Raw genomic sequence first — 140830 nt, forward strand, 5'->3', positions numbered from 1 at the left:
CCCCTCCCTCCTCCCCCTCGTCCCGGTAGCCGTGGCGACGGAGGAATGGTTCCAAGGTTGCTAGGCGATGGGTGAGTTCCGTGATACGCCTGTGCAGCAGAGTGACTTCCCTGAAGAGATCGTTGAGCGACTCGGACAGAGGGCGCACCCTGCAGGACACAAAGAGTAACTTGGCAACGGGCACTTCAAACTGGCAATCAATCACACTTTAAGAACCTGGACAGTAACTTCAAATTATTCATCTGCACTGGTCAATATTTTGTAGAGTCAAAACAGGAACTTAGCAACATCCATCTACAATGTCATTCACACATTGTTGGACAGATTAAATAACTTCATAGGCCTACAGCTTCATTATAGAGACATACAGTGCCTTCAGAAAGTATTCCTCCCCCCTTCACTTTTTCCACATTTTGTTGTGTTACAGCCTGAATTTAAAAAGGAGGAAATAAGCCTACGCATACCACATAATGTCAAAGTATAATTATGTTTTTAGACATTTTTACAAATGAGTTACAAAAGAGAAGCTGAAATGTCTTGAGTCAATAAGTATTCAATCCCTTTGTTGTGATAAGCCTAAATAAGTAAGGAGTAAACATTTTCTTAGCAAGTCAAATAATAAGTTGCATGGATCACTCTGTGAGTAATAATCATGTTAGCATGATTTTTTTAAATGACTACCTCCTCTCTGTACCCCAGTGAATTTCAAACACAGATTCAACCACAAAGACCAGGGAGGTTTTCCGATGCCTCGCAAAGAAGGGCACCTATTGGTAGATTGGTAAAATAAAAAAAACAGACATTGAATATCATTGAGCATGGTGAACTTATTAATTACACTTTGGATGGTGTATCAATACACCTAGTCACTACCAAGATAATACTGCAAAAATGTGGCAAAGCAATTCACTTTTTGTCCTGAATACAAAGTGTTGTGTTTGGGGCAAATCCAACACAACATATTACTGAGTATCACTCTCCATATTTTGAAGCATTGTGGTACCATGTTATGGGTATGCTTGTAATCGTTAAGGAGTTTTTCAGGATAAAAAAATAAATGGAATGGAGCACAGGAAAAAACCTAGAGGAAAACCTGGTTCAGTCTGCTTTTGAACAGACACTGGGAGACAGTCACCTTTCAGCAGGACAATAACGGAAAACAAGGTAAAATATACACTGGAGTTGCTTACCAGGAAGACAGTGGATGTTCCTGAGCGGCTTAGTTACAGTTTTGATTTAAATTGGCTTGAAAATCTATGGCAGGACTTGAAAATGGTTGTCTAGCAATGATCAACAACCGATTTGACAGCTTGAAGAATTTTAAATGGGCAAATTTTGTACAATCCAGATGTGGAAAACTCTTAGAGACTTACCCAGAAAGACAGCTGTAATGGCTGCTAAAGGTGTTTCTAACATGTACTGGGGGTGTGAATAATGATGCAAATGGGGTATTTCTGTATTTAACTTTCAGTACATTTGCAAAAATGTCTAAAAACATGTTTTACTTTGTCATTATGGAGTAATGTCTATAGATGGGTAAGAAAAAAATATATACTTAATCTGTTTTGAATTCAGGCTGTAACACAACACAATTTGGAATAAGTCAAGGGGTATGAATACTTTCTGAAAGTAATGTAAAAATGGATTTGTACACTCTCTGTTGACCTATACCACAGTAACGATGTCCCTCTGGTACTCCTACCTGGAGTAGTCAGGGAGCAGGGTGCTGGGCTGAGAGTGGAGTAGGGTCTTGATCTCGTTGAAGATGCGTTTTCCCCAGAGGTCCAGGACTCTGGTCACACTGCGGACAGTGGTCACGTTCACACTCTCAGCTGCAACCCCAACCCCAGAGGAAAGGAAGAAGAGACGTTGTTATGAAAGACCTGTCTTTTTCACTTCCGCTTTTGCTTTCCTTGACGTCAACTGAGTAGGCTGGATGGATGTTCTTATTTATTAGCTCACCTCCCTCCCGGTAGTTCCAGTACCCATAATCCAGTTCGTTCTCCTCGCCAACGGACTGGGCCATGGTCGCCATGGCAGCCAGAAGCAGCAGCATCACAGTTTGAGGGGCCATGATGAGAAGACACAGCCCTTTATGAAGAAGAAAAGGAAAACACAACAAAAATGATTGGAAAATATCTGCCAATTAGCCAAAATCAGTTCACTGTGACATTACAACAATTTTATTACGTTCAGAAGAAATAAGGAAAGTCAGAGACAGAGAGAAGAATCAGAAAGAGGGAGAGAGAGTGAAGAAAAAGTCTCTCCGTGGCCCAGTTAAGAGTTGAAAACAGATCCACATGCATGTTCACATGTTGGTTTGGTATAGGTCATCTTAGAAACCCTCTATATGACCTATCGCTCTTTGAAAGTCTCTCAAAGTATGTTCAAGTGTGTTTTCAATACTGTGACTGAAAACAGGTAACATAGCCATTCATTTGTGGTAAGGACAGGAGTCGGACAGTCTTATGACCTGTTGGACTGAGCAAACTCAATTAGTTTATGTCAAAGCCTGAAGAAAATCTATTTTGTGTGAGGGACAGTGGGGCCTGTGTCTTCAGGACAGTGGTGTGATCGAAGGAGAATGACCATGTGTTGTATTGGTTCCAGAAACAAGGCTATGTAAAGAGCAGGAAGGGGATTATACCCAGAACGGAGACCATGAGAAGGATTGGTAATCACTTGGAATGTTCTGGATATCTTAGATGATGACTCATGAAAGAAGTCTTGTAAATGCTTTCATAAGAGGGTCTCGTGTCGCAGTTGGAACCTGACCAGAGGGAGAGTGAAATATACAAATGAACACCTATCCTCACAAGAAACAAGCTTTAAAAGCCATATCAGGCACGAAAAATTGCCAAAGACTCCGGTCACCCGAGACATTGACTGTTCTCCATGCTCCCGTTCTGCTACCAGTCACTTTTCAGCCTTACATGTATATCATACTACCAGTCCCATTTTATGTCTGAGCCCACCTCAACCACTCCAGTATCCCTGCATTGAATAAGGTACTGGTACTGACCTGTATATACTACCTCTCCAGTATCCCTGCACATTGAATAAGGTACTGGTACTGACCTGTATATACTACCACTCCAGTACCCCTGCATTGAATAAGGTACTGGTACTGACCTGTATATACTACCACTCCAGTACCCCTGCATTGAATAAGGTACTGGTACTGACCTGTATATACTACCACGCCAGTATCCCTGCACATTGAATAAGGTACTGGTACTGACCTGTATATACTACCACTCCAGTACCCCTGCATTGAATAAGGTACTGGTACTGACCTGTATATACTACCACTCCAGTACCCCTGCATTGAAAAAAGGTACTGGTACTGACCTGTATATACTACCTCTCCAGTATCCCTGCATATTGAATAAGGTATTGGTACTGACCTGTATATACTACCACTCCAGTATCCCTGCATTGAATAAGGTACTGGTACTGACCTGTATATACTACCTCTCCAGTATCCCTGCACATTGAATAAGGTATTGGTACTGTCCTGTATATACTACCACTCCAGTATCCCTGAATATTGAATAAGGTATTGGTACTGTCCTGTATATACTACCACTCCAGTACCCCTGCATTGAAAAAGGTACTGGTATTAACCTGTATATACTACCACTCCAGTACCCCTGCACATTGAATAAGGTACTGGTACTGACCTGTATATACTACCACTCCAGTATCCCTGCATATTGAATAAGGTACTGGTACTGACCTGTATATACTACCACTCCAGTATCCCTGCACATTGAATAAGGTACTGGTACTGACCTGTATATACTACCACTCCAGTATCCCTGCATATTGAATAAGGTACTGGTACTGTCCTGTATATACTACCACTCCAGTATCCATGCATATTGAATAAGGTACTGGTACTGTCCTGTATATACTACCACTCCAGTACCCCTGCATTGAATAAGGTACTGGTACTGACCTGTATATACTACCACTCCAGTATCCCTGCACATTGAATAAGGTACTGGTACTGACCTGTATATACTACCACTCCAGTACCCCTGCATTGAATAAGGTACTGGTACTGACCTGTATATACTACCACTCCAGTACCCCTGCATTGAAAAAAGGTACTGGTACTGACCTGTATATACTACCACTCCAGTATCCCTGCATATTGAATAAGGTATTGGTACTGACCTGTATATACTACCACTCCAGTATCCCTGAATATTGAATAAGGTATTGGTACTGTCCTGTATATACTACCACTCCAGTATCCATGCATATTGAATAAGGTACTGGTACTGACCTGTATATACTACCACTCCAGTATCCCTGCATATTGAATAAGGTACTGGTACTGACCTGTATATACTACCACTCCAGTATCCATGCATATTGAATAAGGTACTGGTACTGACCTGTATATACTACCACTCCAGTATCCCTGCATATTGAATAAGGTACTGGTACTGACCTGTATATACTACCACTCCAGTACCCCTGCATTGAATAAGGTACTGGTACTGACCTGTATATACTACCACTCCAGTACCCCTGCATTGAAAAAAGGTACTGGTACTGACCTGTATATACTACCACTCCAGTATCCCTGCATATTGAATAAGGTATTGGTACTGACCTGTATATACTACCACTCCAGTATCCCTGAATATTGAATAAGGTATTGGTACTGTCCTGTATATACTACCACTCCAGTATCCATGCATATTGAATAAGGTACTGGTACTGACCTGTATATACTACCACTCCAGTATCCCTGCATATTGAATAAGGTACTGGTACTGACCTGTATATACTACCACTCCAGTATCCATGCATATTGAATAAGGTACTGGTACTGACCTGTATATACTACCACTCCAGTATCCCTGCACATTCAATAACCTGTATGTACTTGCATTCTCGTTTCTTTAAAAGTCATCATAATTCTTGTGTGGTTTTTATTCTTCATTTAATTTTTTATTATATTTTCCATTATTATCTACAGTATATTATTATCACTGCAATATTGGGAAAGGACTCTCATGGTAAGAATTTCACCGTACTGTTTTAAACCTGTGGTGTCCTGTGCAGGTGGTGAGTAAACATTGAAATGTGAAACTGGAATATGATGGAGCTGTTTCAATAAACATATCAAGAACCAAACAGACAAATTAGACACATGCAGGAAGATAAGGTTCCGTATGTATCCCAGTTAAATTGTCAACGGTAAAACAACAGTGCCACAAACAACTGAAACAAGGCCAACAAACCAACGCATTTGCTGGATGAGAAGTACATTGCGTGTTTTAAATGAGTGAATGAAACAATACTTACACCTTCAGGGAATTAGGTTTAATTTAACAGGTCCAAGTTGTCACTTAATAAAACTTGGTGCCTTCACTTTATTTGAAGTATTATTTCCCCTTTTCTTTTCTCCGCTCTTCCAATGCCCTGGTCTCCTCTTCCTCTTCCCTCTCTTCTCCTCTCTGTCCCTGCAGTAGTAATGTGATTAGCAGGAGAATGCTGCTGGGCAGTGCGGACCCACTTAAGGACTCTTTATTTGTGAACTGTGAGAGGACTGAGGAGCGTACACATCTCACTCTCTCTTCTCTCTCTCTCCCTCTTTCTCTCTCTCTCTCCCCCTCTCTTTCTGGGTTCCAGCTGTTTCCAGACGTACGTGTTCTCTTCATATTCACTTTTCTTTTGAGTCTTCCTGTCATTCCCCCTTCCCCGCCCCTCTGTTTCCCCTTCTCTTTGATGCAGATGGAGGTAAAGAATGATTGTTATCCTATATGAGCTATGACATTATTTTCAAGAACCCAAAAGTATGACAGCAAATTCTCCACATTTCTCAAATGATGACGGTATTTCATCCAGCTCTGGTTATCGTTCAGTCCAACACATCAACTGACCAAATCCACGTGAATACCTTCCATACTGTTGACAGTGGTTAACCCTGCCAGGTAAAATAATGCAAGAAAGTGATTTAGAGTCAGAGGGGAGTTAGAGCTAGATAAGGAGAGGGGGAGTGGTATGAAATAGAGTGAACATAATTTTTATTCACTGGTATCCAGATGTTATTTCTGTTCTCTCTCTCTCTCTCTCTCTCTCTCTCTCCGAGTCTGTTTTTGTGCAGTGGCTGCTGTGAGGTCAGAGTTGGCTTAAAGCTCTGCCAATGAAAGGGGGATAACAGGGGAAAGAGTTTGTAAAAGAAGGGAATAGAGAGAGAGGGAAGAAGGGAAGAGGGGAAGAGGCATAGGCACGTGCAGAGGTGTTGCAATGCTGTGCAGTTCTTCCTTCCACACTGACTGAGAGCATTAGTTGAGGAGAAGTCAAACGGATCTACATTCACCTGGTTTTCATTAACATAGACAATTTGTCACCTCCCCCGAATTCCTTTCTCTCTTTCTCAGATGTTTTCCTCTCTCTCTCTCTTTCATCTGAAGGGCCAGACTCTGTGGTTTGAACTTTAACTCTGGGTCTTTCCAACACTGTCTCACAGTGGAGGAAACTCAACACTGCATCTGGGATGGATCTGGTGAGTGACGTAACAAACACAATAATAACATAGTAGCTGCCTGTGGTATCACAATAAAACATACACAAGAGTACATACTGTAATAACTTTACTTTTTGGACATTTCCTGTCTGCTGTAAATGGTTCATGCTTTCATTCATAATCTGTTTATAAAAAATAAAAAATACAAATGTATCTGTTATTTTATAGCCTATGCCTCCTAGAGCAGTACAGTATCTTGGTCATTCTATCTCTGATGGTTGGGGATTTTACAAGGCTCACATGAATTAATACTTTGAGGAAGTGGCCAGGGCAAAACAGGAACCCCAGTATTGCGACCTCTCTGAGGCCATTCTGGGCAATCTGAACAGGGGAAAGGCTTGAAGCGACACTCATACACGGTTTGGGAAATTCGACGAAATCCTTCCAATACTGATACAGGTATTCCTATCTCAAGTGACCACAAACAAATAGAAACAGAGGGGAAAAACTAAACCTTTGGTGTCTCTTCAAAATGTGCATCTGGATGGTTGGAGTTCTGTGTGTCCTGATGTGTTTGGGAAATCATCAGGCTCAAGGTAAGGGTATTTAATTAACAAAACATTTAAATACCAATACCATGATACGGTTGAAAGTCATTTTTTTATGTAAGAAGTTAGAAATGTCATGATAGAAATCCCTGTTGTCATTTACAGAATTGTCTTTTCTCATCAACATTGTTTATCAATGTATTTTTAGTGGGCTATATCAAAGTATTGCAAATCAATACATAAGTAAGTTGCCTATTTGGTTCTTCGATGTCAGATTGAGCCTTACTCTACATCCCCCTGTGTAATTTAGAAGCCATCCCAGCCATCTCCATGCCGGACAGAATCAGGGTGGCTCTGGCAGGAGAAACGGTCCATTACAAACTCAAAGTGACCATCCCAATGAATCAGAGCTCCAGCAACTTAGTCTGCTCTGGGCCTCCAGAACAAAAGAAGATAAAAGAATGGAATATTCTCTTTTCTCCTGAAACATTAACAAGAACATTTAATTTGGAAATAACAGCATATAACAGTTCATACTCAGGAGAGTATAACTGCAAGTATAAAAATGTGGAGATCTTCTGGACCCTTCTGGTGAAAGGTGAGTGTGTGGTAGAAGAAGAAGAAAATGAAGGGATGATAGAAAGATAACAGTTAGTCAGTTAGTGAAACTTCTGTTGTCCACATGTTGAGTAACAGGAATTGTTGACATGAGAGTGAAAACACAATCACTTTTTAAAAGGGAGCTTTTTTTGGTACAAACACTGTAGATGTCAGCTGAATGTCAGACGTACGCCACCATCAACAACACACATGATTGGCATCATGACATTAAAAAGCCCTCTAACTCTTTTTTTTCTCACTTGACATTAAATCTACTTCCAACCAAAGTGTTCAGACATTGACTGACACTGGACAAACTCTAATGGTACTATGTGTATTGTCTCTGTATCTCTGTATCTCTGTATTTGTCTCTGTCTCTCTTTCAGACGAGGGGTACCGGCAGTCTTACTCTGGTTTCAGCCTTTTCTTCGTGTTGGGGGCTCTTACCACAGGCCTCCTCATCTTCAGTGTGATCGGCTCCATATACGTGTTCAAAAGCCAATGGGTAAGAGATTTGAGAAAGGTGTGGTGGAGGTTCTGAAACACTGTATATTTTTGTACCCTTCTGTTGTGGTTGGTATGTTGTCATTGTATCAGTCCGTGTGTGTGTTAACTTGTGATTTCCGGGGTCAGTTTACATTGAAGAATGGAAGTACCGGTAGTGGAGTAAGCGGAAGGAATAGAGGGGAGAATGAAGAGGTGGAGGAGAACGGTAACACATCAGTGAATGCAGCTGCCTCTGCTCCGGTTTACGCTGTAAGCATGTCTCTCTATCTCCATTGACTTGCTGTAACTATTTCACATTGATTTTACGAGTTGAACCACAACAAAAAATGACTTTGACACATGTCAAAGCTGTGTGTGGGTCATCAAAAGAATATCATCAACAAAGATCCCCTGTTTTGATTAACTTCCACATTAACTGTAGGCCCTATGTGATCTACAAGAATGAATGTGTCTCACCTGGAACTCCCTTCTCTCTCAGAGTCTAGAGTCTCGGCCAGCATCTGTCTATGAGGTCTTGACCCCAGGAGCACCAGCAGCAGCAGTAAACCGTGAATCTGTCCAGAGGAAAGGAAACGTAAAGAGAAAGTCAAAGGAATCGGTCAGTGTGAACATACACTAACCATAAAATATAAATGACCAAAGCCTTGGTTTTGTCATTCCAGATATATTATATTTAATTGTATTCTATTTTTCTACTATATTCTATTCCCCAAAATAGATATGAGTAGACCTATAGCTACCAATAATGTTGATAAAGAGCTGTTCGAGTTAATGAGGATGCTACTGTCCTGACCTCTCTCCCACTCTCCTCCTACAGGTGCAGAATGCAACGCCGCAAGAGGAAGGAATATTTGAATGCGTCTATGAGAATTTCTGACCTACTGGCATCTGCACTGTGTTTGGGAATCTTTATGCTTCGATTTTCCTGTCTTTGCAATCTCTCTTGTTCTTTTACACAGACCTAAAATCACGTATGTATTTTACCCTGCAGCTTCGTGACTTCTGTTGAAAATAAATTGCTGTGTCTCTGGTTGTTATCATCACGGAATATCTCTGGTTGATATTTTGTCTAATTAACAGATATCTGCAATATGTCAGATTAATTTTAACGAGAGATTTTGCAAACTGAACCCTTGTCCTCCAAAATCCCACCATAATAAGATTGTATCCAATGAGACTATTAGGCTATTTTGAGTAAGAACCAATCGAAACGCGTCTCCCATCTCTACTTCCGGGTTTGGTTTATTTACGTTTTTCATCTATTGTTGATCATGGCAGCGGAGGGGGACTTTCTGATGAGATATCGTGCTGTATCAAATAAATTGAAAAAGTACGATTTATTACGTTCTTGTCTTTGTTCTGTGTATCCATTCGAGTGTCGATGTGTAATGCATGATCGTCTAATCTTTTGAGTTGCGAGCCAGGATTTCACAGCTAGCTAGCTAACGGTAGCCGGCTAAACTTGCTGTCAGTTCCATGCGTCCAAAGAAAGCATCAAAAGCGTTTTATTTATTTATTTTGCCATTTTTACCATGTTTTGGCTAAACTCATTAACTAGCTGGCACTAGATAGATCATTAGTTAGCTGTTTCAAATGAATCCTCATCCCTGAATGATAATGATTGTTTAGCTAACGTTAGTTTTCTAGCGTTGTAGCTAATCAGGTACTAGAGCAGTGGTTACTAGGCAACTAGCTAACTAATCATGTCTGACATTCTGTTGTCCCTACTGGCTTAGTTGTAATTTCACTTTGCCCATCTTAGACGTTTTCTTCGGAAACCCAATGTAGCAGAAGCAAGTGAGCAGTTTGGTGAGTAGCTAATGTTTCCTGGGAAAAAAAATATGACTAATAACCATGTTTCTGACATATCAACAATTCATTCATATGTTCATGTTTTCAGATGATGACCCCTACTATTAAGTACACCATTTGCACAACTTCTGTTGATTATGTGGCTTGCATCTCACCCAGTATTTCTGATTGGCTGCAGGTCAGTTGGCTAAAGAGCTGAAGCAGCAAGACTGCCTTCAGTATGCAGCTTTCTGTGACCTTGCAATGGCAAGGTAAGTCTCCATCTCTAACTATTGCCGCCTACTCAGAACATATTGTTTGCACTTATTAATATCATACAGACATGGGTAGCATAGAATGATGGATCAATATTGCCCTTTCTCCTCCATTGTAAGTATCCTACAACCAACATTATTTCCTACTACCTATTACAATGTAAATTAGATATCTTACATTACGATATATCATCTATACCTGTTATATCCTACCTGAACCCACAGGTGTGAGCAGACTCTTTTCAATGCTCCTGGGGAGGCCCTGGCCCTGACCGATGCTGCCCGGCTCTTCCTGCTCTCTGAGAAGGAGAACAGAGCACTACAAGCCCCAGGCTTCGACGAGCACCTGCAGGCCGCACTCAACTGCTACAGCTTCGCCATCAAGGTAAAAAAAAAAAGACTACAAATGTTTGACATAATAGAATAGAGATACACAAACAGGTCATAAGTTAAAGGTCACGAACAGTCAAAATCATGTTTTTCATTCAATTTGATGATAAAACCACATCAAAGTATGAAACATGACTGTTTGCTTCTACATTGGTAAAGTTTGATCCTAAAGTTACTGGTCTCCTCCCCCATGTCAAACACTTTTATTTCAGGAGGCGGGATTATTAACGCGATAGGGGGACAGCACGTGTGTGACGTCACGTGTTTGCCGGGGGCATGGTTTATATACAGTAGCTAGATAGTTACTTTACTGGTGCAAAATTTGACTGTAGGGTGTCAGCAAATATAATTCAAAGTTTATTCTTCATCTATGGCAAAGATACTTCCATCTGTGCCTGGTGTTAGCTAGTTACTGTCTATCTTGGTCTTCAGCCAGCATGGAACTAAAGGGGGGCATTCAAAACTCTGTCATGTCAACACATCCGTCAGTGCTGCTGTGAACTGCATCACAAGAGACATAGATGTATAAAATAAAAAATAAATAAACACATCATTGATGTAATTTTAATATTGTATTGAGTTGCTTTACGTTTCACCAAATTTGCTTGAGATGATTTAACTGCAACACTGCTCACTGCATCCACGTTTCTTGACGGAGGCGTTTCAAAGAGCTGCCAGTCAAGGCGAGCTCATGACTATAAGCTTCCCTATTAAACCAGATGGAACTGACGGACATGAAGTGAGACAAGTGAGCGCAGCATTCAGTCTAGTTTAACCAGGCTTGGCGAACAACAGCTGTGAAAGGGAAAATGATCCATCAGAGTATCTTTTATTGGCATTTAAATGATAATCTAATCCTCTTTAGTTTATTGTTGAATCCATCTGAAATAACAGCTACAAAGAGACCAAGCATCTGGAGAATTTCCCATACATACTAACAACCCATTTTCCCTGGCCTTTCCCCTAGATTCCTCTGGAGACAGTAGTATAATGCGGTGTTTTACAAATGTGTTTCAGGTGTACATTGAGATGAACCAGCCTGTCATGGCTGCCAGTCTTTCTCTGGAACTTGGCAATGCCCTCAAGGTAATGGACCAAACTGATCACAAAAGATAGATTGGCAACCATTCCTCTTCTATGTCAGTCTGTGTAGTGAATTAAGATCATATGATCATCATTCTCTCTCTCTCTCTCTCTCTCTCTCTCTCTCTCTATTTGTCTCTCTTTTTTTCTCTGTTTCTCTGTCTGCTGTTCTCTCCCCCTCCCTCTCGCCCTTTCTCTCCCTCTTCCTCTCTCTTCTCATCTTCATCTATAGGAGATGAACAGACCAGGTGAGGCCATAGTTCACTACCAGAGAGCAGCAGAACTCCAGACACAGCAGCCCATTGAGTCTCTACTGTCTATGGGAGAGATGGCCACCTGCAAAATACTCACCCGTGAGTACAGTGGTGGGATCGGTGGGGGTTGATGGGTCTGGACCATAGGTGAAGATTTGTGTTATTCTTTGTTTTCAACTCCGTATTGATCTCCGAGCCAGGAAACTGGGTTATGGTATGGGGATTACCTGCATGTGGTCCAGATGTCAGTTGAAGCGTATCCATGTGTTGGGGACTAGAGTATACCAGAGTTGGGTTCAAGACCGTGTCAATTTCAATAAATTGCTTTGGACATGGATTTTCTCCTGAGGAGTGCAATTCAATTTACTGGAATTGATATTGACCTGACCCCAACTCTGGTGTGTGTTTTTGTGTTTTTCTAATCCTAACAACAACATCATGATCCTGTAATAGACATTGTCTGTTCTCTGTGTGTCAGGTGACTATGACGGCTCGCTGTCCGTGCTGACAGAGATGCAGCTGATGTGTCAGGAGAGGGGACTGCAACTGCCCGGCACCAGCACCCCCGTTGGTGAAGACATAATGGACTGGCCCAACACTTGTGGCTAACTCATCACTTCTTGTGTTAAAGCAGGAAGTTCATGAACTATTCTGAAACTGATAACAGTATGCTTTTCGTCTGCTCATTGTCTTCTTAGGTGCATTTCTGGACATTGTGGCCAAGTGTGAGATTTCTAGAGTACTTTTGCTGATGCTGCTTGAGGTAAGCACAGCATCGCGAAGATTGTTGTGCTTTCTTATACCATTACATTTCACTTCACTTGTATTCAATTCCTTCCTACAAACACTTACAGATGATGTATCACTGCTAAATTGCGTAAATTCTCTCTGAAAGCAATGCCTTTTGCAGCCTCCTCCCCAGAAGTTGTTGCCAGAGCATGCCCAGACCCTGGAGAGATACGCCTGGGAGTCGTTTGACCCTCATAGTCAGGGTAACTACACTACAGCCATTATTCTAACCTGACTGACCTTAAACACTCATACACACAACACTAGCAAGGTTGGGATGGGAGAACAAAGTTCAGAATTCTATATTGTTAAACCTGTATTTCCAACCCTCTCGTTGTAGTGACCTTCCTACCTGAGAATGTCTTCCTGCTCCTGCAGTCAGTTGTGGTATGTGGCATATTTCCTTACTAGACTCTATCACACAAAATAGCGATGTATTGGCCCTTAAGGTACTGGTGAGAAGGTCAAGTGTCTCACATGAGGATTAATATGAGCATAATTGTAGCACTGAGTCAACTTTAAAGCAAGAAACCGTCGTTGCTACATCTTATGGATTAATGGTATTCTTGAAGAACATAACTTTGTAAACGCCTCATGAGCTTAGTTCAACTGTCGTACCCCATCAGAACCCAAAATATAAGCTTGTTTTACTCCAATGTTTGTAAACAATGCAAATGTAAACAAAAACTGTACAGCCTAACAACATGATTAAAACTATAATGTTGATATCATGGATGGTCAAGCCCTTGCATCCATAGCTCTGTATGTGAATTAGAGTGGTTATGTTTCTCCAGGCCCACATCCCTCAGCATTTTACAAAAACAAAGGCAGGGTGACACTTTGTTATTGTTTTGATTTCAGGATTCTAGCTTTATGCTGATCTGTATTGGTGGTTATGCTGGGCTTTCAAAGTCTTAAGTCTATATCAGTCTATCATTGTGTTGTTGCAGATGGCCTGCCAGGAAAAAGACACAGAGTCCCTCAAGTCTCTTCAACCTGAACTCTGGTAAGCAAAAATAAAAAATACAATCTCAGTCATGTGGTAGCTATTTAGCTGCAATACCCATTTCAATTGAGTTTTTTTCCTTATGATTTTCTCATTGATATCTTGTCTCTAAATTAAGAACATTTCCGTAGACTGTAAGGAAAATGGACAGTAAATTCTTCTTCTTCATGCCTCAGGCCTCTTCTCTCAGCAGAGCAGAACCACCTCCTTCACCTGGTGGTGCAAGAGCGGATCACCCCCTCTGGACAGGGGATTTAGTACAGTCCAGATCAACTCACTACACCCCCTCGGAATGACACATAATGGAACATTCCTGTCTCTGTCTTGGTCTGTTGTAGGGCCTCTTGAATAATGTGGGGTTGTCTTTTCAAAAAAAGAAAACGTGGGAACCGGACCAAGCATGTCATTGGACATACTGTACATCTTACTGTATCCCCTGTTATGCCTATTAGTGGTCGCAGGATTGCTCTCATGGTGAAGTCTTGCATCAAATTGTTATTTATTGGAAATATGTTGAATAGATGAAATATGAATGAAAAATATGCTTTTTTTCTAGCGTTTTTATTTTGTTAATAAATTGTATAGTCTGAACAAACATGGCTTAAATTCCAATGTAATTACAAAACAGAATTGTAACAGAAACAGAACTCTACTGCATTATAATAAATGGTGATATTACATACACCGCATTGACCTCTGTTTCTGGTTGACCTTTTTCACTTGTACAAATTAAAATGTACTTTGATATAGCAGCCAACCAAAACTCAGAATCACACACATGATTAAAATGTACTTTGATATAGCAGCCAACCAAAACTCAGAATCACACATGTGATTAAAATGTACTTTGATATAGCAGCCAACCAAAACTCAGAATCACACACATGATTAAAATGTACTTTGATATAGCAGCCAATAGCAGCCAACCAAAACTCAGAATCACACACTATTAAAATGCACTTAGAATACACGTTACGACAATTACACAACAAACGGTTACAATGTATTTAGATCAAAAAACAATTACAATTGGTTATAAAATACTTCAGATATAAAAAATAAAAATTCTAATTCCTTTTAAAACATGTACTGGAAATTAAGCTTGTTTGCTGATTGTTCAAGTACTGCAACAGGTATGTAGCATACCTTGAAATATACAGTACTATATCAATGACACATTACAAATCTCCCATTTGAACAGGCATGCAGTAGTCTGCATAGAAATTGATTGTGCATACAATTCTTTGGGGTCCGCTCTCCCACCTTCTGTACCACCTTCCTCCTCACAAGAAAAATCGGAATACTGGGACTGTTAATAAACGAATTAAGACCCCTACCCTCCCTCCATCCCTTTCCAACACAATGCAAAAACGTAATAAAAACTATCCTTCCAATCCTCCTCTCCTCGCCTTCATCCCTTGTTCCTCTACTCGCTCTTCTTGCGCAGGACCACGTAGATGACGCCCAGTATGAAGGTGAGAACGAAGGATATCCAGGCCAGGATGAAAGAGTGTCCGAACCAGCCCTGGTCCTGCTTGTGGAAGATGTCCGTGTAGATGGACGCAGCAATCATTACACACAGACCTAGATGGAGAGGAGGGGAGATATAAAAACACCTGTTAGGTTAATAACAGTTATGTGCTGTGACTGGAGACATCACCTCAAAGTCACTCATAGGGCTGTAGACACAACTGCTGATGAGACCATTTCAACCTGAACTTAAATAACAGTTATAGTTATAGCAATAAACAATAGTGTTTTTCAACCATGTTCATGGGGACCCACCCACAGGGTGTGCATTCAAAGACTGGATGATTAGTTATCAGTTTGCATCAGTTATTAGTTCTGTTTGCTAGTGCTGGACTACAACAGAACATATACACTGTGTTTATATCAATGTCATGACATAGATTATACAGTATAAAGATGCAGATACAGGGACCCAAGCTACTTACAGGAGATGAGCATCAAGGCTCCAGAGAAGGTGAACCTCTGGCCCTTGGACAAGGTGAAGAGTTGAGCCACGAACACAAACAAGCCCAGGATGGAGAAGATGCAAGCCAGCACTGCTCCGGCCTGCACTACCTGGAGGTATTCTATAGGGGGGTACAGAGAGAACAGGGCTCCATGAGATGGGAAGATGCACAATACTGATCCTGACACACTATACTCTTGTCATACAGAACAATGACAGTCATTAATTTTAATTCATAATAATTACAAAATATATCTTTTTTTTTGTCCATGTCATGTACCAGCAGGGGTAGAAATTAAACCATTCTGGGAACTCACCATAGTAAAATGAACAAACACTAGTTTCACTTTGGAAGCTTAATTCGACCCCTGCCTACCGAGCGAGTATAAGCATACGCACATGTCCACTTTATCTTGTTTTGGTAGAAGCTAATAGTGTGTAGCCATAACAAGAGGTGAGCACACAGATGCTGTATCTTAATGTGAGCCAGTTTCAACCAGCAGGAAAATAATCCTGCAGCAACAGGAAATGTGAATGACATTTTTGTAGGGGTTGATACATTTTTCGTTGGGAAATTCAAGTCAGACATTTTAAAGTAGAAATTACAAACTTTCAAAGCCTTTTCAAACCTCGAGTACACTACACGTTGGTATTTCCTGCTGGGCAGGAACATTCCTGCAACAACAGGGTCATCAAATTAAGATACGGCATCTGTACTATACCTTCAGCATAGTCTCCTTTGAGGTTGGTGTAGTGCCAAGCTGAGCCTGCCAGTTCCCACCGGCCCCACACATCTGTGGCCACTGAGTCTGTGAGCCACCAGGCCTGCAGAAAACAACACAGGAGAAGAGTAGCAAAGTCATTGAAACAAAACTTACTAACAGCTATATCATCTCATAACAGTGTTGGAACCGTGTTTTCAGTGTTGGATACTTAGGCCCAACGGTGGACATTTTTGTTCTAGCCCCTGTATTTATTATGGTGTCCATAAAGACGTTCTGAAGTTCATATGGAGCAGGGGAACAGATGGAACAGAAGGGGTCACTGAGGTGACATTGGAAGCATGTGAAAGTAAGAAAAAGGAGAGGAGATATTTATTTACTTACGTTATCAATGGTTGCAACCAGAAGCAGGATGATGGCGGTAATGTGAAGAACAACGATTCCAGCCAGGACCAACATTGTGACTAACTGAGAAAAGATAAGTGTTGTGGAAAGATAGACAGTGAGTAGGCTATGCTGCTTATTAGAAACTGGGTGGTTCGAACCCTGAATGCTGATTGTCTGAAAGCCGTGTTATATTAGCCCCTATACCACGGGTATGACAAAACATGTATTTTTACTGCTCTAATTATGTTGGTAATGAGTTCATAACAGCAATAAGGCACCTCGGGTGTTTGTGGTATATTGCCAATATACCAAGGCTAAGGGCTGTTGCCAGGCCTTCCGCATTGCATTGTGCTTAAGAATAGCCCTTAGCCGTGGTATATTGGCCATATACCACACCACCTTAATTATCTTACTAAATACGAGGCATAACCAGATCTGGGTCAAATACATGTCAAATATTTTAAAATGCTTGTATTGTGCATGAATTGGTTTGTCTACAATGGGAATTATAAAATAGACCCAAAAGTGCAAACTCCCAGATAAATCAAGCACACAAAGTATTTGACGTCTGTTTTTGATCCAGGTCTGGGATAGAAGAGCGCTCTACCTAAATGGTCAATTTGCCTCGTTTCAAATACGACTCAAATCATTGAATTCGATTGCTCATTCACGTTTAGCCTATAAAAGGAGCTTATAGATTCGTATATTTGTTATCAACTACAATTAGACAGCTTAGAGGGTAAAGTAATAATTGGTGTTTCTGTAGGTCTACCATCAAAACAACATTGTTTTAAAAGTTACTCAAGTGTATAAAGTTATTAGGCCTACAATTTTAGACTATTCATTTAACTGCAGACTAATCATTATTAACCTGAATATATGCATAGATTTTTTTGACTCAATAGCAAGTTTCAGTCGAGAAAAATAATAGGCTATTCAACGTGGCCATGTATTTTAACTGGACTACTAGGCTGCACATTACCGTTTGTTATGGATGCTATCCCCGTTAGTTGCAACGGGCCCCATACACAGGCTATGAGAAAAGAGCGCGAGAATACGACGACAGAAGTGAGTCTGAAACATATGTGTACATACATAAATGAATACAAAATCTTTATTAAAATATGATCTATAATACTATGCAAGAAGTAAACCTATGTTGACGTTTTTTTGCCGCTCGCAAAAGTGAAATCCATGTAATCCTTCCAAAGCGTCCTTATCAACTGAATGTAGTTCCATTATAAAACGTTTAAATACCTCCCCAAAACTATTGTTTTCGCCCACAGAGCCTTAAAAAACTAAACTAGTACCAAACAGTACCAACCCTCCACCAATCCCATTGAATAGAAATTGTAAACCGCATTAGGCTGATAAACATTACCTGTGAAGGAGCTTTTACGCACGATAGTTATTTGCAATTCTGAAAAGCTGTAACGTTAGACCCACCCAGCATCGAATTCATAGACTACACATCACTCTTTTTTCTCTTCGGCCCCTTCCCTCCCTTTCCCCTTTCCCAAACCCCACCCATATCCTCAAACTTTTTCATATCTTTAAAAGTCAAGAACTTTAAAAGTCTATGACAAATAGGCAACGTGTCCCTCTATCAAAACACTGCGTGAAGCTAAGTGATCTTCAAAGGAGCTCGTTGAATGAATGGAATAACAATTACGGCTGTGTACATAATGTGTGCATAATAGTCCCAGTTTGTAGTATATTCTTCATTCTAAAAGGAACCAAACAAACATGTTGCGCTCCACTCTAGCCCCCCCCCCCCCCCCCCCCCCCCGCCCTTAAAGCTATATGTAGGCTACACCTCTCCCTTTTACAATGAGCTCTCAACACATGAGAAATACAGTATTTTACTTCACATTCATATAAGTAAACAACAACACCCAATTCCCCTCTGTACACAGTATTGCAGCAGCAACCAAAAATATGAGTAATAGAATAGCAACAGCCATACCTATTCGTGTTTTGGGTAATGACATACTGCACACGTCATTTCCATAGCAATGTTTAGCCTATAGGCCTACTTTTTACCCTCAATATTTCAAGGTATTAACAAATTCTTTCTACTGTCTCTTTTTCTTCCATGATGAAATCCAACCAGATTTTTGTTTTGTCTGAGTTAATTAACCACACATGTGAGAAGCGCTCTACATTTGCATAATCAGTTTGGAATTACAGCTGTCAGGTCTAATATGCAGATTTGGCTTTATAATCGAATTTCGCATGTAGAGTTTCACATTCTGAGGTCAAATTGGTGGTTCCACTTGATTTTTCACCTCAAAGCAGTAGGTGGGCCTACAGTAGGTGGGCCTACTTTGGACATGTCTTGGGGAACGTTGTCAATTACAGGATGCTCAGTGGGTACCATGGTAATGTCCAACAGCAATATCAGCCTGACCATGACACCTTTTCAAGTAAGTAAATACATAGGTGTATTTCTAGTCTTAGGCGACAATCATATCTAACACATGATAATGTGTCTGTTCTAATGTAACCCTATGTCCTGAAGATATTGCCTCAGTTAAACAGCAGATCTACTCTCCAGTCCCTGGGCTCGAACCCCAGAAGAGACATCATAGGCATGCTATACAGCGGTGGACCCCACTGTCCATTGTAGGAAAGACATCCTGATGTTCACATTCCAGAAACAGGACATTCCAATCTTCTTAATTGACAGATGTATGTAAAGCCATATATTGTAACACTAGCAGGCCTTGTGGAAGTCATGCTGCAGTAGGCCTCTGTTAGGTAAAGCCCCGCCTTATCTCAGCTCACTGGTCACAATAGCAGCACCCACTCGTAGCATGCGCTCCAGCAGGTATATCTCACTGGTCACCCCCAAAGCCAATTCCTCCTTTGGTCGTCTTTCCTTCCAGTTCTCTGCTGCCAATGACTGGAACGAACTGCAAAAATCCCTGAAGCTGGAGACTCATATCTCCCTCACTAGCTATAAGCACCAGCTGTCAGAGCAGCTCACAGATCACTGCACCTGTACATTGCCCATCTATCTACCTACCTCATCCCCATACAGTATTTATTTATTTATCTTGCTCCTTTGCACCCCGGTATCTCTACTTGCACATTCATCTTCTGCACATCTACCATTCCAGTGTTCTAATTGCTATATTGTAATTACTTCGCCACCATGGCCTATTTATTGCCTTACCTATCTTATCTTATCTCATTTGCACTCACTGTAAATATACTTTTTGTTTTCTTTTGTTCTACTGCATTATTGACTATGTTTTGTTTATTCCATGTGTAACTCTGTGTTGTTGTATGTGTCGAATTGCTATGCTTTATCTTGGCCAGGTCGCAGTTGCAAATGAGAACTTGTTCTCAACTAGCCTACCTGGTTAAATAAAGGTGAAATAAAAATAAATAAATAAAAAGGCCTTGTGGAAGTCATACAGCAGTAGGCCTTGTGGAAGTCATGCTGTAGTATGCCTTGTGGAAGTTATACTGCAGTAGGCCATGTGGAAGTCATGCTGTAGTATGCCTTGTGGAAGTCATGCTGTAGTATGCCTTGTGGAAGTTATACTGCAGTAGGCCTTGTGGAAGTTATACTGCAGTAGGCCTTGTGGAAGTTATACTGCAGTAGGCCTTGTGGAAGTTATACTGCAGTAGGCCTTGTGGAAGTTATACTGCAGTAGGCCTTGTGGAAGTTATACTGCAGTAGGCCCTGTGGAAGTCATGTTGCAGTAGGCCTTGTGGAAGTCATGCTGTAGTATGCCTTGTGGAAGTTATACTGCAGTAGGCCTTGTGGAAGTCATGCTGTAGTATGCCTTGTGGAAGTTATACTGCAGTAGGCCTTGTGGAAGTCATGCTGTAGTATGCCTTGTGGAAGTCATGCTGTAGTATGCCTTGTGGAAGTCATGCTGTAGTATGCCTTGTGGAAGTTATACTGCAGTAGGCCTTGTGGAAGTTATACTGCAGTAGCTCTTGTGGAAGTTATACTGCAGTAGGCCTTGTGGAAGTCATGTTGCAGTAGGCCTTGTGGAAGTCATGCTGTAGTATGCCTTGTGGAAGTTATACTGCAGTAGGCCTTGTGGAAGTCATGCTGTAGTATGCCCTGTGGATTCATACAGCAGTAGGCCTTGTGGAAGTCATGCTGTAGTATGCCTTGTGGAAGTTATACTGCAGTAGGCCTTGTGGAAGTTACACTGCAGTAGGCCTTGTGTAAGTCATGCTGTGGTATGCCTTGTGGAAGTTATACTGCAGTATGCCTTGTGGAAGTTATACTGCAGTAGGCCTTGTGGAAGTTATACTACAGTAGGCCCTGTGGAAGTTATACTGCAGTAGGCCCTGTGGAAGTCATACAGCAGTAGGCCTTGTGGAAGTCATGTTGCAGTAGACCTTGTGGAAGTCATGCTGTAGTAGGCCTTGTGGAAGTTATACTGCAGTAGGCCTTGTGGAAGTTATAATGCAGTAGACCCTGTGGAAGTCATACAGCAGTAGGCCTTGTGGAAGTCATACAGCAGTAGGCCTTGTGGAAGTCATGCTGTAGTAGGCCTTGTGGACGTTATACTGCAGTAAGCCTTGTGGAAGTTATAATGCAGTAGGCGCTGTGGAAGTCATACAGCAGTAGGCCTTGTGGAAGTCATGTTGCTGTAGACCTTGTGGAAGTCATGCTGTAGTAGGCCTTGTGGAAGTTATACTGCAGTAGGCCTTGTGGAAGTTATAATGCAGTAGGCCCTGTGGAAGTCATGCTGCAGTAGGCCCTGTGGAAGTCATGCTGTAGTTGGCCCTGTGGAAGTCATTCTGCAGTTGGCCTAGTGGAAGTCATGCTGCAGTAGACCTTGTGGAAGCCATGCTGCAGTAGGCCCTGTGGAAGCTATGCTGCAGTAGGCCCTGTGGAAGTCATACTGCAGTAGACCTTGTGGAAATCATGTTGTAGTAGGCCTTGTGGAAGTCATATTGTTACACTCGTAGGCCTTGTGGAAGTCATATGGAGCTTCTAGCTTAACACAGTTAACATTGCTTTTCAATAAAGATCTGTATCCATTCACTCAAGACCTGTTAGTCAGTCCGGTTATTGGGGTGGCTGAAAACCTATAATAATACTGTACCGGTCTTAAACTTACTAAATCTGAGTCTGTCCTAAATCGCACCCTATTCCCTATATATTCCCCATAGAGCTCTGGTCAAACGTAGTGCACTATGTAGGGAATAGGGTGCCATTTAGGACTAGGTATAAATTAGCAATCAGGTGGTCTGAGCACTTACATAATGTCCAGACAGTAGTATTTGACTTAATCAATTCTCTCACTACCAGTCAGTGAATGATGCTGCTTCTTATTACCGTCATTACTTCTAATTTCCTAGTGGACATCCCTGCCTCTCCTCTGGTCCTGTCCCCAATCAGCCTCTCCGCTGGCCCTGTCCCACCTCCCTTCGGGCTAGGGTCTCAAGCTGAAGACCTCAGACAGAGGCAGTCCTGATGGTACACTACAATGGTTGCTTTGTTCACCAGGAGGTATTCACTCTCCACTTCCTGTCCTTTCCCATCTGCCCCTCTCACTTGTGAAGACTGCGTGGAGTTCTGTTCTGACTGTTCTGTACTAAATGCTGTGTATGTTTGGTCTTGGATCTGTTTTGAACTACATGCTGTGTATGTTTGGTCTTGGATCTGTTTTGAACTACATGCTGTGTATGTTTGGTCTTGAATCTATTATGGACTACATGCTGTGTATGTTTGGCCTTGAATCTGTTATGGACTACATGTTGTGTATGTTTGGTCTTGAATCTATTATGGACTACATTCTGTGTATGTTTGGTCTTGGGTCTGTTTTGGACTACATGCTGTGTATGTTTGGTCTTGAATCTGTTATGGTCTACATTCTGTGCATGCTTGGTCTTGGATCATTCCTTGGCATGTAATGCATCTGAACAATTCAGAATAGTCTTGGCTAGTCTCTACTGCTTGGAATTCTATTGATGGATACATTGCGAATCAAGGTGAATAATGACTTTGCATTTGCATTGCAGCTTTCTAGAATGAGTTTTCCACATTTCTGCTCATAATAACATCCATTCCTTTTGCAGGGGACAGACTACATTGTCACGGCTGTATCACAACCGGCCGTGATTGGGAGTCCCATAGAGCGGCGCACAATGGCCCAGCGTCGTCTGGGTTTTGCCGGTGTAGGCCGTCATTGTAAATAGGCATTTGTTCTTAACTGACTTGCCTAGTTAAATATTTATTTTTTTGCCAGTGTATTGGTATGGATCTCCAGTGAGGGCCTCGCATCCAGTCAGGGTGCCCTCTCCCCAGGCCACATGTCTGGGATCTGAGATGGATCTGATGATCTATGGAGAGGAGACCGTGGAGTAAGTACTGTAGGTACAGGAATTTTGATCTCATGCCATGGTAAATTGACATGATCTATCTTGACTATGACTGCATCTCAATTTTCCACACACATGCATTGGATTGGTGCAAGAAATGGTTTTAAAGGGAGTTTTCACCATTGTTAAATCCATGACAGGGAGTGTGCATATGCACGATTTGGGAGAAGGATGGTCGGAGAATCAGGATGCAGCCTAAACCAGTTGAACAGGGGTCACTGAGCAATGTCTTTGACCTCTAACCTTCTCGCCCCCCTCAGTGAATGGTGACTGGGTGCCGCTCCTGTATGCTGCGTCCCTGCGCTGGTACCACACTGAAGACACTACTGAGCCTCTGGTGTTTGTAGTTCCCAACGTATCTTGTGGGACTACAGTAATGTTAAAGCTATGTATGGAACTGTACACAACTGCCATGCAGTAACAACTGCCATTGATGTTACTTACCTAATTATAACTGTTTCCTGTGCATTATGATTAGGGGTAAATGGGTGAGCTGTTGGTACCTGCAATTCCAGAGGGGATTTTATTACGCTTATTTGGTCAGTTTATTTTAAAATGTATGCCTTATGTAAGGGTATTGTTTTCTCTCTCCTATAGAATGGCATGTAAACAGTACAGATCTAATCCAGGGAAAAGGACCTGTCTTTCTCCTGCCTGTTCCAAACCCCTTACCTACAACACCCTAAACACCCCAACAATCCCCACTATGACTCTTATGAGGAGCCTGATGCATCTCCAGACTCGATGTATTTTTTTGCCTCACAAACCGCAAACCATTTCACACCCACCCATTCCCCAACCCCTCTCACCATCCAACCCCCTCTCCCAGTAGTACAACATTGGAAGTTACCCGACACCCCAAAAAATACCAGGGGTAAGGCTGTTGTTACCCCTTCCCAACCGCTCACAGCCACCAAGTCCCCAGCTAAGCCCCCGGTTGCTTTCCCTTCATCCACGACAATCCCGAGTTACACATGATACCCACTCCACCCCACATCAAGCCTGTCCCTTTTAAGCCAGTTCCTTTCAAGTTCTCCCCTGAGTTTTCCCATACCACCTCAGCCTGCTGAGACATCACGCAGTCAAAGGGTTTAGCAGTACCAAGAATACTTGCAGGTGGAGCATCAACCTGCGTTTGTGGCTTTGACATATGATCCTACTGTTTCTGTCACTAATCACCCCAGTTCTCCCCAGCAAGAGAAGCCTAACCAACACACCCGACCTCTCACTCAACCACCTACTCTCTCCTCCTCCTCCCTCAGTATCATCAGTCCCTCTATGCATCAACACCTGCAGAGGAAGCATATTGCCCCTGTTCCTCCAACAAGCACACCACAGGATCTAGAGATTCCACAACTCCCCCATATGGAGGCTGTCCAGCACCATAACCAATATTCTAAGTATGTCCCTCCAGCCCCCTTATCCCACCAGAATAGGCCTTCTCCTCCCTCTGGACCTCAACACCATCATCCTAGTTCACCCAGCCACTATTCCTACATGTAGCACTACACACACTCTCAGCCTGGTAGTCCCAGGAAGCCTACCTCTGGCTCTCATCCTCCTCTCTACCAGCAATACAGTGTCCCTGACCCCAATTTACAGCACTATCAGAAGTATGTAGCACCTCCAGCTCCTTCTAACCCTCCAAACATCCAGCATCACTACCCCCCCCATACCAATTCCACCAATAACAGCCAAATCCTAGGTTCCATGCCCCACCTCTTGTAAAGAACCCTTCTTTATCTCTATGGTTTTCGACATCTCCATTCTTACCATACCCGTGTGCCAAGAGAGAGGCCCACTGGCACCGCAGTCCACTGATTGGTGAGCAGCATATGTCAGACAGTGTTTCAATCTATTTTGTCCTCTAAACCGTGAGAATAGTGAATACACTTGTAAAAGCTTTGAACTGTTTCTCCTTCTCAGGAAATGTGAGGTGACAACCCAAGACCATCCAGATGTTATGGAAATATGTCAATGAAGATAAGATTTTTGAATGATTTCAAGTCTGTGTATGTAGGCAGCTATCAGGTATGAAGGTAAGACCCAGATGCAGACCATGTCAAATAAACAATAGTTTAATGTTCCAACAGAGGCAAGAGACAGGTCAAGACAGGCAGGGGTCAGAAAACCAGAGGGGGGCAACAGTACCGGACAGCAGGCAGGCTCTGGGTAATCCAGAGGGAGGCAAAGGTACAGGTCTGCAGGCAGGAAGGCTCAGGCAGTGTGGTCAGGCTAGGGGGCTTGGAGTCAGGACAGGCTAGCGTCAAAACCAGGTGGGCAAGAAAAGAGAGACTGGAAAAAGCAGGCACTGAGACACAATCCACTGGTGGACTTGAACAAACAAACAAAAAGACAAACTGGCAACAGACAAACAGAGAACACAGATCTAAATACACAGGGGATAATGGATGATAGCGGGGTGAACAGGCAGTCGCTCGGTTGGTTGTTGTCCTTGATGATCTTTTTGGCTTGTGACATTGGGTGCTGTTGGTGTCCTGGAGGGCAGGTAGTTTGTCCCGGTGATGCGTTGTGCAGACCGCACCCCCCTCTGGAGAGCCCTGCGGTTGTGGGCGGTGCAGTTGCCGTACCATAGACTGTAGTAAAACAGATATTTATATTAATTTATCTGAGGTCCTGATGACCATACTGTGAGATGCGCACAATCAAATGAACCCATAGGCCTAGACAAACTTTGAGCATATAATTTGAGGCCTAGTAAATCACTAATGTGTATAAAACTCAGAACATGAAGCCCCCTTGAGGCTTAACTAAGGCTGCGTTTAGACAGGCAGCCCAATTGGGATCTTTTTCCAGTAATTTGTCTTTTGACCAATCACATCAGATCGTTTTATACGGCTCTTTTTCAGTGCTGACCTGATTGGTCAAAAGACCAATTTATGTAAAAAAAAATAATAAAATGAATTGGCTGCCTGTCTAAACGCAGTAGGCTGTGTCTAGATTTGAGAGTTCATCCAGCTTTGTTATTATGATCATGGAATTACAAACTCGTCATGCGTCTACATTTCAATGTTTCTACCGTGTCCACATTGTGGCGGGTTTCCCTTTTCCCGCACTATAGTGCATTCTGCGAAAGGTGGAACAGGTTACATCTGATAACACAACAACTTGATGGCTTTAGCCAACTACTGAGGCTAACTGGTCAGCTAACCTCTGTAACTAGCCAGCAAAGCTAAAGGGTTTGCAAACAGATTACATAACACATTTTTTTCTAAATAAGATAGCTAGCGTTTATGAAGCCAGGAAACACGTTCCTCATACACTAAGAATGTGGTTGTTTCTCTCAAAACACTTGTGGGCGGAGTGTTGCTGACGTCACCCACTGTATGCGCTTTCGGTTGCCTGATTGCGTCCAGACCAATGACGTTCATAAACCCTGGATGACTGAAAGGAGGCGCCATATTGAAGATGTAAACTGTAAAAAAATAAGAAGATTTAGGAAGCTATAGAAAGTAATTTATTAATGTCTACATTCTTTTGACACGTTTATTCTATTACAGACACTTCAATATATACTTTTCAATTATATTGTGTGAGCTAAACATTATTTGTATTTTTCATATATCAAATATTTTCTTAAAGTATTGTTTTTAGAAAATACTAATGTTACTGTCCCCACTACAACAAAAAAATACTTAAATAAATGTAATTTTGTCCTTGAAATATTTAATTGAAATACTGTCGAATTCCATTCATTCCAATGGAGGACTGCTCCTACTAGGGAGTGCCAATGCATCCCTAACCCCTTGAACACAATGCCACTTTTGTGCGTCTAGACATGTCTTTTCAATTGATTCTTCAATCTCCAATGCGATTCTGATAGCGGAAGTCACATGTAAGGATCAAGTGTAGACACAGCCATAGATTTGCATGTTTTTTCAAAAAGGAACGAGAGCTTTTTGGAAATGTTGAGAAACTTGTTGGAAAGTGTTGTGAAAATTCCTTATCAAGGGTTAATTGAGACGGAATCGGCCTTTTTCATAACGAGCTGCCATCTGATTGGTCCTCACTAATTAGGCCTAATTCATTGCCCTGCAGTTGATTTTACCTGAGTGTTGGCCAATATGCGCACTTGCGCAGAAGCATCAATCTGGCGATGTCTTCCGAACAGAAGACAAACATAGTTGTGTTTTTATGTATAATAACTGTAGCTTTTTCTAACTTGATGTTCTGTGGTGCGTTGAGTGTAGAAAAGTTTGTTCTCAATGGTTTTAATTCGGATCATGAAAATGCGTCAAATGCTGACAGAGAGCCGAGGATCAAAACAAAACAACTGGCCATTCTTCGGCGCAATCTTCGACATACTGTTAATAATTCCAGCATTCAAGAACAGAATCTTGAGAACTCTATGAATAATTCGAGTCAACCCAACATTGATCTAAAGTCAACTGATTTGCGGGCGCCTTTGAATGTGCGTAATGGTTTCAATGTCCAGAAAAGATCTCTGGATTACAATGCTGGACATCAGGCAGTCTTCAAAGGTGAATCTGTTTCTATTATTAGAGTAAAGTGTAATAGTCACATGTACCCTGTAATTACACCTGCAACCCTGTAATGTGCATCTTAAACTGAGTTCCAACAATGCAGGTCAAATTAAAACGAATGTAATAATAAAGAATATAAATAAAATATACACAACACTAACAATGGTAAATGTTCATTGGCAGGGTACATGTCTGTTAAAAGGAGAGTGACAGGGGAGCAGGTAGGTGACTATTCAGCAGCCTGATGGTCTTCCAGTTTTTACCATTATGCTCTTGTACTGCCCTTGTCTGAGTGATGGGAGAACAGGCTGTGGCTGGGGTCCCAGATTTATCACCTTGGCCTTCCTATGACACCTGGTGTTGTAGGTGTCCTGGAGGTTAGTATGCACCCAATGGTGCGTTCGACTGAGCATACCACCCTCTGTGGCACCTTGCTGTGACGCTGCCCGACAGTATGTTCTCAATGGGGTTTCAGCATCCTGAGGTTGAAGAGTCGCTGTCGTGCCTTCTTAACCGAGGTGTCTGTGTTGTTTAACCATTTCACCTTCCCAAGGAACTTGATGTGTTTTTTTTTTTTTTACCGTTTCCACTGAGGTGCCCAGCCTGGTTCCTCCTGAAGTCCACAACTCGCTCCTTTGTTTTGCTGACGTTGAAGGAGCGGTTGTTTACTTGGCACCATGCGGTCAGTGCCAACATCCTCCCTGTAGGCCGTCTCGATGTTTGTAGTCAGGCTTACTATTGTCGTGTCGTCAGCAAACTTAATGGAGTTGGAACTGCGTGAGGTCAAGCAGTCGTCCTAATATATGTGATATTAAGCCCACATCTTATCAGTAGTTTATGCGTTTTCAATTGGTGTTTGGGCATGGATAAAGATCACTCCTTTTATCCAATAGGTTTTGAAGGCCACAGTTTTCAAGGGAAGGTCTATGGTCCATCAGCTAACCACAACCCCCACTCCAGTGAATGGCTGTCGATGAGGCCTCTGGTCCAGTGTAATGACAACCTCATGATGCTCACTGCATCTGGACGAGGATACACACATCTACTGGTGGATAGAGGTAAGTGTTGGAGACCCACCCAATATTTCTAAAATACCTTTACCACAATGCGAAAGCATCAGTGACTTGTTATGGAATATAATTAAATGGGCTCATTAGATTAGTTGTCTGGGGCCAGGGGTGTATTTATTTAGCAGATTCTGTTGCAAAACGTTTTGCAACGGGAAACCATTTACTCCAAACTGAATATTTTGCAATGAAAACTAGAGTTTCTATTGGACAAATTGAATGCAGGTCCCTCCCCGTTTTGTTCCGTCTGCACTGTTTCCTTCCATTTGGTTCCTAGAGTAAACAAATTCTGTTGCAAACATTTTGCAACGGAATCTGTTAAATGAGTACACCCCAGGAGTTTTTCCTGGCAAGGTCATGTGATCTGGAAGCTCCTGGCCCTTAAGTATTCATTATGGAAGCCATTTACTGTTTTTAAGAAGCAAACAAGTGTTTATATTGGACAAATTCGGGTAGGTTCCTGAATATTGAATATGCCCCTGTTCATTGTTCCAGCGGGCACCTCTCCCATCTCCCTGTTCCAGCTGCCGCCGTCCTGTGGCTACCATGTGAAGACTACCTGGAGAGAGATGGTGATGATGGCACCATACGATGGCTGCTACATCATGCAGGAGGTAGAATATTTTCCCCAGGTTGCTTAAAGCCAGGCCCCACACCCTTAAAGAAAGGTTAACTCTCCCACCCCAATCATATCACAATCAACTTTTACCAGTTGACTGTAACCCAACTATAGCTATTTTGTATTCAAATGTGCAAATGACGTGTTGTCATTAAATATGCACATATTTGCATATCGTGCTAATCCATTTCTGGACAACTTGAAGTCAGCCTAAAAACGCACATTCTGTCCAGAGCGGATTGTCCATTTTTCCAATGAAAAATGTACGTAGAATTTGGGAAAGTATTCAGACCCCTTGACTTTATGTACAGCCTTATTCTAAAATTGATGAAGATTTTTTTATTTTTTTATTTAAATCAATCTACACACAGTACCCCATAATGACAAAGGGAAAACAGTTTTGGCAAATGTATTAAAAATACCTTCTTTACATTGGTATTCAGACTTGTTGCTATAAGACTCCAAATGGAGCTCGGGTACATCCTGGTTCCCATTGGTCATCCTTGAGATGTTTCTACAAGTTAATTGGTGTCTACCTGTGATTTTAATTTCCATTGATTGGTCATGATTTGGAAAGTCACACATCTGTCTATATAAGGTCCCACAGTTGACAGTGAATGTCAGAGCAAAAACCAAACCATGAGATGAAAGGAATTGTGGAAGTGAAGTGAAGCTGAGAAAAGTGAGTTGGCATGTGGGTAGTCTGACTTTTCAGAAATGGCAGTTAGACAGTAAACTGAAATTAGACTGCCAAATGCCTATTTAGACCAAATCAAAGTAAGTTACTAAAAGAAAAAGTAAGTTACTAAATATAGTCCAGTTTGTAACACTCTATGAAATGGATTTTTAAATTGTGTAATATAAAGTAGTGAGATTTGAAATGATTGACCTATGTCCATTTTAAGTGCTTAAAGTGAATCAAAAGGTTGACTAGTTCGATAAACTAAAGATAATTTTTAAAATATTTTTTACTTTTTGAAAATACTAATTAATATTAATGAACCAAAATATCAACATCTCAAAGTGAATACTGTAGGTAGCTGCAAAAATGTTATTTCAGCCTTGATGCTCTGTTCCTCTTAGAAACCTCCAGTCAGACTGCCTCCTGTCCATTCACTCTACAATCCACCCTGCTTTTGTACATACTAGAACATGCGATTAATCACTGTCTGTGTTCTCTCTCTCCCCTCTCTTCGTCACTCACTCTCCCTCCCCCCTATCAGCATGGTAGTTATGTCCTGCCCATGCTGTGGTGGGGCAGCCCTGTGAAGATCATTTGCCCAGTCCCCCACCCTGACCCCCGACCCCACCCTGTCCACCCAAACTCTGTCCCCTCAGTACTCTGCTCCCACTTTGGCATGGCCATCCAGATACATGGACGGGAGGAGGTCATACACACACTACAGGTCATAGGTGAGTTGGCTTGTTCTGCTCATGTTCCCATTTGGATTATGACTGATTCATTCATTCTCTCTCTGTCCCTAACAGAGAACGGCGAGTGGGTGCCGTTTGTGTCTGAAGAGTGTGCCTACCAAGTGGAGTCCCACTCAGAAGACATCATATTTTATGTTCCCTTTACAGCCCCATGTGTGACCATCGGAGTAAGTTGTAGGAAGTTGATACTCAATCATTCAGTTTAAGTTAGAGTCCACTCTAGCATTGAATTGAGCTTATATATGAATCAAATGTTTCCTCTTCCAGAATGGAGTTCATCGACTGGTCCTATTGGACGGCCAGGACTTCATCCTCTCCTGCCCCTCACACCACCCTCCTCCATTTCCATTCTTTCCCTCCCCTCCATTTTCTCAACCCTTCTCTCCTGGTGACCCACAGCAGCAGATACCTGACCCTGTGACTTTTGCTCCCTCCACCAGCCCTCCCCTTACCTCTCCACCCATCACCCCTTATACTCAACCCCCAGCCCAGGAACAGATGCCCCAACTTCCTGCGTTCCCCCACCACCTCCCTCATGGCATGTATCCCCAAATTCCCCATTTCCCTTATGGTGGAGCTGGTTATCACCCTCTCCTCCACCCTGGTCACAATCCATACCATGGCTCCCATCATCTTCTCCCAGGGAGATACCCAGGCCAGCAGCCCTTCTTCCCCATGGGGCCTGGGAATCACCCCTACGGCTCTGGAGACCACAGTGACTCCTTTTACCTCTCCCCGCCCCCTACCCACGATCCCATGCTCGACTATTATAATGAAATCGCCCCTGGTGTCCACAGTTCTTCTGTTGTCTATCCTACTCCTCTTATAGCTATCCGACCACCGCCTCCTGCCGCTTATACCAAACCTCCTCCCGCCGCTTATACCAAACCTCCTCCCGCCGCTTATACCAAACCTCCTCCCGCCGCTTATACCAAACCTCCTCCCGCCGCTTATACCAAACCTCCTCCCGCCGCTTATACCAAACATTCTCTTCCATATTATACCGAACAACCTCCTCCACCTCTTGATACTGAACCTGTTCTTCCTATAACACCTACTGCCTTTGAACGTCGTTCTTACCCCATTGTTACCGGATCTCCTCCTCCCCCTTCTGGATCCAAACCTTCATCACCTGTTTTCCAACCTCCAAAAACAGCTGCTGATCCAAATGACCCATATGGGGTCCACATGACCAATCAGGCCCTGATTACTGAAGAGCCCATGTCTGCTACTGGGAGCCCCAATCCTGATCCCTATACCCAACCTCCTAAATGGCCTGTGGGTCCATACTATTACCCATATGGTCCTTACTACCCCCCTTCTGGTCCTCACCATTATCCCTTCATACCCATCTACTACCCTTCACCTACCCCAGGGCCTAGCCCTGTCACAGCTAGTCCTCCCCAGACTCTCCCTTCAGGTCCTCAGGACCCTACAATGCCCACAGTCTACCCACCCCACCACTACCCTCAGCCAGTCACCTGCTCTCCCTCTGCCCATACCATCTGTAGTTATTACCCATATCCCGTGGATGTGCCACATTACCAGCCACACCACCCATATCCTTTCTACCTGACCCCCAGCCCCCCTCTGACCACCCCAGCCCTTCCCTCCACAGGCGCAGCTCTGCCTGGTGCTACTCAACCACCCCAGACCTCACCAACCACCCCCTCACCCTCCTCCAGTACCATATCTTCCACTACTACTCTCACTCCTTGGATGTCCATCCTCACCCCTACTCTCCCCCCTCAGCCCTCGCTCTCCCCTCGGCCCTCCCTCCACTGTCTAACAGGACAGATGATGGTGTCGCTGCCCTCTGCTCTCCTGGACTCCATCCAGGTCAAAGGTCAGAATGTCCCTCTGCTCACCACATGGTCGGTGTTTGATGTCCAGAATTCCCTTATTTGATGTACAAACTGCTGCATTGATTGCTTCATTGTGTATCTATAAAGGAATTGATTTTAGACCCCTGTCTTCCCTCCCAATTGTGACGTGGGCTGCTGTTTAAATTGACCATACGACCCAATCAGGAAGAACACACGGGCCCATGATTCACTTTTATTACGTTAATGCTCACTGACTTGCATGTGAATTGCATTGCTCTTTTCAGATCAGATGAATGGCTGGGTATCTATCTCCAGTGCCCCGGCGGCTTGTAGATACATCCTGCAGTTGAGTAAGGGTGGTGGAGTGATCCTCCATTCCCCTCTCCCTGCCTGCCACAGCCAGGCTATGGTGAGTCCCCCAGAACTTAAATCTGGGTCGTGTTCATTACTGCACAGAGTAGAAAATGAAACGAAGCGTTTCGCAACGGAAAATGAGTTCCTTATTGGACAGGTTCAGATAGTCCCTCCCTGTTTGTCAGTTTTCTTCCATTTGTTGCTTGGTGACTATAACCCTGTTTTCATTTTGAAGTATTTGCTGTGAAAATGGACCTCCGTTTGCTATATTGATGTGGCCCATTGAAGTGGGAGTTGTTGGTTTTGGATGTTAAACCCAACATTTCCTCCTTTTTTTTCATCCAGGCCCTCAACCCACACCAGCTCTCCCTCCCCCTGAAGTTTTGGGACACAGTCCTGGGGCAATACAGAATTCTGGAGCTCCATTGCTCGTCAACTGTGACCCCATCACCCCACACCACTACCACCACCCTCCCACCGATGACCCACACCAGGCCTCCCACTCCCCCCAAGCCACACGTCTTCTGCTCTGCTCGCCACATGAGGGTGGAGCTTCCCCCAGGTCCCATATCTGGAGTCGTTGTCAAGGGTAAGTGTGTGTGTGTCTGTTGGGGGATGGTGTGTGTTTCAGGTGCATATGGTTGTCATCATCCCTGCATGAGTTGAACTCTAACATGGTTGAGAGGACCTAAGCTTTTTTCAGTTTATTGGGGTGGGGGTGACAATGTGTTGGTTTGTGCAGTACCATATGTTTCACCAGAACTGCAGTTTGGGCTTAAATGTAAATAATGGCTTTGTTAGACAAAATATGGGCATTTATTTTCAAAATGTCTTAGTGATTGTGCAATAATGGCTACAAATCATTCTCAGACATCGAAGGGAATGAGATGAGCCTGAAGTATGCCCCAAAGCATTGTGGGTATGTGGCAAGCAAGGGAAAGGATGGCATGATCACCCTGAACCTCCCCTTCAACTCCTGTCACATGACTGTCCAGGTGTGTTTTATGTGCTGATCAAGGATCAGGTCCTCCCTGTCCGTGTAATCTCATTCATTATGGTCTAAAAGGCTAAACTGAGTCCTATCTTTGTTCCTAACAGGGTAAAGAGCACCGCATAGATGTGATTTACTCCACGTTGAATGGACAAAAAGGAAAGGCCCAGTTGTCCTGTCCAGTTTCCATACCCGTTTCTCATCAAGGTAGAAACATAACTGGTTATCCTCGTTCTGATGAATGCTTTAATGACTGAAACTTCTATCTTTTTAAAATGGCTTAATTTGTTTTTAATGGTGAGTGAGTATTGAGCCTTACCTGTCCTGTGTTGTCTGAATGGAAATAAGGGGATATGTAGGATGTTATATTCAGATTACTGGTCACTCCTGTCCATTGACATTTCCTGTGTATCCCCTGTAGAGTGTAACCTTCCCAGTGACCAGCGCCTCCCCTGCGGCCGCCGCGCTCTATCTCAGGCAGAGTGTCTCTCTCTGGGCTGCTGCTACAGCACCTCTGCCTGCTACTACTCCATGGATGGTAAATAAAACCCCAAATGAATCACAATTTGTATTTTCTTGATTCTTTTGTCCGTTCCTGACCTTCTCCAATGCAGGAAGAGGACACGAGGAATCAAGAAAATACAAATAAGATTCACCCCTGCAATGAATCTTAATTGTCTGAGATATATAGGGTCCCAATATCAGTCAAAACCTTGGGGAATGCCACTCTAGATCATGACCTTTTATATAACCTTTAGCTAACCCAGAGTGTATACATGTCCTTTCCCAGAATGCACATTGGACCGTCACTTTGTCTTTTCGGTTCCCGCCTCCCTCACGGACCCCCCTCTGTCCCCCGCCTTGCTCACTGCCGCTGGCAACCCCACCTGCGCCCCTCAGAGGGTGACCCCAGACTACGCCCTGTTCAAGATCCCACTGGGCGGCTGCGGGGCCCACAGATACGTGAGTGGCCCTTAATTATCTTCTTGTACAGTTTTTGAGTTCATTTTTTTAAAGTCGGAGTTGATTAGCAATGGTTGGGACTCCATTTAGCCTCATGGGTTACTGAATGTGTGCAGTTCATTAACATTGCTCTCCAAAATGTCAGAATCTGAATCAATTTGTGTTCTCTGGAGGGCACTGGGCTTAAAGGAACATTCAGTCAAACTATATTTTGGTATTTGTTTAATTAGTCTACAGTTGATACAGTCCCAAAATGTTTTCTGATAAGTTTCTGATTTAAGAATGCAGAAGCACATGACAACATGTGAAGTGACACATGGCTCAGACATAACATAAAAAAAAAAAATGGGTGAATTGTTTTCTTTTAACAGTTCTACTTGGTAAAGTCAGGCAGTGATTGACAACATCTGGATAGGGTTCATGTAGCATAATGTTTTGCAGTGGACAACATCAATCTGTGTTTGACAAGTTCAGTTTGAAAACGTTTTCTCCCTACTGAACTGGACCCTATTGTTCCAACAGGAGGTTGGCCAAACGGTAATCTACATGGTGGAGATCATCAACACGGTCCAGTCAATCACCCTCAACTATGGGACCATCACCAGAGACTCTCCTATCAGGTCAGTTATAAACCCCCACTGGGGTTCACAGGCTGTTAATTGCACGTGTCACTGTTACTTGGCAAAGAAATGCATTCCGATCAAACAAGAGAACAACAATAATAATAATTCAATGCATTATTATCTTATTGAGTGACGTATTCCATAGGAATGGAGTTTATATTTTTTCAGTGCAGGAATGTATGAAGTTTCTGACTAATTCTGTAATATAAGTTGTGGCCTCCCTGCCGGCTGTTTTCCTGTTGCTCCTAGGCTGCTGGTTGAGTGCCAGTACACTCCTGGCTCTGTGGTGAGTGTTGGCTTCCTGGTCAAGACCCCCTCGTTTGGCCCCTCCATTCAGGCCCAGGGCGTGTTGGGGGTCCAGCTCAGGATTGCCACAGGTACGCAGCTTTAGTTGCTCACACATCTCACCCATTTTGCTGCTGTCGGTTTCTCCAACTCCACACTCCAAGTGGTAGTGGTCAGTCTTGCATGTCAACTTATAAAGATCACATTTAGAGCATTTTAACAGTATGTCAATTTGCTTTGGATGCCAAGAAACATTGTCAAGCACCTGGAAAGGATGAACATTATTATTTAACACATTAAAGTAACACCCTTTCCCCCACTTCCACTCCAGACGAGCAGTACAGTAGCTTCTACCCCCAGTACCACCGGCCCCTGCAGATGCTCTTGGGTAAACCCTTACACCTTGAGGTGCGTCTGCTCAACCCCCCAGATGACAAAGTGGTCCTGCTGGTACACTACTGCGTGGCCTACCCCAGATCAGGACAGACTGTCTGGGTACTCCTCTATAATGGGTACGCTGCAGGGTTACCTTTGACCTTCTAGGCTCCTACATGTCTGTGTTCAACAACGATAGTGAGCTCAAAGTATTGGGACAGTGAAACTTTTTTTTAAAAATGTATTTAATTTTTTTTCGGTTCTGTAATCCAGCACTTTGGATTTGGAATGATACTATGAGGTTAACATGCAGACTGTCAGATTTAATTTGAGGGTATTTTCATCCATATCGGGTGAACCGTTTAGAAATTACAGCACTTGTTGCACGTAATCTCGCCACCAAAAGCATTGTGACATTGACTTATGCGTATTAAAGTAGTCAACAGTTTAAGTATTTTCTCCCATATTCCTAGCACCCAATGATTACATTTAACTTGTTGGATGCATTTGCTGTTTGTTTTGGTGGTTCAGATTATATTGTGCCCAGTAGAAAGGAATGATAAATAATGTACATGTCACTTTAATTGTAAATAAGAATAGAATATTTCTAAACACTTCTACGTTAATGTGGATGCTATGATTATGGATATTCCTGAATGAAACGTAAGTGATAAAGTTAGACGCACAAATATCATACCCCCCAAGACATGCTAACTTATCATTAATCAAAATGACACAATAGATAATTTACCATTAATTTCTATTGGGCACAAAATAATCTGAAACGCAAGCAAAACAAACAGCAAATGCAACCAACAAGTTTGAAGTAACACGCTTGATGTAATCATTGGGTGCTAGGAATATGGGATGTAACACTAAACTGTTGACTACTTTAATACACAAGTAAATTTGTTGTCCCCCCCCCCCCCCCCATTGTAGGAGACAATGTACAAAAAGTGCAGTAATTTCTAAACGTTTCATCCGATATAGATGAAAATACCCTAAAGATGAAAGCTGACAGTCTTCACTTAAACCTCAGTCATTGAATCGTTTCATTTCAAAACATGTCACTGTTCCAATACTTTTTTCGCTCACTCATTTTTGAGGTACAATTTTAAAGTAATTCATTTCCCATGAAATGATTTAACATTTACAAACTGTACACGTCCGTGGGCAGACCATCACAGGGCTGGAGGAAAAGGGAAGTATCTTCAGAAAGAGTTTCTTGTTGCGCTGAATAACCACATTCTCGCCTCTGCGTAGATGTCCTAACCATCTGGACCCGGCCTCTCAGAAGCCTCACCCATCTCCTCCACCCCCACCCTTCCACCACGGCCAGACACGAAGGTTCACCATCTCCACCTTCCAGTTCCTCACCTCTGGACAGACCCAGACATTGGAGGACCATGAAGAGGTGAGGGCTGCCCCACTGCACTAGACATTTTTAACTTGGAGCCAATGGCTGTCTTAAGATTTAAAGTAGCCATCTTCCCCTGTTTTTCTTTGCTCCATTCTCAGTGATCTGGCAGTGCATGACAGTTTCCTTCCATTCATTTCACCTGTTTAGCCCTTTAATCGATCAATGGTCATGAACAACAGGAGCCTTGAGACCTAGCCAAAGGCAAGAAGAGGCCAGTAACAGCAGCTCTGTCTGTAGGTGTGGCTGACTTGCTTCTCATCTGACCCTCCCTTTTCCTCTGTTCTCGTTCTCTCCTTCACCCAGATCTACTTCATGTGTTCTACTGAAGTGTGTTCGCCGCTGGACGGCAGCCTGTGTGTAGAGGGATGCTTTGGCCAGTGACTGTAAGGAACCGCACGGTCACAATGTTCAGCCACTATGGATACGGCAGAGCCCTGGTCAAAAGTAGTGCACTATATAGGGAGTTTGGGATGCATCCATAACTCGCATGTGATTTTTTTTATTTATTTTTTTTAAATTATAATTATTTAATTCCCAGAAATGGAGCAAAAGGCTGACGTGTGGTGCCACACAGCAAAAATATGGTTTTGTAATTAAGGCTACTTTAATTATTTAAGAGGACTAATGCATTTCCTGATTCTGTTCCACAGAGAAAAGATGGACAGAAAGCAATAGTCATGGAAGATTAACTGGTAGGATTTTCTTTGTCAGTGGAACAGATTCAACTTCACTAATACATTTCCATTGTAATTTCTCTTTCCTCTCCCTCTGTTTTCATCTCCAGGCCAAAGGCTGCTCGTTCACCACTAATAAAACCCCTTAAAAGGAGACTGTGTGTTTCTTGCTCCCAGGCAGTCTAGTCTAGTTTGGATGGCATGAAGCTGATTCCTCCAGTGCTGTACTCAATTGTTTACGTTCACACTGACTCCGCCTATGGCGGTTCTAGACAACGGCCTGAATCAACATTCTGGATAGCCAATGTTATTCCATACATTATAGCATTCAATGTGATTACTGTCTAAAATGGCTTTTGAATATATATTATAGGTTAGTATTTAGAAGTTAGCAGACCTCTTACATACATACATACATACATACATACACACATGCATACATACATTATATCAGCCTATAGTCATTAATTCCCATGAAGATCATACATTTTGACCACTGGGTGTCAGCCAAGCTCTAAACCAGGATTGAGAATGCCTCCTGAGGCTCTTGATTTGTAGTTGAGGGGTCCGAAGACCTTGAACTGGCTGTTGTGTAATAATAGGAGCACAATCATGTTATAACCTCAATGGCACATTTATCTGAGTAATGTTGTCACCTTCGACATTTTTATTTTATTCTACAGCACAGGTTAGTAGGCCTCTAGTCTATTTTAAAGGAGGAGCACGCGAATCATGCGTCATTCATATTCCGCTGGTTAAAGAAGTCTAGGTTCAAAATGCTGTGAAAATGAACATGGCCCTCTCATACCCCCGCATTTTAATTGTTTGTAAGCACTGCGGCACACTGCGTTTTTGTGGCTTCCATGCTAGTGTGTGCGTTTTTTTGGGGGGGGGGGGAGGGGGGGGGGGGGGGAGAGAACGGAAGATAGGAGGGCGCACGTCCAAGGGGAGCGAGCGAGGGAGGGACCTACACGAGAGCACAGAGGGGGAGGGAAGATCATTTCCTTTCTGTAGTGTACACGCCGCAAGAATACACCGGGATAAGGACGAAACAAATATATATATATATATATATATATAGGGAAGACGGTAAAGGAAATACCGCAGCCCCGTTGTCTTTTGTTTTGGGAATTCATCTAACACAGAACGGAAGACTAACATGGGGAGATGGTTCTTCAGGATTGACTTTCAATAACCCTCTCCATGCGAAAAAGTCTGACGAGTAGACTGAAAAAGGCAATAGCAGTCAGGGAAGACATGTTTAGTGATTTTAGTCCTGCGCTTGAGGTAGGATGTTGATGTATTTTCGTAAAATATTTCTGTCTCTGGCACAAATAAGGGGTCAACGGTGAATGGGCATATTATTCCAGGCACAGTATCATTATTAAGTAGTGTAGTTAATTAATTAGGTTAATAAAACGATGAAATAGTCTAGGCCTTCTGCAGACTCAATATTGCTGTAACGTTTCATGACTAACGTTGGTAGGCTAGGCCTAAACAAGGCTATGAACCGGTGAAAATTAACGTTGACTAATTTTGTACAGAATTTATTTGTAATCTGCATCGTATCAATGGCTGTACGGGCAACAATTTTTAAAGAAACAAGTAGTTATATCGAATATATTGATCAGATTATACACATCTGATCATCTTTAATATCAAGGGTTGCATAACAGTGGATACAAGTGACAGACTATATAAAACCCCAATCGGTTTCTTACAAACCACAGAAAATAGTTCGACAGAGGCCACGGTAGAAAGGATAGGTGAAAATTCTAGCACTAGACAGGGAACATCAGGCGTTTTTAAATGTTAATGTCGACCGACGTAACATCAATCATGCTGCCTGTATCTCGGGCTATCATGGACCGGGATCGAGAGCTCCAGGACACAATGGCCGGGGTGCATCCCAACTCGACCGGGGCTTCTGGCGCAGCTCTCCGGGGAATGAAGCGAGGAGACCCAGCATCTGACGCGCAGACGTCGGCAGCTCTTGTGGAATCGGTCGGGGCAGAGTGCAAGCGTCCCCGGATTGACGCATCTGGAGTAGTCGCAGAGGTCGGCCAGGTGAGAAGGAACCGAGAGGAGTGGGCATTTGAATTGCTCTGTTTTTCGAATTAATACGCCCACTGGCATGCTTTACATCCAAAACACAAAGCAAAGCGCTGTTATAAGCTCTGATCTCAAACTGGTGTTTTCATGTCAGATAGGCTGCTAATAGCCTAATTATTCGCTACTGTAGAAATTAAAACCACACATGGCACAGGAAACCCCATGCTAACCGATGCTATTTAATCAAGCACTCGAATGAGGTCGCTAGGCTAATTATCTTCCGACCATTTTAATCTATTTATTGGTGTGATTTAATTAGTGTGTCGCCAGAGAGAGAGAGAGCGGTGTACGAGTTTACCCGCACAATAGGATAGCCTAGTAGTAGTTTATGGTATCTGCGTTTTAGCTCTCCGCAGACTCGGCAAGTAATATATATATATATATATATATATCCTATTAATATCGATGACCACGGAGTGTACTCAAAACGGACATTTTCCTGAAACGATACAATGCTTCAGATGCCCTTTGTTATTGTAGGCCTATTCAACGACATGTTTACTTATGCAGGCTATGCTCTTTCTCCAGCGGTTACATTATTATACTCCGTCGAAAGCTGCGGCATTTGGCCTCTATCACTGAGAAAAGCATGTTTTCAAATAGCCGGAATGTAAACAAAAGTAACCTTTGTTACGCTAAACAGTCGTACTTCGTCTGGCGTCTTGGTGTTGATAGTATTTGGTTTATAATGGGAGTGAAATGTTTGCGTGTGTGATTTTGGGGGGTTGGGCGGGGGGGCCTTGATTTGACGTCCCATTCTATGACTGGGATACAATAACTGCCTGTTGTGTATTTAGTCCTTTAGTCCTACTGTAACAAGTCAAACCCACATGCTTTAGTCTATTGCACTTGGCGGTGACATTTACCACTTAATGATGCAATTGATGGAACTGCCAGTATCATCACAACAGATTTTATTTAAACCAAATCAAATTGACTGGGCTACCCAGTAATTTTCAGTGTTGTCAAATACCCATATTTTCCACATCTCTAGAGAAATACATAGGCAGGATGTCACGTGACGCACTAAATGTATCATGTTGCATTAAGTTGCAGCGGGAAGTTAACTGATCCATCCAAAGGTAAAATGCCCTTCTCTCTGCCATTGTAAGTAGCGGTAATGGAAGATAATTGTCCAGTTTGCTGCCCTCGTGTAATAGGGAGGGAGACTGTCTTTCAGCACCCCTGTAGGAGAGTATAGTGGTGAACTGCCTCTAAAGACAATTTTTTTAACATCTAATTCACTTTGTGTGTGTGTGTGCCTGCGTTTGTGTGGGAGGGAGAGGTATGGAGATTCTACCTCCCTGGTAGAATCTCCTCCACCCCTCCCTGGTCTTGTCGATCATCCTCCTCCACCCCTCCCTAGGGTCTGGTAGATCCTCCTCCACCCCTCCCTGGTCTGGTAGATCCTCCTCCACCCCTCCCTAGGGTCTGGTAGATCCTCCTCCACCCCTCCCTAGGGTCTGGTAGATCCTCCTCCACCCCTCCCTAGGGTCTGGTAGATCCTCCTCCACCCCTCCCTAGGGTCTGGTAGATCCTCCTCCACCCCTCCCTAGGGTCTGGTAGATCCTCCTCCACCCCTCCCTGGCCTGGTAGATCCTCTTCCACCTTTCCCTGGTAGTAGGGATCAGATTTGCCCTATCACCAGCAGTAAAGAGGCTTTTTTTTGCTAGGCTAATGGGATCACCGCTCATTCAGGAGGGGGCATTAGAACCACACTGATCCCTATCTACAGGGGGAGGATTAATCACACACACACACACACACTGCATAATGCAGGCGGTAGAGCTTAGTATCATATTTTGGCTACAAAAGCTGGTGATGTACATTTATTGACATTGCTTTAAATTCCTATTGTCTATTGTAATCAAATAGGCTTACACACTATCATACAGACTGTTCATTGTTACGACATTAGGTTGAGTACTGTTAATAATTTTCCACTTAGTGAATACGTGGTACCGGTGCTGTGTTCTTATTCCCCTGACCTGATGCCTCCATTAATATTTCAGCTGAAAGTAGGTTAAGAGATATTGAACACTCCTTCCTTAAACGAGAGTGGCGCTAAGCTTTCCAAGAAATGACTTTATTAATGCATGCTTGCATTTCTCCAAATCTAACTTCTTTCCCCTTCCCGGCCTCACCCCCTCCCGGCCTCTCCCCCATGGGTATCTTTCCCCTTCCCAGCCTCACCCCCTCCCAGCCTCTCCCCCATGGGTATCTTTCCCGGCCTCACCCCCATGGGTATTTTTCCCCTTCCCGGCCTCTCCCCCATGGGTATTTTTCCCCTTCCCGGCCTCACCCCCTCCCGGCCTCTCCCCCATGGGTATCTTTCCCCTTCCCGGCCTCACCCCTTCCCAGCCTCACCCCCTCCCGGCCTCTCCCCCATGGGTCCATGGGTAGGATGAATCATGGAAAGTGTTGTGTTAAATGTGAGGTTATTCCTTTTTAAGTAGTCAAGTAACTGGACATGTCCCACTCTTCTCCTTCTCTCAACATTTCCACTGTCTTTCTTTCTCTCCCTCTCTCATTGTCTTTCCCTCTACTGAGTGTTATCACAGAATGTTTGGCACGCTGCTCGTCACACCACGTCATGACCTCTGACCTCTGGTTAATGCCAGTAAAATGGGATGTGGTGGTAATGGTGATAAGCCATCCTTTTCCACCATCACACAACAGAGGACCGTCAGCCATTGCCCACTTTGTCATAGACACTCCAGGTCGCTGATTAATTGGAATGGCCGATTAATTAGGACCGATTTCAAGTTTTCCTAACAATGGGAAAGTTTTTTAAAATTTTTATTTTATTTTTTTATACACCTTTATTTAACTAGGCAAGTCAGTTAAGAACACATTCTTATTTTCAATGACGGCCTAGGAACGGTGGGTTAACTGCCGTGTTCAGGGGCAGAATGACAGATTTTTGCCCTGTCAGCTCGGGGATTCAATCTTGCAACCTTACAGTTAACTAGTCCAACGCTCTAACCACCTGATTACATTGCACTCCACAAGGAGCCTGCCTGTTACGCAAATGCAGTAAGCCAGGGTAAGTTGCTAGCTAGCATTTAAACTTATCTTATAAAAAACAATCAATCATAATCACTAGTTAACTACACATGGTTGATGATATTACTAGTTTATCTAGCGTGTCCTGCGTTGCATATAATCGATGCGGTGCGTATTCGTGAAAAAGGACTGTCGTTGCTCCAATGTGTACCTAACCATAAACATCAATGCCTTTCTTAAAATCAATACACAGAAGTATATATTTTTAAACCTGCATATTTAGCTAAAAGAAATCCAGGTGAGCAGGCAATATTAACCAGGTGAAATTGTGTCACTTCTCTTGCATTCATTGCACGCATAGTCAGTGTATATGCAACAGTTTGGGCCGCCTCATTTGCCAGAATTTTACGTAATCATGACATAACATTGAAGGTCGTGCATATTTAGACTTATCGATGCCACCCGTTAGATAAAATACAGAACGGTTCCGTATTTCACTGAAAGAATAAACGTCTTGTTTTCGATATGATAGTTTCCGGATTCGACCATATTAAGGCTCATATTTCTGTGTGTTATATTGTAATTAAGTCTATGATTTGATAGAGCAGTAGCAAACGCTAATAGCGTTTCAAACTGAGCGGTGGTAGGCACCAGCAGGCTTGTAAGCATTCATTCAAACAGCACTTTTGTGCGTTTTGCCAGCAGCTCTTCGTTGTGCGTCAAGCATTGCGCTGTTTATGACTTCAAGCCTATCAACTCCCGAGATTGGGCTGGTGTAACCGATGTGAAATGGCTAGCTAGTTAGCTGGGTGTGCGCTAATAGCGTTTCAAACGTCACCCGCTCTGAGACTTGGAGTGGTTGTTCCCCTTGCTCTGCATGGGTAACGCTGCTTCGAGGTTGGCTGTTGTCGATGTGTTCCTGGATCGAGCCCAGGGAGGAGCGAGGAGAGGGACGGAAGCTATACTGTTACACTGGCAATAATAAAGTGCCTATAAGAACATCCAATAGTCAAAGGTTAATGAAATACAAATGGTATAGAGAGAAATAGTCCTATAATTCCTATAATAACTACAACCTAAAACTTCTTACCTGGGAATATTGAAGACTCATGTTAAAATGAACCACCAGCTTTCATATGTGCTCATGTTCTGGGTAAGGAACTTCAACGTTAGCTTTCTTACATGGCACATATTGCACTTTTACTTTCTTCTCCAATAATTTGTTTTTGCGTTATTTCAACCAAATTGAACATGTTTCATTATTTATTTGAGGCTAAATTGATTTTATTGATGTATTATATTAAGTTAAAATAAGTGTTAATTCCGTATTGTTGTAATTGTCATTATTACAAATAAATGTAAAAAATCGGCTGATTAATCGGTATCTGCTTTTTTGGGTCCTCCAATAATCGGTATCGCCGTTGAAAAATCATAATCGGTCGACCTCTAATAGACACTATTGAAGTTAGTGTGTGTCTCTCAAATGGGACCTTATTTCCTTACATAGTGCTCTACTTTTGACTATTGGTACTTAGTCCCTACAAAGTGCCTATGGCCCTGGTCAGAGCAGTGCACTATATAGGGTGCCATTTGGGATGCAGACAAGAACAAAGACAGTAAGTCATACATAAGCAGAGTCATGCGCTTAATTTCCTTAAGGAGGAGGGAAGAGGAGAGGGGGGAGGAGAGAGAAGAGGAGGAGGGAAAAGGAGAGCTGTCTGAACGGAACATGTCCACTCAGACAAACACTAATACACAAACATATATGCACACTCTCGCTCACATTCAGACACGCACATACACACATGCTCTATGGATAACAGCTTTGCTATAATCTAAACACACACAACGACCCAAAATACTCTCATAAATACACACACACACACCAGTTGTGCTACCCCCACACATTACAGCTAATCTACTAGAGTGACTCCATCTAGCATCTGTAGCCTTTTAAGAAACCATCCAAGTATGCAAATGCTACTTCTACTTATGCCTTCTGTCTTTGTCAAATGGACAAATTAATGGGCTATTTCTGTTTAGAGGAGAAGCTGAATAAAAGCAGAGGACAAACTGAAGGAGGGGAAAAAGAGAGTGAGAGGGAGAGAGCAATCAGGAGAAAGTAACAAGATGTCTTCAAGTCAACAGATGGTGAAAGGAGGGAGGGGAGAGGGGGACTCCGGGGGGGGGGGATAGGGCTTGATGGAGGTGAAAAGGGACCCAAAACAGAGGTATGGGTTGAGAAGGGCAAGGTGTGTGTGTATGTGTGTCAACGTGAACAGGAGTTAAGTTACTTCCAATGTTCCAAGTTTCTCACTCACATCACCAGTTCACAGGATTGTGGTAATCCCTTGTACACATGGACCACAGGGTGTGTGTGTAGTGGGGATTCTTTCATTTCACAGGCCACCTGATTATTCACTCATCATTTGATACAGGATCACTTTCTTACGGAGTCGACTCCAAGTTGAAACCACATCAAAATTGATTCCATTTTTCCCAAAGAACTTGAGGGCCAAGAAGGCATGAGGCACTCAAGAGGATGTGACTCCATTTCAACCACAGAGGCCTTACATTCTGAGCCTCACAGCCAGCCATTGGATCCAATTGTGTTCTAGCGCTCTATACCTCCCATTCTTGTCCCTTGACACAGAATACCTACACTTATAGTCCTATGCTTTTAGAGGGGCTTTAACTGGTTTTAGTGGATGTTGCCTGTACGTGCAGCTCTTGGATCAGTTTGAACTGTTCCTGCTGATGGTTGATGCTAGAACTGGGGCAGGAAAATCTGATTCTAGATCAGTTTATCAAGACCATGTCGACCTGTAATACACAGATAACAAATGAACCCCTGCTACACAGAACCCAAAATAAACAACTTGGGGTTGAGTCAGTGAACCTGGTGGAGGAGACCGTCACCATCCTCTCGGAGAGAAATGGGACCAAAACTAAATAGATATTCTCAAACTCACAGCAGGAGAGGAGAACATTTTTCTTGCTGACGGTTCATTCTATTTCGGTCGGGCGGACTGAAATAAAAGTACATCTGAGTGCTGCTGCTCACTACTCTGCTGACCTGGGTTCAAACACTATTCAAAATCATTTCAATTTCCAAACCATTTCATCCCTGCTTGATTGAGCTTGCCTGACTTTAATGGACCAATTGAATAGCCCCAAATGTGTCAACCTGGCCCATCTGGCTCTCCGGGCTTGACTAGAGCAAAGGCGCAAAGCATTTGAAAGATGTCAAATATCTTTAAACCCGGGTCTGCTGCTCTGTGCTCCTCCACCTACATTAATGTTGTAGTCCAGTCATTCATCCTGGCCGCTGTCACCCCAGGCGTGTCCCCATTAGGTTAGGGACCCGGGTCGTACGCTGCGTGACAGACGCAGGGAGCTCTGCATACGAATCAAATTGGATCCGACAACCTCGACATCTCCAAAATCTCAATTTGCGTTTCTTATTCTAATTCTAACCCATGCATTTTGGATCGCTGCCAAAGTGAAATATGAAGGAGGTTTTCAAAGAGCTATGCAGCTGCAGGGTAAGAATATGAAATAGCAGCTTCATAAGTGTACAATTCAGATAAACCCATTCAGGTTAGAGCTTTTATTGTTATGACTGAACTAGATGAGATTAATGATAAGAACTAGATGAGATTAATGATAAGAACTAGATGAGATTAACGATAAGGACTTTGGGACTTTAATGTGTAAAACAGCACAAGCACACTATTCCCTATTAGGGAATAGGGTGCTATTTGGGACGGAGTCCTCGTATCCTTTGAGGTGTTTTTTAAAATTTTTTTAACCATATTCCTACTTCTCTCTATTCGTCTAGCTCGGGTTCCTCCCTCACTTTCTACTCCTCCCTCCTTTTCATCCCTTCATTCTCCTCGATCGCCCTCCTTTTTTCGAGCTATTCCAGAAATATTTATTCCAGATGTGTTTTTACCGTCTCACCCCGGCCCTTCCCCCTTAGATCTTTCAACATAATTGTCAGATTTCGCGGTGCCCCTTAAAAATGTCTGGATTTGCCTAGTATTATTGCACGTCTGCCTTCATGACTACAACACAGTTCAGGGAATTTACCCTCCGTTTCAAATAGATGTTTATACTTTATTCATGTTAGTCAGGCTTCTAAAAGGCAATTAATAATTTACTGTTGCCTCAAAAGTCTGTTCTCTAAGTACATTTTTGGCTCTCCGGGACACTTACTCAAACGGCAGTGAACGAGCACAGCAACTCTTCTCTCTACTTTCTACTTTTGAATTCCATAAAAAGTATTACGATGGAGTGTTTTGTGTAACAGCGCCCGTGGCTTGAGGTAGATGGCTACAGCGCTCATTGTGAGGGCTCAAGCTGTGATGCGCGCGGAGCAAAGTGTTCCCTCCGGGGACAACACAGGCGAGGGACATTGGTTCCAGATGAAAGGGAGATGAGGGGGAGGGAGGAGGAAAACAGAAATGAGAGATGGTTTTGATGTAGCGATACACAGACACAGCCAAGCCTATATATATATTTTCCTCCAACCGAGCGTATAGTAATTGCTGTAAAACCAGCACATGGCGTATTTTGATAGAGCACTGTATAAATGCCAGTACATGGTGTTATGCGTGTGAATAAAGTGTGTTACAAGTGTATGTTTTATAACAGACAGTCGCAGCTTAGTTAACATCGGGTAACCTAACATTAACTGATAGCACAATGGGGGAAGAGGAGAGCTTAATGAGGACACTAGGTAATTACTCACAAAATATTTGGTAGGTAGCCTACATCTCTCTTTCCATTTTCTCTCTTTCTCTTGCAACACCGCCCCCACCAGTTATAACGGAGCAAATAAATGAGAGGAATCTGACAGTGGGTTGCATCAGGGCAGATGATGTGAGGGAGGCAGTATACTCCATGACACTTGTGACCTATTTCCGATTTAAGCTCTACGATGAGTCTCTCTCTCTCTACGATGAGTCTCTCCCCCTCCTTCTCCCTCGTTCTTTCTCTCTCTCCCCCTGTCCTCTTATCCCTCCTAACTAACACACAATAGCTCCACTGGCGTGAGAGGAAGAGGACACACCAGGACATTGAGTGGAGGAGCTAGCTAGAGGAGTGTGTATGAGGCACAGGCAGAATTAATTTGATTAGTGTGGCCATTAATGCATCAATTAACTGGAACATGGAATATACTGGTGAGGAGAGAGGGATGATTGGCTGGAAAGAGAATAAAGGAGGGAAGATTATACAACTTAAAACAGACACAAAAAAAACGGGTCAAACGTTGATGTAAAAAATGATGATAATTGGTGACCTTTGTGTAGTTGGTGACCATTTTTCGGCAAGACAAACTAAATACATTTTTTCTTGTTTTTAAATGTCTGCTCTCTTCTCTTTCAGAACAATGACCCCCTGACCCTTGGTTACCATGGATACCCAACCCACAGTCAGGTAAGACTACAGTCTTAACATAATTGCATACGTGTGAGACATTTGCAAATTGTATGATATATTTTCATTATCTTATGTCCTCCATTGTGCTCTTCCATATATGGGCAACGACATATTTAAGTTATTTTCTAAGCTCTTCAAGCCACAAGGTGGTGATGTGGATTCCGATCCTTTTTTGATTTGGGAGCCTGACAACTTCATGTAAGGGAAAGGGGGACACCTCATCAGTTGTACAACTGAATGCATTCGACTGAAATGTTTCTTCCACACATAACCTCTTCTGAATAACCTTCTCTATATAAGTTTACTCTTTGTTAATATGGCTTTACATTAGGTTTATGGTTGCTCTATAGGTTTATTTTTATTTCCTGTTTGCCCTTGGATAGCCAATAAATATGGTAGGAATTTAAATTCAATATCAAGATAAGCACATAGATATGGCATGGAGGATGTCGTAGAGCTGTCCTGCCAGTAGCTTCAATTTCTCCCTCACTATTCTAAAACATAATGTTTTGAGTATTTACTACAGCGTTTTGCCTGTGTATATATACACACACACATATATATGTACAGTTGAAGTCGGAAGTTTACATACACCTTAGCCAAATACATTTAAACTCAGTTTTTCACAATTCCTGACATTTAATCCTAGTAAAAATTCTGTTTTAGGCCTGTTAGGATCGCCACTTTATTTTAAGAATGTGAAATGTCAGGATAATACTAGAGAGAGTGATTTATTTCAGCTTTTATTTCTTTCATCACATTGCCAGTGGATCAGAAGTTTACATACACGCAATTCGTATTTGGTAGCATTGCCTTTAAATTGTTTAACTTGGGTCAAATGTTTCAGGTAGCCTTCCACAAGCTTCACACAATAAGTTGGGTGATTTGGGCCCATAACTCCTGACAGAGCTGGTGTAACTGAGTCAGGTTTGTAGGCCTCCTTGCTCGCGCATGCTTTTTCAGTTCTGCCCACAAATTCTCTATAGGATTGAGGTCAGGGCTTTGTGATGGCCACTCCAATACCTTACCTTTGTTGTCCTTAAGCTATTTTGCCACAACTTTGGAAGTATGCTTGGGGTCATTGTCCATTTGGAAGACCCATTTGCGACCAAGCTTTAATTTCCTGACTGTCTTGAGATGTTGCTTCAATATATCCACATTATTTTTCTCCCTCATGATGCCATCTATTTTGTGAAGTGCACCAGTCCCTCCTGCAGCAAAGCACCCCTACAACATGATGCTGCCACCCCGTGCTTCACGGTTGGGATAGTGTTCTTCGGCTTGCAAGCCTCCCTTTTTCCTCCAAACATACGATGGTCACTATGGCCAAACAGTTCTATTTTCGTTTCATCAGACCAGAGGACTTTTCTCCAAAAAGTACGATCTTTGTCCCCATGTGCAGTTGCAAACTGTAGTCTGTTTTTTTTTATGGTGGGTTTTGGAGCAGTGGCTTCCTCTGTGCTGAGCAGCATTTCAGGTTATATCGATATAGGACTTGTTTTACTGTGGATATAGATACTTTTTTTACCTGTTTCCTCCAGCATCTTCACTAGGTCCTTTGCTGTTCTGGGATTGATTTGCACTTTTCGCACCAAAGCACGTTCATCTCTAGGAGACAGAACGCGTCTCCTTCCTGAGCGGTATGATGGCTGCGTGGTCCCATGGTGTTTATACTTGCGTACTATTGTTTGTACAGATGAATGTGGTACCTTCAGGCATTTGGAAATTGCTCCCAAGGATGAACCAGACTTGTGGAGGTCTACCATTTTTTTTCTGAGGTCTTGGCTGATTTCTTTAGATTTTCCCATGATGTCAAGCGAAGAGGCACTGAGTTTGAAGGTAGGCCTTGAAATACATCCACAGGTACACCTCCAATTGACTCAAATGATGTCAATTAGCCTATCAGAATCTTCTAATGCCATGACATCATTTTCTGGGATTTTCCAAGCTGTTTAAAGGCACAGTCAACTTAGTGTATGTAAACTTCTGACCCACTGGAATTGTGATACAGTGAATTATAAGTGAAATAATCTGTCTGTAAACAGTTGTTGGAAAAATTACTAGAGTAGATGTAGATGTCTACTAGAGTAGATGTCCTAACTGACTTGCCAAAACTATAGTTTGTTAAAACAAGACATTTATGGAGTGGTTGAGAAACGAGTTTTAATGACTCCAGTGTATGTAAACTTCCAAATTATTTTATTTTGAAATCATTTGTGGTCTTTTTCAACGTAAACTTGAACCAGATATAAAGTACTTGCCACCGCTGCTGAAATAAATCCTAGTGGAAACACTAGTAACTGAGATACAAACTGTTTGTGTGTGTGTGTGTGCCCTGCAGTCAACACAGCCCATATGACAATAAAAAACATACATAGGGGCCTACCTTATGTGTTTGTGTGTGTACCGTATGTCCAGTGTGTTTACCTGGGTGTGTTTTTAAGAGGCTGATTGTGTTATTAGGTGGTTTAGTTGGTGTTGTTAATCCTCAGATCATCCTCCATGCTCTTTCCATAATCCCCTCATCCCTCCCTCTTTATCCCCCACTCCCTCGCACTACGGATGCCGTGTGACATCATTCATCATGAACGCTTTACATGGCTGACAATGTATGCATGGAATTAGAATTACTAGAATGGATATTCCCATTCCACTATCTATATATCTCTATATCCTTGGTTGTTGTTCTGTTCTGCGGCTAAATAAAATAATACGGACGGTCCTCATGTCCACTTACTGTATACCTCTGTGTAGTGTGGAATGGCAGCTAAAGGAAAACAATGGCATGGCCTCTTTTAACTGAAAATACCTAGAATTTGTCTGTTCTTAAATGACTCTTGCTCAAGGAAGTGGTATAGAGGAAAAAGCCATTTGGACCACGGCGGTATCGTGAGGGGATGTTGGCCCGAAGAGGTTAAAAACACGAGACGATGAGAAGTCGCTCACAAAGCCCCCTGGGGAAGAGCTGCTAAACTGTCACTGACAGCACGAGACGAGGTGATCAAAGACTTTCCGACGGAAGAGCCCAGAGAGTGTCACGCAGGAGACGAAGAGAGAGTGTGAGAAAAACAGAAAGGGGAGGAAGGAGGGAAACAAAGCTTCTGTTCTTTCTTTAGTCTCCCAGTGGTGCGAGCAGCCCCAGTTTAACTCACCTACATGGAGAGAACAGGGGGGAGGGAGATACTGCGACACGGTGGGAGAGAGAGAAGTAGGGGAGGGGGAAAGTTTGCAGGTGTGACAGCAAGGGAAAGGAGGCGGCGTAGGGAGGGGAGGAGGATGTGTGGCTGGGGAGCATCAGGCTATCTGGGTGATAGAGGGAGAGAGAGAGGGATGAGCAGTGAACAGGCAACGGCACGACAGAGAAAACGGAAGGCTGGGGGTTGAGGGAAAGGAAAGCACAATAGAGAGAAAAAAGTGAGCGAGGGAGAGTGACAGGGACAGAGAGAGCGGAGGAGGTGGGGAGGGGGGATTGGCATGGTATATGGAGCGAGGGAAGAGGAGGGAGATTTTGAATCTGTGAAGAGCGACAGATAGACGGGAGAGTGAGCTGGAGAGGGGACACATACTCGGATAGAGAGGAGGAAAGGAGAGCGAGGATAAACGGTTATTTCAAGTTTTTGCACGAATACGATGATGGGACTGTACTATCCTTCCGTGTTGTCGGTGAGTTCCTATCTTGAAATCCCTTCTGCAAGGCTTATTCTACTGTGTTTCGGTTGCTGTTTATAAAGGAACAACAATTAAATTACATAAACTAGGTTTGTCTGTTCTTTAGCTGCAGCGATTCTTAATTCAGCGCAAATGCCAAGCGTTGTGTTTGACCCTTTTTACTTGAGCGCTGTGCTAGTGAGGCCATTTCATGCATGGCTTTCCACCCAATCGTCTGTCAGAAGCGTCTGTAAATAGGAAATCAACACTGGAATACTGCGCTGCACTAGGAGAGGGACAGAGATGGGAGCCTTTGATGATAGAATCTGTATTATGATATGCTGTGTGAGCTTTGCTGTATTGTCATGGCATCTGTTCTCTTGCCCTGGGCCTCTAGTGCTCACAGATACGTTCACTGGCCACATTTGTTCTCTGGCTTCTCAATTCATGCGTCGTAGCATTTATGTTTATACGCAGCACATATGGACGGGAATATTTGTTCCTGCAAATCTGGAGAACAGGGAAAGGGATGTGTGTGTGTGTGAGAATAAGGATATAGGATTTGTTTAGGATGACCGTGTAAGTACAGGCCTCTAGCTTGCACTGTCCTCGGGATCTGAGTAAGCCTCAAGACATGTTTGCGTATAGGAGGGAGGAGGAGAGAGGGAATAGGACGGAGGAGAGGGAATAGGGGGGAGGAGAGCAAATGGGGTAAAGAAATTCTGCAGCTGTCTGTATACGTATCCCTCTATGCTCTGAGCGAAAGGGACAGGTGCCCCAAGAACAGTTGTCTCTCTCTCGCTCTGTCTCACTCTCTGCCGGTCTCTCTTTCTGTCTGTCTCTCTCTGTTTTGCTTTCTCTTTCTTCTCAACCAATACCCCCCCCCCCCCCCCCCCCCCACTCTCTTATCTCTCTGAGAGACGCTCTCTCACTCACACACGCTTTGTTGAAGGTCGAGACTCCCGTGTGTGTGTGTCAGACTATCGTCATATCATTATATTTGAGGGATGACTCAGTGGTCCCACCATGTGTTCCACCAGTGTCTGACTGACTACCCTGGTTAGTGCTCTGCCTGCATACATGCGTTGGCCTGTACACTTCTTTCAGCAGTACCTTTGAATCCTGCTCCCTTTACTATTTGACCTCTTTTTCCCTGTGCCTCTCCCTGGGGCCCTAGCAGCTGTTATCTCAATGTTTTCCTTTAAGAGCCCCAGAAAGAGGGGGATGGGACGGAGAGAGGGGAAACAGGAGAATGTACATTGACATGAAAGGTGAAAGACAGCCCACCTTTTGTCTTTGCAGGAAGGCCCATAAAAGTCATAGTTGTTCCTAAAGGATAGATTATACACAGATGGACTGATAGAGAAATGGATAAGGGCGGTAGATGGGTGTAGATATATAATCTAGACAGTGAGATGGATAGCTCACTGGACAAAGCTAGTTTGTTGCGTGACGTAATAGAATGCTGAATCGCTGACAATGCAGTTCTGTGGATCCAAAGTTGCAATTCACTTGAAAGGGGGGATTTGTTGTTTGTTTGTTTGTGGAGAAGCACTGGCACAGTAAATTATAGCTTCTGTTTTAAGGTGTACTTTTACTACAGAGCTCTTTGTGCTAATAGGGATAGCCTAGCACTGAGAGAAAGAGAGAGGGTTGGAGAAATAGAGAAGTATTTGCAGAGCCCCACCCAAGCGTGTGCCCTAAGGCATGGGAGAGACGCCTACCTGGCACCCCCCACCCCACACACACACACACAAACTATGGAGGTCAAAAGCTCTTGACATTCTTCAAAGGCCTACACTACCGGTGATTTATGATTCTGCCCCCTTTCTTCAAAATGGGCTATTAGTGTTGTTGCTATGACGACCATTCATTGATCGAGGTAGGCGTGAAGTGTCACTAGGAAGTGTAACAACTTTGCACAGGCCCACACGGGCATGAAGCATACACAATGTCCTGAGCCGTGCTTCAAATGTAATAATAATGGGTCCAGTTAACACTGCAAAACCGCTCTACTATTGGGATTGTGGAAGTCGTATTTGCCGTGGTACATTTTGAATGTTCATTTGTGTCTACTCTATGACAGCGCTAAACTCATATGCTTTTGAAAACTAATGATGCACTTTCCAAAGGAGGGCAGGGTGTGGAATCCCAACAAGCCTTGCTCCAACCGCTCAGTGCACGGTGTGATTGACAGTACAGCGGTCATCTAGGCACTAGCTTATGTACACACATGAACACGTTGGCCATGGGAAAGCCAGAGTCAGATTGGTATTGAGCTCTCCGTGTCCTCTGAACAAGACAAACTAGTTCCATGGTCACTGACAATGTGTTAGAAGAGGAGGAACGACATATGTAGTGTCAATAGACTCCTGTTTGTGTGTTCACCTGTGTGTGTGTTGTTTGTCTGGGGGCTGCGTGCGTCGTTGCATGGTCGACAAGCGGTACGGTAAAGCAATATTGACCGACAGATATTGTCAACCATGTCTGTCTTGAATGTGTACCTTTCATAAAGAGTTGCACCGGAGCCTAACAGACCATTAATACCAGACACAATACAGGAGCGATGACAGAGAACGTGGTGTGCACGTGATAATCTGGAGCATGCATAAGACCCTACAAGGAAATGGATGTTGGGGCGGAGTGAGAGGGGCTTCATGACAAGCAGACATGTTACCCTATAAGGAGATGTGGAGTGGGAGGAGTTTACGGGGCGAGCTAATGTTCTGTTGCTATGAGGCTGCCTGGCAGCGAGGTTGACTTGGGGAGGGGGGGGGGGGGGGGGGGGGGGGGGTGGATGCAAGGGTCCCGTCTGGATTTAATGAAGCGTAAAAAAAAAAAAGAAGGGTGGAGTTGAGGGGGAGGACAGGGAGAACAGCAGCAGCAGGAGGAGAGCGAGTGGGAGGGAGGAGAGTGATGGGGAGAGGGGGCGGCTTAGGAGGATGGAATTATTTAACAAGGAAGGAAGGGAAGGGTTTCTTCTACACTTCTCTATGGTAGGAATGTATAGATAGCTGGTAAACGTGCCAAGAATTTAATAAATTGTGTTTTGAATGTTAAGTTCCGTGTCTAATGTACTGACAACAGAACTGCACCTTTCAATTCATGCATCATCTACAGTTCAGTAGTATCCAATGAATGCCACCTACCCCCATTCTTCATACACTCCAGTGCTTTAGAATTAGGCTGTAGACTTATGCCATACACCCATTAGACAAAGAGGTCCCTGAAAAGTCATTATTCATGTCGAAAGGCCTAGATCTGGCCTGGTTAGCCGCGGTTATCTACACGCGCACACAGTGACACTGCTGCAGTCAGACAGGGCAGAGGAGTGCATTTTCTAACATGCCAGGCTCCTCAAACACACTAGCTAGCCGGCGCTAACTGACCCGAAAGTAAATCAGCTGCAGCTACTGCCTCTGAATCACAGGCTCCGCTGAGCTGACGGCATAGGCTTACACAACCAGGGACACACACACACGCGCGCGTTTATAAATGTTGTACTGACAAGATGCGTGACACATATCTGTCTACAGGACACCCCACATCAGAGTGACAATATCTCTCCTTCTCCCCGTCCCGCTCTTTCTCCATCCATCCCTCTCTCAGCCATCCCTCTCTTTGTTACGCAATAGATGTATGTATTCAGCAGATGCTCTTACCCAGAGAGAATGACAAAGCAACTTAGTCTAAATCACATAACAAGGCGATCCTGACAGACCAGGAGACCATTCCAGTTGATGCCCACAGGAATCTGGTCAAAATAAGTGCACTATACATGGAACAGGGCTCCATTTGGGAGATACCCATGGTGTGCAGTATGCACTATACAGGGAACAGGGCTCCATTTGGGAGATACCCATGGTGTGCAGTGTGCACTATACAGGGAACAGGGCTCCATTTGGGAGATACCCATGGTGTGCAGTGTGCACTATACAGGGAACAGGGCTCCATTTGGGAGATACCCATGGTGTGCACTATACAGGGAACAGGGCTCCATTTGGGAGATACCCATGGTGTGCAGTGTGCACTATACAGGGAACAGGGCTCCATTTGGGAGATACCCATGGTGTGCAGTGTGCACTATACAGGGAACAGGGCTCCATTTGGGAGATACCCATGGTGTGCAGTGTGCACTATACAGGGAACAGGGCTCCATTTGGGAGATACCCATGGTGTGCAGTATGCACTATACAGGGAACAGGGCTCCATTTGGGAGATACCCATGGTGTGCAGTATGCACTATACAGGGAACAGGGCTCCATTTGGGAGATACCCATGGTGTGCAGTATGCACTATACAGGGAACAGGGCTCCATTTGGGAGATACCCATGGTGTGCAGTGTGCACTATACAGGGAACAGGGCTCCATTTGGGAGATACCCATGGTGTGCAGTATGCACTATACAGGGAACAGGGCTCCATTTGGGAGATACCCATGGTGTGCAGTGTGCACTATACAGGGAACAGGGCTCCATTTGTGAGATACCCATGGTGTGCAGTATGCACTATACAGGGAACAGGGCTCCATTTGGGAGATACCCATGGTGTGCAGTGTGCACTATACAGGGAACAGGGCTCCATTTGGGAGATACCCATGGTGTGCAGTATGCACTATACAGGGAACAGGGCTCCATTTGGGAGATACCCATGGTGTGCAGTATGCACTATACAGGGAACAGGGCTCCATTTGGGAGATACCCATGGTGTGCAGTATGCACTATACAGGGAACAGGGCTCCATTTGGGAGATACCCATGGTGTGCAGTATGCACTATACAGGGAACAGGGCTCCATTTGGGAGATACCCATGGTGTGCAGTGTGCACTATACAGGGAACAGGGCTCCATTTGGGAGATACCCATGGTGTGCAGTATGCACTATACAGGGAACAGGGCTCCATTTGGGAGATACCCATGGTGTGCAGTATGCACTATACAGGGAACAGGGCTCCATTTGGGAGATACCCATGGTGTGCAGTGTGCACTATACAGGGAACAGGGCTCCATTTGGGAGATACCCATGGTGTGCAGTATCAGGCCTGTGTGGAAAATGGAACATGAATATTCTATTTGAAAGGTCTCGCAGTCGTTCAGCTAAAATGGAAGGCTCAAGGTTGCTCCATTTTTCTGTGTTTCGGTTTGGAAGAATTGAAAAACAAAGCAAGGGAATAGAATGGGATGTTATTTGCCAATATTTTAGCTTCAAGGCTTTTTCCAAGTCTACATAGAACAACCCACGGTTAGAAACATGTACAGTGGGAAAGGGGCTTGGGGCTTGCCCTGTTTTCTTTCTTTCTTTTTCTGTTCTGTAAGAATCAAAATGACCCAGGCTTGCCCAGCGTCCCCAGCTTGTCACAGGTGCAAGGCAGCGAAAGGTCAGGAGCTTAAACAGATGGCACACACACACACACACACACACACACTCTGTCCTAACACTCCCTCAGGGACTCTGGATGTATTGTACCACACAGCAGGGAAATGCTTCACCCCATCACACACACAGACAGATGTTGTGTTTTAGATAACACAGCATTATTGCTATATCAATTGATGCTTGTCATTATCTATAGACAACGTCACATAAATTGTCAGCTAGCTAGCAACAATGACAAGACGCTGACATTCTGATAGTTTTCTTGTTATTGATTTGACATTGACGTCATTCAGCAGACGCTCTTATCGAGAGCGACTTACAGTAGTGGGCGCATACATTTTCATACTGGTCCCCCGTGGGAATCGAACCCACAACCCTGCGCCACATGGGACCACGGCTGTGATATCATGTCTCGTTTTGACTCATTTCATGTGAATGCTAATATGGAAAAACATTTGCTAGCTAGCTAACCTACAACTAACAATGCATTTGAGAGACAACAAGAGCTCATTGTGCAGATGTATTTATTTTCAATAAACATTTGGGGACTATACAGTGGGGAGAACAAGTATTTGATACACTGCCGATTTTGCAGGTTTTCCTACTTACAAAGCATGCGGAGGTCTGTAATTTTTATCATAGGTACACTTCAACTGAGAGACGGAATCAAAAATAAAATAAAATCCAGAAATCACATTGTATGATTTTTAAGTAATTAATTTGCATTTTATTGCATGACATAAGTATTTGATACATCAGAAAAGCAGAACTTAATATTTGGTACAGAAACCTTTGTTTGCAATTACAGAGATCATACGTTTCCTGTAGTTCTTGGCCAGGTTTGCACACACTGCAGCAGGGATTTTGGCCCACTCCTCCATACAGACCTTGTAAGATCCTTCAGGTTTTGTCGGACTTTCAGCTCCCTCCAAAGATTTTCTATTGGGTTCAGGTCTGGAGACTGAGTAGGCCACTCCAGGACCTTGAGATGCTTCTTACGGAGCCACTCCTTAGTTGCCCTGGCTGTGTTTTTCGGGTCGTTGTCATGCTGGAAGACCCAGCCACGACCCATCTTCAATGCTCTTACTGAGGGAAGGAGGTTGTTGGCCAAGATCTTTGCAGAAAAGCATCCCCAAAGAATGATGTTTCCACCTCCATGCTTCACGGTTGGGATGATGTTCTTGGGGTTGTACTCATCCTTCTTCTTCCTCCAAACACAGCGAGTGGAGTTTAGACCAAAAGGCTCTATTTTTGTCTCATCAGACCACATGACCTTCTCCCGTTCCTCCTCTGGATCATCCAGATGGTCATTGGCAAACTTCAGACGGGCCTGGACATGCGCTGGCTTGAGCAGGAGGACCTTGCGTGCGCTGCATGATTTTAATCCATGACGGCGTAGTGTGTTACTAATGGCTTTCTTTGAGACTGTGGTCCCAGCTCTCTTCAGGTCATTGACCAGGTCCTGCCATGTAGTTCTGGGCTGATCCCTCACATTCCTCATGATCATTGATGCCCCACGAGGTGAGATCTTGCATGGAGCCCCAGACCGAGGGTGATTGACCATCATCTTGAACTTCTTCCATTAACTAATAATTGCGCCAACTACTCGCCAAGCTGCTTGCCTATTGTCCTGTAGCCCATCCCAGCCTTGTGCAGGTCTACAATTTTTCCCCTGATGTCCTTACACAGCTCTCTGGTCTTGGCCATTGTGGAGAGGTTGTATAGTCTGTTTGATTGAGTGTGTGGACAGGTGTATTTTATACAGGTAACGAGTTCAAACGGGTGCAGTTAATACAGGTAATGTGATTTTCTGCATTTTTGTTTTAGATTTCGTCTCTCACAGTTGAAGTGTACCTATGATAAACATTACAGACCTCTACAAGCTTTGTAAGTAGGAAAACCTGCAAAATCGTCAGTGTATCAAATACTTGTTCTCTCCACTGTATATATATGTTGTCAACAATCTAAGCCAAACCCGTTTCTAGCAGTCTGATATAGTAAATGAAGGAAACACGTTGAATCTAGTATTGCATGGATCAGTAGCAGGACCTTTCTGTCAGTCTTCACCTCTCCTGTCCTTTCCCTCTCTATCCCATCCCCCTTTCCTCTCTCCTCTTGCTTCTCCGTCATCTCTTTCAGCACTCTCACCATTTCCATTTAGGGTAGCGATGCCCCTCTGCCAGTAAGCAAGGAATGCACTGTAGTGTGTGTGTGTGTGTGTGTGTTTATGAGAGTATTTCGGGTAGTTGTGGGCATTAGATTATAGCACAGCCGTTATCCAACAGTCAGCCTTTGAATGTTTAGGCTTGTAGGCGTTTGCGTGTCATAGTTAGTGTGTTGAGGTGTGTATGTGTCTATCTGTTTGTGTCTGTGTGTGGGCGTCGGCATCTATTGTGCTGCTTCTCTGTGTGGAAGCTGCTGACCCCCTCAATAATAGATGGGCCTGTAGTGAATATTTAATGGACAACAGCACACACACACACCGGGGGGATGGAAATATAATATCCGTGCCTGTAAGCCTTTTAAACTGAACCTCTTGGGAAAGTGGTCTTACCCCTAGTGATGTTCTCTCAGGCTCTCTGTCGGTAAAGGAATACGGTGGAGTATAGCCAGCCAGTTACTTAAGACCACTCACCTCTCTCTTCCTCCTCTCTCTCTCTTTCTCTCTCTCTCTCTTCCTCCTCTCTCTCTCTCTCTCTCTCTCCCACCCTCAGGGCTCTCAGGATGCAGCAGGTGGTCAAGAGGGTCTCGTCCCCCCATCCTTCTCCGCCTTCCCCCCTCCTCCCCCTCCACCCCCCCAGAACGGCTTGGCCCTGGAGTACGGGGCCAGTCTGTACGCCGCAGGGGCCATCCAGGGGTCGGTGGAGGCCGGACAGGCAGGCCTTAACACCCCGACAAGTGTCCCAAACAGCTTAACCACCCACGTGAGTTTGTGGTTTTTATTTTGCACAAACTTTACCAGCGAGTTTGTTTCACGCTGTGAATGAGGGAGTAAGTGTCTATTAAATCCCTACTTTCTCGCTGTGTCTATGCCTCTTTCTTTCTCTGTCTGTCTGCCTCTCTCACTCTTTCTTCCTATTTCTTTCACTCTTTCTTTCTCACAGCAGTCAGATGTGTCGTCACAGATTGATACCCAGTTGGTGAGTACAGGAGGTGTTGGCGGAGGGTCCGTAGGGGACGACTCAGAGAAGGGGACCCCCAAACGCCTCCACGTCTCCAACATTCCCTTCCGCTTCAGAGACCCTGACCTCCGGCAGATGTTTGGGGTACGAGACCAGGAATATTGTCCTTATTCCCCATCCACAACCCTGACATTCTAGATTAGTTAGTTCATTTTAGGACTTTTAAATGAGCGTTTTAGTAAAGCTTCCTTAACACGGAGCAGGAAAAAGAGCAGAGAATTAAGAGAGGCACTAAGAGGAATAGAACTGATCATTAAAAAGTTCAGCATGATCTCTGCTAGTTTATATGTCCGGTACAATACTGCCGCCTTGTGTTCAATTTTTGTATTTCATTTTCAATGCAGTAGTTTGCAGTGCCATGCTTATTGATGCTGCCCCCCCCCCCCCCCTCTACAGCAATTTGGAAAGATCCTCGACGTAGAGATCATATTCAACGAGAGAGGATCGAAGGTATGACATGTACACATCAAACTACCAAACCTGTTCATTTTAAGTTACATTACATAACACTCTGCACAGAATGGACATAGCTTACGCACATTTCTTCATATCCCTTATCCTTCTCTTATATTCCAACCCTCTTGTTTTCTCTCCATCCCCTTCTGTTTCCATCCTCCACCCCATTCCCTCTCTAGGGGTTTGGCTTTGTGACGTTTGAGACGAGCGCTGATGCTGAGAAGGCCAGAGCTGCTCTCCACGGAACTCTGGTGGAAGGACGCAAGGTTGAGGTAATTTACCCTCCAGGAACGGTGGCCATTTTGTTTTTCGTCTTTGTCCCATGTTCAGCAGTGAAATGATGTCCGGTTGGCTTAGTATGCTCCTCCATCTCCAGTTGAACTGTCTCAAATGGTTTCGGAGAGTCTGTTTGTGTTTAGTGTTATAATAACCCCCTTCCAGCATGGTGCGGTGGTGCCTCACAGAAAGATTGATGCGCACGATGTCTTGGTTTTACATCACTTCCTGTTTCGCGCACTGTCCATTTGCACGTCTTGATCTTCAGCTTTATGGGTCTGCCTGGATTGCAAAGCATGCTGGGTGGTTTGGCAACAAAATGGTCTGGGAACAGTGTTTTCACGTGACACCTTTACACACTGTGCCTCTGGATGCTGCTTATGACACGGCATGCGAGAGGGCGTCTTGTTTTCTCTGCTGCACCCCTTCTTTAGATCCATCATCACCATCACTTCCACGATCAGAATCCGGGCTTTATTGGTGTTCACTATTTTAGAGGGGACGTTCTCCCTATCTTCCTTATTTTCTTCTTCTGGCAAACAACCATGCTTGCTTGTGTTTGTGAGAGATTCTCTTGCATGGGCTACCAATCGTGTTTCAGAAGACCGGTCAGGTGATGTGACGTCATAAAAGATTGCCGCCTTTTCTTTCCCCTACATTCCGATGTCTGTGTGCTTGATTGTGAGTCAGTGCACAGTAGTTTGATTGCGTTGCTGTATGTTGACATTGCTGCATGCATTAGGTTGTTGGCAGGTATTGGTATGAGACTGCCCTGAGGGAGTGTGGTGAAGTGTTTGATCTGCTGCTTATAGATTCACTGGTGATTTTGGGGGTCTATATGTCACTCATTAAATAAAGGCAACCTGCACCTCACTTGCATCCCCCTTTTCCAAGAGTAATACCTGGTGTAATGGGGACGAGTTCTGCTGCGAAGCCTCTGTTTTTCTTTGTCAGTATGACTTGGAAGATCTCGGAAGGACAACACCTCATGCTCTGCCATCGCTTTGGCTCTTGGTTTTAGATCCATGCTTTATTTTGAGCTCTTCTGCATGCTCTCAACTGTTATGCACTCCTCTGCTGTGTGGATGTGGGCCTAAACGTGCGGGTGAGAGAGAGAAATACGGGGGAAGAGGGAGAGAGAGCGATGGAGAGAGTGACAAGTGACAATGATACGGCTGTCTTCCTCTCCTTTCCCCCCTGTTCTGTTCTGCTCCATCTCTTTCTCCACTCTTTTTCTATCTTCATGCCGGTCGGTCTGTCTATCCTTGTTTGTCTCTCTCCCTGTATATCAACCTGTGTTTGTTTGTGACCCTCAACACCTGTCCATATTAGGCTTGGGTGGTATCCAGATTTTCATACCGTCCTACCTGCCATCCCAGGATTTACGGTATTACCGGCATAGCCCACAAGGGGCACTAAAAACCACAAGAAAAAGCCTGTTGGGAGTCTATTACTAGAATGCTAACAACAAACTATTTGCAAAGACCGGCAAATCCAGCTCATAAAGTTATACAATCATAGCTAGTAGCTACCGAATGTCATTTTCGTTGCGTCTGGACTTGTACAAGCGAAGGTGAACGAGAGAAATTGTGCAAATGAACAAAGTTGTGATGCATGCTTTTCTGAAAGAAGATCCAGCATGTGTACATCCAGTAGAGGTGAGAAGAACGGAGGAGGAAAAAACCTGCTAGTAAGGAAGCACAGGGGAAACATGGCAGATAACTAAGAGCCCTTTGACTTCTCACACACGGCAGTAAGCCGTGATAAGATATCTGATGGCAAACATTTCGTAGTGAATTGTATGAGTGTAACTTCATCGCCTCGTGCGGCGCACGACAGTGACTGGCCGATAGATTTACAACGCTATGGTCTCACCAGCTCCCGCTGTCTCCTGTTGTGCCATTTGCCAGAGGTGGGACCAAGTCATTGTTTTACAAGTCACAAGTAAGTCTCAAGTCTTAGCGCCCAACTCCCAAGTCAAGACCGTCAAGTCTCAAGTCAAGACAATCAAGTCTTTAACTTTGAGTTTCGAGTCCTAAACAAGTCATAATGTGCTCTTCATCAAATGTAATACCATTTCATATTTCTAACAAGATTAATAGTTAGTATATTACATTTACGCAAATCATGAATGCTTTTAAAAATAACTATTTAATATATATTTACTATCCACGGAAATACATGGGTAGCCCCCCCCCCCCCCCCCCCCCCCCCCCCCCTGTGATCACATTCCTGAAGTGACTGACTGTGTGGTGGCTCATTGATTTAACGTTACGTTAGCCTACATGATACACTAGTAAAGTAATAAAATATATAGCTGTCGGCTATATTAGCCACAACTTACTGTTCTTTGTGCAGCTTCAAATGTCAAACAAAGTTGGAAGTTGTTGGGCCTCCATCTGTAATTTTCTTCCCGCATGTTTTGCAAGTTGCAATCCGTTTTTTGTTGATACAACGTCGTCTTTATAACTGAAAATAATAATTTTGGGTATCATCTTTCCAAGGGCTCCATCTGATTTCACCCGGCGACATTCCTCTGCACTGCCATGCACAACTTTTTCTCAGCCGGCACAATTTGATTGGCTGCTGTCCGATTCAAACTGTAATCCGTTAAATGAAGAGTTGACACTTTAAATATCATTTTTTTAAATATTTGGGCATCAAGTCAGGTCGAGTCATAAGGCTCAAGTCCAAGTCAAGACACGAGTCATTTGTGTTGAAGTCAAAGTCGAGTTGCAAGTCATCATATTTGTGACTCCAAGTCATGTGACTCAAGTCGACACCTCTGCCATTTACAAACAAACACTTGACTGGCTCAACTGTTCTGGGGAACTGCGGTAAACTTCAGAACGTAAAATAATGTGACCGACGAAATGAAGAACTCAATCTGCTTTATCGTCGAACGTATTGCACAAGTTGACTGCAGGTATTAACTTAAAAAGTTACTACAAATAATACATTTATTGAGAAACTTCAAATAAATAATTGAGAGTATTGAAGAAAAAACATCATGTGGCTTTTTCCAAATACCCTAGTATACGGTATAAATGCTATACTGCCCAAGCCTAGTCGATATACCCCTCGCCGTCTGTCCATTCTCCTTTTTAAGTGTACTCCAATAGAGTATTTTGTTATGTGTTGGGTTTTTTACCAAAAAAAGTTATATTATCTATTACTTCTTTCAACATTAATGAATTACTTTACTTATTACTCCCTGGGAAAAGTAATTAGTTACACTACTCTTTATTACTTTTGTGTTACACCCCAAAACGTTGCGCTTTCTCACTCAATGTAAACAATGTCAACGTTACCCTACGTAGGCCTATGCACCAACACAATTAGCCTAATAATGACAGACATAATGTCTACTGAGGATAAGGGCAGCATTTCCTCTACTACATACCCAGCTACATGCTGGTTCAGCTCTCCCTGGGTCACAGCCTGTCCTCTTGAACCATTAAGATGAGGTAGGCCCCCAGTCATCTTCAGCAGCAGGGTCAGGTGTTTCTCACCTGGGCAGAGTTGACATTTTACTGTGTTATTCTTGTCATCTTGTCCTACCAAATTAAAGTAATGGGAGTACTTCCACGCTGGGAAAGTAAGTGTTTTAGACGCTTCTGCCATTTTCCCATCGTCCTCACTTAAGCAGTTAGTAGTAGTGTGCGCATGCATAAACAGGAACTTGGTGAGAGGACATGTTTTTTTAAATATATATATATAGCGCCAACAGAGGGAATAATAATCTCACACATTAATTTGGATCAATAAGTGTAATAGGAATGGAATGATAACTGTAATATTATTACTACAATTTGAACAGTAACTCTGATATATTACTCGTTACCACAAAAAGTATTATTATTACTGTAGCACGTTACTTTATAAGGCGTTACCCCCAACACTGGCTATGTGTTGAAAAGTTCAGTGACTTCTCCCTGCCCCATAGGCTTCTAGATTGATCCCTCAACTGTCCCCTTCTGTCTCCCATATGTGTATGGCTGTATCTGCTCATATGTATTGGGTATTTGTAGTAGTTACATCAATAGAGCTTTATGTCAAAAGGTGACCGATCACCTGTGACATCACTTCATGACATCACTTCCTCTGTGTACCTCAGGGTGGGGGTGGTTGCTTTTCATCACCTCATTGGTTGTTTTTGTTTTGGTTAATTTCTTATTATATTTTCTCTATTTCCCCCTGATGATTTCTGTGTTGTTGTCAGTCTCCACGGTAACCGCTAGCGTGTCCTCACACCGTTTCCCCAGCAATGGTAAGTTGTGTACACATGGCATCATTTTTGAATGACCCCCCCCACCCCCCATCTGCCAAATAAAGATAAAGTGCACCCTATACACACACAAAAATACAATTTAAGTGTCCTTGACCCGGCAGGGTTTGATCGAAAGGATCTGATTGGCTAATCCTGTGATTGATTGTGGAGCTGGCGAATAAAATGCTGATTAGAAAAAACAATGGCATTTGACCACCGCATGGCCTTCCAGACTCTTTCTGTAACATTAAGATAAGCTGATATAAAACGCATCTACAAGTGCAACTGACTACCACTTTATGCATTAATTCCATTCACCACTCTAACTGCATTCAAACATTAATTCTAGCGCTATTGACTTCCTGCACGGTTGACTATCTCTTGTCGTCTGTATCATATAGTGCCACTGTCATCATCTCTGTTATGTATAAGCTACCTTTCTTTAGTGAATACCAAACGGTAGATTGCTTTGATTCAACAGCATTTTGTTTGGTACACTAGTAGTGGGTTGGCATGATAAAGCATGAACGCGTTGTTGTAGAAGTCAGTCTTGGTAACGAGACAGTAGGTTTTGTGCGCTGGCTGTAGTTGTCTATTCTTCACATTAAAACGAAGGTTAAATGACAATTTGTACAAGCTAAGGATATGCAACTGATATCGAGTATATAAAATACTTCAAACTAGTTACCGATGGATACCACCACGAGAGAGAAGATCATTTTGAAACCACCACCAGTATCACATCTGACTCTCAGTAGGATAGTATATTTAATTTGATTATGTGCCCAGACTTTTATTATGTTCATGATGAGTTTCTTTAAAAAAAAAAATGTTGAGCAATGGTTTGGTTTTGGATGGTGTGTTATATTGGTGTCTGCTTCTAGTTATTTGTCGTGCGACACCGAATTGCAATGCCTGACAGTGTTTCACGGTCATGGTTTGATTTGGTTTTTTGAGGAATGACATTTGCATCCCCCCCCATCCTCTATCTCTTTATTCTGTCCTCTCTCCCTCTCTGTCTCATCCCTCTCTGTCCCAGCTCATGTATTGGATCTTATATGTAGGCAAACGGTTAGACGTTTTTTCTTTTGTTTTGATTCGTTTGTTCCGCATCTTGGTATTTGTTTTGTTTTTTGTTCATGAGAAAAAATGTTTTTTTTTGCGTTTCTTTCTCTCTCACTCTCTCTTTACCTCCCATCATTTATGTGTTCCCGTGTCTTTTAATGTGGACTGGCTATTCTTCCTGCATCCCGCTCTCTCTTCTCCCCCTCTCTCTCTCTCTCTCTGTATGATGTGTGTGACTTGATTGGGAGGGCTGCCAGAATGTTTTGATTGGTCTACATATACTGCATCTGATGCTTGCTGATTGGCTGGTTTGGCTCACCTTCTGGTCATGTGATGCGCTCTTGATTGACTGGCTGCGTGTAATCTGTGTGTGACCTGTTCAAGTGATGAAACGTTTTGCATCGTGTTCAACAGAAGCTTACTTCACCCTCTCTTTTCCCTCTTTTTAAAGGTAGCAATGCCTGGAATGGTCTTCGATTTCTTTTGAATGCCTTAATCTGAAATGTTTTTTTATTTTTGTTCAGTCTGTGTGTGTGTCAATGGTTAAATTATTGTGAATACTCACAAATTCCTAGTTTTTTATCCTTCAAAAGAATGCATAGATCAATCAATTACCATTATCACTTTACATCAGCAAAATGAACCTCTTATCCAAGCGTAGACACTACTGTCACTTTTTCAATTCATACGACTCACAGTAGCAGATAAATGTTGGCAAGTACAAACACAGTTTTTTTTACTAATCTCAATTTATTTGCGTTAGTTACATATGTATTAATAATCTGAGTTAGTAAAGTCATAGCCATTTGTAAGTGTATTGACGCACTCATATTTCAAATATCTAGGGCCTATTTGTTCTGGAAGTACTGAAGGTTATGTTGGTGCCTGTACTGTGTGGTTTGGGCATAGAAATAGAATGAATAGAACGGGTGTCCCCATTCAAGTCAGTGATGGCATAATGGGTGGTCTGTCGGCCATTGCACGTATACCCATAAGACCAACGCAGTAAGTAAAAGCAGGAAGTGTACCCATCAATCTGTGCTGTGATTTAAAAAAAACGGACATTACAAAAAATACAGTACATTCCGTTGCATGAGCCACATCACAATTTATTTGAATGAACAGTCTACACTATCATGGAAATTATTACTTCACACTACCAGGCAGATATTGTGAGTGTACCCGTGAGTTTAACGGTCAGTTTTCCAGGGTTAGAAGTTCCACGCATGTTCTATTCATTCTATTTCTATGGGTTTGGGTATACAGGAGGAGCCCGTGTTGTTTGTGCATGGAGCAGGCAAGGGTGTTTGTCCCTCAGGTCCGGTGTGACCCCTCGTCGTGTTGTCTTGACCTCTGACCTCTCTCTTACATCCAGGTCAACAACGCCACAGCCAGGGTGATGACCAATAAGAAAATGGTCACCCCATATTCTAATGGAGGAGAGGGGCTCGCCACTCTACCTTATGGTAAAGATAATATTGCTGGTTATAACTGCTGAATATGACAAACAAATTAGTAGCAATGTAGTTGCTGTGTAGTTGCATGTGATTACATAAGTGTAATTGCATAGTATGTTTAACTTGTTGAGATATAGATGTTGAATGTTACTCATATTTCTTATCCTCTTTTTCCTCAAATGTACATTAGGGCTATTAAATGCCAACTCCCCTACAGCCGGGTGGAAGTTGAGTCCAATGGTTGGAGCCATGTACAGTCCAGAGCTCTATACAGGTGAGATGCTAACATTGTTAGACTAATTTCATCAACACAGCTGTTGTTAGGAGATGCTAACATTGTTAGCTCAAGTCTTAATTTCATCAGTATAGGTGTGATGCTAACATTGTTAGCTTAAGTCTTAATTTCATCAGTATAGGTGAGATGCTAACATTGTTAGCTTACAGTGTCTAAGGAAAGTATTCAGACCTCTTGACTTTTTCCACATTTTGTTACGCTGTAGCGTAATGTATTAAAAATAAAACAAGTATTCAGACCCTTTGCTATGAGACTCAAAATTGAGCTGCGGTGCATGCTGTTTCCATTGATCATCTTAGAGATGTTTCTACAACTTGATTGGAGTCCACCAGTGGCAATTTCAATTGATTGGACATGATTTGGAAAGGCACATACCTGTCTGTATAAGGTCCCACAGTTGACCGTGCATGTCCGAGCAAAAACCAAACCATGAGGTCGACGCAATTGTCCGTAGAGCTCCGAGACAGGATTGTGTCGAGGCACAGATCTGGGGAAGGGTACGAAAAAAATGTCTGCAGCATTGAATGTCTCCAAGAACACAGTGGCATCCATCATTCTTATCCGGAAGAAGTTTGAACCACCGGGCTGGTCGCCCAGCCAAACTGAGAAATCGGGGGAGAAAGGCCTTGGTCAGGGACGTTACCAAGAACCGGATGGTCACTCTGACATAGATCCAGAGTTCCCCTGTGGAGATGGGAGAACCTTCCAGAAGGACAACCATCTCTGCAGCACTTTACCAATCAGGCCTTTATGGTAGAGTGGCCAGACAGAAGCCACTCCTCAGTAAAAGGCACATGGCAGCTCGCTTGGAGTTTGCCAAAAGGTACCTAAAGACTCTCAGACCCTGAGAAACAAGATTCTCTGGTCTGATGAAACCAAGATCGAACTCTTTGGCCTGAATGCCAAACATCATGTCTAGAGGAAACCTGGCACCATCCTTACGGTGAAGCATGGTGGTGGCATCATGCTGTGGGGATGTTTTTCAGCAGCAGGGACTGGCAGACTAGATTGGATCGAGGGAAAGATGAACGGAGCAAAGTACAGAGAGATCCTTGATGAAAACTTGCTCCAGAGAGCTCAGGACCTCAGACTGGCAGCGAAGGTTCACCTTCCAACAGGACAACAACCCTAAGCACACAGCCAAGACACCACAGGATTGGCTTTGGGACAAGTCTCTGAATGTCCTTGAGTGGCCCAGCCAGAGACCGGACTTGGGCCCGATCGAACATCTCTGGAGAGACCTGAAAATAGCTGTGCAGCAACGCTCCCCATCCAACCTGACAGAGCTTGAGAGCATCTGCAGAGAAGAATAGGAAAAACTCCCCAAATACATGTGTGCCAAGCTTGTGGCGTCGTACCCAAGAAGACTTGATGCTGTAATCACTGCCAAAGGTGCTTCAGCAAAGTACTGAATAAAGGGTCTGAATACTTATGTAAATGTCATATTTCAGCAAATAAACCTGTTTTTGCTTTGTGATTATTGGGTATTGTGTGTAGATTGATGCGGGAGAAAAAACTATTTAATCAATTTTAGAATAAGGCTGTAACGTAACAAAATGTGGAAAAAGTCACGGGTCTGAATACTTTCCGAAGGCACTGTATATCCTCATTTCATCAATATAGGTGAGATGCTAACATTGTTAGCTTAAGTCCTCATTTCATCAATATAGGTGAGATGCTAACATTGTTAGCTTAAGTCCTCATTTCATCAGAATAGGAGATTGGTGAGATGTTGATATGACTAGCTTTAGCCCATATGTATTCCTTTATATTTGGACACTTCACCCCACAATGGATCTCCATCATAATTAAAATAGCTTGTTTCCCCTTTCTGTAGACTGTTTGTTATTTTCTGTAGACTGTTCTTTTGTGTAGACTAACTCTTTGTTCTTTTTTGCCTCTCTCTGATTTCTCTGGCCTGTCTCTCTCAGTCCCTGGTTTCCCGTACCCTGCGGCGGCTGCCACAGCGGCGGCGACCTTCAGGGGCGCCCACCTCCGGGGTCGTGGCCGGCCGGTCTACGGTGCTGTCAGGGCAGCCCTACCCCAGCAAGCTATACCTACATACCCAGGGTAAGTGTTACTCAATAAAACACATACACACACACACACACTTTTACTGCATGGTGTGATATAACAAATACACTTAATTGCGTTAGTTTGGTGCTGCACTGAAATACCATTTCTTTGTCTGAACATGAGATAATATTGCGGTCTACTGCGCAGTGGTCACAATCACTCCAATATGACTTGTAGGGCTACGTTTGGCCAAACAAGAGAAGTGGTATTTTATCTCGCATGTTGCACGTGTGTGTGTATATTAATCACCCGCCCCTTTTCTCTCCTCTCTTTTACACCCTCTTCTTTATGCTGCTCCTCCTCACAACTTGTATTTCCTTCCACTCCTCAATCACCATCCATCACTTCTCTTCTATCCATCGCTCTCTTTCTGGTCTTTCCTCTCCTCCCCTCTCTCAGTGTGATGTATCAGGAAGGGTTTTACGGTGCAGCAGACCTCTATGTAAGTATACCTCTCTCCTTTGCGCTTTCTCTCTCATTCTCTCCTTTCCCCTCCCTCCGTCGGAGTGTGTGAGCGCGTGTGCATGGACCAAATCCACAGAACTGTGTATGTGTGGGTTATGTAGTAAACTTTACAATTTAAACACACGTTTTCTTTTTTTTTGTTTTGAATTTTACCCCCCTTTCTCCCCAATTTCGTAGTATCCTATTGTTAGTAGTTACTATCTTGTCTCATCGCTACAACTGCCGTACGGGCTCGGGAGAGACGAAGTTCGAAAGCCACGCGTCCTCCGAAACACAACACAACTGCTTCTTAACACAGCGCGCATTCAACCCGGAAGCCAGCCCCACCAATGTGTCGGAGGAAACACCGTGCACCTGGCAACCTGGTTAGCGTGCACTGCGCCCAGTCCGCCACATGAGTCGCTAGTGCGCGATGAGACAAGGAATTCCCTACTGGCCAAACCCTCCCTAACCCGGACGACGCTAGGCCAATTGTGCGTCGCCCCACGGACCTCCCGGTCGCGGCCGGCTGCGACAGAGCCTGGGTGCGAACCCAGAGTCTCTGGTGGCACAGCTAGACCACTGCGCCACCCGGGAGGCCCCCCTTAACACACATTTTTTAATTGTTTTATTCATTTAATTATTTGAATTAGGCAGATCAATAATAGCTGTTACACACACTTTGTTCTTGGTGAATCATATTGGTATATGAAGCGGTGCATGCCATGTGCAATGTCCAATCTTCCAGGATCTATACTACACGCCCTCATAGTTCTATACATTCATGAATAGACTGCTCTATGCATCGTTTGCCTGCGTGTGGACTGTGATTGTGTGTGTGTGTGTGTGTGTGGTACCAGGTTGACCATAGCTGTTCTCTGTTCTCTCTGTAGAATAGTGTTTCAGGACATTAGTGGCAGATTGCCCCAGGTAGGGTCCCATCATCACGTCACTGTGTGATCAGCCAGTGTGCATCCATCCTATTACTATGCGTTCCACTGACTGACTGACTGCTACTGGTGTTTTATTGACCATCCCAGATTGAAATGCCTCTTTATTTCTGTTTCTATTACTAACTCACTGGATTCTGACATGGGTGGAGTTGCAGAACGGGGGAGAAAGGGAATCGTTATAACACGAATGACAATATTACCTTCTAAAGGAATTAGACACAACACGATGGACATTCTAAAGTTTTGTTCAGTTTAAAATAAAAATAGTACAATAGATCATATACACAGATGAAAACAAACTAGGATTTTGCCACGATTCTTATGCAGTCTTTATAACGCCCACCCTTAGATGTGAAGTATAGCCAAAATGAGAGGTACACTTTGCCAGTAATCGCTGACATGGTTTCTGAAAGTTGAGGCTGAGTAGCTTAAAGACAGAGGATCTGAGGATCAACACAGGTCCACAGACTCTCAGGGACATGGATATTCATCTTAATGAGTCGTTCTGAACCCTTCCTGGTATCTCCCTATATCTGTTCCACCTGTGGCATGCTAACTGAATCAATGTTGGCATGCAGACACACTTATACCCCTCTCCCCTCCTCTTCCCCATTCTCCTCTTCTCCATGTATCCTCCTCTTCCTATCCCCCCCCCCACCCCAGCAGATGTGTGTGTTACTGAATACAGGGACTTGGTCCTGTAATGATCTGTAGGTTAGAATGCAGTGGTGTGTTGCCAAGGAAGACAGTCTCCTCTGTTTTGAGTTTGGGGTGCATGCTGTCCGGCGTCAGTGATTTGGTTGTGACCATGCGAGTGTGTGTGTCCCTTCCCCCTTAATTGTATTGGCTGGCCGTCTTCTGTGTGTCCGTCATTCGTTTTTCCCTATTAAAGGAATAATGATCCTGATCACCTGTTTATTCACCCCCCCCCCCCCCCCCCTCCCCTTTCTTTAACGGTGTGTTTTTGATGGGAAGGAGGAGATTTCACACCTGAGGTTATGCACACTTTCTCCCGTCTTTGTCTCTCCCTCCACCTCCAACAAAACATCAATTATCAGATGAATTGAATGAAGAAAAGTTGCGGCACACTTGATGCAGGGCCTATATCATTGCCACAAACCGAGGCCCTAGTGTTTTTTTTGTTGGTCATGGAGGGAGACCGACACGGGGAAAAGGCCTCTGCTACCTTCTCTGAATGCCATGTTGCACCAGATGACCTGTTGTTGCTGCTTGTGTTAGTCTCGCTCCTTTTTCTGCTGTTATAAAGGAACATAGCTTCACTCTCATTCATTCCTGGGGTATTGTGTGAGGGAGTTGATAACAATGGACTAACAACCGTGTTCTCGCTGTCTGTCCCTTCCTCCTTTAGGGTGGCTATGCTGCGTATCGCTACGCTCAGCCGACTGCGGTAGCTGGTCCTGCTGGAGCAGCGGCTGCCGCAGCTGCTGCCTACAGTGATGGGTGAGTGATAGACACAATATATTACACAAAATAAAGCAGTAGCACACCGTACTATGACTATATATAGGTAACATATATTAACACCGTACTATGACTATATATAGGTAACATATATTAACACCGTACTATGACTATATATAGGTAACATATATTATATATCAACATATTCAAATGAAAAGTAGTGGGCCTACTTCACTTTCTATTCTGGAACATGTTTGGTTGCACAGCGGGGGGTTTGTAATGTACTAATCTCTGGTGTCCAGCTACGGACGGGTGTACACGACAGACCCTTACCACGCTGCACTAAACCCTGCCGCAGCTGCAGCCTACGGTGTAGGAGCTATGGTAAGAACGCTTGTCTATTTACATTACTATCCACAACAAAGAAAAGAGCATAGAATTAGATTGTCCATTCTAGTAATTCTACTTCTATGGTAAAGCTCTAGCCATTCACTAACCCACTAACTGACATCTTACCTCCTCTCTTCTGTCTCTACCAGGCCACACTGTACAGGGGAGGCTACAGTAGATTTGCGCCCTACTAAAGATAACCACATTTCCCAGGAGCTCTCTCATCCTGTTTTGAACAATCTATAAAAGAGCTCCCTCTGCTGTCCAGGATGGAGATTGCAACACGTTGACGCAAGTTTGTAGCCTACCATGGAAACATTTATATTTCAAAATCTCCTGCTGTCCACTCTTTTTTCGCTTCAAACAAAAATAGGAATGCCGTTTTAAAGACTGGTAGAAAGCCTTGACAAAGAAAAGCAAATAGAAAAAAAAACGTGTATTTGAACCAAATGGCCGCTTGTTTCCATTGCACGGCTGTATTATAGTCCCCCTGTTTCTCCCTCTCGACACTCTCAGCAGCACAAGACACAGAATGGTCGCCCCCAGCTAGCGTACCTCCAGAGCCTATCATGTAACTGGTGTCCGGACCGTTAACTGAACACTGAGACAAACCCCCTACCACACGTATAACAGCCAAGGTGTAATGTGGCATGTACTATACACAACTCATACATCAAGAATGGAGGCGGAGCCTAGTTATGGAAGACAGAACTGTGACTGCCAGTGTCTGCAGGTCTATGGAGCCTGAATGAGCGAGAAACCACAGCAACCGAGCACCAAAAGCATTTTGGAACAGAAAGACAATTTGCAAACAAAATGGAGGATGTGACTCCATGTTTCCGCTTGTGTGGGGTGAAGGAGTATGAGAGAGGAAATGACATCATTGCAGAGAGAGAGAGAGAGAGAGAGAGAGTGGATGGACTGATGTTTTTTTTAACACTATTAGAAATGACTCACCTCAAACTGAGCAGTAAAAGGATTATCATAGCTGTTCCTTACCTCAAAGTTTTCTTAGTCCGTGAAAATGGGGAACCTTTAAAAATTTTAATTGTTACAATTATGCAAATAAATTAGTTAGAGAGAGGAAAAAAAGTTACCAAATTCTTATTATTATTATTGCTGATTTTATAGCGTTGTCTTTATTGCGTTATTATTGTTAGTTTCAGTGGTTCTCTGAGCACACCTCCACACACATTTTCCACTTCCCTAGAAACGAGGTCCAGGGGCTAGGACTACAGTGTAGATAATGTCTGTATGTCATTCACTACAGTGGGCAACACTACACGTCCCCTCTACATAACACAATATTATACCAAACTAAACTTCCAGTGCACAACATCATATTCTCACAATACTTCACGCTATACACAAATCACTCAGAACTATATAATATTTCATCACTACTATAGAGGTACCGGCTGGCTTTTTATTGCATTGTGAATGTTAGGCTGAGACATATATCACTGATATCATTGAAACAACCAGAACCTAGTGTCCTCGAATAAACTTATTCAGTTATATTTCTTTGAAAAGTTATGATAGAGATGTATTATTTGGCTATATGATTGCTTTCCCTAACTTGTTCTGTCTTTTTAGAAGAGCAGGTAAACATCAAGTACAGTCTTCCTGAGAATAGCTACGTTGGTAATAGATAGTGAGATTCTGTCAACAGGCGTTGAAAGAGGGACACCATCAATATGACAAATGTTTAATGCAAAATACCATACTATTGTGCATATTTCTATATCCTTATACTCTATTTCCAAATGTGGTTGTTTTTGCCTCTTTTTTTTTTGTTCCAAAGATTTGTAGAAAAGCACACTTTTAGTCATGTGTATGATAAATATATTATCGTTCTTGTGGTTATTATTATAAGTGCGGTCTTTTTATTTGTTGCATTAGCTCTTGTTATATTTTTTTCTATTGGTAAATGTTGTTCCTCCTAAAGTAAGGTGACATTTTCATTTCCTCCATCAAGATTAGTTGAAATCTGATATTTTTTTCCCCTCCTGTGTTGTTTTCTTGGGCAGAGGGGAATGGACTCTTTAGTAGTTTCAAAGAGGGAGGGAACCATAGAGGTATGCCACTATGACGTCAGCCTATCTAGTGTTCTATATCTATGGCGTGAACAAAACGGGAAAGCATGTAAAACTAAACTACCAAACTCATTTTCTCAATGGAAGAAACAGGACTTTTTGGTCCAGACTGAAATAGGGTGATGGGGGGTTGGCAAGCATTGGATTGAGTATTTTTCCTTCCAAAAAATAGGGAAGGCTGAAATGTTCAGGCCTCACAATTTATTCCAAGTCCAAAGTTTACAGTAGACAAGAATACGCTGGAATGAATGGTGGCCTGACAAGCACTTCTTCTGACCTGGTGAAGTAACCTAGACTCCTAACATTTCAGTGCTGAAATGAGTCGGTTGAGGTTTAAAACGGATGTGAAGAGCGTAGCGCTCGTGTGCTGTCTAGGTTAAAGGGCATGCGGTTTTGAATGATCCAAGTATACAAAAGGTTGTAAGTGTTATCGTTTGGTTTGTACAATGGTAAATGTTTCATAGCAGTTTTACAAAGAAAATGTTATGTGGGGCATGAACTAATTACTATGAAACAATATTTCTAAATGCTGCAGTCACTGTTTATTTTGAAATGTTTGCTCTATTTTTCATTTTATCTTCGGTTTTCTGGCTGTGTGTACCACTCTTAGTGTGAACTTAATCTAAGACATCAACAGGGGTCAAACTCTTCTCTGGTCATTTGACTTTATTATCATGTATTGCAAAAATGGACTGAAATATGAATAACTGAAAAGACAGCGCCAAAGATAGTTATTTATGCCCTATTTCTTTGGTTACCAAATTGAGAAACGCAGAGCAAAGTGGATAAATGATTGACAACCTATTGAACCAATCAACATGGGCAACTAGCATGATGTCGTTCTCCAGGAAGTAGAGTTTGAGACCCCTGACCTAAATGTTTTGCATGATTTTTCTGTCTTTTGAGATCAGACTCCAACAGCATTCGGTTGCAGTAGTCATCTTTTACCACTAAACTCCATTGAGAATGCTAGGCAGCTAGCCCTTTTTTTATGCTTAGGATGCTAGTGTAGCAGAGAAGAGCACAGTGCTGGGCAAAACAAAATGGCCACCACAACGAGGCAAGAACACAATGGCAACGTTCTAATTTCCATACTAGCATATTACTTTCATACCTTGCGACAGTGCTTCATACTAAGTAGTATACTTGTGTGGATATTGGAACAGAGCCATGGAGTAGGCTCATTCCTTGTCATGTGTTTTGGCTCCTTGTATTATATTATACAGTGAGGTGGTTCTTTTTAATCGCTATAGGTTTCAAATGGAAGTGACTGTCCTTTTTTGAATCTCTTCCCCTCTGTCATGTTTATCCCTTGGCTGCCATTATGCTATTTTGTTAGTGAATGTCCATATAAAATCTTTTATATCAAATATTTTGTTGTGGTTTGTGACTTTCATGTTGTTATTTTGGTGTCCAATTTCAAATGAAATGAAATGTTATGTCACATGCGCCAAATACTTACAAGCCCTTAACCAACAATGCAGTTTTAAGAACAATAAGTGTTAAGTAAAAAATAAAAGCAACAAAAAATTAAAGAGGAGCAGTAAAATAACAGAGGCTATATACAGGGGGTAGGGGTACAGAGTCAATGTGCGGGGGCACCAGTTAATTGAGGTAATATATACATGTAGGTGGAGTTAAAGTGACTATGCATAGATAATAAACAGTAGCAGCAGCGTAAAAGAGGGGGAGGGGGGGGGGGGGATGCAAATCGTCTGGGTAGCCATTTGATTAGCTGTTCAGGAGTCTTATGGCTTGGAGGTAGAAGCTCTTAAGAAGCCTCTTGGACCTAAACATGGCGCTCCGGTACCGCTTGCCGTGTGGTAGCTGAGAAAACAGTCTATGACTAGGGTGGCTGGAGTCTAACAATTTTTAGGGCCTTCCTCAGACACCGCCTGGTATAGAGGTCTTGGATGGCAGGAAGCTTGGCCCCAATGATGTACTGGGCCGTACGCACTACACTCTGTAGTGCCTTGCGGTCGGAGGCCGAGCTGTTGCCATACCAGGCAATGATGCAACCATTCAGGATTCTGTCGACGTTGCAGCTGTAGAACCTTTAGAGGATCTGAGGACCTATGCCAAATATTTTCAGTCTCCTGATGTGAAGAGGGCACGACAAAGAGGACTCCCCGACTGTCTTGGTGTGTTTGGACCATGATAGTTTGTTGGTGATGTGGACACCAAGGAACTTGAAGATCTCAACCTATTCCACTACAGCCCCGTCGATGAGAATTGGGGAATGCTGGTACTCCTTTTCCTGTAGTCCACAATCATCTCCTTTGCCTTGATCACGTTGAGGGAGAGGTTGTTATCCTGGCACCACACGGCCAGGTCTCTGACCTCCCTATAGGCTGTCTCATCGTTGTCGGTGTTGTGTCATCAGCAAACTTAATGATGATGTTGGAGTTGTGCCTGGCCGTGCAGTCATGAGTGAACAGGGAGTACAGGAGGGGACAGAGCAATTTCTTATGTTGTCCTGTGTTTTAATAATGTCTGTTTGAGTCGCTGGTGGTTGTATTTTGTGTTATTGAGGATCCAAGATAAATGTACATTTGAATTGATTGCTTCTGATGAAGTATTGCCAAAGTACCAGGAGAAGTAGCTGTTTTTCAATTGGTTATTCTTCATATAATTCAAGAGGGTTCATATGTGATTGACACATTGCAAGAGTGATCGGCTCTCAAATGAACAGTCAAATTACACAGACATTTGAAATTCACTGTAAAAAAAGATGGATTGATTTTATTTTGTACATAAATATATATTTCTGTATATAAAAAGTGCTTTCAAAGAGAGCGGGTGCAGGTTGAGAAAAAAGTCAGGCGGGAGGAGACCAACTATGGTTGAGATATAAACAACGGTTAATCAAACCCTCTTTTAATAACATTGAAAATTTAGTCCAGCTTCTCTCAGGAAGTGCACCAGTCAAACTGTAGTAGTAGTGTCGAAGTGAAGTAAGCTTCACTGACATGACTGTTTATTTACCTACCAGACCGCAGAAAGCGAATGCACATCGCTATTATACATTACATGTCTTATTCATATAACTTGAGTGCCATTTGACTTCAGTTGTTAGGACTTTGCTTAGCTGGTCCTTTACGTGAGATTTCTACAGGAGGACAGTGGCAGGATGAGGTTTGGTCATATGTGTCTTCAGTTTAAAGCTGGTGTGTGCATATTTCCCAAGTATCACTGTGTGTTTGTGTGACTTCACCATTTCTCTCAGGGTCGGTAGTGCACCCGAGTACGCCCGGCTCTCAGGGTCGGTAGTGCACCCGAGTACGCCCGGCTCTCAGGGTCGGTGGTGCACCGAGTACGCCCGGCTCTCAGGGTCGGTGGTGCACCCGAGTACGCCCGGCTCTCAGGGTCGGTAGTGCACCCGAGTACGCCCGGCTCTCAGGGTCGGTAGTGCACCCGAGTACGCCCGGATCTCAGGGTCGGTGGTGCACCCGAGTACGCCCGGCTCTCAGGGTCGGTAGTGCACCCGAGTACGCCCGGCTCGCAGGGTCGGTAGTGCACCCGAGTACGCCCGGCTCTCAGGGTCGGTAGTGCACCCGAGTACGCCCGGCTCTCAGGGTCGGTAGTGCACCCGAGTACGCCCGGCTCTCAGGGTCGGTAGTGCACCCGAGTACGCCCGGCTCTTAAACAACGAGCTGATGTCAAAGTGGAAGCGCCTTGTACAAGATGGCATAACTAAACAACAAGAATCAGTTCAGAGTACTGGACTCCCTGACCTCAGGGTCCAGAAAGGAGGAGGAGAGGGGGAGTGAAGGAAAGAGAAGTGGAGGGGGTGGTCGAGGGGAGGGAAGGAGGGGTAGGGCGTCTAAACAATTCCATATTTCGCCAGGTCACTGAGTTCCATGTCACCGAAAGCTTCCCATGGGCAGACCACTGTGATGTCTGTGCCGAGACCCTCCATACCGGGGATGTCGTCACCGAATCTGGTGAGAGAGGAGAGAGAGGGAGAAGTTCCATGAGCTAAAGGGATAGAGACACAGCAGACGAGGGTTGTGGTGGTAAAGTTGAGTTGGAGAGGAAGATGTATTGAAGTGTGTTGGTACTGTATAAAAGGAGTTGCATTTGATATGTAAGGATGGATGCTTGTTATGTTAGAAGGCGTATGCGCAATTAGTTTTCATTGTTGTAGTAGTAGTTATATTTGTGTGTTCTAAGGGGAGTTTCCAACTCACCCCTTCTGGCCAGGCTTGGGGGCCTTGCTCTTGAAGGTACGGGTAGTCCTCTGCTTGAATTTAGGGGGGGCCTTCTTTTCAGCGGCAGTTGCAACGTCTGACATTTCTGTTGGTTACCGAGAGAGAGGAAAGAGGGTCAATAAGGTAGCTGGGAAATACGTAACTGAATAACAGTAGTAAATCCCATCAAGATATCAGTCAGGAGTAGATTATCGGTTTCTTTAACTCCATCGGTCTTATCCTCAATCTGTCTTAATCCAAAACCCTTTCCCTAATACCTAATTATTACCAACCCCTCCCTCTCTCTATCCCGTCGCACCCCAAGAGTGATAATCCCTCTAAAATAACCCTGAGCGGGCTATGTTGATCCAATCATACCAGATTAGATTTGGCACCAACCTATACTGTACTAACCAAGGCGAAAATAGTACCAAAGCTACTCGTTAGCGTTACAATCTGTAGTTCAGATGAGGTCACTTCTACCAGAACATTGTGTAACTAGAAGGTTCTTTGAGACCTTTGAAACCAGTAGTAGCCTATCCCAGTCTTCCATTTCAACTGCACTCTATACAATGTTTATTTCTACAGTAGAATACATTGCACACAGATGCTTTTGAGAGTTCGTTGTCCATGCAAGCAATACTCTGCACCCAAACATGTTTTATTCCACCACTCTAGACATGCATCCTGTACAGGTGAATGACATTCTGTTGTCAAGTCAACAGCCAATCAACAGCTCTCCTACATCACATTCCATAGCTGCTCTACTGATCTGCATGTGTTCATTCTATAGTGTCCTGGTATTGTCTACTGGTCTCCTCCTAGTGTCCTGGTATTGCCTACTGGTCTCCTCCTAGTGTCCTGGTATTGTCTACTGGTCTCCTCCTAGTGTCCTGGTATTGTCTACTGGTCTCCTCCTAGTGTCCTGGTATTGCCAATTTGTCTGCTGGTCTCCTCCTAGTGTCCTGGTATTGTCGATTGGTCTACTGGTCTTCTAGTGTCCTCCAGTACAACCACTCAAAAAGTCCATTGTCTGTTATCCTGCTCTGCTCTCATCCTCAAGAGTCAGTTGTGTGAGCTGTCTCAAGTCTACAGCACACAAGTCTACCACAGGAGGCTGTTGAGGGGAGGATGACTCATAATAATGGCTGGAATGGAGTGACGGGAATGGTATCAAACACATGAGAACCATGTGTTTGATGAGTTTGATATTTCATTTATTCCGTTCCAACTATGAGCCCGTCCTCCCCAATTAAGGTGACACCAACCTCCTGTGAAATCTACAAAGGTCCTTTTCCAAAGCCAGCACTAAAGCAAGTGCATTGAACACTAACCAGTCAATGACCATCAGCAATAGAGCACAATCTCAACAAGACAACTACATGGAAACAGTACAATATTTCCAGTGAATTCTCTACACTCTAAAATGTTTTCTACGAATGTCTAAGGCATTGACGCCAAATGACCCTTACAGGGCATGCAATAAAGGTAACTAATGCTCAGAGCTGAGCGTAACGGGACGCTGCAGTTTCATCCTACCTGTCTTTGCAGTCTGTAGTGAACAGTTCTCCGGAGTTGGGTTGATCCTACTGAGATCCTGCTGTATCTCTCTTCCTCCTCTCCGACTGTCCTCCCCTTTTATACACCTCTGACTTAATCCCCTCTGACCTTTGCACTGTCACTCGCCGTGTGACCGTGTGTACTGTGTATCCTACTGGGTGTTTACTGGCCACCAGCCCGTCCCATGCTGCTAGCTGGCCTGACATAACATCCAGAGTATATCGAGAGTCCCAAATGGCACCCTATTCCCTACCTTGTGCACTACTTTATCCCTATGGGTAATGAAAAGGGTGCCATTTTGGATGTAGTGTATATATGTATATCCACTGTGGGCTACGTGCCTGCAGAGTTAAGGCCCTGTAATAGGCTTACACATGGCACCGGCCACTTTGAGTATGTACAGCAGTGTATAATGTCTTGGCATGTGTAGGCTGTTGTGTAATTGAATGGATGAACACACATTGGTAACCCTGATGTAAAGTAAGCTTCAGGGTGGTATTTATAGGGAGAGAGGGACTGTTTTAGTCGGGGTGAGAGGGTAGTGTATCAGTGGTCTGTAGTTGTTGCAAGGGCTAATTGTGTTAACTGCAGAGATACTCAGAGAAGAGCTTGTGTAGTCTTATTAAGGCCCAGTTTAACTAAGTGTTTGCAACCAAAAAACAAAGCTAAAACAAAGTTTATGTAGGATTTACACTTGGGCTCTATTCAATCTGTCTCCCTGAAGTGTTACAGACTGTGTGATCGAAATGTAAAAGTCATTTCCGATTGAGCTGACATATTCCGATTTGACTGTGAATGCAGTCCCCGCTAATTTCATTCACGCTGTAATGCTGCACTGCCATGATATGGACTGAATAGAGCCATTCGTGTTTTATAATTTATTCTAAATTAATTTGACCTTTTTGTTTATTCCTCAATGTTGAATTCCCCTTTTTGAAAAAACTGGTTCAAACGCTAAGGAAATCTGGGTGTAAATGTTTAAAATGATGGGCAACTCATACTAAGGATCTGTGTTTGCGCGAGCTTTACTATGAATTGACCCGTGAATTGAACCTAACCCAGCTGCCCTGTGAACATAGTCCTTGTTCTATTATGTGTTTTGGATGGAGTTTAGGAGTGACATTCTACTTCTGCCATACTTGTAATAAACTTCTAAGAACCCATTAGGAACAATTAGAGAGCTATTCCACTTATGCTGAGCCCCTCCCCATAATGTCCTTCATTAGCAAAAGACAAACGTAGGCCTAGACGAGGACTGGGAGGAGAATGTTTGTGTGGGACATTTCATCAAGCTTATACAACTCTCCGCTTTTTGGTGATTCGTTTACAAATTCAAATCATTTTTCATGGGAAACCTAAGTTGAAATTCAGATATTTTTGTTCAATGTTCCCACCATCTTCAGCTGGACTAATGGTTTCAGAGGGTGTCTTCTGAAGTTAAACAAAGAAATCATCCAATGTTATTTATTCCATTCTCTCTCTTAACACAATGCATTCAGAAAGTATTCAGACCCCTTCACTTTTTCCACATTTTGTTACTTTACAGCCTTATTCTAAAATTGATTTAATTATTTTTCCTCATCAATCTACACACAGTACCCCATAATGACGAAAACAGGTTTTACCTTATTTACATAACTATTCAGACCCTTTGCTATGAGACTAGAAATTGAGCTCAGGTGCATCCTGTTTCCATTGATCATCCTTGAGATGTTTATACAACTTGATTGGAGTCAACCTGTGATAAATTCAATTGATTGGACATTATTTGGAAAGGCACACACCTGTCTATATAAGGTCCCACAGTTGACATGCATGTCAGAGCAAAAACCAAGCCATTAGGTCGAAGGAATTATCTGTTGAGCTCCGAGGCAGGATTGATCTGGGGAAGGGTACCAAAACATGTCTGCCTCATTGAAGGTCCCCAAGAACAAAGTGGCTTCCGTCATTATTAAATGGAAGAAGATGGGAACCACCAAGACTCTTTCTAGTGCTGGCCACCCGGCCAAACTGAGAAATCGGGGGAGAAAGGCCTTGGTCAGGGAGGTGACCAAGAACCCGATGGTCACTCTGACAAAGCTCCAGAGTTTATCTGTGGAGATGGAAGAACCTTCCAGAAGGACAACCATCTCTGCAGTACTCCACAAATCAGGCCTTTATGGTAGTGGCCAGATGGAAGCCACTCCTCATTAAAATGTACATGGCAGTCCGCTTGGATTTTGCCAAAAGGTCCCTAAAGGACTCTCAGGCCATGAGAAACAAGATTCTCTGGTCTGATGAAACCAAGACTGAACCCTTTGGCCTGAATGCCAAGCATCACGCCTGGAGGAAAGCTGGCACCATCCCTACCATGAAGCATGGTGGTGGAAGCATCATGCTGTGGGGATGTTTTTCAGCAGCAGGGACTGGGAGACTAGTCAGGATCAAGGGGAAGATGAATGGAGCAAAGTACAGAGAGATTCTTGATGAAAACCTGATCCAGAGCGCTCAGGACCTCCGACTGGGCCGAAGGTTCACCTTCCAACAGGACAACGACCCTAAGAACACAGCCAAGACAACACAGGAGTAGCTTCAGGACAAGTCTATGAATGTCCTTGAGTGGCCCAGCCAGAGCCTGTACTTGAACCCGATGAAACATCTCTGGAAAGACCTGAAAATAGCTGTGCAGCGACACTCCCCGTCCAACCTGACAGAGCTTACATATGTGCCAAGTTTGTAGCATCATACCCAAGAAGACTTGAGGCTGTAATTGCTGCTGCAGGTGCTTCAACAAAGTACTGAGTAAAGGGTCTGAATACTTGTGAAATGTGATATTTCAGTAAACAATATACATATAAATTAGCAAAAATGTCTAAAAACCTGTTTTTGTTTGTTATTATGGGGTAGATTGATGAAAAAAATGATTTAATAAATTTTAGAATAAGACTGTAACGTAACAAAATATGGAAAAAGTCAAGGGGTCTGAATACTTTCCGAATGCACTGTATATGTGTTAGACAACCAACTTTGTGTTGGGTCAGTTTGTTTATGGTCTTTACTTGTTCTTGCCGTCGTTGTTGTAATGCATTGTAACAAAACAGATACATTCTCAGCAACCTGCCCATAGCAACTCAATGGAATTTATTCATTGAAGGGTGTCTTCAAATGTCTTACATAATATTGTCTGCACAATCTCCATGTAGACTGACGCCTTTGTTGTGGAAATCAATGACTCCCTGGTTCTCGGGACTAGTTTTACAGATGAAGGATCGTAATTAGAACTTTCCTGCAATGTAGGGAATAAATACAAAACATTCCACTTTGACATTTCGGACTTGATTTTCCCTTTTGAAAATTCCATCAACCCATACAAAAATGTCCATAAATTATAATCCACATAATAATTCATATTTCCTGTTGCTGCAGGATTGTTTTCCTGCTGTAGCGAACTGGCTCATATTAAGGTCCTGCATCTGAACACAAGGGGATACAGAGCTAGTTTCAAGCGCAGGGCGCAGCAGGTGTTTATTGCAAAGGACCACAGGAGGAGGCAGGTAGCTGGGTCCAGGGGCAGGCAGAAGGTCATATACAGGGGGTCCAAAAGGGCAACAGTACAGGCAGGGAAAGGCTAGTAACGTAGTCCGGGAGATCAGGAAGGGAATAGGCAAAAGGTGTCGTTAGTAAGGCAGGCAAAAGCTATCATACACTGGAGGAGTAAATCACAGGAAACAGCGCTCCAAAAGACATGTCACAAAACCAACAATACCTCACAATGATGGGGTGCAAAGAACTGAACTACATAGTGTGTGATAATGACATACAGGTGTGTGAACAGGTGATTAGAATTCAGGTGATTGGGATCTAGAGAGTGAGCTGCATTCAGGGAATCTAGGTGTTTGAGAGTGTGAGCCGGAAAGTGGTCTGGAAAGTAAGCTGTGTTCAGGGAATCTACGTGTTTGAGGGTGTGAGTTGGAAGCAGACTTTACAACTTCAAGTTTTAATGTTACATGCACAAGTACATTGAAATGTCTTTCTTGCAAACTCGAAGCCCAACAATGCAATAATCAATAACAATGTATTACAAATAAATAATAGTAATAAGAATAAGAAATACGAAAAACACTAAGTAAGCATTCCATCACTCTTCTTCTTAGTCAAATAGCCCTTACACAGCCTGGAGGTGTGTTGGGCCATTGTCCTGTTGAAAAACAAATGATAGTTCCACTAAGCCCAAACCAGATGGGATGGCGTATTGCTGCAGAATGCTGTGGTAGCAATGCTAGTTAAGTGTGCCTTGAATTCTAAATAAATCACAGACAGTGTCACCAGCGAAGCACCCCCCACACCATCCCACCTCCTCCTCCATGCTTCATGGTGGGAACCACACATGCGGAAATCATCCGTTCACGTACACTGCGTCTCACAAAGACGCAGCGGTTGGAACCAAAAATCACAAATTTGGACTCATCAGACTAAAGGACATATTTCCACCGGTCTAATGTCCATTGCTCGTGTTTCTTGGCCCAAGCAAGTCTTCTTATTATTGATGTCCTTTAGTAGTGGTTTCTTTGCAGCAATTCGACCACGAAGGCCTGATTCACACAGTCTCCTCTGAACAGTTGACGTTGAGATGTGTCTGTTACTTGAACTCTGTGAAGCATTTATTTGGGCTGCAATTTCTGAGTCTGGTAACTCTAATGAATTTATTCTCTGCAGCAGAGGTAACTCTGGGTCTTCCTTCCCCGTGGCGGTCCTCATGAGAGCCAGTTTCATCATTGCTCTTGATTGTTTTTGCGACTGTACTTGAAGAAACTTTCAGTTCTTGAAATGTTCCACATTGACTGACCTTCATATCTTAAAGTAATGATGGACTGTCTTTCTCTTTGCTTATTTGAGCTGTTCATAATATGGACTTCTGTTTACCCCCCCCCCCCCCCCCCTACCTTATCACAACACAACTGATTGGCTCAAACACATTAAGAAGGAAATAAATTCCACATATTAACATTTAACAAGGCACACCTGTTAATTGAAATGTATTCCATGTGACCTCATGAAGCTGGTTGAGAGAATGCCAAGAGTGTGCAAAGCTGCCATCAAGGCAAAGGGTGGCTACTTTGAAGAAACTCAAATATCAAATAAATATAACACTTGTTTGGTTACTACATGATTCCATATTTGCTATTTCATAGTTTTGATGTCTTCACTATTATTCTACAATGTAGAAAATAGTACAAATAAAGAAAAACCCTTGAATGAGTTGGTGTGTCCAAACTTTTAACTGGTACTGTATATACAGCAAATATTTAGAACTCAATTCCAATACCATATTTACATATGCAGGGATACTGGAGTGATGGAGGTATATATGTATAAGGTGACTAGGCAACAGGATATGAGATCAACAGAGTAGCAGCAGCAGCTTGTAGGTGAGTGGGTGTGTAGAGTCAGTATAAATGTATGTGCATATTATGTGTGAGTGAGCAAATGATGGAGTGAGCGTTTGTGTGTGTGTGTGTGTTGGAGTGACAGTGTGTGCGAGTGTGTAGGGCCCTGAGAGTGTGCATAGTGACAGTGTGTGCGAGTGTGTAGGGCCCTGAGAGTGTGCATAGTGACAGTGTGTGCGAGTGTGTAGGGCCCTGAGAGTGTGCATAGTGACAGTGTGTGCGAGTGTGTAGGGCCCTGAGAGTGTGCATAGTGACAGTGCAAATACTGAAATAAAAGGTCAATAAAGACACAAGGTCAACTCTGTCAAGGTAAACATCTGTACCACATGGGCGTGGAGTGAGTCTGCCAACACCAATGGTGTTCAGTACAGAAGTCCTCCAGCACCAGTGGGTTAAATGTTATATAACTTCTGTTTAGGCAGAACGTTTAGACAGATTTAACTCTTGCCCTAACGTGGCCTTATTCCCTGCTCCTCCCTCTTTCGTAATCCTGAGCCAAGATTGGCTGCCTCCATTTGATATCCCCCTTTCCCTTGTCTTTCTTCTGGTAGGCTCTGCTTGAGTCCCAAACGGCACCCTATTCCCTACGTAGTGCCTTCCTTTTGAATAGAACCCGGTGGTCTGAAAGTAAGTAATGCACTCTGTAGGGAATAGGGTAGCATTTGGGACGTAAATTTGTCTTCGCCTGTTAATAACTCAGAAGACGGTGAGGCTTTGTAATCTACAGATTAGCTTTTACCTCAAACAAACTGTGATGACTTCAGAGACAACACCAGGGAACCGCAGTAATGACAGTAAATTGAGTTTAAAAAGCTATTTATACAAGTTACTGAGTGTAGAATTAACCTTCATCACGAATGAATTTACATCATCAATGGATAAGATCCAATGAACGTTTTTGTTGTTGTATTGTATACTCATTGTAACTTCTAATAATAATAATAATAATAATAATAATAATAATAATAATTATTATTATTATTATTATTATTGATTGCATTTATGCAGCGCCTTTGATCCACCTACAGTAGGTGCTCACTGCTCAAAGCGCTGTACATACAGTGCCTTGTGAAAGTATTCGGCCCCCTTGAACTTTGCGACCTTTTGCCACATTTCAGGCTTCAAACATAAAGATATAAAACTGTATTTTTTTGTGAAGAATCAACAACAAGTGGGACACAATCATGAAGTGGAACGACATTTATTGGATATTTCAAACTTTTTTAACAAATCAAAAACTGAAAAATTGGGCGTGCAAAATTATTCAGCCCCTTTACTTTCAGTGCAGCAAACTCTCTCCAGAAGTTCAGTGAGGATCTCTGAATGATCCAATGTTGACCTAAATGACTAATGATGATAAATACAATCCACCTGTGTGTAATCAAGTCTCCGTATAAATGCACCTGCACTGTGATAGTCTCAGAGGTCCGTTAAAAGCGCAGAGAGCATCATGAAGAACAAGGAACACACCAGGCAGGTCCGAGATACTGTTGTGAAGAAGTTTAAAGCCGGATTTGGATACAAAAAGATTTCCCAAGCTTTAAACATCCCAAGGAGCACTGTGCAAGCGATAATATTGAAATGGAAGGAGTATCAGACCACTGCAAATCTACCAAGACCTGGCCGTCCCTCAAAACTTTCAGCTCATACAAGGAGAAGACTGATCAGAGATGCAGCCAAGAGGCCCATGATCACTCTGGATGAACTGCAGAGATCTACAGCTGAGGTGGGAGACTCTGTCCATAGGACAACAAAGTCGTATACTGCACAAATCTGGCCTTTATGGAAGAGTGGCAAGAAGAAAGCCATTTCTTAAAGATATCCATAAAAAGTGTTGTTTAAAGTTTGCCACAAGCCACCTGGGAGACACACCAAACATGTGGAAGAAGGTGCTCTGGTCAGATGAAACCAAAATTGAACTTTTTGGCAACAATGCAAAACGTCATGTTTGGCGTAAAAGCAACACAGCTGAACACACCATCCCCACTGTCAAACATGGTGGTGGCAGCATCATGGTTTGGGCCTGCTTTTCTTCAGCAGGGACAGGGAAGATGGTTAAAATTGATGGGAAGATGGATGGAGCCAAATACAGGACCATTCTGGAAGAAAACCTGATGGAGTCTGCAAAAGACCTGAGACTGGGACGGAGATTTGTCTTCCAACAAGACAATGATCCAAAACATAAAGCAAAATCTACAATGGAATGGTTCACAAATAAACATATCCAGGTGTTAGAATGGCCAAGTCAAAGTCCAGACCTGAATCCAATCGAGAATCTGTGGAAAGAACTGAAAACTGCTGTTCACAAATGCTCTCCATCCAACCTCACTGAGCTCGAGCTGTTTTGCAAGGAGGAATGGGAAAACATTTCAGTCTCTCAATGTGCAAAACTGATAGAGACATACCCCAAGCGACTTACAGCTGTAATCGCAGCAAAAGGTGGCGCTACAAAGTATTAACTTAAGGGGGCTGAATAATTTTGCACGCCCAATTTTTCAGTTTTTGATTTGTTAAAAAAGTTTGAAATATCCAATAAATGTCGTTCCACTTCATGATTGTGTCCCACTTGTTGTTGATTCTTCACAAAAAAATACAGTTTTATATCTTTATGTTTGAAGCCTGAAATGTGGCAAAAGGTCGCAAAGTTCAAGGGGGCCAAATACTTTCGCAAGGCACTGTAGCAAGGGGGAAAACTCACCTCTTTCACCACCAATGTGTAGCACCCACTTGGGTGATGTACGGCAACTATTTTGTGCCAGAACGCTTAACACACATCACCTATCATGGTGGAGAGGTGAGGAGTGATATATGCCAATTGGGAATAAGGGGGATGATTAGGTGGTCATGATTGAAAGGTACCAGGTTGGGAATTTGGCCAGGGTACCGCACCAGGGTTAACACCCCTACTCTTACGATAAGTGCCATGGTATTTTTTTATGACTACAGACAGTCAGGACACCCATTTAATGTCCCATCTGAAAGACGGCACTCTACTCAGGACAATGTCCCCTTCACAGCCCTGGGGCATTGGAATCTCCTAAGACCCGAGGGAAGAGGTCCCCTACTGGAACTCCAACACCACTTCCATCAGCATCTGGTCTCCCATCTAGGGACTAACTGTCACGTCCTGATTTTAGTTTATTTTTTCTGGCTCTATTTTAGTTTGGTCAGGGTGTGAGTTGGGGTGGACATTCTATGTTTTGTTCTGTGTGTTATATTTCTAGGTGTTTGGCCTGGTATGATTCCCAATCAGAGGCAGCTGTCAATCGTTGTCTCTGATTGAGAATCATACTTAGGCAGCCTGTTTTCCCACTATGGGTTGTGGGTAGTTGTTTTCTGTTTTGTGTATTGCACCTTGCAGAACTGTTTGTTTATCGTGTTGTTGGCTTTTTGTTCAAGTATTCGTATTGATTAAAAGGTATTATGAACGCTCTCTCTACGTGGTGTTTTGGGACATGTATGTTACATCTTCAGCCATTGCAGGAAAGAGGTAGGTAAGCTTAAGTTCCAACGCTATCGGGAAATAGGGCCCTGAACTGACCCTGCTTAGCTTCAGAGGCAAGCCAGCAGTGGGACACATGGTATTGTACTTATTGTACATGCTTGTACTTCACACATAGGGCTAATAAATGATTGTTTGTTAAATTTGTATCCCCATGTCATAGTGTTCAAAATCAAATTTATTTATATAGCCCTTCGTACATCAGCTGATATCTCAAAGTGCTGTACAGAAACCCAGCCTAAAACCCCAAACAGCAAGCAATGCAGGTGTAGAAGCATGGTGGCTAGGAAAAACTCCCTAGAAAGGCCAAAACCTAGGAAGAAACCTAGAGAGGAACCAGGCTATGTGGGGTGGCCAGTCCTCTTCTGGCTGTGCCGGGTGGAGATTATAACAAAACATGGTCAAGATGTTCAAATGTTCATAAATGACCAGCATGGTCGAATAATAATAAGGCAGAACAGTTGAAACTGGAGCAGCAGCACAGTCAGGTGGACTGGGGACAGCAAGGAGTCATCATGTCAGGTATTCCTGGGGCATGGTCCTAGGGCTCAGGTCCTCCGAGAGAGAGAAAGAAAGAGAGAATTAGAGAGAGCATATGTGGGCTGGCCAGTCCTCTTCTGGCTGTGCCGGGTGGAGATTATAACAGAACATGGCCAAGATGTTCAAATGTTCATAAATGACCAGCATGGTCGAATAATAATAAGGCAGAACAGTTGAAACTGGAGCAGCAGCACAGCCAGGTGGACTGGGGACAGCAAGGAGTCATCATGTCAGGTAGTCCTGGGGCATGGTCCTAGGGCTCAGGTCCTCCGAGAGAGAGAAAGAGAGGAGAGAATTAGAGAATGCACACTTAGATTCACACAGGACACCAAATAGGACAGGAGAAGTACTCCAGATATAACAAACTGACCCTAGCCCCCCGACACATAAACTACTGCAGCATAAATACTGGAGGCTGAGACAGGAGGGGTCAGGAGACACTGTGGCCCACTCCGAGGACACCCCCGGACAGGGCCAAACAGGAAGGATAAAGGCAGATGTGTCACAGCTAACTTCCTGCAATTCTACACATTTTGCCATGAGGGAGAGATGAAAATGTTGCATTCTTAAAGTAAATGAAAGCTAAAATATAGGTGTGTCGACTGTGATAAAGGCACTGGATTATGAACTGTCTTGTTTGCAGTGGCATGGTGCTTACTGCCATAGAAGCACAGTGATATATGCCTCAATGCGGTCATATTCGTGGCTTATTAGGGGTGTGGCTTTAAGTTAATTGTTTTTGGCCACCCATCCCATGAGAGTGAATGCCATTCCAGTTAATCTGAATGTCATTCCAGTGCACTGCTTGCTTTGAATTCTATCTTCCATGTTAAGGTAAAAATACAAATAACGTCCCGTTTGGAACTGACAAGTAGAGAGCTTAAAAAATATAAATACGCGGATGTGCCATCACCATCATCTCATGTTATACCTGGCTGTTGTCAGGTGTTTACCTATCACCATCCTCTCATGTTATACCTGGCTGTTGTCAGGTGTGTTTACCCATCACCATCCTCTCATGTTATACCTGGCTGTTGTCAGGTGTGTTTACCCATCATCTTCTGGATTCATCTCTGCCTGTTGAGATGCTTAACCTACCTTGGGACTGAACACCCGAGCCTGTGTGTATTATTAACTCTGAGTATCAGGGATAAGGCCATATTAATGCTCTCACGTGTGCCTCTTTTGTCACCCACCCATCTATCTGTCCAGTCATCTCTTTCTCAGATTACAGGTGTTTATAAATTCAAACTCAGTCACCATGAATCATCTTTCACTTTTCTCATCCTTCTCTCTTTCTCTCCCAGACAAGAAAAATCAGAAGATGCACGAATTTGAACATTCATTTGTCTCTGTCTTCCCTCCACTCCAACTCTCTTGTTTTCCGCCTCTCATTCCAAATGTTTTTGGCAGTATTTCAGTGTTAAGATTTTACAACATGTTTTAAAACACCCGGGCCAGTTTACAGCAAAGGCCTTACATGTCATCAGTCTCTTTAACAAAGCATTTGTTTCCAAAAGCTAGAGATTACTCTGGGACTGTAGTGGAAGGAAACCTTTTGATTCACTAGACTGTGAAATAACATCAGAGGCAAAAGGAGGAGTGAACAAGTGGGAATAAGAGAGGAGGAGATCAGCCAAGTGGAGTAGAGTTTCTCAGAAACATTGAACAATGAGTGTGTTAACTCTGAACAAAACGCTGATGAATTGAAGTTCGAGGTCAACACAGTTGGGGGAAGGATATCATGCAGCTATGGATACATAGATTTTTTTACATTTTTAATTGATCTGTTATTTTACCAGGTAAGTTGACTGAACACGTTCTCATTTACAGCAACGACCTGGGGAATAGTTACAGGGGAGAGGAGGGGGATGAATGAGCCAATTGATAAAGTGCATACATATGAGATCATGCAGCTATGGATACATATATAGATATAGATACTGTACATACATTTGAGATCATACAGGGATATATGACAGAGAGTGGAGACCGTCTGAGGACATGAGTGATGCTGTGACACAACCTACTTTTTGAGGCTCTCATGAGTTTAGCTCTTTTAATAAGAAGCCTTCTTGGCTTAATATGGCGCTGTCACCAATACTCTGTTAATAATATACACGTACAGGCCAACATACAGTATTTACTTTTTAATTTAACTAGGCAAGTCAGGCAAGAACAAATTCTTATTTACAATGACGGCCTACCCTGGCCAAACCCTAACGACGGCGGGCCAACTGTACACCGCCCTATGGGACTCCCAATCACAGCCGGTTGTGATACAGCCTGGAATCGAACCAGGGTCTGTAGTGATGCCTCTAGCACTGAGATGCAGTGCCTTAGACCGCTGCGCCACTCGGGAGCCCCATGCATACATTGCAGACATTGAGGTGGTTAGAAAGAGACAAAAGGTAAATGGAGACTTAGAACACTGCAATCTATGCTCTCATGAGGTTTTTATTGGCGACGTTTCAGCCCTTATTCACCAGGTTACTTATTATCTGATATTAAATACTTGTTCAGAAACATGGGATGTGTGTATGTAACTTTCTCCTGTATTGATTGGAGAGAGGATGGGAAAAAAAAGGGCCTGCTTGAGACCTGATATGAAATGTAACTAGAACATGTTGAGGGATCTTTTGCTATACATTTCCAAGTTCACATTGTCAAAGAGAGCTAAACCAACATTGACACATATCACGATACTTGACGTCATCGACCTTCATCAATCAGTTGACATTGCAAGGTATTGCACAACCAACAGATTATACCTACATGTTTACCATACTGGAGTGTAGATACAGGAAGTTACAGTATGTAAGAGGGACATGAAGCACTTGGAATGTGGCAAGCAACACGCTACAGTTGTGGATAATATGAAATTAACTCCCATTTTTATTTTCAGGAACAACAATGATACCTTACCATAGAGACTTGATGTTGAGTTTGTTTTCTTTTTGCTAAACACTTTTATGGTTACTACATGATTCCATAAGTGTTATTTCATAGTTTGATGCTATTATTCTACAATGTACAAAATAGTTTTTTTTAAAAAGCCCTTGAATGAGTAGGTGTATCTAAACTGTTGACTGGTACTCTATATATTTATATATTTGTTTTTCCAATGTCTTTTTAGAGTACATGTTAATTATACAGCTAAATTGTTTTACAATATTATAAACAAGTAAAAATATGATAAAATCATATCTAGTTGTGAGAACTCTACAGGATCACTTAGGTTATTGCTGAATGGGATGTCCCACAACTCATCACTAAAGGAGGATTGGTCCTTGCTATCCGGGATCTTCGGCATATCCCTACCCCACTGAAGTTGACATAAAACATGGTTAAGGTTAGGGTTGCGGTTGAGGTTAGGGTTTAGGGTAGGGATGTCCCAGGGACCCTGGGTTACGCTAACCAAGGAGGATTCCCTTTAGATTGAGGACACCTGGCAAATTGCCCTCGCTATGACAAGTCTTAAGCTGGTTAAAAGCTGTTTATGAAACATCTAGCAGGACTGTGACACAGGTGACTCTGGTATTAGAGGGCAATCTTTTCAAATGTGGGAACTGCTTTCATTTTAATGGAATAATCTCCTCAAAAACGAAATGTTGGTCTTTTTTTCCATTAGTCCCAAAAGGCTTTGAATGTCAGCGATCAAGTATTCAAGACATAGGACTTTCAAAAAGATAAGTGTAACTCGCCACATCATCAGGATGTGTTTTGCAAGTTAGTTCAACAGTGGACTAATGTAAAAAATACCAAAGATAATTTTTTAACAGAGTATTCCTTTAAGCCGCTCATTGGTTCATTTTAAATGGCACGTAGTGTACTGTACTTTGGGTAGTTTGTGTAATCAGACTCTATAATATAGAAAATCTATACACCTTAAACAAATACTCAAATGTTTTCTCTTGGAATCTTCAAATTGCTTTTAATTGAAATTTTAAATATATATATATTTTTTTATCACACTACATATTCAACAATCTAAAATACTCCTCCTGCTTCATTAATACGTCTTCCAAAGATGTCTCTGATTAACATGTTACATAAAGGTTTGGTTTGTTGCGTGTCCATTGGATACTAAAATAGCTAATTGGCTAATTCTCTAGGGTCAGTCAGACTAAACAGCTGCCTGTTACGTGCCACCAATAGGAAAACACACCCTGCTGATTCAGAGTGCAATGTGGCCAAGTCACCACAGGAGGGAGGGCCACATCCAACCCTGCATTAGATTGCACGCATGCATACACATCGAATTCCTATAAAGTGGCATTGCTCTGTCAGAAAAATAATGCTGTCTTTTAGGTGAACAGCAGGACATCACAGAATGAGTACGGAAATACATCCTTGTTGAGTGAGGTGTCTGTATAGGCTGAAAATATGTGACAGATTTGACTGCTTGGGATTTTTTTCATATTGAGATTCTGAAGTAAAAAAACTAACATTTTGCATGTGTATCCTCAGGTTAGGAGGTACATTCTTAGTCATACGCGTGTGTAAGCCCGCCCACCCACCCAGTCACACTCATGAACTGACACAGTGACACGTAGTCCAACACTCGCTGATCTTAACCTATCAATAACACCTGTCAGCTTCTCATACAGGCACCAATCAGCAGCACGAGGAAACGGCCATGTGGCAGACCCTGAGGTACAGAGGGACAGAAGGAGGGAAACGACACACATGGACAGACGGACACAGACTCCAGCCTAAAACTCAACCGCCCTGCATAGAATCAAAAACGGACAAACTTCTCTGAGGCCCTTCATTGTCTACAGCCTGCCGATAAAGTTATGGCACCGCTGCTCTCTCTGATTATCTCCCTCCTGGCTGCCTCAGTCATAGCTGAAGGTGAGAATCTCTTTGCCTTTGGTCACGTACATGTTTTTAGATTTCCTAGACGTCTTTTTAGTCTTTATTTCCTGTTTCCTTCCTGAATGGTGTGATGTTCTCTTCCATCTTTTTGACCTCTATGTTATAATATGCACACTAGTATACCCCTTAGAATATATATGCCCAGTACATTGCTTCATTCTAAATGTATGCTGAAATTGACATTGGGATTGAGCCTATGACTGGCTTTCTGAGAGCCATTCCACAGATTGATGCATTTTTCCTCTTCGTGTTTCTAAAGAGATGGAACTAGTGTAGGTAGTTGGGTTAGGGCTTGTCCAATGAATTCCATCAACCCCCCCCCCCCCTCGCTCTCTCTCTCTCTCCCTACAGACAGCGCCCTCCCATCCCTGAATGATGTCACTGCAGCCGAGGCCTTTATCGAAGCCTCCGAGGTGGTCGTCATCGGGTTCTTTGAGGTCAGACAGGAAACAAGTGTGGGAAGGGCAGGATGGGAGGAGAGGGAGGGAAATGTAACATGTACAGTAACCTACTGTAGGCCTGAGTAAGGTTGACACATCACGATGGTACAAAACCACAGCAGATTTTTATCAACGTTGGCTAGATGCTACACCACTAACGTGCGGCTGGACGCGGCCAGCCAGATATAGCAGAGGTCAAATTAAACCATAACTCAGATTTGAGACGAGAAAAAAACAAAACATACATTCCTGTTGACTGTTCGTAGCTACAGTCCCAGCTGCTGTCAGCCTGTGGCTGGCCACACACTTGGCACAGGAAGTGACTAGCTTGCGTTGCCTTGAGGATAGTAGGCGGCCGTCCCAGAGTGTCAAGCGGCAGCCCAAGCCCTTTGGCTAAACTCAGTGTGCGGGGGACGATGGCAGGCCGCAGGACAAGGAAATGAGGACGCATCTGAGGAATTGGCACAGAGGAGGTCGCTGTAAACAAGTGTAAACAGAGCGTGGGTGAAGGGTGGAGAGAAAGAGAGAGAGAGAGAAAAAATATGGTGGACTGCCATGTACCTACTGGGGACCAAAATATTATTTCAATGGGCTAATTGGCAATTTGAATCTCAAAAACAGACTTCTATAGTATATCACTGTAGTGAGTGTTATCAGACTCTAACATTCTCTCTGCCTCTCTGCCTGCCCCCTCTCGCTGCCCCCCCTTCTCTCTCTCTCGCAATCTCTTTCCCTCTCTTTCTCAGACTCCCTCAGATGAGACTTTTGGCTACAAGGAGTTTGTGGAGGCAGCTAAGACTGTGAAGCATATCCCTGTGGCTCTGTGCAGTGATAAGGAGGCATGGGCCAAACTAGGCATCGTGTCTGACACGATCTCCATCTTCAGAAAAGTAAACTACCACACCTTTCACTTTGTCCATCAGAAATCACCTGCTTGACTCCCGTTACAACTACTTTGACAACAAATTTACAAGAAAATATCAACTGAAAATGTTGATTTATGTGTGTGTGTTCAGGCAGATAACCACCAAGACAACCTTCAGCTCTCTGAGACCAAGAAAGTGGAGGCGGACGGCCTTGCTCGCTTTATCACCATGAACGAGCTTCGCTACATCACCGAGTACAACCAAGTGGTAGTCACTGACCACAGCACTGTTCATCTACACCTTACACACTACTCTATACAACAGCACCTATTAACAGTTATACCAGCCTGGTTATGATTACATCTTGCCAGCACATCTTTGTATTATTAGCCTTTCATGTTCAGTCATGTTCAGACTACACCTACAGACAGTTAATGTCTCTCTCCTCTCAGACAGCAGTGGGTCTGTTCCAGTCTGAGGTGAAGGCACACCTCCTGCTCTTCATCAACAGGGGGAGTAGTGACTATGAAGTGCTCAAGGACCTACTAGGAGCTCTGGCCCCAGAATTTGTTGGGAAGGTGAGAGCAGGCAAGCAGCAACTGGACCTGAAAAGAGCGACTCAACAAAACCTCTGTTATATCGGCCATTTGATTCAAATCTTGAGATAATGTCCCTAATCCCCTATTTGAAATGGGTTCTTTTGATTCAACTATTTAACTGAATCTTGAATTTAATTTGCAAATTGGATCAATGGAGTCCGATGTTTTGAGTCCCAGAATCTCAATGTACTGTATATTATATATAGTGCACTACTTTTGATATTGGTCTCATTCAATAAAATCACAGATGTTAGTTTCTGTTGCCAAACGTATTTGCTACAGTGTGCTCTACTGAATATTACCATGATTTTTTTGTCACAGTTCCTGTTTGTGCTGGTACACGGGGTGAAGTCCAATGAGAAATCTCTGGGCTACTTTGGCCTGACGTCACGTGACCTTCCCCGCGTGGGCATTTACGACCGCGACTCAGATATGAAGTGGCTCATGCCCGAGGGAGAGATCTCCACCGAACGTGTGCGGAAGTTCTGCCAGTCACTCATACTAGGCAATCTCAAGGTCAGAGGTCAAAACAAATAACAAAATAGTATTGGTTCTCTTTCAAATGCCTTTGAGGGTTGATTGAGCCTACCTGGAGTGCCAGTTGGACAGGGTTTGCACTTCTTGGACTATTCTATTGGTTCCATTGTGCCAGGCAAGCTCAATTAAGAGCAGGTAAATACGTATTTGAAAGAAAACAAATACTATTTGAACCCATATCTATGGTGCAGTATACGTTTCAGTGGCTTTGATAATATGTAGAAAGCAGCAATAAATTATCCTGAGTGGCCTCCATTTAATGTATGTATACTGCTTCTCAAAAACTTTTTCTATCATTTTAGGAGGTGAAGCAGGCAGGAGAACGTGTTCCTAAAACTGAGTTGTAAAATAAACAAATAAATGAATGTAAATAATTAGGTTTGTGACAGTTATTGTGTCTGTTTTGGAGTCAGTATTGTTTTCTGCCTGAATCTTATGTAGGCTATGTGTGTGCTCTGGTGGGCATGGTGTGTCTTTATGTGAGGGAAAGTCTGCCATCTGCGAGTTGACCACAGCTCAGTGGCTACTCACCACTGAGATTTTAGCCTAGTTTGTCAGCGTTGGCGCTGATCTGATGGTTACAATCACAACTGACTGACCTCAGAAGACTGGCAGGGCATGGAGGGTCTAACAGAGAAAGAAGAATTGGAATCTGTCTTCTGAAAAAATAACCGTTGAAGATTCCAAATCCAATCACAAAGAAACAATACGATGCAAAATATTACAATACATTTGTATTTTCATGCAAATGCTACATTTAAGTGCAGACCTGTGTTCAAATACATGTACAGGATATTTGAGTGTCTGGTATATAAAAAAACTTTTTTAAATACACAACCCAAAACAACTTTTATTTCTGTATTTGAATGGTTATTTGTAAAAACCAAAGTCTGCCAAATTGTATTATGTGACAGTTTTTTCAAATTCTTATGTACATTCATGAGAGTGTATTTGAGTTTTCCAAATATATATATAAAACATCAAACTACTTATCTTTTCAAATAAAATATCAGAATACTTTGAATATATGAGCAATTAATTGAAATATTTTAAATACAGTGGCAAGAAAAAGTGTGTGAAGCGTTTGGAATTACCTGGATTTCTGCATAAATTGGTCATAAAATTTGATCTGATCTTCATCTAAGTCACAACAACAGACAAACACAGTCTGTTTAAACAAATAACACAAACAATTATATGTTTTCATGTCTTTATTGAACTCACTGTGTTACTTTTCCCACCCTATACTGTGAATGTTATGTGAAATGTTGGATTTAATAACTGGTTGACCCTCTTTTGGCAGCAATAACCTCAACCAAATGTTTTCTGTAGACCTGCACAGCGGTCAGGAGGAATTTTGGACTATTCATCTTTACAAAAATGTTTCAGTTCAGCAATATTCTTAGGATGTCTGGTGTGAACCGCTCTCGAGGTCATGCCACAGCATCGCAATCAGGTTGAGGTCTGGACTGGGCCACTCCAGAAGGCGTATATTCTTCTGTTCAAGCCATTCTGTTGTTGATTTACTTGTGTTTTGGGTCACTGTCCTGTTGCGTTGCCCAACCTCTGTTGAGCTTCAATGGGCGGACAGATAGCCTTATATTCTCATGCAAAATGTCTTGATAAACTTGGGAATTAATTTTTCCGTCAATGATAGCAAGTTGTCCAGGCCCTGAGGCAGCAAAGCAGCCCCAAACCATGATGTTCCCTCCACCATACTTTACAGTCGGGATGGGGTTTTGATGTTGGTGTGCTGTGCTTTTTTTTCCTCCACATATAGTGTTATGTGTTCCTTACAAACAAATCAACTTCAGTTTGACTTCTGACTCCAATTAGCTTTTGGAAAAGTCAATAGCCTAGGGGTTCCCATTCTTTTTCCAACCTACACTGTGAATGTTTAAATGATGTATTTAACAAGAAAAAATACAATAATTTGTGTGTTATTAGTTTAAGCACACCCTGTTTGTTTATTGTTGTGACTAAGATGAAGATCAGAACATTTTATGACTAATTTATGCAGAAATCCAGGTAATTACACAGGTTCACATAATTTTTCTTGCCACTGTAGTATTTGAACCCAGATCTGATTAAGTTACATACAGTTGAAGTCGAAAGTTTAAATACACCTTAGCCAAATACATTTAAACTCAGTTTTCCACAATTCCTGACATTTAATCCTAGTAAAAAATCCCTGTTTTAGATCAGTTAGGATCACCACTTTATTTTAAGAATGTGAAATGTCAGAATAATAGTAGAGAAAATTATTTATTTCAGCTTTTATTTATTTCATCTGATTCCCAGTGGGTCAGAAGTTTACATACACTCAATTAGTATTTGGTAGCATTGCCTTTAAATTGTTTAACTTGGGTCAAATGTTTCGGGTAGCCTTCCACAAGCTTCCCACAATAAGTTGGGTGAATTTTGGCCCATTCCTTCTGACAGAGCTGGTGTAACTGAGTCAGGTTTGTAGGCCTCCTTGCTCGCACGCGCTTTTTCAGTTCTGCCCACAAATGTTCTATAGGATTGAGGTCAGGGCTTTGTGATGGCCACTCCAATACCTTGACTTTGTTGTCCTCAAGCCATTTTGCCACAACTTTGGAAGTATGCTTGGGGTCATTGTCCATTTGGAAGACCCATTTGCCACAAAGCTTTAACTTCCTGACTGATGTCTTGAGATGTTGCTTCAATATATCCACATAATCTTCCGTCTTCATGATGCCATCTATTTTGTGAAGATCACCAGTCCCTCCTGCAGCAAAGCACCCCCACAACATGATGCTGCCACCCCCGTGCTTCATGGTTGGGATGGTGTTCTCCGGCTTGCAAGCCTCCCTCTTTTTCCTCTAAACTTGACGATGGACATTATGGCCAAACAGTTATATTTTTGTTTCATCAGACCAGAGGACATTTCTCCAAAAAATACCGTCTTTGTCACCATGTGCAGTTGCAAACCGTAGTCTGACTTTATTATGGCGGTTTTGGAGCAGTGGCTTCTTCCTTGCTGAGCGGCCTTTCAGGTTATGTTGATATAGGACTCGTTTTACTGTGGATATAGATACTTTTGTACCTGTTTCCTCCAGCATCTTCACAACTTTGCTGCTGTTCTGGGATTTATTTGCAATTTTCGCACCAAAGTACGTTCATCTCTAGGAGACAGAATGCGTCTCCTTCCTGAGCGGTATGACGGCTGTGTGGTTCCATGGTGTTTATTCTTGCGTACAATTGTTTGTACGCGGTACCTTCAGGTGTTTGGAAATTGCTCCCAAGGATGAACTAGACTTCTGGAGGTCTACAATGTTTTTTCTGAGGTCTTGGCTGATTTCTTTTGATTTTCCCATGATGTAAAGCAAAGAGGCACTGAGTTTGAAGGTAGGCCTTGAAATACATCCACTGGTACACCTCCAATTGAATCAAATTATGTCAATTAGCCCATCAGAAGCTTCTAATGCCATGACATCATTTTCTGGAATTTTCCAAGCTGTTTAAAGGCACAGTCAACTTAGTATATGTAAACTTCTGACCCACTGGAATTGTGATAGAGTGAATTATAAGTGAAATAATCTGTCTGTAAACAATTGTTGGAAAAATAACTTCTGGCACAAAGTATATGTCCTAAATTTGTGGTGGTTGAAAAACAAGTTTTAATGACTGGTGGTTGAAAAACAAGTTTTAATGACTCCTAAGTGTACGTAAACTTCCGACTTCAACTGTACATGAAAGATCCAGTCACTGTTGGCCAGCGTACAGCAGTGGAAGCAGGGAGTGAGTGCAGATTTCTAGACATTAAGGGCCATACAATAAAGTAAAGAAGGATTGGAGCACTCGGGGTGAATATAAAAGACCAGAAAAAAGAACAGATTGTCTGTCTGCTGTGCTGAAAGAAACAGGAGAAGAAAACAACACACTCCAAAGAGAAAGACAAGTTGAACGGTTGATCCAAATAAATTCCTTGAAAAGTGGATGGGAATTTTCAAGGTTAAGACTTGGAATCAAGGATAATTAGTAGGGATGGAGTGCCAAGCGGAAACATCAGACGGAAAAGGGAAACCACTATTTGGCAGATGTTAAGTTTGAAAGGGCTGGAGATATATGCATAGCTACAGTATCTAAACAGCTGCATTTGAGTGTCTGTGTTTGTGGATGTGTACTGCAATCAAAGTTGAGACAACATTGGAAAAAAGTGTCCACAAAAGAGGGTAGACGATGAGAGGATGACGTGATGGGTTGTTGTCTTGTGTTGTATTTCATCCACATGAGGGAGACATTTTATGGAGATAGTGGGCACCTTCTAGGGGGTCACCGTTTTCAAGTCGGTGACAATTGTTGGTCACCTCTTTTCAAAGTGTGTTGCATTCTGGGGATTAAACATTTCTGACGTGGGTCTATATGTCGACTGCATGAACTTGACAAAAATAATGTGATCAAAGGTCATGAAGATTTGACTCCAAGTTTCTGCAGTTGCTCTTCACCAACTTCCTCCTGCATCCATCACCTGCATCGCGGCTCTATTGTCAACCAATCCTTAGGGTTTTTGTTTGACCCATGCAAATGTGACCAAAAACATGACTGAAACAGGAACCAACTTGCTAAAATTCATGTGTAGCCTACAGTGCATAAATGAGTGATGTAATTGAGGCTCTCTCTAATTTATTGATTTTATAACGTACACACAAATTATTTCAGTCTGTGAGTGGGTGTTGGAGACTGGTTTTTGTTTTTACATTATAAAGGAAACATTTTATAAACAATGGCAACACTGCAACATCTGAGCCTTGCTGTTGGAAAATGATGTTAGTATCCGACTTTCGGTTGTCGCAGATGCACCTCTCCTGACTTTACTTCTTGACTTTGGTCTACAGTCAGTTGCTTTAGCTTTACCACTCAAACGAGCCCTACTGTATGTTTGCCTCTGAAAAATTAAAGACTCAGATCATCAAAAGCATAACATGAGTGTTTAATTGGTGTCTGTCTGAAATCAGAATTTGTCTAAGATGTTGCACTTTGTGCAAATGAAACTGTTATCCATCTAATGTTGCTATGCTGAATGAAACACACGGTTTTAAAGAAGGCATGTGTCAAATAATGGTGCCTAACTGCTTATTCAACCTCTAATCTTCAGATGAACCAAGTTAATTTTGTACAAGCTATAACTTAAACTGATCAATGTAGTGCCAAGACAAAAATGTGTTTCCTACTTTAGAGCAGGGGTGTCAAACTCAGTCCATGGAGGGCCTAGTGTCTGTTGGTTTTGTTTTTTTCCTACAAGGAAGGAGCAAAAACCCACAGACACTCGGCCCTCCGTGAAATGAGTTTTACGTGTGCTTTAGAGTAAGGGCTGTCAAACCTGTCAGGATCTCAATTAGAGAATCAACCAGACCTGAGTAAATTTCTGCATTCCAAATCAACCCCTAGCTCCTACACCTACCACTTAGTCACTTATGGGCATTTGAAATGATCAGATAGGGTAAAGCAATATGTTAATTGCTTCACCTTGCCTTCTGATAGGCTGGATGCAATTGTGGCCATATTGCTTATCCCTATTAAATCCTTGTGTTTAGATCAAGGTGTAGGATTTAGGGGTCAATTTGGAAATAGAAATTGAATGTAGTTCAGTGGCTGACAGCTGTCCTTAATTAGCCAACAACATTAGAAGGGTCTGGGATTCCTTTAAAAGGAGCAACCAAACATCTGGCAAATATAGTAAAAGGGATATTCTGGGAGGATGTATGCCTACCATTAGTGCTGAATACTGGTGAGGTTTTGAGGGCAAAATGGCTGTGATGATTGGAATCGCTTTCAGGTATGTTTTTAAGTATTGATTTAGTTTGTTTCCCTTGTGCTTCAGGTGTTACAGGTATCTATGTTTATAACATACATTCTCTTTCCTTAAGCGTTTCTTGGCTTTGTTGCCTGCTAATTGGAGGGATAACGTGTTCTACATCAGAAGGTGAGTTAATTTAAAATAACAGCTACGCAGTTCCATAACCTTCAAAGGCTGGCATTTTACAGTTTATATTTTTAACCTAGGTGATTGGTCTCCTGCACTGGATTCTAATGCAGCATGGCTTGACGCAGGATCACTTCGGTCTCTAGGATATAGCAATTATAAGTCTCCAAAATCTCAAATGCAAGCGCAACAGAAACATCCGGCCGCCATCCTGCGGAAGGACTTGGCCCCCATGTCCCAGCAACCTCAGCAAGTGTGGTATCCAGTTCAAATGCTGCAGAAGCAACAGACCGCCGTGCTCCAGCAAGTGGGGCATCAAGCTCACATGCTGACGCATAAGCAACCGACCGCCGTGCCCCAGCAAGTGTGGCATCAAGCTCACATGCTGACGCATAAGCAACCGACCGCCGTGCCCCAGCAAGTGTGGCATCAAGCTCACATGCTGACGCATAAGCAACCGACCGCCGTGCCCCAGCAAGTGTGGCATCAAGCTCACATGCTGACGCATAAGCAACCGACAGCCGTGCCCCAGCAAGTGTGGCATCAAGCTCACATGCTGACGCATAAGCAACCGACCGCCGTGCCCCAGCAAGTGTGGCATCAAGCTCAAATGCTGCCGCAACCACCGACCGCCGTGCCCCAGCAAGTGTGGTATCCAGCTCAAATGCCCCTGCAGCAGAAGCAACCGACCACCGTGCCCCAGCTGGGGTGGTATCCAGCTCAAATGCAGCAGAAGCAACCGACCACCGTGCCCCAGCTTGGGTGGCATCCTGCTCAGTTTCCCCAGCAGAAGCAACTGGCCCCCATAGCCCAGCATCCTCAGCAGGTGTGGCATCCATCTCAATTTCCCCAGCGGCAGAAGGACCTGGCAGTCGAGCCCCAGCGGCAGAAGGACCTGGCAGTCGAGCCCCAGCGGCAGAAGGACCTGGCAGTCGAGCCCCAGCGGCAGAAGGACCTGGCAGTCGAGCCCCAGCGGCAGAAGGACCTGGCAGTCGAGCCCCAGCGGCAGAAGGACCTGGCAGTCGAGCCCCAGCGGCAGAAGGACCTGGCAGTCGAGCCCCAGCGGCAGAAGGACCTGGCAGTCGAGCCCCAGCGGCAGAAGGACCTGGCAGTCGAGCCCCAGCGGCAGAAGGACCTGGCAGTCGAGCCCCAGCGGCAGAAGGACCTGGCAGTCGAGCCCCAGCGGCAGAAGCAACCGACCGCCGTGCCCCAGCAAGTTTGGCATCCAGCTCTAATGCCCCTGCAGCAGAAGCAACCGGCCCCTGAACCTCAGCAGAAGGAACTGACCGCCATGCCCCTGCAAGTGTGGCATCCAGCTCAAATGCCCCTGCAGCAGAAGCAACCGACCGCTGTGCCCCAGCAAGTGTGGCAACCTTCTCAAATGCCCCTGCAGCAGAAGCAACCGACCGCCGTGCCCCAGCAAGTGTGGCAACCTTCTCAAATGCCCCTGCAGCAGAAGGAACCGACCGCCGTGCCCCAGCAAGTGTGGCATCCTGCTCAAATGCCCCTGCAGCAGAAACAACCGACCGCCGTGTCCCAGCAAGTGTGGCAACCTTCTCAAATGCCCCTGCAGCAGAAGGAACCGAACGCCGTGCCCCAGCAAGTGTGGCAACCTTCTCAAATGCCCCTGCAGCAGACGGAACCGAACGCCATGCCCCAGCAAGTGTGGCTACCTTCTCAAATGCCCCTGCAGCAGAAGGAACCGACCGCCGTGCCCCAGCAAGTGTGGCAACCTTCTCAAATTTCCCTGCAGCAGAAGGAACCGACCGCTGTGCCCCAGCAAGTGTGGCAACCTTCTCAAATGCCCCTGCAGCAGAAGGAACCGACCGCCGTGCCCCAGCAAGTGTGGCATCCTGCTCAAATGCCCCTGCAGCAGAAACAACCGACCGCCGTGCCCCAGCAAGTGTGGCAACCTTCTCAAATGCCCCTGCAGCAGAAGGAACCGAACGCCATGCCCCAGCAAGTGTGGCAACCTTCTCAAATGCCCCTGCAGCAGAAGGAACCGACCGCTGTGCCCCAGCAAGTGAGGCATCCAGCTCAAATGCCCCTACAGCAGAAGCAAACGACTGCCATGCCCCAGCAAGTGTGGAATACATTTTACACACTGCAGAAGCAACCGACTGCCGTGCCCCAGCAAGTTTGGCATCCAGCTCAAATGCCCCTGCAGCAGAAGCAACCGACCGCCAAGCCCCAGCAAGTTTGGCAACCTTCTCAAATGCCCCTGCAGCAGACGGAACCGAACGCCATGCCCCAGCAAGTGTGGCAACCTTCTCAAATGCCCCTGCAGCAGAAGGAACCGACCGCCGTGCCCCAGCAAGTGTGGCAACCTTCTCAAATTTCCCTGCAGCAGAAGGAACCGACCGCTGTGCCCCAGCAAGTGTGGCAACCTTCTCAAATGCCCCTGCAGCAGAAGGAACCGACAGCCGTGCCCCAGCAAGTGTGGCATCAAGCTCACATGCTGACGCATAAGCAACCGACCGCCGTGCCCCAGCAAGTGTGGCATCAAGCTCAAATGCTGCCGCAACCACCGACCGCCGTGCCCCAGCAAGTGTGGTATCCAGCTCAAATGCCCCTGCAGCAGAAGCAACCGACCACCGTGCCCCAGCTGGGGTGGTATCCAGCTCAAATGCAGCAGAAGCAACCGACCACCGTGCCCCAGCTTGGGTGGCATCCTGCTCAGTTTCCCCAGCAGAAGCAACTGGCCCCCATAGCCCAGCATCCTCAGCAGGTGTGGCATCCATCTCAATTTCCCCAGCGGCAGAAGGACCTGGCAGTCGAGCCCCAGCGGCAGAAGGACCTGGCAGTCGAGCCCCAGCGGCAGAAGGACCTGGCAGTCGAGCCCCAGCGGCAGAAGGACCTGGCAGTCGAGCCCCAGCGGCAGAAGGACCTGGCAGTCGAGCCCCAGCGGCAGAAGGACCTGGCAGTCGAGCCCCAGCGGCAGAAGGACCTGGCAGTCGAGCCCCAGCGGCAGAAGGACCTGGCAGTCGAGCCCCAGCGGCAGAAGCAACCGACCGCCGTGCCCCAGCAAGTTTGGCATCCAGCTCTAATGCCCCTGCAGCAGAAGCAACCGGCCCCTGAACCTCAGCAGAAGGAACTGACCGCCATGCCCCTGCAAGTGTGGCATCCAGCTCAAATGCCCCTGCAGCAGAAGCAACCGACCGCTGTGCCCCAGCAAGTGTGGCATCCAGCTCTAATGCCCCTGCAGCAGAAGCAACCGATCGCCGTGCCCCAGCAAGTTTGGCATCCAGCTCAAATGCCCCTGCAGCAGAAGCAACCGACCACCGTGCCCCAGCAAGTGTGGCATCCTGCTCAAATGCCCCTGCAGCAGAAACAACCGACCGCCATGCCCCAGCTAGTGTGGAATCCATTTTCCACACTGCAGAAGCAACCGACCGCCGTGCCCCAGCAAGTGTGGCATCCTGCTCAAATGCCCCTGCAGCAGAAGCAACCGACCGCCGTGCCCCAGCAAGTGTGGCATCCAGCTCAAATGCCCCTGCAGCAGAAGCAACCGACTGCCGTGCCCCAGCTGGGTTGGCATCCTGCTCAGTTTCCCCAGCAGAAGCAACTGGCCCCTGAACCTCAGCAGAAGGAACTGACCGCCATGCCCCAGCAAGTGTGGCATCCAGCTCAATTTCCCCAGCAGAAGCAACTGGCCCCTATGCCTCTACTGCAGAAGGAACCAACCACCATAGCCCAGCAACCTCAGCAGGTGTGGCATCCAGCTCAAATGTCCAAAAATCGAACAGCCACTGAACCTCAGCTGCAGAAGCAACCACCCACCACGTCCCAGCAATCGTGGCATCCAGCTCAAATGCCCCTGCAGCAGAAGCAACCGGCCACTGAACCTCAGCAGAAGGAACTGCCCGCCATGCCCCAGCAAATGTGGTATCGAGCCAAAATGCTCCAACAGGAGAATCATCTGGCCGCCATGCCACAGAAGCTACAGGTTATTCTCCAGGAGCCTCCGCTCGTGTGGCATCCATCTCAATTTCCCCAGCAGCAGACGGAACTGGCCGTCGAGCCCCAGCAGCAGACGGAACTGGCCGTCGAGCCCCAGCAGCAGACGGAACTGGCCGTCGAGCCCCAGCAGCAGACGGAACTGGCCGTCGAGCCCCAGCAGCAGACGGAACTGGCCGTCGAGCCCCAGCAGCAGACGGAACTGGCCGTCGAGCCCCAGCAGCAGACGGAACTGGCCGTCGAACCTCAGCAAGTGAGGTATCCAGCTCAAATGGCCCAGCAGCAACCCAACCCCATTCCTCAGCAATTATGGCATGTAGCCCAAATTTCCCAGCAGCAACTGGCCCCAATGTCTCAGCAGAAGCACTACGAAAGCACTGAAGATGGTGCCTCTGGTAGTTCTCAGGCCAGCATTGTTGAACAGTCGGGTGTCATCCCAATCTCTTCCTACAGTTCCAAATCGCACTACAAGAATGGCAGAACTGTCTTCTCCCAAATCAGCTACACTCCTAGGGAGGCAATGTCTGTTGACAGTGGAAATGCTCCCAAGGACGGTTATGTTAGCATTGGTGCACCAAGCATATATCCAACACTAGTGAAGGATTCTGCAAGGTAATGGTTCACTTTAACCTGCTCTGAACTTTGCTCTCTGAATTTGAAGGACTTTGTACTAACCATATATCTATCAACAGGAACATATAATGGAGTCATCCTCTAGAAGCTCTAATGGTGAGTATTGTTTTTGACATTGGTTACTTAACATTCTGCGTTGCTGACAGTTTGCATTTCTTTCTGCTTTTTAGACCAGGAAGTTGCTGGTGCTCTTGCTACTCTAGTGTGATGGAATCAATAAACAATTTAAATTTAAAAAATGCCTTGTCTCTTTGAAATGTTTCATGTCCATTGCTTGCTAATTGAACAGGTGGTGTGCAGTCCGTAGTAAAAATGACTACTGTTCAGTTAATTCTTTGGTTTTCTCATCTTTTACCTTTGCTACTGATTCAAAATAAAAGCTTGGGTCTATAAGAGCATTTGTGATGGGGTGAGTTGTCAGACATTCCTCATATGTTCATACTTTAGATGTAGGCATGCATTGTATACAGTGAGACTGTCAGACAAATCCCTGATTAAGAGATCTGGGGAAGTGTACTAAAATGTCTGAAGCATTGAAGGTCCCTAAGAACACAGTGGCCTCCAACAAGTGGAGGACAGAGGAGCCTCTTAAAGAAGTTACAGGTCTGAGAGCCAAATACTGATTTTCCACCATAATTTGCAAATTCATTAAATCCTACAATGTGATTTTCCTGACTTTTTTTCTCATTTTGTCTGTCAGTTGAAGTGTACCGATGAATTACAGGCCTCTCCTTTAAAGTGGGAGAATTTGCACAATTGGCTGACTAAATACTTTTTTGCCCCACTGTATGTAAACCTATTTAATACTTATTGCTTGTTACAGAAGACTACTGTTGTACATTGAATAGCCATTAATCACTGTTAAACCTTCTTGATGTGATCGTTCTGTCTGGACATGTTTATAATCCAGTGTGAATAGGTGTTTCCAAGATTTTATTACCCCCCCCCTCCCCCTAAACCTGAATCTGAAATTACCTTTATGATCTTTCTTACCACTTACTTTGGGGTTCTAATCCCCCTCTTTCAAAATCCCCAAGGTGAACAAATCTAACATTCATGATCCTTGATCACTATATTGATCCCTAAACCTCCCACAATAACTACTGTCCATAGCTAGTCTCAATGACCTTACTGCCAATATGAAAGTTTTCTACATAGCTAAATACATTGTTGGATACAGTTCATGTCTTCCGTTATGCAAACATTTGTTTATTTATATTTCTCATCAATGTTTTAATTATATGGCTTTGCTTTGGTCATGTGTTCTCTTATGGGTCAATGATTTTAATTACAATATAGAAATTGTTCTAGGCTCAATTAAAAGTGCATGTGGTCCCAGGTGCATATTTGGGAGCCCATATTCATTCAGGATGTAAGGCTTACTAGTTATGGCAAATGTTAGGAAAACTTTGTAACAAAACAGCAACGTTTTATACTTTGACCACATCTTTTCACATACGTTTTATTTGGGTCTTTTTAATTTACTATGTTGATTGGCTCCAGCCCTTGGAGGCTCGGTGCATGTACAAAGAAAAATAACACAATTCAACAATTGATGGATGGTGACAAATAATGACATTGCCAGTAGTCATGTTAAGGTTTTCAAAGTTCTATTGGTGGAGTTAAGGGATTTACATGTGGCTGTGCATTATATGGTGCCTGCATAGGAAAGGGGATCTGATCAAGCCTATTGGTATTCTTGAGCCAAAAAGACAACTGTTATGGGGTTAATTCCACATCTGCTTGCATTGCTTGGTATGTATTGTCATGGTATGAGACAACATAATACAATTTCAGTAAAGTAGAAAATAAATGATATCCTAAATTGAGAGATGAATAAAGAGTGTTATCACAGCATCAAAAATCTTTCAGAATATACCTGTCTTCAGTATAGAATGACATGTTTACAGATTATATTACAACTCTTTGTGTTTTGTCTTAATGACTGTTCTTTAGTAAATAGGAAACTCAAGTGTGTTAGTCCGAGAAACATTAACTAGATAGTTTTGTTTGTGAAACCTTGAAATGAACACAATGAGAAGTGATTTTGTAACAGTTTTGAATGGGTAATTGTATCAAATATATATCATTGTATATTTTAATTAGCACACATATAAACTTTTTTCATCACTGCCTTGTAAACCCATTCTTGTAAGTTGGAGCTACTGTACATGATTGTCTGGCGCTGCTGTAAAAATTTGAGCACTTGCCAAGATGTTGACATTTCTGGGTATGCCTCACCTGTAACATAAAGATTATGATGATATTGTTATATTATTTTTTATAATAATACAAATCTGTCAATCAACCATATGTATTTCTTAAAAGCCCTTTTTTGCATCAGCAGTAGTCACAAAGCATTTTCGAGATACCCAGTCTAAAAATCCAAGACCCATCAATGCATATGTCAAAGCACAGTTTTACATTATAAAGGAAACTTTTTATAAACAATGGCAACACTGCCATGGTGATCTGAGCCTTGCTGTTGGATACTAACTTCATTTTCCGACTTTCGGTTGTCGCAGATGCACCTCTCCTGACTTTACTTCTTGACTTTGGTCTACAGTCAGTTGCTTTAGCCTTACCACTCAAACGAGCCCTACTGTATGTTTGCCTCTGAAAAATTAAAGACTCAGATCATCAAAAGCATAACATGAGTGTTTAATTGGTGTCTGTCTGAAATCAGAATTTGTCTAAGATGTTGCACTTTGTGCAAATGAAACTGTTATCCATCTAATGTTGCTATGCTGAATGAAACACACGGTTTTAAAGAAGGCATGTGTAAAATAATGGTGCCTAACTGCTCATTCAGCCTCTAATCTTCAAATGAACCAAGTGAATTTTGTACAAACAATAATTGAAACCGATCAATGAAGTGCCAAGACAAAATGTGTTTCCTACTTTAGAGCAGGGGTGTCAAACTCATTCCATGGAGGGCCTAGTGTCTGTAGGTTTGTTTTTTCCTTTCATTTAAGACCAAGACAACTACTGTAGGTGAGGGGAGTAATTAGTGGCCTTAATTCAGCCATCAAGTACAATGAAAGAGTGAAAATCCGCAAACACTCGGCCCTCCGTGTAATGAGATTGACGCGTGCTTTAGAGTAAGGGCTGTCAAACCTGTCAGGATCTCAATTAGAGAATCAACCAGACCTGAGTAAATTTCTGCATTCCAAATCAACCCCTAGCTCCTACACCTACCACTTAGTCACTTATGGGCATTTGAAATGATCAGATAGGGTAAAGCAATATGTTAATTGCTTCACCTTGCCTTCTGATAGGCTGGATGCAATTGTGGCCATATTGCTTATCCCTATTAAATCCTTGTGTTTAGATCAAGGTGTAGGATTTAGGGGTCAATTTGGAAATAGAAATTGAATGTAGTTCAGTGGCTGACAGCTGTCCTTAATTAGCCAACAACATTAGAAGGGTCTGGGATTCCTTTAAAAGGAGCAACCAAACATCTGGCAAATATAGTAAAAGGGATATTCTGGTAGGATGTATGCCTACCATTAGTGCTGAATACTGGTGAGGTTTTGAGGGCAAAATGGCTGTGATGATTGGAATCGCTTTCAGGTATGTTTTTAAGTATTGATTTAGTTTGTTTCCCTTGTCCTTCAGGTGTTACAGGTATCTATGTTTATAACATACATTCTCTTTCCTCAAGAGTTTCTTGGCTTTGTTGCCTGCTAATTGGAGGGATAACGTGTTCTACATCAGAAGGTGAGTTAATTTCAAATAACAGCTACGCAGTTCCATAACCTTCAAAGGCTGGCATTTTACAGTTTATATTTTTAACCTAGGTGATTGGTCTCCTGCACTGGATTCTAATGCAGCATGGCTTGACGCAGGATCACTTCGGTCTCTAGGATATAGCAATTATAAGTCTCCAAAATCTCAAATGCAAGCGCAACAGAAACATCCGGCCGCCATCCTGCGGAAGGACTTGGCCCCCATGTCCCAGCAACCTCAGCAAGTGTGGTATCCAGTTCAAATGCTGCAGAAGCAACAGACCGCCGTGCTCCAGCAAGTGGGGCATCAAGCTCACATGCTGACGCATAAGCAACCGACCGCCGTGCCCCAGCAAGTGTGGCATCAAGCTCACATGCTGACGCATAAGCAACCGACCGCCGTGCCCCAGCAAGTGTGGCATCAAGCTCACATGCTGACGCATAAGCAACCGACCGCCGTGCCCCAGCAAGTGTGGCATCAAGCTCACATGCTGACGCATAAGCAACCGACAGCCGTGCCCCAGCAAGTGTGGCATCAAGCTCACATGCTGACGCATAAGCAACCGACCGCCGTGCCCCAGCAAGTGTGGCATCAAGCTCAAATGCTGCCGCAACCACCGACCGCCGTGCCCCAGCAAGTGTGGTATCCAGCTCAAATGCCCCTGCAGCAGAAGCAACCGACCACCGTGCCCCAGCTGGGGTGGTATCCAGCTCAAATGCAGCAGAAGCAACCGACCACCGTGCCCCAGCTTGGGTGGCATCCTGCTCAGTTTCCCCAGCAGAAGCAACTGGCCCCCATAGCCCAGCATCCTCAGCAGGTGTGGCATCCATCTCAATTTCCCCAGCGGCAGAAGGACCTGGCAGTCGAGCCCCAGCGGCAGAAGGACCTGGCAGTCGAGCCCCAGCGGCAGAAGGACCTGGCAGTCGAGCCCCAGCGGCAGAAGGACCTGGCAGTCGAGCCCCAGCGGCAGAAGGACCTGGCAGTCGAGCCCCAGCGGCAGAAGGACCTGGCAGTCGAGCCCCAGCGGCAGAAGGACCTGGCAGTCGAGCCCCAGCGGCAGAAGGACCTGGCAGTCGAGCCCCAGCGGCAGAAGGACCTGGCAGTCGAGCCCCAGCGGCAGAAGCAACCGACCGCCGTGCCCCAGCAAGTTTGGCATCCAGCTCTAATGCCCCTGCAGCAGAAGCAACCGGCCCCTGAACCTCAGCAGAAGGAACTGACCGCCATGCCCCTGCAAGTGTGGCATCCAGCTCAAATGCCCCTGCAGCAGAAGCAACCGACCGCTGTGCCCCAGCAAGTGTGGCAACCTTCTCAAATGCCCCTGCAGCAGAAGCAACCGATCGCCGTGCCCCAGCAAGTTTGGCAACCTTCTCAAATGCCCCTGCAGCAGAAGCAACCGACCGCCGAGCCCCAGCAAGTGTGGCATCCAGCTCAAATGCCCCTTAGGAAGAAGCAACCGACAGCCGAGCCCCAGCAAGTTTGGCATCCAGCTCAAATGCCCCTGCAGCAGAAGCAACCGACCGCCGTGCCCCAGCAAGTGTGGCAACCTTCTCAAATGCCCCTGCAGCAGAAGGAACCGACCGCCGTGCCCCAGCAAGTGTGGCATCCTGCTCAAATGCCCCTGCAGCAGAAACAACCGACCGCCGTGTCCCAGCAAGTGTGGCAACCTTCTCAAATGCCCCTGCAGCAGAAGGAACCGAACGCCGTGCCCCAGCAAGTGTGGCAACCTTCTCAAATGCCCCTGCAGCAGACGGAACCGAACGCCATGCCCCAGCAAGTGTGGCTACCTTCTCAAATGCCCCTGCAGCAGAAGGAACCGACCGCCGTGCCCCAGCAAGTGTGGCAACCTTCTCAAATTTCCCTGCAGCAGAAGGAACCGACCGCTGTGCCCCAGCAAGTGTGGCAACCTTCTCAAATGCCCCTGCAGCAGAAGGAACCGACCGCCGTGCCCCAGCAAGTGTGGCATCCTGCTCAAATGCCCCTGCAGCAGAAACAACCGACCGCCGTGCCCCAGCAAGTGTGGCAACCTTCTCAAATGCCCCTGCAGCAGAAGGAACCGAACGCCATGCCCCAGCAAGTGTGGCAACCTTCTCAAATGCCCCTGCAGCAGAAGGAACCGACCGCTGTGCCCCAGCAAGTGAGGCATCCAGCTCAAATGCCCCTACAGCAGAAGCAAACGACTGCCATGCCCCAGCAAGTGTGGAATACATTTTACACACTGCAGAAGCAACCGACTGCCGTGCCCCAGCAAGTTTGGCATCCAGCTCAAATGCCCCTGCAGCAGAAGCAACCGACCGCCAAGCCCCAGCAAGTTTGGCAACCTTCTCAAATGCCCCTGCAGCAGACGGAACCGAACGCCATGCCCCAGCAAGTGTGGCAACCTTCTCAAATGCCCCTGCAGCAGAAGGAACCGACCGCCGTGCCCCAGCAAGTGTGGCAACCTTCTCAAATTTCCCTGCAGCAGAAGGAACCGACCGCTGTGCCCCAGCAAGTGTGGCAACCTTCTCAAATGCCCCTGCAGCAGAAGGAACCGACAGCCGTGCCCCAGCAAGTGTGGCATCAAGCTCACATGCTGACGCATAAGCAACCGACCGCCGTGCCCCAGCAAGTGTGGCATCAAGCTCAAATGCTGCCGCAACCACCGACCGCCGTGCCCCAGCAAGTGTGGTATCCAGCTCAAATGCCCCTGCAGCAGAAGCAACCGACCACCGTGCCCCAGCTGGGGTGGTATCCAGCTCAAATGCAGCAGAAGCAACCGACCACCGTGCCCCAGCTTGGGTGGCATCCTGCTCAGTTTCCCCAGCAGAAGCAACTGGCCCCCATAGCCCAGCATCCTCAGCAGGTGTGGCATCCATCTCAATTTCCCCAGCGGCAGAAGGACCTGGCAGTCGAGCCCCAGCGGCAGAAGGACCTGGCAGTCGAGCCCCAGCGGCAGAAGGACCTGGCAGTCGAGCCCCAGCGGCAGAAGGACCTGGCAGTCGAGCCCCAGCGGCAGAAGGACCTGGCAGTCGAGCCCCAGCGGCAGAAGGACCTGGCAGTCGAGCCCCAGCGGCAGAAGGACCTGGCAGTCGAGCCCCAGCGGCAGAAGGACCTGGCAGTCGAGCCCCAGCGGCAGAAGGACCTGGCAGTCGAGCCCCAGCGGCAGAAGCAACCGACCGCCGTGCCCCAGCAAGTTTGGCATCCAGCTCTAATGCCCCTGCAGCAGAAGCAACCGGCCCCTGAACCTCAGCAGAAGGAACTGACCGCCATGCCCCTGCAAGTGTGGCATCCAGCTCAAATGCCCCTGCAGCAGAAGCAACCGACCGCTGTGCCCCAGCAAGTGTGGCATCCAGCTCTAATGCCCCTGCAGCAGAAGCAACCGATCGCCGTGCCCCAGCAAGTTTGGCATCCAGCTCAAATGCCCCTGCAGCAGAAGCAACCGACCACCGTGCCCCAGCAAGTGTGGCATCCTGCTCAAATGCCCCTGCAGCAGAAACAACCGACCGCCATGCCCCAGCTAGTGTGGAATCCATTTTCCACACTGCAGAAGCAACCGACCGCCGTGCCCCAGCAAGTGTGGCATCCTGCTCAAATGCCCCTGCAGCAGAAGCAACCGACCGCCGTGCCCCAGCAAGTGTGGCATCCAGCTCAAATGCCCCTGCAGCAGAAGCAACCGACTGCCGTGCCCCAGCTGGGTTGGCATCCTGCTCAGTTTCCCCAGCAGAAGCAACTGGCCCCTGAACCTCAGCAGAAGGAACTGACCGCCATGCCCCAGCAAGTGTGGCATCCAGCTCAATTTCCCCAGCAGAAGCAACTGGCCCCTATGCCTCTACTGCAGAAGGAACCAACCACCATAGCCCAGCAACCTCAGCAGGTGTGGCATCCAGCTCAAATGTCCAAAAATCGAACAGCCACTGAACCTCAGCTGCAGAAGCAACCACCCACCACGTCCCAGCAATCGTGGCATCCAGCTCAAATGCCCCTGCAGCAGAAGCAACCGGCCACTGAACCTCAGCAGAAGGAACTGCCCGCCATGCCCCAGCAAATGTGGTATCGAGCCAAAATGCTCCAACAGGAGAATCATCTGGCCGCCATGCCACAGAAGCTACAGGTTATTCTCCAGGAGCCTCCGCTCGTGTGGCATCCATCTCAATTTCCCCAGCAGCAGACGGAACTGGCCGTCGAGCCCCAGCAGCAGACGGAACTGGCCGTCGAGCCCCAGCAGCAGACGGAACTGGCCGTCGAGCCCCAGCAGCAGACGGAACTGGCCGTCGAGCCCCAGCAGCAGACGGAACTGGCCGTCGAGCCCCAGCAGCAGACGGAACTGGCCGTCGAGCCCCAGCAGCAGACGGAACTGGCCGTCGAACCTCAGCAAGTGAGGTATCCAGCTCAAATGGCCCAGCAGCAACCCAACCCCATTCCTCAGCAATTATGGCATGTAGCCCAAATTTCCCAGCAGCAACTGGCCCCAATGTCTCAGCAGAAGCACTACGAAAGCACTGAAGATGGTGCCTCTGGTAGTTCTCAGGCCAGCATTGTTGAACAGTCGGGTGTCATCCCAATCTCTTCCTACAGTTCCAAATCGCACTACAAGAATGGCAGAACTGTCTTCTCCCAAATCAGCTACACTCCTAGGGAGGCAATGTCTGTTGACAGTGGAAATGCTCCCAAGGACGGTTATGTTAGCATTGGTGCACCAAGCATATATCCAACACTAGTGAAGGATTCTGCAAGGTAATGGTTCACTTTAACCTGCTCTGAACTTTGCTCTCTGAATTTGAAGGACTTTGTACTAACCATATATCTATCAACAGGAACATATAATGGAGTCATCCTCTAGAAGCTCTAATGGTGAGTATTGTTTTTGACATTGGTTACTTAACATTCTGCGTTGCTGACAGTTTGCATTTCTTTCTGCTTTTTAGACCAGGAAGTTGCTGGTGCTCTTGCTACTCTAGTGTGATGGAATCAATAAACAATTTAAATTTAAAAAATGCCTTGTCTCTTTGAAATGTTTCATGTCCATTGCTTGCTAATTGAACAGGTGGTGTGCAGTCCGTAGTAAAAATGACTACTGTTCAGTTAATTCTTTGGTTTTCTCATCTTTTACCTTTGCTACTGATTCAAAATAAAAGCTTGGGTCTATAAGAGCATTTGTGATGGGGTGAGTTGTCAGACATTCCTCATATGTTCATACTTTAGATGTAGGCATGCATTGTATACAGTGAGACTGTCAGACAAATCCCTGATTAAGAGATCTGGGGAAGTGTACTAAAATGTCTGAAGCATTGAAGGTCCCTAAGAACACAGTGGCCTCCAACAAGTGGAGGACAGAGGAGCCTCTTAAAGAAGTTACAGGTCTGAGAGCCAAATACTGATTTTCCACCATAATTTGCAAATTCATTAAATCCTACAATGTGATTTTCCTGACTTTTTTTTTCTCATTTTGTCTGTCAGTTGAAGTGTACCGATGAATTACAGGCCTCTCCTTTAAAGTGGGAGAATTTGCACAATTGGCTGACTAAATACTTTTTTGCCCCACTGTATGTAAACCTATTTAATACTTATTGCTTGTTACAGAAGACTACTGTTGTACATTGAATAGCCATTAATCACTGTTAAACCTTCTTGATGTGATCGTTCTGTCTGGACATGTTTATAATCCAGTGTGAATAGGTGTTTCCAAGATTTTATTACCCCCCCCCTCCCCCTAAACCTGAATCTGAAATTACCTTTATGATCTTTCTTACCACTTACTTTGGGGTTCTAATCCCCCTCTTTCAAAATCCCCAAGGTGAACAAATCTAACATTCATGATCCTTGATCACTATATTGATCCCTAAACCTCCCACAATAACTACTGTCCATAGCTAGTCTCAATGACCTTACTGCCAATATGAAAGTTTTCTACATAGCTAAATACATTGTTGGATACAGTTCATGTCTTCCGTTATGCAAACATTTGTTTATTTATATTTCTCATCAATGTTTTAATTATATGGCTTTGCTTTGGTCATGTGTTCTCTTATGGGTCAATGATTTTAATTACAATATAGAAATTGTTCTAGGCTCAATTAAAAGTGCATGTGGTCCCAGGTGCATATTTGGGAGCCCATATTCATTCAGGATGTAAGGCTTACTAGTTATGGCAAATGTTAGGAAAACTTTGTAACAAAACAGCAACGTTTTATACTTTGACCACATCTTTTCACATACGTTTTATTTGGGTCTTTTTAATTTACTATGTTGATTGGCTCCAGCCCTTGGAGGCTCGGTGCATGTACAAAGAAAAATAACACAATTCAACAATTGATGGATGGTGACAAATAATGACATTGCCAGTAGTCATGTTAAGGTTTTCAAAGTTCTATTGGTGGAGTTAAGGGATTTACATGTGGCTGTGCATTATATGGTGCCTGCATAGGAAAGGGGATCTGATCAAGCCTATTGGTATTCTTGAGCCAAAAAGACAACTGTTATGGGGTTAATTCCACATCTGCTTGCATTGCTTGGTATGTATTGTCATGGTATGAGACAACATAATACAATTTCAGTAAAGTAGAAAATAAATGATATCCTAAATTGAGAGATGAATAAAGAATGTGTTATCACAGCATCAAAAATCTTTCAGAATATACCTGTCTTCAGTATAGAATGACATAGATACAGATTATATTACAACTCTTTGTGTTTTGTCTTAATGACTGTTCTTTAGTAAATAGGAAACTCAAGTGTGTTAGTCCGAGAAACATTAACTAGATAGTTTTGTTTGTGAAACCTTGAAATGAACACAATGAGAAGTGATTTTGTAACAGTTTTGAATGGGTAATTGTATCAAATATATATCATTGTATATTTTAATTAGCACACATATAAACTTTTTTCATCACTGCCTTGTAAACCCATTCTTGTAAGTTGGAGCTACTGTACATGATTGTCTGGCGCTGCTGTAAAAATTTGAGCACTTGCCAAGATGTTGACATTTCTGGGTATGCCTCACCTGTAACATAAAGATTATGATGATATTGTTATATTATTTTTTATAATAATACAAATCTGTCAATCAACCATATGTATTTCTTAAAAGCCCTTTTTTGCATCAGCAGTAGTCACAAAGCATTTTCGAGATACCCAGTCTAAAAATCCAAGACCCATCAATGCATATGTCAAAGCACAGTTTTACATTATAAAGGAAACTTTTTATAAACAATGGCAACACTGCCATGGTGATCTGAGCCTTGCTGTTGGATACTAACTTCATTTTCCGACTTTCGGTTGTCGCAGATGCACCTCTCCTGACTTTACTTCTTGACTTTGGTCTACAGTCAGTTGCTTTAGCCTTACCACTCAAACGAGCCCTACTGTATGTTTGCCTCTGAAAAATTAAAGACTCAGATCATCAAAAGCATAACATGAGTGTTTAATTGGTGTCTGTCTGAAATCAGAATTTGTCTAAGATGTTGCACTTTGTGCAAATGAAACTGTTATCCATCTAATGTTGCTATGCTGAATGAAACACACGGTTTTAAAGAAGGCATGTGTAAAATAATGGTGCCTAACTGCTCATTCAGCCTCTAATCTTCAAATGAACCAAGTGAATTTTGTACAAACAATAATTGAAACCGATCAATGAAGTGCCAAGACAAAATGTGTTTCCTACTTTAGAGCAGGGGTGTCAAACTCATTCCATGGAGGGCCTAGTGTCTGTAGGTTTGTTTTTTCCTTTCATTTAAGACCAAGACAACTACTGTAGGTGAGGGGAGTAATTAGTGGCCTTAATTCAGCCATCAAGTACAATGAAGGAGTGAAAATCCGCAAACACTCGGCCCTCCGTGTAATGAGATTGACGCGTGCTTTAGAGTAAGGGCTGTCAAACCTGTCAGGATCTCAATTAGAGAATCAACCAGACCTGAGTAAATTTCTGCATTCCAAATCAACCCCTAGCTCCTACACCTACCACTTAGTCACTTATGGGCATTTGAAATGATCAGATAGGGTAAAGCAATATGTTAATTGCTTCACCTTGCCTTCTGATAGGCTGGATGCAATTGTGGCCATATTGCTTATCCCTATTAAATCCTTGTGTTTAGATCAAGGTGTAGGATTTAGGGGTCAATTTGGAAATAGAAATTGAATGTAGTTCAGTGGCTGACAGCTGTCCTTAATTAGCCAACAACATTAGAAGGGTCTGGGATTCCTTTAAAAGGAGCAACCAAACATCTGGCAAATATAGTAAAAGGGATATTCTGGTAGGATGTATGCCTACCATTAGTGCTGAATACTGGTGAGGTTTTGAGGGCAAAATGGCTGTGATGATTGGAATCGCTTTCAGGTATGTTTTTAAGTATTGATTTAGTTTGTTTCCCTTGTCCTTCAGGTGTTACAGGTATCTATGTTTATAACATACATTCTCTTTCCTCAAGAGTTTCTTGGCTTTGTTGCCTGCTAATTGGAGGGATAACGTGTTCTACATCAGAAGGTGAGTTAATTTCAAATAACAGCTACGCAGTTCCATAACCTTCAAAGGCTGGCATTTTACAGTTTATATTTTTAACCTAGGTGATTGGTCTCCTGCACTGGATTCTAATGCAGCATGGCTTGACGCAGGATCACTTCGGTCTCTAGGATATAGCAATTATAAGTCTCCAAAATCTCAAATGCAAGCGCAACAGAAACATCCGGCCGCCATCCTGCGGAAGGACTTGGCCCCCATGTCCCAGCAACCTCAGCAAGTGTGGTATCCAGTTCAAATGCTGCAGAAGCAACAGACCGCCGTATTCCAGCAAGTGGGGCATCAAGCTCACATGCTGACGCATAAGCAACCGACCGCCGTGCCCCAGCAAGTGTGGCATCAAGCTCACATGCTGACGCATAAGCAACCGACCGCCGTGCCCCAGCAAGTGTGGCATCAAGCTCACATGCTGATGCATAAGCAACCGACCGCCGTGCCCCAGCAAGTGTGGCATCAAGCTCACATGCTGACGCATAAGCAACCGACAGCCGTGCCCCAGCAAGTGTGGCATCAAGCTCACATGCTGACGCATAAGCAACCGACCGCCGTGCCCCAGCAAGTGTGGCATCAAGCTCAAATGCTGCCGCAACCACCGACCGCCGTGCCCCAGCAAGTGTGGTATCCAGCTCAAATGCCCCTGCAGCAGAAGCAACCGACCACCGTGCCCCAGCTGGGGTGGTATCCAGCTCAAATGCAGCAGAAGCAACCGACCACCGTGCCCCAGCTTGGGTGGCATCCTGCTCAGTTTCCCCAGCAGAAGCAACTGGCCCCCATAGCCCAGCATCCTCAGCAGGTGTGGCATCCATCTCAATTTCCCCAGCGGCAGAAGGACCTGGCAGTCGAGCCCCAGCGGCAGAAGGACCTGGCAGTCGAGCCCCAGCGGCAGAAGGACCTGGCAGTCGAGCCCCAGCGGCAGAAGGACCTGGCAGTCGAGCCCCAGCGGCAGAAGGACCTGGCAGTCGAGCCCCAGCGGCAGAAGGACCTGGCAGTCGAGCCCCAGCGGCAGAAGGACCTGGCAGTCGAGCCCCAGCGGCAGAAGGACCTGGCAGTCGAGCCCCAGCGGCAGAAGGACCTGGCAGTCGAGCCCCAGCGGCAGAAGGACCTGGCAGTCGAGCCCCAGCGGCAGAAGGACCTGGCAGTCGAGCCCCAGCGGCAGAAGGACCTGGCAGTCGAGCCCCAGCGGCAGAAGGACCTGGCAGTCGAGCCCCAGCGGCAGAAGGACCTGGCAGTCGAGCCCCAGCGGCAGAAGCAACCGACCGCCGTGCCCCAGCAAGTTTGGCATCCAGCTCTAATGCCCCTGCAGCAGAAGCAACCGGCCCCTGAACCTCAGCAGAAGGAACTGACCGCCATGCCCCTGCAAGTGTGGCATCCAGCTCAAATGCCCCTGCAGCAGAAGCAACCGACCGCTGTGCCCCAGCAAGTGTGGCAACCTTCTCAAATGCCCCTGCAGCAGAAGCAACCGATCGCCGTGCCCCAGCAAGTTTGGCATCCAGCTCTAATGCCCCTGCAGCAGAAGCAACCTGCCCCTGAACCTCAGCAGAAGGAACTGACCGCCATGCCCCAGCAAGTGTGGCATCCAGCTCAAATGCCCCTGCAGCAGAAGCAACCGACCGCTGTGCCCCAGCAAGTGTGGCAACCTTCTCAAATGCCCCTGCAGCAGAAGGAACCGACCGCCGTGCCCCAGCAAGTGTGGCAACCTTCTCAAATGCCCCTGCAGCAGAAGGAACCGACCGCCGTGCCCCAGCAAGTGTGGCAACCTTCTCAAATTTCCCTGCAGCAGAAGGAACCGACCGCTGTGCCCCAGCAAGTGTGGCAACCTTCTCAAATGCCCCTGCAGCAGAAGGAACCGACCGCCGTGCCCCAGCAAGTGTGGCATCCTGCTCAAATGCCCCTGCAGCAGAAACAACCGACCGCCGTGCCCCAGCAAGTGTGGAATACATTTTACACACTGCAGAAGCAACCGACTGCCGTGCCCCAGCAAGTTTGGCATCCAGCTCTAATGCCCCTGCAGCAGAAGCAACCGACCGCCAAGCCCCAGCAAGTTTGGCATCCAGCTCAAATGCCCCTGCAGCAGAAGCAACCGACCACCGTGCCCCAGCAAGTGTGGCATCCTGCTCAAATGCCCCTGCAGCAGAAACAACCGACCTCCATGCCCCAGCTAGTGTGGAATCCATTTTCCACACTGCAGAAGCAACCGACCGCCGTGCCCCAGCAAGTGTGGCATCCTGCTCAAATGCCCCTGCAGCAGAAGCAACCGACTGCCGTGCCCCAGCTGGGTTGGCATCCTGCTCAGTTTCCCCAGCAGAAGCAACTGGCCCCTGAACCTCAGCAGAAGGAACTGACCGCCATGCCCCAGCAAGTGTGGCATCCAGCTCAATTTCCCCAGCAGAAGCAACTGGCCCCTATGCCTCTACTGCAGAAGGAACCAACCACCATAGCCCAGCAACCTCAGCAGGTGTGGCATCCAGCTCAAATGTCCAAAAATCAAACAGCCACTGAACCTCAGCTGCAGAAGCAACCACCCACCACGTCCCAGCAATCGTGGCATCCAGCTCAAATGCCCCTGCAGCAGAAGCAACCGGCCACTGAACCTCAGCAGAAGGAACTGCCCGCCATGCCCCAGCAAATGTGGTATCGAGCCAAAATGCTCCAACAGGAGAATCATCTGGCCGCCATGCCACAGAAGCTACAGGTTATTCTCCAGGAGCCTCCGCTCGTGTGGCATCCATCTCAATTTCCCCAGCAGCAGACGGAACTGGCCGTCGAGCCCCAGCAGCAGACGGAACTGGCCGTCGAGCCCCAGCAGCAGACGGAACTGGCCGTCGAGCCCCAGCAGCAGACGGAACTGGCCGTCGAGCCCCAGCAGCAGACGGAACTGGCCGTCGAACCTCAGCAAGTGAGGTATCCAGCTCAAATGGCCCAGCAGCAACCCAACCCCATTCCTCAGCAATTATGGCATGTAGCCCAAATTTCCCAGCAGCAACTGGCCCCAATGTCTCAGCAGAAGCACTACGAAAGCACTGAAGATGGTGCCTCTGGTAGTTCTCAGGCCAGCATTGTTGAACAGTCGGGTGTCATCCCAATCTCTTCCTACAGTTCCAAATCGCACTACAAGAATGGCAGAACTGTCTTCTCCCAAATCAGCTACACTCCTAGGGAGGCAATGCCTGTTGACAGTGGAAATGCTCCCAAGGACGGTTATGTTAGCATTGGTGCACCAAGCATATATCCAACACTAGTGAAGGATTCTGCAAGGTAATGGTTCACTTTAACCTGCTCTGAACTTTGCTCTCTGAATTTGAAGGACTTTGTACTAACCATATATCTATCAACAGGAACATATAATGGAGTCATCCTCTAGAAGCTCTAATGGTGAGTATTGTTTTTGACATTGGTTACTTAACATTCTGCGTTGCTGACAGTTTGCATTTCTTTCTGCTTTTTAGACCAGGAAGTTGCTGGTGCTCTTGCTACTCTAGTGTGATGGAATCAATAAACAATTTAAATTTAAAAAATGCCTTGTCTCTTTGAAATGTTTCATGTCCATTGCTTGCTAATTGAGCAGGTGGTGTGCAGTCCGTAGTAAAAATGACTACTGTTCAGTTAATTCTTTGGTTTTCTCATCTTTTACCTTTGCTACTGATTCAAAATAAAAGCTTGGGTCTATAAGAGCATTTGTGATGGGGTGAGTTGTCAGACATTCCTCATATGTTCATACTTTAGATGTAGGCATGCATTGTATACAGTGAGACTGTCAGACAAATCCCTGATTAAGAGATCTGGGGAAGTGTACTAAAATGTCTGAAGCATTGAAGGTCCCTAAGAACACAGTGGCCTCCAACAAGTGGACAGAGGAGCCTCTTAAAGAAGTTACAGGTCTGAGAGCCAAATACTGATTTTCCACCATAATTTGCAAATTCATTAAATCCTACAATGTGATTTTCCTGACTTTTTTTTTTCTCATTTTGTCTGTCAGTTGAAGTGTACCGATGAATTACAGGCCTCTCCTTTAAAGTGGGAGAATTTGCACAATTGGCTGACTAAATACTTTTTTGCCCCACTGTATGTAAACCTATTTAATACTTATTGCTTGTTACAGAAGACTACTGTTGTAAATTGAATAGCCATTAATCACTGTTAAACCTTCTTGATGTGATCGTTCTGTCTGGACATGTTTATAATCCAGTGTGAATAGGTGTTTCCAAGATTTTATTACCCCTCCCCCTAAACCTGAATCTGAAATTACCTTTATGATCTTTCTTACCACTTACTTTGGGGTTCTAATCCCCCTCTTTCAAAATCCCCAAGGTGAACAAATCTAACATTCATGATCCTTGATCACTATATTGATCCCTAAACCTCCCACAATAACTACTGTCCATAGCTAGTCTCAATGACCTTACTGCCAATATGAAAGTTTTCTACATAGCTAAATACATTGTTGGATACAGTTCATGTCTTCCGTTATGCAAACATTTGTTTATTTATATTTCTCATCAATGTTTTAATTATATGGCTTTGCTTTGGTCATGTGTTCTCTTATGGGTCAATGATTTTAATTACAATATAGAAATTGTTCTAGGCTCAATTAAAAGTGCATGTGGTCCCAGGTGCATATTTGGGAGCCCATATTCATTCAGGATGTAAGGCTTACTAGTTATGGCAAATGTTAGGAAAACTTTGTAACAAAACAGCAACGTTTTATACTTTGACCACATCTTTTCACATACGTTTTATTTGGGTCTTTTTAATTTACTATGTTGATTGGCTCCAGCCCTTGGAGGCTCGGTGCGTTTACAAAGAAAAATAACACAATTCAACAATTGATGGATGGTGACAAATAATGACATTGCCAGTAGTCATGTTAAGGTTTTCAAAGTTCTATTGGTGGAGTTTATGGATTTACATGTGGCTGTGCATTATATGGTGCCTGCATAGGAAAGGGGATCTGATCAAGCCTATTGGTATTCTTGAGCCAAAAAGACAACTGTTATGGGGTTAATTCCACATCTGCTTGCATTGCTTGGTATGTATTGTCATGGTATGAGACAACATAATACAATTTCAGTAAAGTAGAAAATAAATGATATCCTAAATTGAGAGATGAATAAAGAATGTGTTATCACAGCATCAAAAATCTTTCAGAATATACCTGTCTTCAGTATAGAATGACATGTATACAGATTATATTACAACTCTTTGTGTTTTGTCTTAATGACTGTTCTTTAGTAAATAGGAAACTCAAGTGTGTTAGTCCGAGAAACATTAACTAGATAGTTTTGTTTGTGAAACCTTGAAATGAACACAATGAGAAGTGATTTTGTAACAGTTTTGAATGGGTAATTGTATCAAATATATATCATTGTATATTTTAATTAGCACACATATAAACTTTTTTCATCACTGCCTTGTAAACCCATTCTTGTAAGTTGGAGCTACTGTACATGATTGTCTGGCGCTGCTGTAAAAATTTGAGCACTTGCCAAGATGTTGACATTTCTGGGTATGCCTCACCTGTAACATAAAGATTATGATGATATTGTTATATTATTTTTTATAATAATACAAATCTGTCAATCAACCATATGTATTTCTTAAAAGCCCTTTTTTGCATCAGCAGTAGTCACAAAGCATTTTCGAGATACCCAGTCTAAAAATCCAAGACCCATCAATGCATATGTCAAAGCACAGTTTTACATTACAAAGGAAACTTTTTATAAACAATGGCAACACTGCCATGGTGATCTGAGCCTTGCTGTTGGATACTAACTTCATTTTCCGACTTTCGGTTGTCGCAGATGCACCTCTCCTGACTTTACTTCTTGACTTTGGTCTACAGTCAGTTGCTTTAGCTTTACCACTCAAACGAGCCCTACTGTATGTTTGCCTCTGAAAAATTAAAGACTCAGATCATCAAAAGCATAACATGAGTGTTTAATTGGTGTCTGTCTGAAATCAGAATTTGTCTAAGATGTTGCACTTTGTGCAAATGAAACTGTTATCCATCTAATGTTGCTATGCTGAATGAAACACACGGTTTTAAAGAAGGCATGTGTAAAATAATGGTGCCTAACTGCTCATTCAGCCTCTAATCTTCAAATGAACCAAGTGAATTTTGTACAAACAATAATTGAAACCGATCAATGAAGTGCCAAGACAAAATGTGTTTCCTACTTTAGAGCAGGGGTGTCAAACTCATTCCATGGAGGGCCTAGTGTCTGTAGGTTTGTTTTTTCCTTTCATTTAAGACCAAGACAACTACTGTAGGTGAGGGGAGTAATTAGTGGCCTTAATTCAGCCATCAAGTACAATGAAGGAGTGAAAATCCGCAAACACTCGGCCCTCCGTGTAATGAGATTGACGCGTGCTTTAGAGTAAGGGCTGTCAAACCTGTCAGGATCTCAATTAGAGAATCAACCAGACCTGAGTAAATTTCTGCATTCCAAATCAACCCCTAGCTCCTACACCTACCACTTAGTCACTTATGGGCATTTGAAATGATCAGATAGGGTAAAGCAATATGTTAATTGCTTCACCTTGCCTTCTGATAGGCTGGATGCAATTGTGGCCATATTGCTTATCCCTATTAAATCCTTGTGTTTAGATCAAGGTGTAGGATTTAGGGGTCAATTTGGAAATAGAAATTGAATGTAGTTCAGTGGCTGACAGCTGTCCTTAATTAGCCAACAACATTAGAAGGGTCTGGGATTCCTTTAAAAGGAGCAACCAAACATCTGGCAAATATAGTAAAAGGGATATTCTGGTAGGATGTATGCCTACCATTAGTGCTGAATACTGGTGAGGTTTTGAGGGCAAAATGGCTGTGATGATTGGAATCGCTTTCAGGTATGTTTTTAAGTATTGATTTAGTTTGTTTCCCTTGTCCTTCAGGTGTTACAGGTATCTATGTTTATAACATACATTCTCTTTCCTCAAGCGTTTCTTGGCTTTGTTGCCTGCTAATTGGAGGGATAACGTGTTCTACATCAGAAGGTGAGTTAATTTCAAATAACAGCTACGCAGTTCCATAACCTTCAAAGGCTGGCATTTTACAGTTTATATTTTTAACCTAGGTGATTGGTCTCCTGCACTGGATTCTAATGCAGCATGGCTTGACGCAGGATCACTTCGGTCTCTAGGATATGGCAATTATAAGTCTCCAAAATCTCAAATGCAAGCGCAACAGAAACATCCGGCCGCCATCCTGCGGAAGGAATTGGCCCCCATGTCCCAGCAACCTCAGCAAGTGTGGTATCCAGTTCAAATGCTGCAGAAGCAACAGACCGCCGTGCTCCAGCAAGTGGGGCATCAAGCTCAAATGCTGCCGCAACCACCGTCCGCCGTGCCCCAGCAAGTGTGGCATCAAGCTCACATGCTGAAGCATAAGCAACCGACCGCTGTACCCCAGGAAGTGTGGCATCCAGCTCAAATGCCCCTGCAGCAGAAGGAACCATCCGCAGAAGCTCAGCCGCAGAGGAAACCGACAACTGTGCCCCAGCAAGTGTGGCATCAAGCTCACATGCTGAAGCAGAAGCTCCCGCCCGCCGTGTCCCAGCAAGTGTGGAATCCTGCTCTAATGCCCCTGCAGCAGAAGCAACCGACCACTGTGCCCCAGCAAGTGTGGAATCCTGCTCTAATGCCCCTGCAGCAGAAGCAACCAACCGCTGTGCCCCAGCAAGTGTGGAATCCAGCTCAAATGCAGCAGAAGCAACCGTCCGCCGTGCCCCAACAAGTGTGGAATCCTGCTCTAATGCCCCTGCAGCAGAAGCAACTGACCACTGTGCCCCAGCAAGTGTGGAATCCTGCTCTAATGCCCCTGCAGCAGAAGCAACCAACCGCCGTGCCCCAGCAAGTGTGGAATCCAGCTCAAATGCAGCAGAAGCAACCGTCCGCCGTGCCCCAACAAGTGTGGCATCCAGCTCAAATGCCCCTGCAGCAGAAGCAACCGGCCACTGAACCTGAACAGAAGGAACTGACTGCCATGCCCCAGCAAATGTGGTATGGAGCTAAAATGCTCCAACCAGAAAATCATCTGGCCGCCATGCCACAGAAGCTACAGGGCTCCAGTCTCCAGCTGCCTCTGTTCGTGTGGCATCCATCTCAATTTCCCCAGCAGCAGAAGGAAGTGGCCGTCGAGCCCCAGCAGCAGAAGGAAGTGGCCGTCGAGCCCCAGCAGCAGAAGGAAGTGGCCGTCGAGCCCCAGCAGCAGAAGGAAGTGGCCGTCGAGCCCCAGCAGCAGAAGGAAGTGGCCGTCGAGCCCCAGCAGCAGAAGGAAGTGGCCGTCGAGCCCCAGCAGCAGAAGGAAGTGGCCGTCGAGCCCCAGCAGCAGAAGGAAGTGGCCGTCGAGCCCCATCAGCAGAAGCAACCGGCCGTCGAGCCCCAGCAAGAGTGGAATCCAGCTCAAATGCTGCAGAAGCAACCGACTGACATGCCCCAGCAAGTGTGGAATCCATTTTACACACTGCAGAAGCAACCGACCGCCGTGCCCCAGCAAGTGTGGCATCCAGCTCAAATGCCCCTGCAGCAGAAGCAACCGACCGCCGTGCCCCAGCAAGTGTGGAATCCAGCTCAAATGCAGCAGAAGCAACCGACTGCCGTGCCCCAGCAAGTGTGGAATCCATTTCACACACTGCAGAAGCAACCGACCGCTGTGCCCCAGCAAGTGTGGAATCCATTTTACACACTGCAGAAGCAACCGACCGCCGTGCCCCAGCAAGTGTGGCATCCAGCTCAAATGCCCCTGCAGCATAAGGAACCGACCGCCGTGCCCCAGCAAGTGTGGCATCCAGCTCTAATGCCCCTGCAGCAGAAGCAGCCGACCGCCGTGCCCCAGCAAGTGTGGCATCCAGCTCAAATGCCCCTGCAGCAGAAGCAACCGACCGCCTTGCCCCAGCAAGTGGGGCATCCTGCACTAATGCCCCTGCAGCAGAAGCAAACAACCGCTGTGCCCCAGCAAGTGTGGAATCCATTTTACACACTGCAGAAGCAACCGACCGCCGTGCCCCAGCAAGTGTGGCATCCAGCTCAAATGCCCCTGCAGCATAAGGAACCGACCGCCGTGCCCCAGCAAGTGTGGCATCCAGCTCTAATGCCCCTGCAGCAGAAGCAGCCGACCGCCGTGCCCCAGCAAGTGTGGCATCCAGCTCAAATGCCCCTGCAGCAGAAGCAACCGACCGCCTTGCCCCAGCAAGTGGGGCATCCTGCACTAATGCCCCTGCAGCAGAAGCAAACAACCGCTGTGCCCCAGCAAGTGTGGAATCCATTTCACACACTGCAGAAGCAACCAACCGCCGTGCCCCTGCAAGTGTGGAATCCAGCTCAAATGCAGCAGAAGCAACCGACTGCCGTGCCCCAGCAAGTGTGGCATCCTTCTCAAATGCCCCTGCAGCAGAAGCAAACAACCTCTGTGCCCCAGCAAGTGTGGAATCCAGCTCAAATGCAGCAGAAGCAACTGGTCCCTATGCCTCTACTGCAGAAGGAACCAACCACCATAGCCCAGCAACCTCAGCAGGTGTGGCATCCAGCGCAGATGTCCAAGAATCAAACATCCACTGAACCTCAGCAGCAGAAACAACCATCCACCACGCCCAAGCAAGCGTGGCATCCAGCTCAAATGCCCCTGCAGCAGAAGCAACCGGCCACTGAACCTCAACAGAAGGAACTGACTGCCATGCCCCAGCAAATGTGGTATGGAGCTAAAATGCTCCAACCAGAGAATCATCTGGCCGCCATGCCACAGAAGCTACAGGGCTCCAGTCTCCAGCTGCCTCTGTTCGTGTGGCATCCATCTCAATTTCCCCAGCAGCAGAAGGAAGTGGCCGTCGAGCCCCAGCAGCAGAAGGAAGTGGCCGTCGAGCCCCAGCAGCAGAAGGAAGTGGCCGTCGAGTCTCAGCAAGTGTGGCATCCATTTCACACACTGCAGAAGCAACCGACCGCCGTGCCCCAGCAAGTGTGGCATCAAGCTCAAATGCCCCTGCAGCAGAAGCAACTGGTCCCTTTGCCTCTACTGCAGAAAGAACCAAAAACCATAGCCCAGCAAGCGTGGCATCCAGCTCAAATGCCCCTGCAGCAGAAGCAACCGACCGCCGTGCCCCAGCAAGTGTGGCATCCAGCTCTAATGCCCCTGCAGCAGAAGCAACCGGCCACTGAACCTCAACAGAAGGAACTGACCGCCGTGCCCCAGCAAGTGTGGCATCCAGCTCAAATGCCCCTGCAGCAGAAGCAACCTACCGCCGTGCCCCAGCAAGTGTGGAATCCATTTCACACACTGCAGAAGCAAGTGTGGCATCCTGCTCTAATGCCCCTGCAGCAGGAGCAACCAACCGACGTTACCCTGCAAGTGTGGCATCCTTCTCAAATGCCCCAGCAGCAGAAGGAACTGGCCGTCGAGCCCCAGCAGCAGAAGGAACCGACCGCCGTGCCCCAGCAAGTGTGGCATCCAGCTCAAATGCTGCAGAAGCAACCGACCACCGTGCCGCAGCAAGTGTGGCATCCAGCTCAAATGCTGCAGAAGCAACCGACCGCCGTGCCCCAGCAAGTGTGGCATCCAGCTCAAATGCCCCTGCTGCAGAAGCAACCGACCGCCTTGCCCCAGCAAGTGTGGCATCCAGCTCAAATGCCCCTGCTGCAAAAGGAACCGACCGCTGTGCCCCAGCAAGTGTGGCATCCAGCTCAAATGCTGCAGAAGCAACCGACCGCCGTGCCCCAGCAAGTGTGGCATCAAGCTCAAATGCCCCTGCTGCAAAAGGAACCGACCGCCGTGCCCCAGCAAGTGTGGCATCCTGTTCAGTTTCCCCAGCAGAAGCAACTGGCCCCTATGCCTCTACTGCAGAAGGAACCAACAACCATAGCCCAGCAACCTCAGCAGGTGTGGCATCCAGCTCAAATGTCCAAGAATCGAACAGCCACTGAACCTCAGCAGCAGAAGCAACCATCCACCACGCCCCAGCAAGTGTGGCATCTTGCTCTAATGCCCCTGCAGCAGAAGCAACCGACCGCCGTGCCCCAGCAAGTGTGGCATCCAGCTCTAATGCCCCTGCAGCAGAAGCAACCGGCCACTGAACCTCAACAGAAGGAACTGACCGCCGTGCCCCAGCAAGTGTGGCATCCAGCTCAAATGCCCCTGCAGCAGAAGCAACTGACCGCCTTGCCCCAGCAAGTGGGGCATCCTGCACTAATGCCCCTGCAGCAGAAGCAAACAACCGCTGTGCCCCAGCAAGTGTGGAATCCATTTCACACACTGCAGAAGCAACCAACCACCGTGCCCCTGCAAGTGTGGAATCCAGCTCAAATGCAGCAGAAGCAACCGACTGCCGTGCCCCAGCAAGTGTGGCATCCTTCTCAAATGCCCCTGCAGCAGAAGCAAACAACCGCTGTGCCCCAGCAAGTGTGGAATCCAGCTCAAATGCAGCAGAAGCAACTGGTCCCTATGCCTCTACTGCAGAAGGAACCAACCACCATAGCCCAGCAACCTCAGCAGGTGTGGCATCCAGCGCAGATGTCCAAGAATCAAACATCCACTGAACCTCAGCAGCAGAAACAACCATCCACCACGCCCCAGCAAGCGTGGCATCCAGCTCAAATGCCCCTGCAGCAGAAGCAACCGGCCACTGAACCTCAACAGAAGGAACTGACTGCCATGCCCCAGCAAATGTGGTATGGAGCTAAATTGCTCCAACCAGAGAATCATCTGGCCGCCATGCCACAGAAGCTACAGGGCTCCAGTCTCCAGCTGCCTCTGTTCGTGTGGCATCCATCTCAATTTCCCCAGCAGCAGAAGGAAGTGGCCGTCGAGCCCCAGCAGCAGAAGGAAGTGGCCGTCGAGCCCCAGCAGCAGAAGGAAGTGGCCGTCGAGCCCCAGCAGCAGAAGGAAGTGGCCGTCGAGCCCCAGCAGCAGAAGGAAGTGGCCGTCGAGCCCCAGCAGCAGAAGGAAGCGGCCGTCGAGTCTCAGCAAGTGTGGCATCCATTTCACACACTGCAGAAGCAACCGACCGCCGTGCCCCAGCAAGTGTGGCATCAAGCTCAAATGCCCCTGCAGCAGAAGCAACTGGTCCCTTTGCCTCTACTGCAGAAAGAACCAAAAACCATAGCCCAGCAAGCGTGGCATCCAGCTCAAATGCCCCTGCAGCAGAAGCAACCTACCGCCGTGCCCCAGCAAGTGTGGAATCCATTTCACACACTGCAGAAGCAAGTGTGGCATCCTGCTCTAATGCCCCTGCAGCAGGAGCAACCAACCGACGTTACCCTGCAAGTGTGGCATCCTTCTCAAATGCCCCAGCAGCAGAAGGAACTGGCCGTCGAGCCCCAGCAGCAGAAGGAACCGACCGCCGTGCCCCAGCAAATGTGGCATACAGCTCAAATGCTGCAGAAGCAACCGACCACCGTGCCGCAGCAAGTGTGGCATCCAGCTCAAATGCTGCAGAAGCAACCGACCGCCGTGCCCCAGCAAGTGTGGCATCCAGCTCAAATGCCCCTGCTGCAGAAGCAACCGACCGCCTTCATTGTTGAACAGTCCGGTTTCATCCAAATCTCTTCCTACAGTTCCAAATCGCACTACAAGAATGGCAGAACTGTCATCTCCCAAATCAGCTACACTCCTAGGGAGGCAATGCCTGAATACAGTGGAAATGCTCCCAATGATGGTTTTGTTAGCATTGGTGCACCAAGCATATATCCAACACTAGTGAAGGATTCTGCAAGGTAATGGCTCACTTTAACCTGCTCTGAACTTTGCTCTGAATTTGAAGTCCTTTGTACTAACCATATATCTATCAACAGGAAAATGTAATGGATTCATCCTCTAGAAGCTCTAATGGTGAGTATTGTTTTTGACATTGGTTACTTAACATTCTGCGTTGCTGACAGTTTGCATTTCTTTCTGCTTTTTAGACCAGGAAGTTGCTGGTGCTCTTGCTACTCTAGTGTGATGGAATCAATAAACAATTTGACTTTAAAAAATGCCTTGTCTCTTTGAAATGTTTCATGTCCATTGCTTGCTAATTGAACAGGTGGTGTGCAGTCCGTAGTAAAAGTGACTACTGTTCAGTTAATTCTTTGGTTGTTCATCTTTTACATTTGCTACCTGTTCAAAATAAAAGCTTGTCTACATAAGAGCATTTGTGAAGGGGAGAGTTGTCAGACATTCCTCATACAGTGCCTTGCAAAAGTATTCGGCCCCCTTGAACTTTGTGACCTTTTGCCACATTTCAGGCTTCAAACATAAAGATATAAAACTATTTTTTTGTGAAGAATCAACAAGTGGGACACAATCATGAAGTGGAATGACATTTATTGGATATTTCAAACTTTAACAAATCAAACTGAAATTGGGCGTGCAAAATTATTCAGCCCCCTTAAGTTAATACTTTGTAGCGCCACCTTTTGCTGCGATTACAGCTGTAAGTCGCTTGGGGTATGTCTCTATCAGTTTTGCACATCGAGAGAATGAAATTTTCCCATTCCTCCTTGCAAAACAGCTCGAGCTCAGTGAGGTTGGATGGAGAGCATTTGTCAACAGCAGTTTTCAGTTCTTTCCACTGATTCTCGATTGGATTCAGGTCTGGACTTTGACTTGGCCATTCTAACACCTTGATATGTTTATTTTTGAACCATTCCATTGTAGATTTTGCTTTATGTTTTGGATCATTGTCTTGTTGGAAGACAAATCTCCGTCCCAGTTTCAGGTCTTTTGCAGACTCCATCAGGTATTCTTCCAGAATGGTCCTGTATTTGGCTCCATCTTCCCATCAATTTTAACCATCTTCCCTGTCCCTGCTGAAGAAAAGCAGGCCCAAACCATGATGCTGCCACCACCATGTTTGACAGTGGGGATGTGTGTTTAGGGTGAGCTGTGTTGCTTTTACGCCAAACATAATGTTTTGCATTGTTGCCAAAAAGTTCAATTTTGGTTTCATCTGACCAGAGCACCTTCTTCCACATGTGTGTCTCCCAGGTGGCTTGTGGCAAACTTTAAACAACACTTTTTTTATGGATATCTTTAAGAAATGGCTTTCTTCTTGCCACTCTTCCATAAAGCCCAGATTTGTGCAATATACGACTGATTGTTGTCCTATGGACAGAGTCTCCCACCTCAGCTGTAGATCTCTGCAATTCATCCAGAGTGATCATGGGCATCTTGGCTGCATCTCTGATCAGTCTTCTCCTTGTATGAGCTGAAAGTTTAGAGGGACGGCCAGGTCTTGCTAGATTTGCAGTGGTCTGATACTCCTTCCATTCGCTTGCACAGTGCTCCTTGATGTTTAAAGCTTGGGAAATCTTTTTGTATCCAAATCCGGCTTTAAACGTCTTCACAACAGTATCTCGGACCTGCCTGGTGTGTCCCTTGTTCTTCATGATGCTCTCTGCGCTTTTAACGGACCTCAGACTATCACAGTGCAGGTGCATTTATACGGAGACTTGATTACACACAGGGGGATTGTATTTATCATTAGTCATTTAGGTCAACATTGGATCATTCAGAGATCCTCACTGAACTTCTGGAGAGTTTGCTGCACTGAAAGTAAAGGGGCTGAATAATTTTGCACGCCCAATTTTTCAGTTTTTGATTTGTTAAAGTTTGAAATATCCAATAAATGTCGTTCCACTTCATGATTGTGTCCCACTTGTTGATTCTTCACAAAAAAATACAGTTTTATATCTTTATGTTTGAAGCCTGAAATGTGGCAAAAGGTCTCAAAGTTCAAGGGGGCCGAATACTTTTGCAAGGCACTGTATGTAATGTGTTTGAACATTTTAAAGAGTAGAGCACTGTTGAAGTGAGCTTATGGTCTGGCTGTTGTATATTAAACAGTGATTTCCAGGGGGGGGGGGGGGGGGAGAGAAACCACAGAAATCTACAGAACACATGGCTCCTAGACCAAATGTAGGTGTATTGTGATTTAACTTCAATGAATGCAATCGCTGTCTCTCTCTCTCCGTGTGTGTGTGTGGTGACAAGGATCTGTAGCGTCAGGGGGGAGCTAATGACATCTGCCACCACCCAACAGGTGTGGGAGGTTGTTTGGTTACAAACAGAAACATGCTGATAACATTATTTTCTAAGAAAGGAATTAAATAATAATTATACATGTAAACATTTAAAGGATATAAATGGCATTTATGTATAAAATTTAGAAGAAAATACATGGGTTTTAAAAAAGAAAATGTTTACTTTCAATGCAGGACAGCGGGCCCTATGTCTGTGTGTCCAGGCTGCAGGCTGCATGGGAGATGTCAGGTTACGAGCTGTTGGTTGACACACAGGGAGAGAATCCTTATCAAGGAGCAAAATGCCTTATTTTATATGAATACAGTTTAAAAAATGAATATACATATATATCTATGTAATGTAAACATTTACGGGGTATTAAAGTGTAGTATTTTTTGATAATAATATGTATGTTTTATATACATTTTAGTAAAAAAACAGAGGTTTATTATAATATTGCATAGCACACATTTTAAAAATAGTAATACGTTTAAAGGTCTGTACAGTAGGCATTTCGGTATTTACATATTCAAATTAAATATTATATTAAAAAAATTAAATGTATCTTTCCTTCAATGAATGAAATCTCTGTCTCTCATGTCTGTCCCCTGATCTGTTACTCTATACACAAGAGAATGTGGTTCGGGGGGGTGTAAGGTCTTTGAAACAATTGTCTGAAAACAGTGGGGTCCTGTGGCGTCCGAGGATTTCCTGACCTTTGAACTTCCAAAAGACTTCTCAGGGGTCAGCAACAAACACAAAAATGTCAGGAAACAGGTTTATGTTCTCGTGAGGTCTCCTGGGGTGGATGTCTCAATCAATCACGCCATCCTCTTTTTGAAAGTGTACTTGTACTCTTTAAGATGGGCCCTTTACTTATGACTTAAACAGATCCATTATACCCCTTTTAATAACCTTTTAATGCACGAGGCTAAATCAGGGGCACACAGTGTTTCTTAGTAGTCTTAAACAAATCTACTGTGAAAGAAAAGTGTACACCTCACACACAGGGTTATGGACTTAAAAAAGAAGACACCAGTAACATGTCAGATATAGTTTAAATGTATTCATATATGAGTTTGCACCTCATTTATGAATTTACATCACAGAAGACTGAAATGTAACAAAACGCCTATTGTGTTTGAGATGTACACTGAGATGCACTGTTGGGCAATATTCCCCTCCAGTGATTCCCCTACATCTTGTCAACATAGAACCCAAAAATGGAGCATTTCTCTTATACCAACTTATCTTTACAGACATATATCCATAACAAGGCATAGGAGGCCCCTATAAGTGTCCAAAAATGTCTCCAAAATGTCACATTTTAAGCATCTTTATTTTCATGCATATAAATGGTCAACTAGAATTTGTATGACCAAATTCACATTCTTTAGTGTAGAAATTCATTTTTGAATGTTCAAAAAAACCTCTTCAAATAGAAGTATGTTTGTAGGACAAAATATCTTACAGGAAGGCCCTCTTTCACTCTCTCAACATGTAAAAGCAGACAGGCTCCCCATAAAAGGCCCCACCCAGCTCACTCAAATGCCCCTCCCCTCAACAACAGCCAACAGCCCAGAACAGCAGGAAAACAGAACAGCTAAAAGATCATCTGGGAATCCTCCCTTCTTCGTGGAGCTTTTTGAAGGGGAGTTGAATATTCAATGTGATGTATGTATATAGATATATATTATTTAAGAATGATTTGTCTAAATTGTTTTCATTGACATATATTTATTTTCTTTTAAATTAGGGCTATTTAGCCATTGAGCAGTAGCCATTGTTTTTATTCATACCGTTTGTAAACAATAGCTTCTGCCCTCTTAGTTTCTATTTGACCCTCTTATTACAGTGGGGCAAAAACATTTTTAGTCAGCCACCAATTGTGCAACTTCTCCCACTTAAAAAGATGAGAGAGGCCTGTAATTTTCATCATAGGTACACTTCAACAACTTTTGTTATTGACCAAATACTTATTTTCCACCATAATTTGCAAATAAATTCATAAAAAATCCTACAATGTGATTTTCTGGATTTTTCTTTTCTCATTTTGTCTGTCATAGTTGAAGTGTACCTATGGTGAAAATTACAGGCTTCTCTCATCTTTTTAAGTGGCTGACTAAATGCTTTTTTGCCCCAATGTATATCAAAACCTCTCAGACTAGAAAGTATGATTAGAAACGATAATTAGAAACTATGATAATACACTCTGAACAACGACGAAGTCATGTCTGTGTGTGTGAGTGATGATCTATTATTTAATTGTGTAATATTACACTCTCTCGCTCTCTCTCAATGTATACCAAAGTTACACATATTTAACAAGGTTTCAATGTTTTGTATTGCAACAGTTATGAAAGACAATGACATCCAATTTGAAGGGAATTATTGATATAATGTGTTACATAGTGTGCATCTGTGATAACTTTATGTAATAGAGCCTCTCTCTCTCTTTCTCTCTCTCTCTCTCGTTCTCTCTCAGGCTATGAAAAAAAAAGATGACGTTGACTCCTGAGTGTTGAACTTTTGCCCCCTCTATAGCCTCCCTGGTAATTATATGACCCTTATGGTAATCTACGATCGTTTGAACGTCTTGGATAACAATAAGAGGCACATGTACAGTTCCTCTCTAGTTTTTATCCTAGGTTTATGACATCTAGGGATTGTTTCCTAGATGCTGTGCTTTGACATATGCATTGATGGGTCTTAGATTTTTAGACTGGGTATCTCTAAAATGCTTTGTGACTACTGCTGATGCAAAAAAGGGCTTTTAAGAAATACATATGGTTGATTGACAGATTTGTATTATTATAAAAAATAATATAACAATATCATCATAATCTTTATGTTACAGGTGAGGCATACCCAGAAATGTCAACATCTTGGCAAGTGCTCAAATTTTTACAGCAGCGCCAGACAATCATGTACAGTAGCTCCAACTTACAAGAATGGGTTTACAAGGCAGTGATGAAAAAAGTTTATATGTGTGCTAATTAAAATATACAATGATATATATTTGATACAATTACCCATTCAAAACTGTTACAAAATCACTTCTCATTGTGTTCATTTCAAGGTTTCACAAACATAAAACTATCTAGTTAATGTTTCTCGGACTAACACACTTGAGTTTCCTATTTACTAAAGAACAGTCATTAAGACAAAACACAAAGAGTTGTAATATAATCTGTATACATGTCATTCTATACTGAAGACAGGTATATTCTGAAAGATTTTTGATGCTGTGATAACACATTCTTTATTCATCTCTCAATTTAGGATATCATTTATTTTCTACTTTACTGAAATTGTATTATGTTGTCTCATACCATGACAATACATACCAAGCAATGCAAGCAGATGTGGAATTAACCCCATAAGTTGTCTTTTTGGATCAAGAATACCAATAGGCTTGATCAGATCCCCTTTCCTATGCAGGCACCATATAATGCACAGCCACATGTAAATCCATAAACTCCACCAATAGAACTTTGAAAACCTTAACATGACTACTGGCAATGTCATTATTTTTGTCACCATCCATCAATTGTTGAATTGTGTTATTTTTCTTTGTACATGCACCGAGCCTCCAAGGGCTGGAGCCAATCAACATAGTAAATTAAAAAGACCCAAATAAAACGTATGTGAAAAGATGTGGTCAAAGTATAAAACGTTGCTGTTTTGTTACAAAGTTTTCCTAACATTTGCCATAACTAGTAAGCCTTACATCCTGAATGAATATGGGCTCCCAAATATGCACCTGGGACCACATGCACTTTTAATTGAGCCTAGAACAATTTCTATATTGTAATTAAAATCATTGACCCATAAGAGAACACATGACCAAAGCAAAGCCATATAATTAAAACATTGATGAGAAATATAAATAAACAAATGTTTGCATAACGGAAGACATGAACTGTATCCAACAATGTATTTAGCTATGTAGAAAACTTTCATATTGGCAGTAAGGTCATTGAGACTAGCTATGGACAGTAGTTATTGTGGGAGGTTTAGGGATCAATATAGTGATCAAGGATCATGAATGTTAGATTTGTTCACCTTGGGGATTTTGAAAGAGGGGGATTAGAACCCCAAAGTAAGTGGTAAGAAAGATCATGAAGGTCATTTCAGATTCAGGTTTAGGGGGAGGGGGGGGGTAATAAAATCTTGGAAACACCTATTCACACTGGATTATAAACATGTCCAGACAGAACGATCACATCAAGAAGGTTTAACAGTGATGAATGGCTATTCAATGTACAA

General features: G+C 44.3%; 7 protein-coding genes across 29 annotated transcripts; 6 read left to right on the forward strand and 1 right to left on the reverse strand.

Annotated features, from left to right (window-relative positions):
• The first annotated feature begins 6822 nt into the window (after positions 1–6822).
• LOC110485711 (40-kDa huntingtin-associated protein) lies at positions 6823–14422 on the forward strand. 4 transcript variants are annotated; one of them, XM_021556848.2, is made up of 12 exons: positions 9024–9475; positions 9908–9954; positions 10136–10208; positions 10437–10596; positions 11619–11687; positions 11917–12037; positions 12417–12509; positions 12637–12701; positions 12834–12930; positions 13068–13114; positions 13678–13733; positions 13910–14422. In XM_021556848.2, the coding sequence occupies exons 1-12, from the start codon at positions 9417–9419 to the stop codon at positions 13989–13991; spliced, it is 969 nt and encodes a 322-aa protein (XP_021412523.1). In that variant the 5' UTR covers positions 9024–9416; the 3' UTR covers positions 13992–14422. The 4 variants fall into 4 exon arrangements, 3 of the variants coding, with proteins under 3 accessions (XP_021412525.1, XP_021412523.1, XP_021412524.1); XM_021556849.2 differs by having other exon boundaries at positions 9026–9475; positions 12849–12930; XM_021556850.2 differs by lacking the exon at positions 13910–14422 and having other exon boundaries at positions 9021–9475; positions 13678–13737.
• On the reverse strand, positions 14282–18344 carry LOC110485713 (epithelial membrane protein 2). 3 transcript variants are annotated; one of them, XM_021556852.2, is made up of 6 exons: positions 18199–18304; positions 17800–17891; positions 16815–16898; positions 16431–16533; positions 15689–15829; positions 14282–15317 (listed from the first exon to the last, which is right to left on the reverse strand). In XM_021556852.2, the coding sequence occupies exons 3-6, from the start codon at positions 16887–16889 to the stop codon at positions 15160–15162; spliced, it is 477 nt and encodes a 158-aa protein (XP_021412527.1). In that variant the 5' UTR covers positions 16890–16898; positions 17800–17891; positions 18199–18304; the 3' UTR covers positions 14282–15159. The 3 variants fall into 3 exon arrangements, with proteins under 3 accessions (XP_021412527.1, XP_036796247.1, XP_021412526.1); XM_036940352.1 differs by having other exon boundaries at positions 17800–17850; positions 18199–18280; XM_021556851.2 differs by lacking the exon at positions 17800–17891 and having other exon boundaries at positions 18199–18344.
• An 8561-nt stretch (positions 18345–26905) lies between these two features.
• Positions 26906–38467, forward strand: LOC110485714. Of its 3 annotated transcripts, XM_036940354.1 has the most exons (18): positions 27243–27679; positions 28576–28740; positions 29245–29363; positions 30592–30781; positions 30857–30969; positions 31070–32648; positions 32913–33037; positions 33328–33571; positions 33853–33977; positions 34081–34180; positions 34395–34511; positions 34764–34936; positions 35459–35556; positions 35809–35936; positions 36176–36356; positions 37483–37633; positions 37943–38022; positions 38290–38467. In XM_036940354.1, the coding sequence occupies exons 1-17, from the start codon at positions 27295–27297 to the stop codon at positions 38018–38020; spliced, it is 4071 nt and encodes a 1356-aa protein (XP_036796249.1). In that variant the 5' UTR covers positions 27243–27294; the 3' UTR covers positions 38021–38022; positions 38290–38467. The 3 variants fall into 3 exon arrangements, with proteins under 3 accessions (XP_036796250.1, XP_036796249.1, XP_021412528.2); XM_036940355.1 differs by lacking the exon at positions 27243–27679 and adding an exon at positions 26906–27033 and having other exon boundaries at positions 37943–38467; XM_021556853.2 differs by having other exon boundaries at positions 37943–38467.
• An 832-nt stretch (positions 38468–39299) lies between these two features.
• On the forward strand, positions 39300–77652 carry LOC110485715 (RNA binding protein fox-1 homolog 2). Of its 9 annotated transcripts, none has more exons than XR_005035458.1 (13): positions 39300–40380; positions 48823–48873; positions 60613–60822; positions 61003–61164; positions 61477–61530; positions 61716–61808; positions 68523–68613; positions 68795–68878; positions 70807–70969; positions 71375–71417; positions 72313–72349; positions 73742–73833; positions 74097–74141. XR_005035458.1 is itself a non-coding variant. In XM_036940356.1 (13 exons), exons 1-13 carry the CDS (start codon positions 40123–40125, stop codon positions 74376–74378), a joined length of 1428 nt encoding a protein of 475 aa, XP_036796251.1. In that variant the 5' UTR covers positions 39300–40122; the 3' UTR covers positions 74379–77652. The 9 variants fall into 9 exon arrangements, 7 of the variants coding, with proteins under 7 accessions (XP_036796251.1, XP_036796253.1, XP_036796252.1 ...); XM_036940356.1 differs by lacking the exon at positions 72313–72349 and adding an exon at positions 74334–77652 and having other exon boundaries at positions 74097–74178; XM_036940358.1 differs by lacking the exon at positions 71375–71417 and adding an exon at positions 74334–77652 and having other exon boundaries at positions 74097–74178.
• An 18413-nt stretch (positions 77653–96065) lies between these two features.
• LOC110485716 (endoplasmic reticulum resident protein 27) lies at positions 96066–99215 on the forward strand. The gene is made up of 7 exons (XM_021556856.2): positions 96066–96355; positions 96731–96816; positions 97566–97709; positions 97836–97952; positions 98138–98263; positions 98606–98800; positions 99124–99215. The coding sequence occupies exons 1-7, from the start codon at positions 96298–96300 to the stop codon at positions 99166–99168; spliced, it is 771 nt and encodes a 256-aa protein (XP_021412531.2). The 5' UTR covers positions 96066–96297; the 3' UTR covers positions 99169–99215.
• Positions 99216–104508: 5293 nt separating this feature from the next.
• Positions 104509–125090, forward strand: LOC110485717 (titin). 6 transcript variants are annotated; one of them, XM_036940366.1, is made up of 8 exons: positions 104509–104621; positions 104713–104768; positions 104849–107682; positions 113941–115962; positions 115993–116112; positions 122405–124830; positions 124911–124947; positions 125022–125090. In XM_036940366.1, the coding sequence occupies exons 1-7, from the start codon at positions 104593–104595 to the stop codon at positions 124918–124920; spliced, it is 7497 nt and encodes a 2498-aa protein (XP_036796261.1). In that variant the 5' UTR covers positions 104509–104592; the 3' UTR covers positions 124921–124947; positions 125022–125090. The 6 variants fall into 6 exon arrangements, with proteins under 6 accessions (XP_036796261.1, XP_036796262.1, XP_036796260.1 ...); XM_036940367.1 differs by having other exon boundaries at positions 104849–107532; positions 107563–107682; positions 113941–116112; XM_036940365.1 differs by having other exon boundaries at positions 104849–105630; positions 105661–107682; positions 113941–116112.
• Positions 125091–128235: 3145 nt separating this feature from the next.
• On the forward strand, positions 128236–134534 carry LOC110487285 (mediator of RNA polymerase II transcription subunit 15). 3 transcript variants are annotated; one of them, XM_036940372.1, is made up of 6 exons: positions 128236–128421; positions 128513–128568; positions 128649–129697; positions 129728–134274; positions 134353–134389; positions 134464–134534. In XM_036940372.1, the coding sequence occupies exons 1-5, from the start codon at positions 128393–128395 to the stop codon at positions 134360–134362; spliced, it is 5691 nt and encodes a 1896-aa protein (XP_036796267.1). In that variant the 5' UTR covers positions 128236–128392; the 3' UTR covers positions 134363–134389; positions 134464–134534. The 3 variants fall into 3 exon arrangements, with proteins under 3 accessions (XP_036796267.1, XP_036796268.1, XP_036796265.1); XM_036940373.1 differs by having other exon boundaries at positions 128238–128421; positions 128649–131632; positions 131780–134274; XM_036940370.1 differs by having other exon boundaries at positions 128238–128421; positions 128649–134274.
• Positions 134535–140830: the final 6296 nt, after the last annotated feature.

Source organism: Oncorhynchus mykiss, chromosome 13 (genome assembly GCF_013265735.2).
Source record: "Oncorhynchus mykiss isolate Arlee chromosome 13, USDA_OmykA_1.1, whole genome shotgun sequence".
Classification (NCBI taxonomy): domain Eukaryota; kingdom Metazoa; phylum Chordata; class Actinopteri; order Salmoniformes; family Salmonidae; genus Oncorhynchus; species Oncorhynchus mykiss.

What these genes read in the sequence shown, in the direction of transcription:
- LOC110485711 (XM_021556848.2), top strand. Translation starts at nt 9,417, where the DNA reads ATGGCAGCGGAGGGGGACTTTCTGATGAGATATCGTGCTGTATCAAAT. An exon ending in TTTTGCTGATGCTGCTTGAG is followed by an intron (nt 12,702 to 12,833) that starts GTAAGCACAGCA and finishes TCTCTCTGAAAG; the next exon opens with CAATGCCTTTTGCAGCCTCC. An exon ending in TCTCTTCAACCTGAACTCTG is followed by an intron (nt 13,734 to 13,909) that starts GTAAGCAAAAAT and finishes TTCATGCCTCAG; the next exon opens with GCCTCTTCTCTCAGCAGAGC.
- LOC110485713 (XM_021556851.2), bottom strand. Translation starts at nt 16,889, where the DNA reads ATGTTGGTCCTGGCTGGAATCGTTGTTCTTCACATTACCGCCATCATC. An exon ending in TGGTTGCAACCATTGATAAC is followed by an intron (nt 16,534 to 16,814) that starts GTAAGTAAATAA and finishes TGTTTTCTGCAG; the next exon opens with GCCTGGTGGCTCACAGACTC. An exon ending in CAAAGGAGACTATGCTGAAG is followed by an intron (nt 15,830 to 16,430) that starts GTATAGTACAGA and finishes ACCCCCCTATAG; the next exon opens with AATACCTCCAGGTAGTGCAG.
- LOC110485714 (XM_021556853.2), top strand. Translation starts at nt 27,295, where the DNA reads ATGTCTTCCGAACAGAAGACAAACATAGTTGTGTTTTTATGTATAATA. An exon ending in ACACACACTACAGGTCATAG is followed by an intron (nt 30,782 to 30,856) that starts GTGAGTTGGCTT and finishes TGTCCCTAACAG; the next exon opens with AGAACGGCGAGTGGGTGCCG. An exon ending in CTGCTACTACTCCATGGATG is followed by an intron (nt 34,512 to 34,763) that starts GTAAATAAAACC and finishes GTCCTTTCCCAG; the next exon opens with AATGCACATTGGACCGTCAC.
- LOC110485715 (XM_036940356.1), top strand. Translation starts at nt 40,123, where the DNA reads ATGTTAATGTCGACCGACGTAACATCAATCATGCTGCCTGTATCTCGG. An exon ending in GCTCGCCACTCTACCTTATG is followed by an intron (nt 68,614 to 68,794) that starts GTAAAGATAATA and finishes AATGTACATTAG; the next exon opens with GGCTATTAAATGCCAACTCC. An exon ending in ACGGTGCAGCAGACCTCTAT is followed by an intron (nt 71,418 to 73,741) that starts GTAAGTATACCT and finishes TTCCTCCTTTAG; the next exon opens with GGTGGCTATGCTGCGTATCG.
- LOC110485716 (XM_021556856.2), top strand. Translation starts at nt 96,298, where the DNA reads ATGGCACCGCTGCTCTCTCTGATTATCTCCCTCCTGGCTGCCTCAGTC. An exon ending in TCGTCATCGGGTTCTTTGAG is followed by an intron (nt 96,817 to 97,565) that starts GTCAGACAGGAA and finishes TCTCTTTCTCAG; the next exon opens with ACTCCCTCAGATGAGACTTT. An exon ending in TCACCGAGTACAACCAAGTG is followed by an intron (nt 97,953 to 98,137) that starts GTAGTCACTGAC and finishes CTCTCCTCTCAG; the next exon opens with ACAGCAGTGGGTCTGTTCCA.
- LOC110485717 (XM_036940364.1), top strand. Translation starts at nt 104,593, where the DNA reads ATGGCTGTGATGATTGGAATCGCTTTCAG. An exon ending in ATGATTGGAATCGCTTTCAG is followed by an intron (nt 104,622 to 104,712) that starts GTATGTTTTTAA and finishes TCTTTCCTTAAG; the next exon opens with CGTTTCTTGGCTTTGTTGCC. An exon ending in TCGAGCCCCAGCGGCAGAAG is followed by an intron (nt 107,683 to 113,940) that starts GACCTGGCAGTC and finishes CAGCGGCAGAAG; the next exon opens with GACCTGGCAGTCGAGCCCCA.
- LOC110487285 (XM_036940370.1), top strand. Translation starts at nt 128,393, where the DNA reads ATGGCTGTGATGATTGGAATCGCTTTCAG. An exon ending in ATGATTGGAATCGCTTTCAG is followed by an intron (nt 128,422 to 128,512) that starts GTATGTTTTTAA and finishes TCTTTCCTCAAG; the next exon opens with CGTTTCTTGGCTTTGTTGCC. An exon ending in AACGTGTTCTACATCAGAAG is followed by an intron (nt 128,569 to 128,648) that starts GTGAGTTAATTT and finishes TTTTTAACCTAG; the next exon opens with GTGATTGGTCTCCTGCACTG.